Source organism: Heterocephalus glaber, unplaced genomic scaffold (assembly GCF_053883595.1).
Source record: "Heterocephalus glaber isolate CG9 unplaced genomic scaffold, H.glaber_assembly_v1.0 deba00001764, whole genome shotgun sequence".
NCBI lineage: Eukaryota > Metazoa > Chordata > Mammalia > Rodentia > Bathyergidae > Heterocephalus > Heterocephalus glaber.
In genome coordinates, this window is record NW_028258461.1 from 5,275,936 (window position 1) to 5,420,114 (window position 144,179).

The following is a 144,179-nucleotide window of genomic DNA, read 5'->3' on the forward strand; positions in this document are numbered from 1 at the left end:
TTTCGCATATGTGAATTCTATTCTCTGTCTCTTCAATGTAGTGAAGTAGTGCTGTACTTGGATTCCTCATTCTTGTGTCCAAAATGTGCTTCCTAGAAGGAAGCTGAAGTGGCTATGGTGCTCCATTCTGTGTTTCCCTTCTCTTCATAATCTCCCTCTTGTATTGTCCATTGGCCTAATTAATGAAACGAGTACTATTCCACCATCTTTTCTACTTTTGAAGTTGTTTTTCCCAGGGCAGAAACTCTAAATACTTACTTCCTTATGGTCAGAAGTAGAAGTTCTATACTTGCTTTTTTAAATTGAAGCATGGAAATCAGTGTGGAGACTCCTCAAAAAGCTAGGATTAGAGGACCTATTTGACCCAGCTATTCCCCTGCTGGGGATCTTCCCAAAATAATTAAAAGAATCATACCACAGTGATATATGTGCACCCATGTTTATAGCGCCACAGTTTGTAATAGCTGAATCTGGGAAACAGCCCAAGTGCCCATCAATTAATGAATGGATAAAGAAGATGTGTTTTTTTTATATAATGAAGTACTACTCATCCATAAAGAAGGAGACACTTGAGACATTTCTAGGTAAATGGATGCCCCTTGAGATCATACTCGAAAGTGAAATAAATTGAACACACATGTGTTAATAACAGATTGTATCTCTGGTGTGAGAAATCAAAAGTGAAAATAAAGACCAAAAAGAATACAAAATATTGTGAAATAGCAAGAAATTGTTCAAAATTATACAGAATGTGAGATACTTTGTGAATACTTAAAATGTTTTCAGCAAAAAAAAAGGTATAGTATCATTAGGAAATGAGCTGAGAGATTAGCAAATGAAAATATATTCTTTTTAGATTGTGAAACACATTGTATTTACCATTGTTATTCACTAATCATTTTTGTTATGAAAAATGTTTTCAATAAAAAAATAAAATTGATGCATACCATATACATTTCTTTGCCATTTGCTGCCCCTATTTTACTCCTTTGAAAACATATCAAAGATATATTATAAGTGAAACACTACTCAATTTAATACCCGACTAGTACTTTATAAGATACACTCACTATTATATATGTAATCATTGCAATTTTAATGAGCATTTGTAACCAGGATTTATGGCTGCATATGTAGTATTTTTTTGCCCCTATGCATACCGTTGTAAAAGTTTATTCTTTCATTTATGTGCTCAAAATTTTTATTGAGATGCTACTGTGTGTCAGGCATTAAAAATGATCATGGTTCCTGTTGCTGAAATCATGGAAAGAAAATCAATCAATGACACTGACTCCATCAAATTAGAACTTTAACTTTCCAGAGTTGAATGTCTATCATATTTATCAGAACTATTGTTTGTATGTTTCATTCTGTAGATTTACATGTTAGTTGTGAAAAAATTTTACTTGTCTCATAAACAAATTTTCAACTACAAGTTTAAACAAACCTGCTATTTTATAAGTAATTTCAAATTACTTTTTGATGATAATTTATTATTGGAGCAAGAAGATCTAATTGCCTAATGCATTTCATTTCCTAATCCTGTTTAGGGTAAGGAATTAATTAATGGGGGTAAAGAACTGACAGGAGTTGGTACCTGGTTAAATAAAACAAATGAACAAAAGCAACAGGAAAAACTTTTGATGAAAAAATATAATCGCAGAGTTTCACACTAGTCAACAGCTTTGCTCTTTGTGATGAGAATGGGATAAAAGCAACATAAAAGAATTACAGCCTTTTCTTCCTTCTTAGTAATTTCTTCTCTGTGCTACCTAAGTCAGAGAGAGGCCAAACCTAAAAAATAGAAAACTAGCACCTTTGATTAGCAGGAAACATATGGTTCTTTCTCACTAGAAAATGAAGAACAAAGGCAAAGGTGTTTAAAGTTAAACTGTCTTTGAAGCTCGAACTGCAATCATAATTCAGTGTTTATTGCATTTAAAATGCTACTCTTTAGGACTTTTATCATCACTCGTTGCAGTTTATACTTAATGGAATAATGAAAAATTAGGCTTTTGGGGAAAAATTAAAGAAAAATATAGTCAGATAAAAGAATTAGTTCCAGTATTCTATAACACAGCAGGGTTACAGTCCTCAATGATGTATGATATATTTCTAAATAGCTAGAAGAGTCCAAAGATTCCCAACTCAGAAAAATGATAAATGTTTGAGGAAATGACATGTTTATTACCTTAATTTCATCATTAGACATTATAAGCATGTATCGAAGTATCATGCTTTGTGCCATAAATATTTCTTTTTATTTTTTTCTTTTTATTTTCCTGGTATATTTTAGATGTACATAATGATTGCATTCATCATAGGAAATTTGTACTGTACATGATATATCTTCTTCTTCTTTTCTTTGCCATAAATATGCATAAATATTGTTTCAATTATATAATTAAAAATAATATTTGATTAGAACTGTATCAATGTCACCTTCAGTTAATTATATTACAAATCGTGATTCTATATTGCTAATAATATATCGAATTTGAAGATACGTTTGGAAAAATCAAAGGGAGCAGCAAGTAGAAAAAAAAGAAGTAAAATAAATTCTTGTCTCAGGCAACTTGAAATACCAAGTCAGCAATATAAATAGGCTATCATTTTCGAGCACTTAACTATGGTCTAACCTGACAATAGATTTATAAGCACTATCCTTTTTAATTCTCAAGACAGCTGTGTGAATTAGATACTCTTATTATCCCTAATTCACACACGAGAAAATTGAGGTTTAGAGAAGTCAAGTAATTTCTGCTGTCTCAACCTGCCCTAGTGCTCTTGGTTGATACTTCACTTTATTCTATCAGGAGTCAGGGGAAAGCCCCTTATTACACAAAAATCAAAGTTGAGTCCTTTCCCAGTGTCTGAGATAGGTTCATTTCTAGGCTTATGGAAAGGTTTATTCTGTCGGTATCTGTCAGCATTCTTACTGGTTTTATGGAGAAGTTTATTTCAGAAGTCCTTGTTTTAGATTGCTCAATCAATTACAGGTCTGATTAGACTAAAAGGGCAGAGAAAATGTGACTTCATTGTTTCTTCTTGAGCTGGGACACCAAACATGCCTTGACCTTGAACTTGGGAGCTCTCGGTCTAGGGTCTTTGTACTAGGCTAGGAATTAAATCATAAGCTTCCTGGTTCTTGGGCCTTCAGACACATGGCAAATTACACCACTCGCTTTCCTAGCTCTCCAGGTTGGAGTTAAAAGGCAATAAGACTTCTTGTCCATTGCATTTCTACAAGCAGATTTCCACAATAAATCCCCCTATCATCTATCTATCTATCTATCTATCTATCTATCTATCTATCTATCTCCATCATCTAGCTAAGTAATGGGCTCTGTTTCAATGGAAAACCCTGACTAATATCCCTCTCTTTTGGTGTCAGCTGGCTCCGTTGATTTCCTTCTAATGAGTAGAATGAAGCAGAGAAGATGGAATATCAGTTGCAAAATTTGGTACCATAAGGCCTTGCTTTCCAACTTACATTTTGTTCTTAGCACTCTCTCTTGTCCTCCTCACACTCATGAAGCCAGCTGGCATGTAATGAACTGATCTACAGAGAATTTCACATTTCAGAAAACAGACAGTGGCCTTGAGCCAGTAGGCAGTAAGAAACTAAGTCCCTCAGTGAAATAGAACATGACTAACTGAATCCTACTAACAAGCAGAGGCCAACTTCCTCCCACAGCCCATTCTGAAGATGACTGCAACCCCAATTACATCTTGTCAGAGCCCTGAGTCAGAGGACTTAGATATGCTTGGACTCTTGAGCTACAGAAACTGAGATAACATACATTTTTGTCCTATACCTAAATATTGGGGTAATACATTACCAATACAGATATTTCCCATTGAACAACACACCTGTTTAATGACCGTTCCAACTTATGACCCATTTTTTCTTTTTCTACAGTTCTCTACATCTTGTTTATAGACCCTCAATGTCTTTTGTTTCCATAGTACTTTGTTTATACAGTAATGTAATTTTTTATGATTATACTGTATAGTACTATAGTTTTATGTTCTGGTATATATTACAGTGTCGCATGTAAAAGCTATGCAAATAAAAACAAGGGCATCAAACTGAAGTTTCTTTTCACCATTTCTTTGTTCTGAATATTGCAATGTACTGACTACATATCATTACTCATTTAGCAACCAACTCATTTAACAACCTAGTTGCAGGAACTCTACTCTGTCTTTAAAGGAGGAATATCTGTACATAATATTATACTACTGAAAAATATGTGGCAATGTTTGCTGCTATTACCAATACATCTCATAAAACTGAATATTGAGTTTTAAAAGAAAGAACATGGCAAACTGGGCCATATACATACTTCTGCAATGACAAAGATTATCTCAAATCAATAGTCAATACAAAATTTAAATTCTGCAGTAAGTTCAATGGACATAAAGAACTGAATTATTCAATGTGCTGCATAAACTAGAAGCTCATGTGAAAAGAAATAAATTAAATTCTTAAAATTACAAAAGTATGAAGAGGAAATATAAGTGAACATTCATATAATCGTGTTCAGAAACATTTTTAAATACACCAAGGGCAAAATCCTTAAACAAAACATTAATATATTTTGCCACATAAAATTATGAATTTTAGGATGTCAGAAAATTACATTAAAAAGTTAAAAGAAAATCAAAAACTTGGAAAACTTACTGAAAATATTAGGCACTAATACCTTTGAAAATATCTTTCAAATTAGCAATAGCCAAGAACATTTTTGAAGCAAGACTAAGGGGAAGAAATCATATCTTACTGGATAGTAAAAAACTAAAATGTATAGCCAATTAAGATAATTGGGATACAATATGCAGGTACCAAGATGTGTCACACAGAGTAGTCACCAAGATCCTGTGTGTTTCTCCTCATTTAAATAAGCTTTCTTTTAATTAGATTGGGATACGTTCGGGAGTATGACTAACTCTGAGCAATGAATTATGAGTGGAAGGGACATATGCCACTTGAAGTTTGAAACATGTATGCCTCGTGTGGCTTTTTCATCCATTTTCCTTCCAGCCTCAGTGACCTAGGAAGCCGTGTGTTGATATGGAAGTGAAAAAGATGGTGGAAGCTGAGGACTGGAAGGCACTGATGAAATTCTCTGCTCACCCAAACTAAACTTCAGTTCGTCAAGAAACAAACCTTTGCTATGTTACATCACTGAGATTTAATTTTGTTATTCATGTTGGTTCAGTACAGTCTATCTAGCATTACTGACAGTCACAAATGCCAATAAACATATATTAGTATTTTAGCTTGTGTTAGAGTAAAATAATAGTAGGGAAAGGATTCATTAGTTTGGGAAACAGTTTAACCATTCCCATGGAAAGTTTCAGGCAAGTTAGAAAAAAAAAATTTTTTTTAAAACATGTATAAAAGAGCTAAAAACAGTAATAGCGAATATTGAACAGTGAGATATTATTTCTTCAGTGCATTTTATCCTGCCAACCAACTTTACATCCTTTTATGCAAGGCACCAATTATTATGCATTGACGCAGTGACCTTCTGGAATACATAGCAATATTGACCACAGTACCCTTTCCCAAATCTGCTGTTTGTCATGTGACTATGCAGTTCCTCTTAGTGAAGAGATAACATCTATTTTATTTATTTTTTAATCACTTGAACCTGCACACTTTTGACTTGCTTTGGTCATTAGAAGGCAATGGAAATGACAGTGTGCCAGTTGGAAGCCTACTTTCCAAGACTGACTGAGAGCAACCACTTGCTTGCTCTTCCCCAGTGCTGCTACATTGAAAACATGCTGGTTAGGGCACTGGCACCAGGAGGAGGGCTAGCGACACATGGAGCAGAATCAATCCTCAGGTATGAGAGCAGGCTCAGGCATGACTAGCCTACATCACCTGAACCTGAGTGACACAGGGGAAATGATCACTTATTGCTATTGGTACAGGTTTTTAGGGTAATCGATACACCACATCATTGAAGAAATAGTTAACTGACACTCATTCTACCAAAGATATGACCATCATGGTGTTGCCTTACAGGGATTAATATTTAGAGAGCTGATTTATGTATACTACCCTTTCCAAAGAGAAAGTGGGATGTGAGCTGGGGTCGAATTCTATTGTCCTAGCCCATTTAGAAGGCAATTTCTATATTCATAAGTTTTAGTCTCATTACTATTCAGTGATACTTAGGACAAGTTAAGACTATAAAGTAAGGAAGGTATAAACACTTTACTTTAGATTGGTGTTTCTCAAACTAAGAATATACTTCAAAGAACTGAAAATAGAAACACTTTTTGACCTAGCTATTTTCCTTCTAGCTATCTTCCCAAAAGAGCTAAAGATATCATATTATAGTGACACAGGCACACCAATGTTCACAGCCACATAATACATAATAGCTAAATCCTGAAAGCAGTCTGTATGTCCATGAACAGATGAATGGATAAATAAAATGTAGTATCTGTACTTAGTGGAATATTACTTGGTTATACAGAAGGATGAATTGGAGACATTTGTAGGAAAATGGATATACCTGGAAAATACAATGTTAAGTGAAATAAATCGGGCATACATACTTCAATGCAGTATGGCAAAGTGCAAACAAAGAGCAAGTAAAACTTGATAGAAGGAAGTAGGGAGCTAGATCCTTTGCAATGGGAAACTGTCCAGGGAACCAAGAATTAGAGAAAGGGGGAGGAGAAGTAAAAAGACTTAGGATGTGTTATGTACATCATGTAAATGTACCACAAGGAGTGTAAATATTATATGTCATAAACATGACCTAAAATAGTAAAAACAATAACAATGAAAATGGAGAAAGGAGATCTAGAGATGGAGGGAGGGAACTGTGTGGGGATAGGAAAGGGAATAAAGATGAATCAAGATAGCTTATGTACATGTATCTATTTTCTAAGACAGATGAAACTTCATGTATTTCAAACAAGCACTAATAACATAAAATTTTGAACATTAAACAAATAATTACCACTCAAAATAAAAAATCTAACACAGCAGCATTTTTTGTGCTGTAAGTAGAAATTCTTCTTATATTCTGACAATCGACTGGATTTTGTAGTAGTTTAGATTATTACGGATTTCAGCCCCCTTTCTGAGCATTTGTTTTACTTTGCTAAAAAGAAGACAGTGACTCACACAGAGGAACTGTCTGACATTGGAAAGCTCAGCTTATGTTGTTCACGAGGAAATGTTTGATTGAAAATAATTCAGCAAGGTAAAATTGAACAGAGCTTCTTTAGGTATAGTGTGAAAAAACAGAAAGGCATTAGAAGACTACTTGAGAACAGGAAAGAATATAAAGGAACAGAAATATATGTGGTGGTTAGGGAAAAAACAAGTCACAGATAATGAAATTACATTGTTTCCATCAGACCTTGGTAATAGGCATAGTTATGGACTCATCTATATTTTGCTAAACTCCAAACTTATGGACTAAACCCTAACAACACCACAAAATTGCAGTAGGAATTGCTATATTTCTCTAATTTTTTTACAATTAGTACCCACATATTACTTTTTTAAAAAATCCCTTAACTGTGGAATTTTCAATCCTGTCATTCCCTTGCTCAAAACCACTTCATTCCCCACATCCACCTATGAAATAATTTTTACAACTCTAGCCATCACATTTCTGATATTCAGTGTTCCCCATTGGATTTCCCTTGAAATTCTGAAATAGTCTAACAAATGTCACTTCATTAACCCTCTGATTGAAAATCAATCCATATGGGAGTGTTGGCTGCTCTATTAACTTAGCTTTTCTTTTTCCTTTTTACCCTTTCTTTCATTGCTCCTCCTGTCTACTCTTTCTCCCCTTTTTCAGGATTCGAGGTACTGCCTATAGCCTGCCTACTCTGAATTTTAATGGAACTTCATTTTATAGGTTCCTTGTTTCATACTTCTTTATATTTATATATGACATCTGTTTCTAGACTGTTGGCTCTTTGGTAAAAAGATTTAAGTTTGGCAATGTCAGGGAATTATTCAGTATATGAAAACAAGCAATTTACATTTCTTGAAGAGCTAAAAATATTCAGGAATGTTTCTAGTCCTCTCCATCATTAGGAGAAACAGATAGAAGAAGAGGGCTTTAGGGAATATGAACAGAGTGATAAAAGTAGTAAGACTTGAAGCAGGAATGGAGAAGAATGAGATGCATTAAAAGAGCTCCTCAAGAGATCCCTTTCTGTCTGGCAGGGACTGCCCAGCCTAGTTGTTCTTTATCTCTCATTGAAAGCATGAGTGTCAGAGTAGAATTTTTCTTCATATAGGTCAGCAAGAGCACACGGACAACCATTAACCGAATTCTATAGATTAATAATAAACTAAGGCAACAAATGGTGAGAGTTTCTAAGTGGCATTTGGTAGGCCATCACTATGCCCCAGAGCCCTAATCCTTTCATCTGGACTCACCAGCTCTTCCTGTGAAAGAAAAGCATATTTTAATGCAAAATCAAAGTTAAATTCCCACAAGAGTAACAATCAAATCTTTATTTTTTTTTACAAGAGAATGGGGAGAGAGAGAAAAAAATGAGAGAGTAATATTTTACTTATTTGCAGGTACCAAAAATCTGTCTGTGTGAGTATATTCAATGTCAGGTCAGACATATGCAACTGAATTCATCCTGACTAATGCAGAGATCTCTATGCCACTTTATCAGTGGGAATGGTAACTGCCCAATAAAATAGCAATATGGAGCCACATAAAAGAATCCCAGCCTGTCTGAGTTGAAAATTATCCAGTCATCACATTAGACACTCTTATTTTACAACGGAAAAACTGAACTAAGGAAAAGGGAAATGATTTGTTTGAGGTCACAGAGCTAGTTGGGGCACGGAAGAAAATACACCTCAAAATTCCTGATTCTCAAGCCAATGAAGTACAACTGTAATTTATTACCAATTCAATAAATATTTATAGAGCCAATATACAGTATGTGCCCCAAACAAGTAACAGACAGCAAGATGTAACCTGGGAAGCTGACTGTATAGCACACTGGCCCTGTCATTTGCCTGATGGCGGGGAGGAGCATCAGCTGACCAGCTTTTGTGGAGCACACTCTTCCTGAAATTTCCTCTAACAGGAATACAACAAATGGCTTCTTTTTCTTTCGTCCTTCCTTCCTTTTTCTTTTTTTTTTTTTTTTTTGGTTTTTTGAGACAGAGTCTCACTATATAGTTTGGGCTGGCCTTGAACTCACTATGTAGCCCAGAACACAAACTCACTGTGATTCTCCTGTCTCAGCCTTCCAAGTGCTGGGATTACAGGTATGCACTACCATGCCCAGCTAGCAAAAAGTTTCTTATCAATTTCTCTTTCAAGTAACTTAATAATCTCTTTGTGCTATACAAAATTTTACAGTATTCTAGATACGTCATTTAAATTGTCTACTAGTCCCCAAAACACAAAAAAGAAATAACTGAAATTATTTTAAGGTTCTATGTCATTTAACCCAATATGCCTAACATGTTATCATTTCAATACAAAATTTATGTAAAAAATTTAATAACATGTTATACATTATCTTATCTATACTGAGTCTTCAAAATCCAGCATACATTTCACACTTGCAGCACATTTTTCTTTGGGTGCTGAGGGTAGAACACAGCGGCTTTGCCCATGATAAGCATGTGTTCTCCTACTCAGCTACACCCACCCCTAGCCCAGTGCACATCTATATATAATGCCCCTATATAGCTAGTGGCTACAATAATGCATAGCATCACTTCATATCACATGCTAGAAAAATACATTCCTGATATACACTATTTCTGGAAAAGTAATAATAAAGTACAGTCAAAACATATTACATTGAATAATCATATACATGACAAAAAGCGGAAAATTCCTTATCAGATGGATTCTTATGAACCTCAATTAAGTATCTTAATTAGTTATTAAGTTATTAGTTATTCTATGTCATGCCTGAGCACACTAGGTTACTGTAAAGGTTAAAAGAAAAGAAGCAAAAAAAACCGTTAAAATAAAATGCTATATTAAAACCAATAGGTTTGTAATGATTTCTGACCTTCACTTATTCCAAGTCTTTATAATTGGGTTTAAACATTATTTTCACAGTGGCAAGTCAGAACAGATGACAACAGGAACAAAAGCTCTTTTCTGTTAAGGGATTAGAGACTAAACTGCCCTTTCAAATTAGATTTTTTTTCTATATCACTGTCAAGACTAGTTTTTTCATAAAAAGAGTATCATTTTACCCAGAAGAAACTGCTAAGTAAGCTAGAAGTTTGAAATCCATTACCTATTCATCACTTAGTTAATAGATGTTTGGAGACATTCCTCCACAAAACACATATGTACCATACAAGATATGATTCTTGAGCCCAGTGCTGCAAAATATAGGCAATATTATAGGATTTTTCAGTCCGAATTTTTGAGAAAATCTAAAATATATGGCCATAATGACTATTATTCAATTAATTCTTAACAAATTTTGGATATTAAAAGAAAACTACTTATCTATAGTCGCTGTAAATTAACCTTGTTTGTCAACCTGATTGATTTGAGAAACACCTAGGGAAATAGTAAAGCTAAATTCTGGGTGTGTCTGGGTGGATCATGGAAGTTTGCCCTTGGGGAGTATATCTGGTCCCTGATCCCTTCTCTTGGCACTTGTACCCTGTGTTCTGTATCCTAGTTGCCATAAAGTGAGGTGCTTTGCTCCACCATGTCCTTGCATCCTTTTATTTCTGCCTTGGAGCTACTGGACCATGGACAGAAATTGTGAGCCAAATTATACCTCACCTCCTTTAAGCTTTGGGTGTCAGGTATTTTGTTCCAGCAACAGAAAAGCTGACTAATTCAGTAGCTACCCAAAGGAACTTTCTGCAAAACTATTAAATGTCAACCACCCAGGGCCAATAATCCCTTTAAGGAATCAGGGTTCCTATCAATCTAAAGAATAAGTGCCTTGGGGAAAATGAGGTTCAAATGTTCAGCATTTCACAATGCTTTTTCATGTATCTGATTCATACACTACCATTTGAAGAAATTGCTTTTCCTAAATAGTTGTGAAATACTGCATTTTATTTCCAGACCTGTGTGTGTTGGGGGGGGGGTTATTTTATCTCATTTTCTGGCACTGTAAAAGTTTCCCACTCTAATTACAAAGTGAATACTATGGTTTAGAACTGGGGAGTCCCTCAAAGCTTCATGCATTCAGAAGTTGATTGGGTCACCTGGGTGCTACACTCATCAGTGGATTAGTATACTGAGGGGTTCATAGCTGAATGTACTATTAGAAGGTGTGGCCTGGTTGGAGGTGGGTCACTCTGAGTGTGACCTGGAAGGGTGTATCTCCTCCATCAGCTCTTCCCTTCTCAATCTGTTTCCTGGCTGCCATAATATGATCAGCTGTCTTCTTCCAGGCCCTTTCCCCATGCTGTTGCTGCTTTGGACCCTACTGAACATGGGCTGAAACTTCTATAACTGTGAGCTAAAATAAATCTCTCTGTCTTTAAGGTATGGAGGTGTGGTGTCTCAACAATAAAGAAAGTGACTAAGACAGAGGATAAACAGTGAAAGGTAACATGCAGTTAGGATTATAAAAATAACTGCTTAAAGCAAATCTCATAAAATTTGTTTTCAGAAGTTTTCTTTGAAATAATATCTTCAATTTTGCAAGCCTGGATGTCTCCAATTGCTTGGGAACAAGCACCTGTCAATACTGTTCTTTATGGCTTGTATCTAGATGTCCCACCAAAGCCTCATACCCTCATAGGTCAGTCTTTGGGGAGGTGGCTGGGACATGGATGTGTGATACTAGGATTAAGAGTGTGTTGTGGCACCACCCAATAGGCTTGCAGCCTGGATGGGGCAAAAGTCTTGAAGGCTCATTGCTCACTACCTCCTGCTGACCCTGCCATGGACTATTTGTCCTCTGTTGTGCCCCTCTGCCATGCTGCTATGCCTTGGACTGAAACCTCTTCAAACTCTGAGCTAAAATAAACCTTTCTTCTTTTACCTTTGGGTGTTGAGTAGTTTGTGCCAGCAATGAAAAAAAGTAACTAAGGCAGTATTGTAGCTTATTGAGTAAATTCTACAAATACTCCGTTCTTTTACATGGGTTTATTTAGAAATTTCAAGGTTATGTGAGGAGTGTTTGAAGGAAATAGGGAAAATATTGTGGAAAGATACCAATTTTAACATATATCTCACCTCCCACTTTTAATCCAACCACAAGGCTACCTTACTTACCAGACATCTCCGTAACGATGTAAGGAACACTAACCCTGCAAAAACTAAGGGGCAGCTGTGCCAGTCTTCAGAAAATTAGAAGATGAATTTTCTGTTGCCTGGCTGAGACTAAAGCTTTGTGATGTACTGCAGAGTTCAGAGGTGCAGAATTGCCAGAAAGACTTCAGCCAAAGCAGTTCTGTGAGTCCACCCATAGCACAGATGGTGAATTTCATAAATGATAATTTGCCACAAAAGGAGTTTATTGGGCACTTTGAGTTGTCTATACACAGAAAGAGGCAGAATAGAATTTTCACAGCTGAAGAGACCAAAGAGCAGAAATATATTCTATTTTTTTCTTAACAGGGTCTTGATGTCCTGCCAGATGTGCAGAAATTTGTATGCCACTTAAGAAAGGAAAGATTATTAGTGTTTAAAGTAACACTATAGCTTGACCTATGCTTTAAAAATAAATAAATCCAGCTGCCCAGAGAGGAGCTGCACATGCACTCAGCTCCTGCCAAAGGGCCACCATTCCATTCCTAAGTTCAGGCAGAACCTGGGGAGCAGCTGTGAGGCCCTGAGCAGAGATGCAGTGGGTGGATCACAACCAGGGCTCCACCCCAACCCCAGAGGCTTGGGCACACCTGCCCAAGACAAAGGCCCACCCAGAAAGGAGCTGCACAGGCACACGGGCTTCAGCTAGAGGCTCACCATACTATTGGCCACAGACAGGGACCTGCCTGGAGAAGAGCTGTACAGGCACACAAGCAATACCCAGAGACTTGTCTGATACCATTGATAAGTGTGAGGAGACCCTAGCCAAAGCTTGTGCAGACAACAGAAACTGGGGTGCACAGCCCCAAACCAAAGGCCCTCCCAGACAATAGCTACATAGGGGCCCCAGTGAGAGGCACACCTACATAACATTCCAAGTATGTTCAGGCCCCAGCCAAAAGCCCACCCAGACAACAGGTCAGCTCAGGGATCTAGAAGGCCACCCTCCGAACCCAGGAATTGGTGTACTGGTGAGTAACAGAATAAAGGCTTCTCAGAGAAGCCTTGCTGAGAATTTAAGACCACTGGGTGAGCAAAAAGTCGCTTCAACATAGACACAGCAGGCTGCATCTATTAAAATGAGGTCACACGTTGGGCTGGGGATTTAGCTCAGTGGTTTCACCGCCTGCTAAGCAAGCGCAAGGACCCAAGTTCAATCCCCGGTACCAAAAAAACAAACAAACAAACAAAAATGAGGTCACACGTAAATAAGTCCCAAAACCAGACTTCCAGATCATCTAAGGGAACCCCAAAGGGGAACAAGATTGAACAATCTGATACTCAACCACCTGGACTCCCTGAACTGTCAATGAAAGGGGACCTGCAAAAAGTGAAATCAGAAATAATTTCTCAGATCACAGGAGAGATTGTGTCCATAGTACAAGACATTATTAATAAATATAGAGTGGACACAAATGAAAAAATAGAGGAGCTGAGGAATATGATGGAATCCCAACATAGGAAACAAATGGAATCCATAAAACATCCAAACAGATTTCCAGGAGATCAAAAACTCCATTGAAAGTTTATGCAGCAGAATGAGCCAATACAAGGATAGAATTTCAGATACAGAGGATAGGATTGCAATTAGTGACCAGGAAAAGAAAAATTTCTTAAAAATAGTACAGGACCACAAGAAATCAATCCAGCAGCTGCTAGATGATGCAAAGAAGACTCACATCAGAGTGATTGGAGTCAAGGACGAAACGGGAGAGAATACAGATCACATTAAAAAAACTGTTTACAGAAGTAATGGCAGAAAACTTCCCAAATAGGGCAAAAGAACTTTGCAAAGAGATAAATGAGTCATATAGGACTCCAACTAGCCATTATCAAAAAAAAATCTACACATAGCATATAATAGTTAATATTCCAGAAACCTAACAGAAGAACAAAACTCTACAAGCAGTTAGAGAAAAGAAATAAATCACATAGAAAGGAAAGCCCATCAGAATCACAGCAGACTTCTCAACACAAACCATCAAGGCAACAAGAGCTTGGAGGGACATATTCCAAGCCCTAAAAGAAAACAGCCTCCAACCCAGATTGATGTACCCTGCAAAACTATCTTTCAAAATGGATGGAGAAATAAGATACTTTCATGACAAAGAGCACCTTAGGAACTTCGTGAATACCAAACCAGCACTCCAAAGAATTTTACACAGTATCCTAGGAACAGACATTGAGGATCACAACCCCAGGAAGCAAAGCAGAATGAACCCATCTGGCATGACAAGAAACTAAATGTAAAGGGGGAGAACCCAACAAAAAGAAAAAGTCATGGCAATGACAAGTCAATACGTTACAGTTATAACCATCAATGTGAATGGTCTCAATTCACCAATCAAAAGAAAGAGACTGGCAGAATGGGTCAAGAAGCGAAATGCAACAATATGCTGCATACAAGAAACACAATTCAAAATGAAACTCATCGACTGAAAGTTAAAGGGTGGAAAACTATACTCCATGTGACGAGAACCCGAAAAAAAGCAGAAGTAGCTATCCTCTTTGCAGATCAAGTAGATTTCAAACCAACACTGATTAAGAGAGGTGAAGAAGGACACTACATCCTTGTAAAGGGAAGAATCCAAGAGGAAGAGATGACAATCATAAATATCTATGCACCAAACACTAGTGCACCCAACTATATAAAACAAATACTAATGGACATGAAAAGTCATATATTCACTAATACAATTGTAGTGGGGGCCTCAACACCCCACTGTCACAAATAGCTAGATCAACTAGACAAATCACATACAATGGAGAGCCTATCAGAATCACAGCAGACTTCTCAACAGAAACACACAAGGCAAGAAGAGCATGGAGCGACGGATTTCAAGCCCTAAAGGAAAACAAACTCCAACCCAAATTGATGTACCCTGCAAAACTATCTTTAAAAATTGATGGAGAAATAAGATACTTTCATGGCAAAGAGCACCTTAGGAACTTCATGAATACCAAACCAGGACACCAAAATATTTTAAACAATATCCCATGAAAAGACAACAAGGATCACTACCCCAGGAAGCCCTGCAAAACGAATTCATCAGGCACGACAAGAAATTAAACGCAAAGGGGGATAATACAAAAAAAAGACAAAAGGTCATGTCAAGGATAAGTCAATACATATCAGTTATAACCATCAATATTAATGGTCTCAATTCACCAATCAAAAGAAATAGATTGGCAGAATGGGTCACAAAGCAAGATCCAACAACTTGCTGCACACAAAACCACACTTAATTCAAAAAGAAACACATAGACTGAAAGTGAAAGGGTAGAAAACAATACTCCATGTGACAGGAACCCAAAAAAAAGCAGGAGTAGCTATCCTCTTTGCAGGTAAGTGGATTTCACTGATTAAAACCAACACTGATTAAGAGAGACAAAGGACACCACATCCTTGTAAAGGGAACAACCCAAGAGGAAGAGATGACAATCATTAATATATATGCAGCAAACACTAGTGCACCCAACTATATAAAACAAATATGAACAGACATGAAAAATCATATAAGCACTAATACAATAGTGGGGGGGGACCTTAATACCACACTCTCACAAATAGATTAACTAAACAAAAAATAAAAAATGAAAAACTAGAACTCAATCAAACTCTTGAACAAATGAACTTAACAGTTGTTGACAAAGTGTTCCACACCACAAAATCACAAAACACATTCACTTCAGCTGCATATGGGTCGTTCTCTAAAATAGACCACATACTCATTCATAGAACATGTTTAAGTTTGTGCAAAGGAATTGAAGTTATTCCCTATATATTGTCAGACCATAGTTTGATGAAATTGGAGATGAATAGCAAAAGGAACTGCAAGAATTTCATAAACACTTGGAAACTGCACAACATGCTTCTGAATAACTAATGGGTCACAGAGGAAATTGAAGAATAAATCAGACAGTTCCTATAACTAAAAGACAGTGCCAATACAACATATCAGAATCTATGGAACACAATGAAAGCCGTCTGACGAGGGAAATTCATAGCAGTGAACACTCACATTAGGAAAACAGAGAGAGCTCAATTACAAAACCTGATGCTGAACCTCAAGCTTCTAGAAAAAGAAGAGCAGGACAAACCCAAAGCTCATAGAAGGGAGGAACTTATAAAGATAAGGGCAGAAATCAATGCAATGGAGACTAAGAGAACAATACAAAAAATCAATGAAGCCAAGAGTTGGTTCTTTGAAAGAATAAAAAAAATTAACAAACCCTAGCCAACCTTATCAAAAAAGGAAAGAAAAGGTCCAGATCCATGCAATTAGGAATGAAAAGGGTGAAATTACAACAGGCCCAGCAGAAATCCAGAGGATCATCAATACCTACTTTGAGAACCTACACACCAATAAGATGGAAAATATAGAAGAAATGGACAGATTCCTAGATAAGTGTGTATTACCAAAGTTGAACAATGATGACCTAAAAATTATAAATTAACCAATATCAATCACTGAAATTGAAAATGTAATTTAAAACTTACCAACTAAGAAATGCCTGGCTCCTCATGGCTTCACTGCTGAATTCTACAAGACATTTAGAGAGGAACTGCTGCCACTACTGGTTAAACTCTTCAATGAAATTGAAAGGGAAGCAATACTCCCAAATTCATTCCTGGAAGTGAGCAACACCTTGATCCCCAAGGCAGAGAAAGCTCGAACTGAAAAAAAGAACTATAGGCCAATCTCACTAATGAACATAAATGCAAAAATGCTTAATAAGATACTGGCAAATAGAATGCCGAAGATCCTCAAGAAGATGATACACACTGACCAAGTAGGATTTATTCCAGGAATGCAGGGATGGTTGAACACACAAATCAATAAATGTAATACACTATATTAATAGAACCAAGGACAAAAACCATATGATCATTTCAATAGATGCAGAAAAAGCATTTGACAAAATCCAATATGCATTTATGATAAAAACCATGCAAAAAATTGGAATAGATGGACTCTACCTCAATCTGATAAAAGCCATTTATGAAAAACCAACAGCCAATATTATATTAAATCGTCAAAAACTGAAATCCTTCACACTCAATTCAGGAACAAGACGAGGATGTCCACTGTCACCATTCCTGTTCAATATAGTTATGGAAACATTAGCCATAGCAATCAGACAAAAGAAAGAAATAAAAGGATTGAGATAGGAAACAAAGAAGTCAAATTGTCATTATTTGCAGATGATATGATACTCTATATAGAAAACCCTAAGAACTCCATCAAAAGTCTAGACTTAATAACCAAATTGAGTAAAGTCATTTTGGTCAATACACCAAAATCAATAGCTTTTTTCTACACAAAAAGCGGACTCACTGAGAGAGAAATGGGGTAATCAATTCCTCTTACAATAGCATCCAAAAAATTGAAATTCCTAGTGATCAACCTAACAAAAGAAATCAAAGACCTCTTCTCTGAAAACAATAGTGCTCTGAAAAAAGGGATTTAAGAGGGTATCAGAAAATGGAAAGACATCCCTTGCTCCTGGGTAGGAAGGATCAACATAGTGAAAATGGCCATACCACCAAAACTGCTGTATAGATTCAATGCAATCCCAATTGAAATCCCAGGAACATACCTCACAGACCTTTAGAAAAAATCCAAATATTCCTTTCGAACAAGAAGAGGCATAGAATAGCAAAAGTAATCCTAGGCAATAAAGACAAGGTAGGGGGTGTCACAATCCCCAACTTGAAACTATACTACAAAGCTACTGTGATAAAAACAGCATGGTACTGGCAAAGAAACAGAACCAAGGACCTGTGGAAAAGATCAGAAGATGCAGAAACAACTCCAGACACACTCAGCCACCTCATCTTTGACAAAGGAGCCAAACACCCTCACTGGAGGAATGATAGCCTCTTTAATAAATGGTACTGGAAAAATTGAGTTTCAAGTTGCCAAACATTAAAACTAGAACTGTAGCTCTCACCATGCACTAAACTAAAATCAAAATGGATTAATGAGCTAAATATTAAAACAGAAACACTAAACTGGCTGGAAGAGTGGTTAGGAAGAACTCATGAAGACATTGGTGTAGGAAAAGATTTTATGAATAAAAGCTCAGTAGCCCGTGAACTAGCAAAAACAATTAACAAGTTGGATCTCTTCTTACTAAGCTCCTGCACAGCAAGAGAAATCACCAACAGTGTGAAGAGACAGTCCACAATGTGGGAAAATTTTTTCACCAGCTGTCCCTCAGACAAAGGTTTATTATCTAGAATATATAAAGAACTTAAAAAATCAGGCCTCTCAAATTTAAAGACCCAATCCAAAAATGGGCATCTGAAATGAATAAACATTTCTCAGGCAAAGCAGGAGAAGTACCAAATAAACATATGAAAAAATGTTCAACATCACTGGTCATTCGAGAGATGCAAATGAAAACAACACTGAGATTCCACCTCACCCCAGAAAGAACAGCTGCCACCATTAAATCAACCAATAACAAATGCTGTGGGGAAAGAGGAACCCTACTCAGCTGCTGGTGGGAGTGTAGTAGGAGTGTAGCTTGGTGCAACCACTGTGGAAATCAGTATGGAAATACCTCAAAGGATTAGGACTTGAAGTCCCAGTTGACCCAGTTATTTCCCTGCTGGGTATCTTCCCCAAAGAATTAAAAGTATCATACCACAGTGATACATGTGCACCCATGTTCATAGCAGCCCAATTCATGATAGCTAAAGCTTGGAAACAACCTAATTGCCCATCAACTGGAGACTGGATACAGAAAATGTGTTGCTTTTTTTTTTTTTATAAAATGGAGTATTACTCATCCATAAAGAATGAGAAACTAGAAATATTTATAACCACATGGATGCACACTGAAGCCATACTCTTAAGTGAAATAAATAGGACACATGTGTAAATACCAAGTAGTTTCTCTAGTGTAAGAAACTGAAAGTGTAAATAAGGACTAAACTTTATAATAGATAGATAAAGTGAAATAGGAAGAAAAGGTGCAAAGGGGAAGGTGAAATGGGAGGACTAGTGTAAAGAAAGAAAGAAATGGAATTGATATGAGAAAATGAAGAAATGGAAACAAAGTCTTTGTAGATAGGGAGGGGTGGAGGGGTTGAAAGGAGGGCATGGGAATGGGGAAAAAATAAAAACCAAGATGGATTATGTAAATGTACAAATTTCCATTGATGAATGTCATTATATTGTATACCTTAAATGTACCAATATAATTAATAATAAATGAATGAATAAATAAATGAATAAGTCCATTCGATCCCTGGTACAAAAAAAGTAGGTCCATAAGGAAAAGAAAATAATAAGTAATTTAAAGTGATCCATTTCCTAGACAAAATAATAGAACAAAAGGAATAAGTTACTATGTAATGAAGTTAGTAGAGGACACAGTTGACAGGCAATAAAACAATAATAAACACTTAAAGCCATTCAAATTATATCATAAAAACCTCATGAAACAACAAAAATATCAGTTTTGAACTTACAAGTTTGATAGATGAAATGAAGAAGAGTATGCTTTGTCAAATAAAATTAAATTCTTGGAAGGCAAGTAGAAGAAAAAATTTAAAATACAAGGCATGAACAAATCTAGACAGAAAAGCTAAATGTCTTTGATCATAGACCATGTCATTAATACAGTTTCTTAAAAGAGAAAATAAAAACCCAAAAGATTGAGAATTAATCACTACCCAAACAATTGAAAAGATTTGAGTATACCTATTCAAAAGATCCATAAGTTTACAAAAGGAACTCATTGTGAAATATATACACAGGCCTACAGTAAGTCCCCAGTTTACAATCAAGCTCCTTTCTGGGAAAAGTTTTCCTAAGTCAGATTTATCCATAAACTGACAGTGAATCCTATAAAGTATACCTATGAAAGTTTGTACCTTGAATGGTCACAAGTCAGGGACTTTTTCTATTCTGATTTTGAAGTTTTCCTTAACTATAAATATAAATAGAAAACTAGCATCTAGACAGAAAAAAGAAACTTTAAAAACATCAGAATAATATTGGTCCTGTCTACCCTAATACCTGAAACTAGAAGTAACAGAATGACATGGACAAACACCTCAGGAAAAAAAATTGTGATCCCCAAATTCAGGCACCTGTCAGATAATATGTCACTTGTAATCCTTTCTGAGTAATATTTTCAAGAAAGAACTAAAGGACTTCAATCAATATCTAATGAACCAGAACAAAAGCCTTAAAATAGGGACCTACAATAAGTTAACATGTGAAATAAATGATAAAAGTATGACCATAAACACAGAAATATACATAAGTAAATCTAAATGAAATATGCCAGCGACATTAAGCCAAACTGTCAACATGATTGGCTTGTGAATATCCTAGTAGATTAGTGAAGCATACTTCTGAGTGTGTCTGGGAGGATCAATGACTTGAGATCTTGGGGTCTATATCTGATTCCTAGTCCCTTCCTCTATGGCAATGTTTCCCTGTTCTGCTTTCTGGTCACCATAATCTTTGCTTTTCCACACCCTTCTGCTATTCTGTTTCTGCCTTGGAGCCACCAAATTATGGACTGAATCCTCTGAAAGCGTGAGCCTAATAAATCTGTCCTCCTTTAAATTTTAGGCATTAGATATTTTGTCCAGCAATGAGAAAACTAATACAATGCCAGACAGACTATGAATATGTGGTATACATATTACATAAGGAATCACCAAAAGAGAAAAGATATGTTATAGGATATAATCTAATTATAATCAGGAATGAAATATATTATTTTAAAAAGTTGAGAAATGAATGCAATCAGGAGAAAAACCAAAATTTTAAACCAGATGAAAGGTAGAAAAGAAGGGAAAAATAAAACAAAACTATAAAACATGCAATATCATCTTAAAATTAAGTCACAATGTGATACTAATTATAATACATATAAATAAATTAAGTCCTAGAACTAAGTTCAGCTAACTATGGCCCAAAGGCCAATTTGAAAATAAAGTTTTATAGGGACATCAACTATTTATATACTGTCTATGAATGTTTTTACCTTATAATGGGAGAGATGGGGGAAGATACCATATGTTCCAAAGAGCTGAAAATATTTACTAACTACTTCTGTACTGAAAAAGCTTGAAACATCTGTTCTAGAAACATAAAAAATACACCCAATGATTGGATTAATTTAAAAAACATATATCCAGGAAGATACTTCCTAAACCTAACACATTTGGAGCAAAAGAAAAGAGTGAGTGAAAATTAAAAGACAAGAAAAGATAAACTGAGCAAATGTGAAAGAAAGCAAAGCAGAGGTTAAACTTTTAATTTCAAGAACAAAAGGACATTACATACCAGTAAATGTTCAAGAGATCAAGTAAAATTTATAATGACAATGAGCATGTATACATTTAATGATAAAGATTTGATGCAAAGCAACTAACATATTTATGGGAAAAATGAATAAACTGACAAATATACTTGGAGATTTTAATAAATTCCTATCATACACTGGTAGTTCAGGTAGATAACATTTAAACAGAAACATGCAACTATATATTTTTTTCATTTAAAATGTGAATTCAGCAAACATAAAACAAACAGTATAGTCTCAAACTCATTGCATTAGATAGCTTCACAGCATGTATCAAACACTTTCAACTTATGCAAACCCTTTAACTTAACACTTTCTCTGCTAGGGAAATAATGAGATTTCAAGACAAATATGCTGTGACCCTTAGTTATGTTATCTTGACTTGACTGATGAAGACAAGCTCATGGGAGCTAGTAAAACATACTTCTGGCTGTGTCTTTGAGAGTCATGAAGGTTTGACCTCGTGTGCTATAAATACCACTTGGATCCTTCCTCTCTGGCAATGTTCCTCTACTCTGTTTCCTGACCACCAGGAATTAAGCATTTTTGTTCTTCTATTTCCTTCAGCCATAATGTTCTTGCCTTGGAGTCAGTCAGCCAATCATGGACTGAATTCTGGTAAAATGTGAACCAATTTAAACCTCCCCTCATTTAGGCTGTGCATGCCTGGTATTGTTTCTCAGTGACCTGAAAGTTACTAACAGGGAAAATTAGTACCAGAGAAGTTTGGTGGTTGCTGTGACTCTACATGACCATGGTTCAGAAGCTTTTTTGGAACATTTTTGCAGGAAGAGTTTGAAAAAGTTTGGAGAATTGAGATGAAGAAATCCTAAGAAGTTGTAATCAGACCCTGATGGATAATTTTGGTTAGAGCTCAAGGTGCCAGAAATATGACAAGAATGAGTATAGTAAAGGCCAGGCTCAGGAGTTTTCAGTTGGGAATGTGGAATCTATTGGGAAGAGGACTCATAGCCATGTAATTTGCACTCTTGGAAAAAAATTTAAGTATATTTTGTCCATGTCCTGACACTTTTCTAGAGGCTAAGATTAGGAGGACTGGACTAATTGATCTGACAAAAGAAATGTCAAGCAACCCAAGGCTAGGGTATGGGTACAAGTGGTTTCTTTTGGCCAGATTTATAGTGAAAATTGGAGGATAAAATCAGAGCAGAAAAATTTGAAACTTTTAATTTTAGCACAAAAGGAATGACTTGTGGGTTGGGGTGAAAGGAGGTGTGTTTCATGAAGAGGTTAGTGCCTTTCAAAAGAAAACAAGTACTTTGTACAGGGATAAGAGCAAAGATGACTAGATGACATCACGAAAATCAGCAAGACTCCCACCCATCACAGGTTTAAGGGTGCAAAAGTGTCAACTTATCATGAGAGAAGAGAGTCCATTGACCCCAGATGAAGAAGGAACTTCTAGGCAATTTGATCTCTGAAACTCATTTCCTTCTGTTCAGTCATCTAAATTCTCAAAGGTCACTACAGGCATGGTTCAAGGGGGCTTCGTTACTACTCCCACTAAGAGCATACCTTGGTATCAATAAAATGATGCTGTTTTTACCAGCATGTAGAATGTACTTGCTGTGGTATCACGGAGGCTCCCATAATTCAAAGGAACACCTGGGAAGCTAGGCAAAGAGCCCCTACTGGGACAATGTTTGAAGCTGTGGTTGCTGAAAGTGAAGCAGAAACTACACTGGAGACCCCAGAAAGTTGGAGATGACAAGGATATGGAGTACCAGCCATGCATAGCAAGGAAAGTTGCAAAACACGCATGGAACCAGACTAAGAGAGGGGCAATGTGTATTGTTACCAGCACATTCAAGCCTTCTGAAACTCATAACTAACCACTCTATGTGCCACAGATGGCGGATATGGGGCTACAGGACTTACTGTTTGCCCTTCTGGGCTTCAGTCTTTCTTTGGTCCAATTATTTTCTATTACCCCATTACTCCTTCTGGAATGGAAATATTTATCCAGTACCAATGTACCTCGGGATTATGTAATCTTCTTTCATTTTTATAAAGGTTTACAGGTAAGAGTTTGCCTTGAGTCTCAGAAGAGACTTGGACTTGGACTTTTGAAAAATGTAGAAACTGCTGAGACTTTGGGGGAAGGTATATTGCATTGTCAGTTGTATGAAATGTTGGTCAGAATTATGAAGTTGGTGTAGTCTTTATTAGGAGATGTGTATGGTTGTCAAATTGACAAAGGTGAATTGTAACCATTAATCATTATTTGTGGACTTGACTAGATTAAGAATTTTCCAGGAAATTAGGAAAGTACACATCTGAGTATATCTCCATGGATCATAGAGGCATGCCCTTGGGTAGTATATAAGGTCCCTAGCCCTGGTATCTGTAGCATTATTTCCCTGAGCTGCCTTCCAGATGCCATGATCTAAGCATCTTTGCTCTTCCCCAGCCCTTAGCACCATGATGTTCCTTCCTTGGAGCCAGCCAGTCATTGACTGACCACCCCAAATGATGAGCCAGATTTAACCTCCCCTCTTTACATTGTGCAAATGAGGTGTTATGTCTCAGTAAAAGGAAAGTGACTAGTACATATATTTTTACAGAATTTTCACCATAGTATTATGTTAGAATGATATTAGTAGCCTCACTGTCATGCAACAGAACATTGGTTAGATAAGCAATGGTGCATTCACATGTGCTTGGCCACGGCAAGGAATGTTCTTTATTGGATACAAATGAAAAATTAGTAGTACCAATATAGGCATAGATAACCTGAGGCACAGGAGCAAATAAAAGCAAATAAAATGAATGTGAAAAAATTTGAAACAAAATTTATTTTAGTACATGGAATTTTATTTTATTTATTGTTTTGCTGGTGTCTTTTTTTTTTTTTTTTTTGTACCCCGGATAGAACTCAGGACCTTGCCCTTGCGAGGCACATGGCGGCACCACTGAGCTAAATCCCCAGCCCAACCTGGAATTTTAGTCTTGTATATGGTACTTTTTTAGTAGAAAAGTTATTCCTCTTTAAGATTACATATGATATTTTGGGATACCTAGAAAGCAGGATAAAAGTATTTTACTCACCCAATTACACAAATCCATGTGGTGTCTGATACATACAACTCTTAAATTTGACTGACTGTGTGTGGAGGGCACAGGAGGGGGAGTTAGCATTGTACAGTGATATTCCTTACAGGGCATCCTGGTTGTTGCCCAAGCAATCTATGCTTTAATACTGAACAGTAATCATGAAAAATATTGCTAAAATCACATTATAATGCTAACATCTGACAATCTGGTGAGTCAACATTGCTAGCTGTCCAGGGGATTCATGTCCAGCAACTCATGCAAGTTGGACACACCTCATCTAGAAGCTTTTACTCAGGGCTCCAGAGATCTAACAAATTCTTGCATCTCTCATCACCTTGAGCATGTTCCTCAAATGAACAGAAATGGTACATCTCAAGGCTACCCTACTTGAACTATGTCTTATGCCTGTCTATTTTCTTATCCTCTTTAGCCTGATACAGCTTATGACTAGAAATAATAGATGTTCATAAATATCATCTTCAGAATACCTCAAGCATGCTCTGGTCATATTTGAGCAGAGTTTAAGGCATCACTGTATAGAAAATGTTAAAGCCTTCAAGAATCATGTCAGAGGAATCTTGTATACTTATAGCAACTGTTTATAATATTAGAATATGACCAAAAAACAACCACTACACAACATCACAGAATGAGATTCTATTAAATTATATATATGTAGATTTAGATACATACATGCAAAATTATAAAAATGCATGCCAGCTTGCTTACATCTCTCACATCTAGAAATGGCATTATATTTATTTCCTTTCTTGATAGTATTATGTATTTGCTACATTAAAACAATATGTATTACTTTGGAAATCAGAAAAAATGATGTTATTTCACAAATACAATTAAATAAAAAATAATGAATGCCATAAAATTAACGTATTTCTCTTAGCAGTTCATAATTAGCCCACATTTTTTCAACAACATGCTAGAAAATTCCCATTGGAACAGATGGAAATTATAAAGACCCATGGAGGAGAGGGAGAACTAATTCAATTCCTATTTTTAATAATGGTGTCATGGATAATTTCTAATTTCTGATTATAAAACTAATATGAGCTGAATTGATCTAGAAATATAATTCACATAAATGACTTTAAATATATAAAATTAAAACTCTCATTTTAAGCATATAAATAATTCAGATCAAAATAATTCAAGATAGTTAATTTAAATCCTTAAGATTAAACTTCTTAATTTAAATAAAGTAAATCTATTGTTTCCATTAGAATATTTTTTCCTCAGAAAATACACCATAGTTCCTACAATGGGAAAAAATAGACCAGTGGCCTGTATCTGCTAAATATCACACTGTGGGTTGACTAGTTGTATTTGTTTCTATTTCCTATATCTATATATAATTGTAAATTTATATAGATGAAATATATGTTTCTACAGTGAGGCCTTCTAAAATATACCATAATTTTAAAGTTTGTTCACAGAACAAGAAATATTTCCCTCATCTATAGAACAAAGGAGTTGGAATAAATGGTTTATGGTTATCATTTAACAAGGCATTTGTTACACTATAGACATACCAGCTCCGTGAAGGAATTTTTGTTGATATAAATTTAACCTATTCTTATACAGAGATTCAAAATTCTTCTAAGTATACTTTTCTCCATTATTATAATATTACCCAGTGGCTACACTGAGATGTCCCTACAATTAAAAAGCATGCCACTCTTACCCATAGGTGGGCCTGCATAGAGCACCATGCAAACTTCTATTCCTTAAAAACATCACTTAAAAGATTTCCTGATATTTGCAATTTAACTAACACTTGAAAGGATTTCTCAGGCCTATACCCTTAAAAGGTTCTTGTATATATCCTACGTATTAATCAAAACCACCATTTTAATTTTAGTTCTAGAGGTAAATTTACACAGAGGCATTATTTCAAAGTAAAAGCTTGTTTTTCATTGCTTTTCAGAAGTATCTAAAAGCTGCAACCATTTACCATTTTCCATAATACTACTAAATTATTGTTTGTTTTGATTTCTGAAAAGTAAAACTCAAGTAAATATCCACAAAACACAGTTAATTTAAATTACATTAAAATTCCTTGTTTCATCTAGGTAAACATTATCATGGTTAATGTTATTGTGACACCAATAAAATTAACATTTTTCCATTTAAAATGTTCCCCAGAACAAGGCCAATGCTTTTCACTTAATTACTGTCATTAATTATTTTAAAAATTAGATTAGAATTTCTAATCCTGGATCTCAGTCACATTACCATTTACTGAATTTGATATGATTAAAGTTATTGCTATGACTATTAAGTGAACTAGTGAGTAATTATCCACTGATTTAGTATTTTACCAATAAAAGCTAAAATGTGCAGTTTTATCCCTTTTGCACATGTTTTTTCTCTTTAGCTTATTCTAATGAATGAAGTCTTTAAGATTTTTGACACATAACCTAATTTGGGTAATATATATCTTCATTTCTTTATTTTATAACTCATACTAACTCATTATTTCTTAAACTATAAGATCAGATGAAATGAATTCATTAAGTTAAATATCTTCATAATAATATACAGATATGACACTATTGAAAGGTTTCTTAAGGTTAACTAAAACATTTCTTTATTGTTAAACATTAATTTTAGTAGGCACGTAGATTCTTCTACATCACACAATTTTCATTACAAAGGGCTTTTGCCTGCCTAAATCTCAGGGACACATCAAAGGCAATAACTCTGAGGCTAGGGATACTAGGTCTAAGATTCTAGGGCTCTTCTAAATCTTTTTCAGCTTCCTCCAGAAAAAGTTGTCAGGGTAAAGTTTAAACACACTCATGGAGAGACGTTTATATCCAGAAGGACTAGCCAGATATGGCCAGGCGGTACAGATTTAATGTTCTTTTACAGGTATCAAAATATCTCTAGAAAACATTGGAGCATATACAATCATCCCTCTGTATCCATAGAGGACTGGTTCTAGGACCTTCTACCAGTACCAAAAAATCCACAAGTATTCAAGTTCCTTATACAAGATGATTTAATATTTGATTATGATCTACTCACATTTTCCTGTATACTTTAGATTAACTCGAGTTTAATATCTAATAAAATGCAAGTGTTTCATATGGAATTGTTACGCTGTATTGTTTAGAGAAAAACAGCAAGAAAAAAAGTCTATACATATTCAGTAGGATGCAAATGATTTCCAAATATTTCGACCCACAGTTTTGAATCACAGTTAGTTGAATGCAAGAATGCGGAACCCATGGATATGAAAGGCCAAGGGTGCAGGTATCAGCTTATCAGCTTTGACTATTACTGACTCGGGTACCAGAGTGTAGCACAAAGCAAACCCTTATAGCCAAATTCCTGATACTTTTTTGCAAACTCTACAAAAATGGTGTTAGAATGAAGTTAAATATCTTGCTGGGCTACCTCACTTTGCAGTTTAATGACAGTCTTGCCTTACTTTTGATGTTTAATTCCTCACAGCCCCACCAGTAGCAATGAAGCAGTATAATGCTCAGTCATTATCATTAGAGAAAGAGCTTGGATTCAGCATGATTAAGCGGGTAAAATAATGTTGCATTACAGGACAAATCTCTTTAAACCGAAAATTGAAGCTCCATCGAAAGCTTATTGATTTCAAATAAGCTATGGAAAATCAGACCTAACATCTATCAAACGCGAGGTGTGGGCCAGAGACAGACATACTGCCTTAAGCACCCTTTGGTGAAGGATTTTCTGCTCACCTGCAGAGTGGGGTTGGTACACAGCCACTGCCTGTCAGCTCCTTCTGGGTCTGCCTCAGCTGCAGAGATCTACATCACCCAAGATAACACACACAGGAGCCTTCATCTGGTGTCTGAACAAAGTGAAGATGTGAATGCTGATGCCTGGTGTCTTTGATGGGCAGTGTTTCCTCCAGAGCTCCCAGTAAGGTTAGTGGAAGCATTGTGGTGCCGACATCACAGTTTGGCTTCTTTCTGTGCCTAATTCTCCTTCCTCTTTCCCCTCACTGCTATGCTCAATCAGTATACGGCACCACAAAACAATCAGAGTTGGTTTTTGGAGATCCCAATATGTAGCCATATACAGTAACACCTTGCTTTGTGAACATAATTCATTCCAGAAACACGCTTGTTATACAAAGCACTTGTGTATCAAAGCGAAGTTTTCCATAACAAAAAATGGAAGTGCAGATTATTCATTTCACAACCCAAATATATTCATATAAAAATAATTAAATACTGTAATTAATGCAAAATAATAAAAAATGCAATATAAAGAAAAATAAAGTAGCCCACATTTACCTTTGAAAACCTTTGTTGCTGGTGTGAGGGAGACAAGAGAGGAGGGTTATTGAGTACAACATCTTTAACTATCACTAACAAAATCACTGTTCTCTATTGGCTCAATGGAATCATTTCCTCTTGTGCAACTTTAAGAAGGTATCTAGCCAATGATATTTGCTTTTGCTTCTTTTGAGGGTTTCACAGAAATGGGACATTGCATACAATCCCACAGCGAGAGAGAGAAGAACCATTGGCTCAGTTGTGACCATGTGACATTTGGCATCATGTCCTACTCATATTGCAAGACATCACTCTTTCGTCAGGTTAAAATTTATTAGAAATGTTGCTCACCTTGAAGAACAATTTACTCACAATTCAAAGTTTTATCGTATTGGAATTCATACAAATATGTGTATGTGTACATTCATTGTAAATCTAAAATTCTACTTATAGCACTAAGGCAAACTAAATTACTCTCCACAAAAAAACCACTAAAAATCATGTACAATCTATTTCTTTTTAAATTTTGCAAATACACCTGTAATCTGTGCTGCTGAGGCAGGGGTATCACAAGTTTGAGGCCAGCCTGAGAATCTCAGTGTGACCTTCTCAAAATACAAAAGGCTGATGGTGTCACTCAGTGGTAGAACACCTTCCTACCATGCATAAGGCTGTGGTTTTCATATCCAGTACCATTGAAAGGGGAGGGGCAGAGAAACAGAGAGACAGAGCCAGAGAGGGACAGACGGGAATCAAAAATTAACAGAAAGCATAAGTTCTGTTCCAGGGAGAAAATCTGATAGAAAACTTCATAAAAATTGCCAAAATACCTAGGAGAGAACATTTGGTTCAGCAAAGGAATTTAGAACTTGCTATGTGCCTCTGTACATGTATCAGAAATAAGGAAAGATATGTGATATACTGTATAATTGTTCAGTAGATATTTCAGTGCTTCTCGTTTAGTCTTCCTTTTGGAGAAAGGATATATCCCTTTCTGCTAAATTGAAAAGAGGTCATAGGACCTACTCGGCTAATGAAATGTGAAGTTACATGTGTCTTTTCTGGACAGAAGGCTTATGAAAGTGGTTAACTTTGCCTCCTTTCCCTCTGCCATGACTGGACTGGCACTATTATTGAGAAAGAATACCCTTCAGCCTGTTTCCTGAAGTAAAAATGAGCAAGCAGTGAGAATTAACCAGCCCACAGCAAAAGTATAAAATAAGCCTTTATCACTGAACACAGCCGAGATTTAGGAGCCAATTGTTTCAGAACACAAAGCTTGCCAATCTTAAAAAAGAAATTTAATTTTATTCAGTATCTACTGCAGTTACTATCTCATTCAATCTCCTAACCAACCCTATCAAGCAAATAATTATTCCTGTTGGTACATTTGTTTACAAATAGCAGAAACCAAGTCTGCTAAGATAAGCAGAAAAACAATTTTTTTGGTGAGATAATCAGATTGTACATTGGATCCATAAACCAAAACAAATCAGGTATAAAGAATATATGGAATAACCAAGTGGGAAAAACTCATCCAGAATCACGCAAAAAAAAAAAAAATCTTAGGAGGCTGCTGCAGGTACTGTTACTACAGAACACTCACCACAGGACTATATACACTCTGTATTCTGCCACAAACACTTCAAGTAAATGTAGATATTCTCTCCATGTCAGACCAAAGGGTCAAAGCTCCTTGTAGAAGCATTCGGGTGGATGAGTATATGTCCTGGCCCTACGTGCCAAGAAGTTGACCTTAAGCATATATATCCCCCCTCCAGTTCAGTATCTGAGTCAGAGGTGGATCCCTGCCTCAAAGTTCTGTTTAGATTATCCCAACAAAGAATATTTAGATACTAGAAAGATAAAGTGATAAACGTAATATTATTTCCAGAACACACTTAAGAAAATTGAAGCTTGTAGATTTTAAATAACCACACACCAATAAGGACTTGTATCCATTAGAATGTTTTCAGTTGCAAGTAGCCGAACTCCCAAACTCAAACAATGTGACATCTATTAACTCATATAAAAGATATCTGAAGTGAAGGCAAGGCTTCTGGATTTGTTGAATCAATGCATTTATTATTTGATTCCTTGTCATTTTAGCCCTCTCATCTGCAATTTTAGCTTCATATTAATGCAGGTACCATTCATGGTTATAAGAAGGCTACAAGAACAATAAAAGCTACACATTATATGTTGATTTTTCTATAAGATATTCCATCAACCCCTCATCCCCTTTTTCTCGCTGTGTCAAATTAGGTCATATGTTCATCCCTGGAGATTGCTGATTAGCTTAAGCTTGGCTTCTAAAACTAAATTGCTGGCAAGGGAAGAGACATTCTTGTGATTGATCGACTTATCATCCACTCTGAAGTTAGAGAAATAAGAGCACCTGGTTTTTTGGGGTTTTTGGTTTTTTTGGTTTTTTTTTTTTTTTTTTTACCAATTTTGAGCTTCATGTGGAAGGTGACTGAATGAAATTAGGGTTAGGAAGAAAGAAGAGCATTTGTGTTCTGCTTAATTCTAATGTATGTTTTCTTTTTCTTTTTTTTTTTTCATACTGAGGATCGAAGTTGGGACCTTGTGCTTGTGAGGCAGGCGGTGGAACCACTGAGTTAAATCCCTGGCCCTGTATATGTTTTCAAATGTACTCACATCTATATCAAATGTCCACAAGTATCCCTAAAGAGAGGCAATCCAAAAGTCTTATCTGGGTAATGCATTCAATATCAAGTTCATGCTCTCTAGATGAAGTAACAGTCATCCAGAACTTCATGGTATTATACTGACCACAAACATTCCGATATATTGTGTTGGCAGTAAAACTAGGCAACTTCGGTTGAACAACTTATTTCTAGAACACATAAATGAAGAAAAGTAATGTGGTAATTGTTCCAACAATGTCCTACTAGCCAAGAATAGAGAGGATGCCTGTCAAAGAAGAGAGCTGAGTTCCCTGATCATCCAAGCCGGTTATCCTTGTTTCTATTCCCTGGGAAAACCTCGCTCAGTAGTTTTCCTCCAGTGTCAAATGTAGAATGATTGTTTTTCCATATTTTTCTCATAGAGTTTACAAGGACATAGCAATCTACCTCATACTGGTATAAGCATAAAAACCAAGGGATTAAGGTTGATGGCTAGAATTTTTGTTTCTTTGTCAGTTTAACACACTAATATCCACTAGGCTTTGTGCCTATTTACTTTCAATTAGTTCTACCAGTTAGGAGCCCCAACTAGTGATCTTGTCAAGCCATAGTCTTTGAGTTTCAGAATATCACTTTCCTTGCTAGAGCTTTCACACCACCATATTCAGCCTAAATTTAACTATTACAGAACATTAATTAAGGCAGCAAGAAGAGGTAACATACTTCAATATCCTAAAATTCTCTATGACAGCATATTCTATGTAGGAATGTGATGAGTCCTAAAGTAAAACCTACACTGGTTAAACAATATTACTTTTAGTCATACAATGCAAGATGTATCAATGACTCACTACTCATTTATTCACTTAATAATGCTTACTGAGCACCTGGAGTCTAAATCAACTATTGTTGCAGTAATGCTGCATAACAACAACCATAATACCTCCAAGGAGGTAAATGAATAAAAATAGCCACTACTTATGGGGGCAGACTCCATTCAGGCTGAAGAAGGAGTTTAAGTGTGCATTTAGGCTATAAAGGGAAGCAACTAGCTGAAAGTGGAGCATGTTTTTATCATCTCAATGGCAGTGAACAATATGACAAGTCCAACTTTACATTTCACCCTATTGCTCACATTATACCTGAAAATATTTCAATTATGAAAGTAAATAAACTGCAACAAAAGGAGGCAAATAAGTAAAATTCACCCTTATTAGTAAGGGTTGCCAGGAGAAACAAAGTTTACCCACAGATATAAACACACACACACACACACACACACACACACACAACTATATGTATCCTATTAGGTCTGATGCTTATGGGGACTGGAAAGTTCCAAGATCTCCCATATCCAAAATAGAGACCCAAGAAAGTTGGTGGTACAGTTTCTATCTGACACAGATGTCATGTAAACCAGGAACACTGATGGTATAAGTTCTAGTCCAAGGGGATGATAATGTCCCAGCAAAAGCAACTGGACAGAGGACTCTGCCTATTTGTTCTACTCATGTCCTCAAAGTGTTGGATAATCTCTTCCCGCATTGGCAAGGCCAATCTTCATTAGTCAGTCTCCTAATTCAAATGCTAATTTCATGAGAATACATCCCCAGGCCCACATAAAAATAATATTTAGCCAAACGTTTGGGCACCCCGTAGCTCCATCAATTCGACACATAAAATTAGCTATTGCATCATCCATGATAAGTCCATTTCAAGGATGTGCATGTGTACTGCTATGACGCATGACTGAATAGTTAAGACCACTAATTTAGTCTACCATGGCTGCTACAACAAGTGTTGATATAGGCACTGAGAAACACTAATGCTCAAAACGGAAAGTTACTGCACTTCTGGGTTAAAATTGCAGCCAAAGGAGCATAAAAGCAATGAGAATAGACATTGTCATATTTGTAAAATATACAGTTATAAAAGTATTAATGGTAGAATCTTATTGGAGAATAGGGAGGCACTCACTCTAAATTCCTTTCAATCATACTATATTTTTGAAAGAAGCAGATTAAGCAGTTTATAAAGTTGCATGTAGCAAGGTGTGATAGTGCATACCTGAAATCCCAACACTCTGAGAGGCCAAGGCAATATGATCACAAAATCCAGCCCAGTCTCAGCAATTTACCAAGACTTCATCTCATACTAAAGGTGAGGGAATAGGTAGCTCACTGTAACATGGCTGGGTACAATCCCCAATGCAGAGAAAAATAGCTGCATGTGTTCATGATGTTTTGGATAGAGTGGTCAGGGAAACATCTGAGGAGCTTACATTTGAGCAAAGATCTGACAGATGTTTAAATTGTAGACCTGGGGGAAAACGTTTATAGATGGATGGAAAAGCCAGCCAGAGAGTCTTTATGATATGAAAGACCTCCTGTGCTGGAGGAGAGGCAAGAAAGCCAGCATAGTTTCCAATAGTGGTAGGGTATAACTCCAGGGAGTTAGGCAGCAATCTGATCGCAGAGGGCCCCATGACTACAGGAAGAGCTTTGCATTTTATTTCAAATATTACAATATTTTTATATAAGTGGATGTGAATGTTTCAATTCATTAAAAAGAGAACCAATTGGAAAGAAAGGAAAACTAGTTCAAAGATTATTTGACAAGCAAGCATATAAATGATCAGACAGAAAATAAATGACTAAGATTTCTAAAATAGACATGTGGTTGTTTATCTTTCCATAGGAAAATAAAATAACAATTTGGGTATTAGCTTTTTCAAGGGCCTAATATTGTTTTAATATCTTATGAAATTATATCTTCACAGTATTCTAAACTGACTTCAATGGTTTGTAGACGATTACTGGCCAAATAAAATGTAACAAGGCTGCAGTCAGATGAAGATGTGTGCTAAACGAGTGTCAGATGTGAATCAATCAAGCTCCTTGAAATGTGTTATCACATGATATTGACACGATAACAGAAAGTTAATATTTTGTGATTGTCTAAGTTTTGGATAAGGCTTTCTATCAAAAAAAGGCACTTGAGGGAACAGAACGTCAATACTATAAGATTTCTATTTTTAAAGAATTTATCTTCCGGCTGTGTGAAGAGATAGCAAATTGCAACAGCCAAAGTAGGAGGACCGTTCTCAGAAGGCCATTAGAGTAGTTCTAATGAGAGACAATGGGGAAATATACTAATACAGTATCAGTAAAGATGGAAAAATATAGACATCATAATATAACTTGGATTTTGAATTTGCAGGACATGCTGCTAATGTGCTTTTATCAACATATCTCCTCTTAAGTCTATAAACATTAGTAGATTACAAATGTTAGCAGTGTGGAGCGGGAGTCCAACTCCAAACTATTCCCCTTCCCTAAATTGTTTGGAAAGCTTACTGGTAATTTTCCCCCCTATCCTTATACAATCTCAATGCCAACACTTCATCTTTTCTAGCCTTCAGGGATAATGAAAAGTGATGATGTCTTCCTCCTCCCAATAATGTTGAGAGACATGCATTAATCATCATTTCAGCAATCTCTCTCTCGCTCTCTCTCTCTCTCTCTTCCTCCCCCTCTCTCCTACATCTCTCTTTTCCCACTCTTCTGGATCAATATCAGATATGAATATGCTATTATTTCTACTACTATAAATTGAAACTTCCTTTGTCAGGTTTGTCCACCTTTGCTCTTCTCAGTTCAGCAAAACTCTTAGAACATACTGTTTATACTGTTTCTAACTCCTCTGAAAGTGAAATAAAGCTAAAGCTTCTACCACTGAAACAAAAGTACCCGAGTCAAAGTCACAAATAAATTAATTGAATTGATTTTGCTTCTATTTACCACTATTAAATTCTATAGGCTCTCCTTACCAAAAGCATTTGAACAAGCTGATGTTGTCTTTTTCCCTGATACACTTTTTTCATATAGCTTTCAAAATATTCCACATGTGAAAATTCTCTGACCTCACTCGTTCCCTGACCTCATATGAATCTCTCTGCACTCACTCCTTCTCAGGTGCTTTTCAGTTTCCTTTTAATCCCCACACTTGTAAATAGTAGAGTGTACCCTTCAATAGTCTATCTACACTCACATCTCTGAGCGTCTCTATGCCTCTTCCATCTAGAGCCAAGATTTATATCTCAGATCTACATCTTTAACCTGAACTTTAGATATATTCAGGTATGCATATTTACAAATGCATATTCTTATATATAAATATTAAATATAAACATTATATATTCTTAACCATATATGTAAACTGTATATGTATCAAATTATACATTCTTAACCTTACATATAAAGTATATATATGTATTAGAAATCATAGTTGAATCTCAACTTGAGTGTCAGATAGTAGTAATAATAATAGTAATGACAATACTAACAACAAATACTTGTTTGGTGCTATGATGTGCTGGATATTTGTTTTCTTCACAAATTCTTATATCAAAATCCTAGCCCCACAATGTGATGATTTTAAAATTTGGGAACTTTGAAGACAATTAAGTGCTAAGGGCAGGGTCCTCATGAATGAGTTTAGCACCCTTATAAAAAAGACATAAGAGCTTTATTCTTTTTCTCTGCTCTCCACCTTGTAAGGATATAATCACCAGTTGATATTTTGCAGCCCAAAAGAGGGTCCTCACCAGAACCTGACCACCTCCAGACTCCAGAATTGTGAAAAATAAATATCTGTTGTCTATAAGCCACCAAGTCTATGATAATTTGTTATAGTGATCCTAACTAGGACAAATGTTTTTATCTAAGCACTCTGCCATATACTAACTTACAATGACACCATAATGTGTGTAGTATTATTATCCCTATTTCTAGATGAGGAAATGAACAGGACACAAACAGATGAAGGAATATGCTCAAGATCATACAACTGCCAAGTAGTGGATTGACAATTTAAATTTAACTAGCGTGACTCCAGAAATTGTGCTCTTAACCATCTGCCATCACTATCAGTAAATACCAAACATTTCAAACTTCTTAGGTCTCAAACTAAGTTCCTGTGTAACCCCTCAACTAAACTTATTCCTCCGGAATTTTCTCTGTGTCAATAAATGACAACTGTAGTTGCTTAGGAAAAAATATTGGAATTATAAATAACCACCTACTACTTCACAGGACCCACATTTGGATCATCAACAAATCCTGTTGGCTGTAAATTCAAAATATATCCAGGTTTGGCCATCTTCTCTGTAACCTCTACTGCTACCATTGTGGTCCAAACCACCACAATCTTTAACCTAGAATACTGCAACACTGTCCTGATTTGGGCCCTTGCTTCCACAGTTGCTGGTCATGCTTCAAACTCTCCAATGGATTTTCATGTCACTCATAGTAAAACCTAAAGTTCTCAGGCTAGGGATGTGGTTCAAAGGTAAGGCACTTGGCATGTGCAAAGCCCTGGGGGCACTGGAAGTAGAGCAACATCACTGAAAACGAAAGAAGAAAGAGAAAAGAAAGAAAGAAAAAGAAAGAAAGAGAAAGAAGAAAGGAAGGAAGGAAGGAAGGAAAGAGAAAGAAAGAAAGAAAGAAAGAAAGAAAGAAAGAAAGAAAGAAAGAAAGAAAGAAAGAAAGAAAGAAAGAAAGAAAGAAAGAAAAGAAAGAACAGGAAGGAAGCCAAAGTCCTTACAATGGTCTTAGCATTCTGCATCATCTTTCTCTACACCTTTCTGGCCTCACTTAGTACTACTTCCCTTCTTAACCATTCTGACCTAGCCATATTGGCATTTTAATTATTCCTGGAAAATATCCAGCTTACTCTCACTTCAGGGTCTTTACAAATTGCCTATATATCTGCCAAGAATGCTTTTCTTTAAATGCATGCACCGTTCACTCCCTGGCCTCCTTCATAAGCATTTTCTGGAATGTCATTTTCTTCAAGAGGTTTCTTTGGCTACCTTATCTAAATTTAAGCCTCACCCAGTCATGGAACAACCCCTCTGACATGCTTTATTTTTCTAAATTTTACTTATGTATCATATGTATTGAATATATCTTATTAGAATGCAGGTTACATGAAAGTAGGGATTTCTATTATCTTTGCTGTTATATCATTCGTGTCTAGAATAGCGCTTTGCATACAAGTGATACCCAATAAATATTTGTTAACAAATTAAATGAAAGAAGCTAATTGATTTTTAGGAGAGGGAATTTCTGGTAAGGTGTATATTGCTTTCATTGAGGAGTATGTGGCATTCATGACATCCTTTGTAGGGAAAGAGATCTTTCTTTAGATTTTTCCTTCATTTCAGGTGTGTAAGTCACATTCCTAAAGATCCTCCCAATCTTGTGACTAAGCACATGAGGTAAAGCTACATCTCCAAAATGATAGATTTGACCGGCTGAGAGCTGACTGGTGTAGATGAGCACAGATATGTTATAGTTTTCTAAAATTTCCTTATAAAGACTTTCTCACCCAGTATAATTCTACTTCATGAATTAGAAAACCAGAGGCTTAAAATACTTTTCAGTGAGCTACTTGCAACCATTTTTTACCTTTGAAACTCACAGTTGACTAGTAAACAATTTACTATAAATAAGCTCCTTTGAAAGTTTTTAAACTTCTGAATGGTGAAAAAAGAAGAACTAAAGGAAAATCCTCATTAAAACTTAATTATTAACATTAAATACTGATTAAAAAGGAGCTAAAATATCCATCCTTTTGATCTCTTAATTCTAATGAGAGATTTCCAGCTGAACCTCTATCTGGTACTTGAACTACATGTGTATGGGAATTTTAATTGAACTCCATCAACGACAGAGCTTCTATGTAAAGTATGAATAGTCTTTGCACAAGTTTTCATAAGCCATTTTGGCTTACTGGTGCTTCTTTTAATGGGGATATTCAAATTTTACATTTACCAACAAAATCAGTGGAATTCAGTTATTTTTTTAAATAAATATATGGCATCGGGCGTATATTTTGTTTAGCTGGGAGCTGGCATGAAAGAAAATCTGTTGCAATTTTAAGACTGCTGCCTCTGAGCGTTTTATAGAAATCTCTTTATTAAGGCATTCCTTTGCCCCATTATTTGAGCTGGCATTTTGGTCTTACCTTGAGGACACATAACTGACCCAGAAACCATGTTGCAATTATCAGACAGTGACTCCTGGAAAACACTGAGTGAGTTTTTTTTTTTTTCTCAGCTCCAAGATTATTAGTCTCTGACAGCTCAACTACAGCAGTACCTGCTGATCCAGCCAGGAAAGTATGAAGGGAAATAAAAGCTTGTGGTCTCTGGAAGATTTGGATTCTTCTATTATGTGCCATTAGCAACAGTAAGTTTTATTAAATCTATATTTGTTTAGTAAATAGGGGAAGTAGGTGAGTTGCTGCTATGTGCGTTTAGACTAGTTTGATTTCAAAATAAGTGGTGAGAACCCAGGGGGAAATAGCATCCCAGGAACTTTTATCTCCATCTGTGTGACCTTGAATAGGCTGAATACAATTTTCAGGCAAATAAAGCTTTGTGATATTCTAACCTGAGAGTATGAAGCCAAATCTTGCAGGATACAGAGGAAGGAAATAAGGCCAAAATAAACTAATCAACTTGCCCAATTAGTGAAATAAACAAGTACTGTATGACAGAGCCTCGTTCTGTAGACTCACTGTGTAGTCCTCTTTCTATTACTCATTTTACCAAAAATGTATGGAATATCAGTGATGTGTCAGAAACTGTATGAGGCATATGGAGATATATAAAGGGGAGATTGTGTTTCCTGCTTTCTAGATGATTCTGAAGCAAAGTGTTTCCTAATTATATCACCTTACTCAAAATTACACCAAGTATCCAAATTGAAATTTAACAAAGGGAGAGAGACTGAAATTCTGCCAAAATGTTCAAGGAGTTCAAGTTCAAAGCTGTTCACCCACCTCCTTTAAATATAAAGAAATCACTGGGATCTGGTTCAAATAAGAAGACATAACTTTTCAAAAATGTGATAAATCTGTGTATTAGAAATTGTACAAAAATGTAAATTAACTAGGGTTGCCATGACACAGTATCACAGAATGGGTACCTTAAGCTAGGGAAAATTTACTTAGTTACAGTTCTGCAGGCTAGAAGTCCAAGATCAAGGTGTTAGTAGGGTTGGATTATTCTGAGCCCTGTCTCTTTCACTCTCAGAAAGCCACCTTCTTGCTGTGTCCTCATATGGTCTTTCCTGTGTTCCTGTCTCCTAATCACCTATTCTTATAAGGACATCAATTATGTAGGATTAGAATTCACCAATATGACTTCATTTTATCTTTTTAGCTTTTTAAATACCCTATCCATGCATACAGTCAAATTTTGAGATACTAGTAGTTAGAACTTTAACATATGAATTAGTGGGCCATGGTTCAACCTAATACGTTGAGTATGTACCCTGAAATCACAGGGCAGACAAAAGGCAGACACTGACCTGGTTCCTATGTAGTAGAAGAAACCCAAACACCCCACATGTCAGAGAGGATCGCAAGTAGCTAGAGTAGGGAGAAGTCTTTTGCTTCAAGACATGAGGTTTAAAAGTGTATATCTGCTACCAGTAAAGAACACAGATTCTGTTTGGATTCAAAAGAAGAATTAAGTTATAGCAAATAATAAGAAAATTAGTAGGGGGACATTTTAGGTTCTTTTTAGTATTCTAAGGTATTTGTCTTGCTTGGTAGGAGGGTAAGGATTTTAAGTATCTTTAAAACTCAGTAGAAAATTATTTCAATAATTGTATGTTGTCAAAACTTACAGATAACCACCAGAAAAAACAGACATAAAAACTCAATTCTCAGGCCAGGGATTCAGCTCAGTGGTTCCAGCACCTGCCTCACAAGCGCAAGGTCCCTAGTTCAATCCCTGGTACAAAAAAAAACACACCTCAATTCTAATTTAGCAGAAAAATAAATTGAAAGACATGCATAAAGAAAGGAGAGAAAGCAAAAAGAAATAAATTTTGTTTGAATTCACCTATTTTACAAGAAAATAATTATATCTAAAACTCCATACATTTAGTGGTTAAAAATGTACTTAAAAATAAATCAAACATCAGAAAAAATGAAATAATTAAAGAAATAAAATGATATGCCAGGTAAAAACTTCACCAAATCAAGCCGGTGCAGAAATATCAATGTTAAAATAAATTGAATTTAAATTAAAAAACATTTGTAGATATAATGAAGTACACTTCAACATGCTAGTGTGAACCTGTGAGAACAGAGCAATATAATGTCAAAATACATGAAGCAAAAATTAATGAAAGCACAAAGAAACAACTAAGGTAGACATCAACATGATATTCTCTTCAAACTGAAAATACAAAGTTCAAATGATAAAAATTATTTGAGCAATACCACTAATGCTTAATATTCTTCACCTAACACGTACCTTGTGTGTGTGTTTATAGAAAAAAAGGGGGTAAGACAGAAAAGGTAATGACAGACATATATGGAGAGAGAGAGAGAGAGAGAGAGAGAGAGAGAGAGGAGATTCTTCCACATGCACAATGAAGATTACAAATATTGACTATGCTCTGGATGAAGGCTCTGCAAACATAATCAGTAAAGAGACAGATATTTAGAAAATATTTCAAACTCTGTGGGTTATAAAGTCTCTACCACAAGTTTGCAAGTCAGCCATTGAAGTACAAAAGCAGACATACATAATGGCTGCACGAATAAGCATGGTTTCATACCGAAAAAAAGACTTTCTTTCCATAAGCAAGCACCCAGAAAAACTTGTTCCACAGGACTTTGCTTGTTAATGTGACACCCATTTTAAGTAACAAAATATGTCAATAAATTTAATGTCTTACAGACCCAATTTACACACACACAACATAACTAATGTATAAATCCGAAATTAAAAGATACTTCTGAGTCAGGCATGACTCGGGAGGCTGAAGCAGGAAGATTGCCTCAGTTCAAGGCCATCCTGGGTTATATAGCAAGTTCAAGGCCAGCCTGAACTACATGGCGAGATCGCCTCTCAAAATAGCAATAAAATATGAAAATTAACAAATTTGCTTTCATTTATGCATTAAAACAATGTTATAATAAAACTCACAAAATATTCAGAATTTAATAATAAAAATCGACACATGAAAATGTATGGATTTCTGCTTTTCTGTTGTCAGTTGTTGTATAAAAGGATTAAAAGTTTTGGAAAAGATCAGTAAACGTACTAATTCCCCAATAAAAGTGAAAAACACAGATTTCCAATATCAGGAAAGAGAGGGCAACTCTTCAGACTCTAGTGATAGTAAAGTGATAATATAGGAATATAATTGCAACTTTATGGCAATGAATTTGAAAACATAGGTTCAATGGACAAATTACCTGAAAGGTGCAGCTCATGAAAAATCGAAAAGAAGGAATTAGGTTATACCTAGCACCATATCTGGTAAAAATCAAATTTCAATAGAAAACACACACATGTAATTTTAACAGCTCCCCCCCTCAAAGCAGTCACAAATATCTTCACTAATGAATGATGACTTCTATCAAACACTTAAGGAAGAATTAATATGAAGTTAATATTAATTATTTTTTTTAAAGTAAAGGAGGGAAAATTCAACTTATTTTATGAGATCAGCATATACCCAATATCAAAATATATCAAAGATATTGACAGAAAAGCAAATTAAAGATGACTATACCTCACAAAAATTGGGAAAATAATCATTAAAATATTTGCAAACTAAATCAAATTAGCGAAAGAATAAATTGTTGTGACTGTATTGTGTCTCCTAGACCAACATCAGGCTTGGTGATTTATTAGAAGAACTCACAAAGCTTAGTATATGTTTGTTGTAGATATGACTAAGCCATTACAATAAAAAGATTCAAAGTAAAATCAACCAAAGGAAAAGCATATTGAGCAACATCTGGAGGAAACCAGGTACAAGTTATCAAGATTGTTTTCCTAGGGGACTCACATAGGATGTGGTTAATGCCTGCAGCAATGCATTATGAAATGCTTTATACCAGAGAATAACATTAGAGATTCAATTTTTATTGGAATTACTTCCATATAGACACCGTCTGTTTTAGCAAAAATCTAGACTTTCAGACTCCTAAAATGGGAAAAACATATTCAGCATAAACTATATTTCTTGTACAAAGAGTTTAAGCTCAGTAAGCCATTCTTATCAGTTAGGGTAGAGATAAAATTCCCCAAAACTATGTTCCCAGACATCATCCAATGACGAACTGTGCAAGTAAGTCTTTCTAACAATAGCAGTCTGAGGCTTACAATATTAAATTTGTCCTAAATTTGGCCAAGTGGGTTTTATCTGTGGAATAAAAATATTGGTTTAATAATTTATAACCAAACAATGCAATTCCCCAGGCTAACAAAATAAACCAAAAGAGAATATATGATTATTTGAATAGATGTAGTAAAAGTATTTGATGAAATTTAACAATATTTTATGTTAAAATCTCTTAATAAGCTAATCATATATAGAAATTTCTTGATCTTGTAAAAAAGTATCTATAAAATTCTATGGCTAGTATCATGCTTAATTGTGAAACAGTGAACATTTTCCCATAATATTTCCAAAAGGCAAACGGTTCTACTGGAAGGAATAACCAGTGCAATAAAGCAATATAATTAAATACAGGCTTAAACTTTGGAATGGTAAAGTAATTCTCTATTAGTAGACACAATATGGTGGTTTGTATAATAATTCTAAATATATACAAAACAACTAGTAATATTACAAATTAATCTAGCAAATTTACAATACACAAAGTTAATATTTGAAAGGCAATTGTTTATATATTAGCCCAACTGCAAATTGAACATTTAAAGTACCACTACCAGTAGTATTTAATAGCACAAAACATTTAGTAATGATTTTATTAAAACATACAAAATCTCTAAACTGAATACTTTATTGAAAAAAATTAAACATCTAAGTAAATAGAGAGATACCTATGTTTGTGTATTGAATGTCTTTGTTTAAATGTCAATTCTCTCAAACTTAAATTTTAAATTCAACACAACATCAACAAAATCACAAAAGGAATTTTGGTAGAAAATGATAAATTGAATCTCAAATGTGTATCAAAATGGAATGATGCTAGAGGTGCAAAAATAATCTTTATATAAAAGTATAAAATTGGAGAACTTAGTTTTAAGACTTACTATAAACATGAGACAAACAAAAAGAATATGGCACTGTCAAAAATCTAGAAACAAAGAGCAAAATAAAAGACAGATTATAGGAAATAGTGAAATAAATCTTCTGCATATGAGCAGGGGGCCAAGAGATAGAAGGAATGGGCAGAGAGAAGAGCCCAAGGGTATTAAAAAAGAATTAGGATGCATTATATACATATACCAGCTTCCCTCAATGAATATAATCATCTTGGCCCACAATCATGTACTAATAAAAAGCAAATAAATGAAAAGTTTTAAAAATCTAGATAAATAAATGGAATGTGACAATACATAGACAATCCATTAATTTCCTAAAATGTGTCAAAACAATTAATTGGAAATGGAAAGCTATTTTAATAAATATTGCTGGGAAAACTAGATAATTATGTGGAAAAAGTAAACATTAACCTCCATTTCACACCACACCTCCGAAGTAATTAAAAATTGATTATGGGCTGAAAGTAAAAGCTAGAAGTATATTAACATTCTAAAAGAAAAAAATAAATAAATAGTTATCTTTTAAGGCACACAAAAGCTAACCTCAGAATAAAGGATGACAAATTTGAGTTTACCAAGACATATTTAAGAAATTACACAGGGTATTCATGGACTGGAAGTACATATTTTCCAAAAATACAAGTAAAATAGTTGATTACACAGATAATAGATATAGCTAGATAGATAACTAGGTAGATAAGTAGGTTGATAAATAGACAAATTGTTTTATTCAACTACACAAGAAAGTGTAGCTCAACAAAAAATGCAAACAACCCAATCAAAACATAGAGATTGCCGGGTATTTGGCCCAGTTGCCACCGCCTGCCTCGCAAGCACAAGGTCCTGAGTTCGATCCCCCCGTAACCAAAAAAAAAAAAAAAAAAAATAGAGATCACTTGAAGACACACATTGCAAAAGGAAATAAACCAATGGTCAAGATACATACCAAAAGGTGTACATCATCATTTGGGATGTTGGAAATGAAAATTTAAAGCAGTGATATACAACTTACACATATATCATAGTGCCTACATTTTAAAAGACAGCATATTTATCCTTATAATAATTGATAATTTGAAATAGGAAAAGGTCCAAAGGTGGAGGGTTGGCGGGAGGGGAAGGGGAAAGGGAAGAAAGGAAAGGAAAAATTATGAGAAAGAAAACAAAATGGAAACAAAGTCTATGTAAATAGGGAAGGGTGGTGGGGGTGAAGGGTGTATAGGTAATGGGGAAAAAAATAAGAAGATACATCATGTTCAGGTACAAACACCCAATGATAAATGCAAATGTATTGTATACTTAAAATGTACCAATTAATATATAAATAAAAAAATAATAAATAAAAAAGCATAAACTGTTGCCTACAATGTGGAGAAATTGCTTCTCAGAGTGTTAAAACTGTATGTTTGTTTTTGGATTTACACTTATTAATTTTAAATTTTTGCATCACTTTTTCACAACTATATTTGAAATGATTCCTACTTGACCATAGTGAATAATTAATTTTACATATCATTGTTTTAGTCACTTGCTCATTGCTGACACACAATACCCCAAAGCCACAACTTAAAGGAGGAGAGATTTATTTTAGCTCACAGTTACAGTTCACGGTGGGACGGCTCCAGGGAGAAACTGCAAGGAGGAAAAGTTGCTTCTGTCATGGTGACCAGAAGCAGAGAGAAGAGACAATCCGGGGAGGGAGATGTGCCTTCCTAGGTCACCCCCACAGTGACCCACCTCTTCTGACCAGACACCAATTCCAGCAGCACTACAGCTATTGCACCGCGATAGCCCAATCTATTTCCAAAAACATGAGGCTTGAGGCCCACTTTAGATAGAAGCCACGAGAATCACTAGTATATTTTGTTTCAGATGTTTTTGTCTAGGCACGTAAGTAACAAGTCTTTCATTTTCTTTTTTGTATTGCTCTTGTATGGTATTGGTATCATACCAATACTAATCTCATAAAATGACTTGGGAAGTGTTCTCTTCCTTTACTAGAAGAGATTGTGCAAAATTTGCGTTGAGCGTTTAAATAACTAGAAATCTCCAGTGAAACAGGTGAGGTCAGGAAATTTCCTTTGGGGATTTGTTTTTCCCACTATGAATTCATTTACTTTAATGGAAATGTGACTATTTTAATTGACAGTTCTTGGTAGTTTTTGGTTTTTGGAAAATTGGTCTATTTTTTCTAGGTAGTTAAATTTATGATTATCTTTATTCTTTGTAATTTTACATTACTCTAATTCTGCAGAATCTGTATTGATATTATCTGTCTCATTCCTGATTCTGGTAATTTGTCCTTTCATATTAATCTTTGCTTTGCTACAGGTTTTTCAGTTTTATTGTTTATATGTTAAGAAAGATGATTTTGTTTTTTTCTCTATTCTTTCCCTCTTTTCAAGTCCATCAACTTCCAATCCTGCATTTATTATTTATCTGTTTCTACTTGCTTGGTGTTTATCTTGCTGTGATTTTACAACTTTCTTGAGGTGGTAATTGAATAATTTTAATTTGAGATACTTCCTCATTTCTAATATAAGCATTTCCTGTTTTAAATTTCATTCTCAGTATTGCCTTAGCAGCATCACCTGTATATCCACATGTTGTATTTTCATTTTTATTCAGTTATACACTTTTACTTATTCTCATAAGATTTGTTGGTTGACCCATGGATTATTTAAAAGTACTTTGCTTAATTGTCAACTAGTCAGAGATTTTCCTGTTGCTTTTTTGTTACAGATTTTTAGTTTGATCTCATTAGAGACAGAAAACATAATCTGTATGAGTTAAACTATTTTAACCTGTGGTTATCTGTATAGCCTACAATATGATCTGCTTTGGAGAATGTTTCAAGGGCACCAGAAAACAAATGTGCATTCTGTCATTGTTGTGTACAGTGTTCTCTACTACAGTAGTAGCTAATTACACTATTTGGACACACTGACTAATTTAGATACCCTAATTTCCTGTCCAGTGATTCTATCAGTTGCTAAGAAAGGTGTGTTGAAGTCTAACTATCACCACATATTTCTCTAGCTTTTCTAATCTATTAGTGTTTTGTTTCATGCACTTTGACATTCTGTATTGGTGCACACATATTTAGGATATAATGTCTTTATAGACTGAACATTTCATAATTTAATTTTCCTCATTGTATCTATTAATTCTATTTGCTCTGAAGTCAACATTTTTATCTATTATTAATATAGACACTCCTGCTTTTTGAGTTCATTATTACATGGCATGCTTTTTTATCCTTTTATTTTCAAATTATGCATGTTGAATTTAAAGTGAATTACTTGTGTGATATAAAACTTCAATTTATTTATTTACTTATATTTCACTGACATATAAACATAAAAATTGCATAAACATGGTAGCACATGATGCTTTGATATATGCATACATTTTGTAATGTTTAAATCAAATTTACTCAAATTTTTATCACTGCTTTAAAATGGAAACATGCAAAGTCCTTTCTGCTACCTTTCTGGCATATACAGTATGTGATTGCTATGTATAGTTTTATAACTGTGCAATGCCACAACTGAAATTCTTACTCCAATGTTACTGTAACTTAGTACCCATTGATTAATCTCTCTGTGTCCCTTAAACCCTACTCTATTCAGCCTCTGATAACCATCACTTTACTCTCAATGTCTATGAGTCCAACATTTTTACATGCCACATAAGAGAGAAATCATTCAGTATTTGTCTGTCTGTGCCTCACCTATATCCCTTTATGTTTTCTAGTTTCATCCCTGTTCTCATAAATAGCAAGATGTCAATAGTTGTATGGCTAAATAGAATTCCACATGTGTATGTGCCACATTTTCTTCATCCATATTTTTAAATTGGATCTGGGGTCTTATCCAGGTTCTTTTCTAATTTTTATTTTTATTAGTACATGTTGATTACATTCCTCATAAGGACTTGATAAAGGTACTTCACCCATCTTAGCTTTTATCACCTTTCCCTCACCCCTTTCCTCCATTTCTTGGTCTTCCTTTTTGCAAAAGATCTCCCTATTCCCTATTATCAGTCTTTTATTTTGCACTTAGCTTATACTGTGCGGTATTTGTATACAATTGAGTACTACTTTACCATAAGAAGGATAAATTGAGCAATTCGTAGAAAAATGAATGCACCTTGAAACCATAGTATTAATTGAATTAAATCAGACACACAAGCTTAACTATTGCATGCTTTCTCTTAGATGAGAAACTGAAAATATCTATCCATTCTTAAGTTGAAGAAATACCTCATACTTCTACAACCAACTTACTTTTGACAAATGTGATAAAGATCATATTTTGCAGAAGGGCAATCTTTTCAATAAATGGGGTGGGAAATTTTGAATATTGTGACAGTTAAGCTTAACTGTCAACTGAATTGACTTGGGAACCACGTAGGGCATTAGTAAAGCACATTTCTGTTTGCATCTGCGTAGGTCATGGCGATGTGACCTTGGGGTATATATCTGGTCCCTAATCTCTTTTACTCTGGTTCTTATTCCAACTCATTCTGCTTTCTAGTCACAATAAAGTGAGCAGCATTCCTCCTCCATACCTTTTTGTCATGATGTTTTGATTTTGGAGCCACCAAGGGCCATGGGCTAAAATCTTTGAGACTGTGGATCAAGCAAATCTCTCCTATTTTACTCAGGTATTGAGTATTTTATCCAGCAACAGAAAAGCTGACTAATACAAAAAAATTGATACTGGAGAAGTCTTTGTTGTGACTATACCTGACAATATGACTCAGAATCCTTCGGAATTTTTTTTGCAGAGGGAGTTCAAGAAATCTTGGAGATGCTGGCAAGAGAAGCCTTAGAATGCTGTGAACAGATCCTTATGGGTCGGGGATCTAGCTCAGTGCTTTTGCCGCCTGCCTCTCAAGCGGAAGTACCCAAGTTCCATCCCTGGTACAAAAAAAAAAAAGATCCTTATGGGTGATTCCGGTTGAAAGTCAGAAGACCAGGATGCTGAGAGGAGCATGGAAAATAAAGACTGGGTTTAAGAGGCTTCCGTTGGGAATGAATACTCCATTGGCATTTGGAATAGAAGCCATACATGTTACCCTCTGGCAAAAAAAAAAAGGGCCCCGAGACCTTTCAGGAGACTGAGGTTTAAATGTGGTTGTCTAATTCACTTGGTCTAGAAAATGTTAAGGCAGCTCAGTACCCAGGCTATGACATTGGTACTGCTAACTGCATAAGCCAGGTTTACAGTGACAATTGGGGGCAAACAGCAGACCAGAAAGATCTGAGTAATTTTAACTTGGGTCCAAAAGAAATCGTGTAAATTTGGGCCTAAAAGAGGTATGGTTGTTAAAGAGATAAACACCAATTTTAAAAAGTATTTTGAACAAAGATAAGAAGAAAGATGCCTTGAATACATCTCAGGAATTAACAAGACCCCACTCATCACAAGATCGAAAGTGAAAATGTATAAAACTCATTTGAGAAGTGAGGCTCTGAAATCCCTGTCCTAGAAAGGCCACCTGAGGAATTGGCTCCTTGGGATTAATTTCACCATATGATGCTTCCAGACATTCTGTAGCCATGCAGAGGCCACTGTAGCCATGTTACACAGGGGATTGGCTACTGCTGGAGCTGGCAACAGACCTTGTCATCATCCATAAGATATTGGTTGTTCAGGCATGGAGAATGTAAGAGTTGTGGAGTCAGAAAGTCTTCTACTATGATTTCAAAGTAAGACCTGGAAGATGCAATGGATCTTCAGGAAGTAGAAGATGCCACAAATGTGCAACATCTGCCAAGGAAAGTTGCAGGTTGTGAGTCTAGCCAGCCATAGAGAGGTTTTCTGGGCTATAATTTTCTAGGGTGGCCTATGTCCTTTGAAACATACATCTCACTACATTGTGCCATGGTCTTGTTGGTTTTCAGTCTTGCTTTGGTCCTATGACCCTATAACTTCTATTTAGAATGGCAATGTTTACTTTGTACTATGGCATATTGGGAATATGTAACTCATTTTTTTTTAATATTCAGGGGTTTACAGCTAAGGGTTTGCCTTGAATCTCAGAGGAAACTTTTTACATGGACTTTTGAGAAATACTGGAAGTTTTGAGAATTCAGGAAGCATTTACTGCATTTTTCACTGTGGGAAAGATATTTGCATCATGCTAGGGAGAATTATTAATTTATTATTGCACTTATTTGGAAATTAAGCTTGGTTTAAGGACATATGCTGTGATTTCAGTTTGACAAAGAGTGAAATGTGACAGTTAAGTTTAGTTGTCAATTTGATTGACTTGAGTATACCCATGCAGAAAAATGAAGTTACACTGAATCTCTTGCCAGCTACAAAATTCAATTCAAAATGGATTAAACAATGAAATGTAAGACATGACTCAATGTAACTTCTAGAAAAACACATAGGGCAAATACTTCCAGGCATTGGGGTAGGCAAGCATTTTGGGGGCAAGACTCCAAAGCCACAGGGAAAGAAAGTGAAAATAGACCATTGTTATTACATCAAACTAAATAGCTTTTGCAGAGCAAAGCAACAGAGTACAGAGACAGCCTATAGGATAGGAATAAATAATTATACTTCATATATAATACAAGGGATTAATATCCTGAACATGTAAAAAACTCCAGAAACTCAGTAGCAAAAAAGAGAAAGAAGCCAATATAAAAATAGGTAATAAACTTAAATAGGTATTTCTCAATATTAGATATACAAATGGTGAAGAGTATCTGCAAAAATGCTCAATATTACTCTTCTACCTGGAAGAGATAGTTAAGAAGTAATATTTTGACAAAACAATTAATTTTGATCTAAAGGTTAAATTACATTTTTGCAATTGCTGCCACCCCTCCTAGCAAGTTTTGCTTCTTCCCATTATATGTGGAATTTAGTGTGGTAGAAATATTCACAAAGCGAGTTTAGTTTAGAAAAATCATTAGGGAAAGAGAGTCAAGCACAGAAATCTGCATCTTAAATATATATATGATATCCACAAGATTTACTTAATTCTCTCTGTAAACATCACATCAACTGGTCTAAATGCACACATATTAAACATTCATGCAAGAATGATTCTGGATTCGGTGATATCAGAGAAACCTTTCTAAATAAGTTTTTTTCTCAAGGTCATCTTTGCCAATGAGTTCCCTAAATGTGCCAAGTCTTTCGCTCTCTCTCCCCAAGACCTTTGTGAATAACTTTGTCCCTGGTTTGACTTTCACTCTGAGCCCTGCCTCACTCTACAACCTGAGTTTATCTTTACCTTGATTTTATCTTGATTACTATTTTCATACTTCAGTTCTTTGTTTAAATGTCCAATACTCCATGAAATCTTCCTTAACAATGGGTTAACTCTTTCATTAGTTCATAGCCGAATAGACTCTTAGGAGGTAGGAGCTAGTTGGAAAAACTGGGTCATGAAAGTGTGACTTTGTGGATTATATCTAGTTCATGGCGTGTTCCACTCAGGCTCTCCCCTAGTCTCTGCTTTCTGGCCACCAGGAAGTGAGCAGCTTTGCTCCACTACACTCTCCCACCATTATATCTCTGCCTTGGAGCCAGCTGACCACAGACTGCATCCTCTGAAACTGTGAAGCAAAATAATCCTTTTTTGTTTTAAGGTGTGAGTGTAAGGTACTTTGTACCAGCAATGGGAAAGTTGACTAATACATACCACCATCTTGTAAGTGGTCCTCATAAACCTGCATAGCAGTCTGTCCTTTCATCATCACATTTGTCATACTACATTATTACTGGGAATACACTTGTTTATATCTCCCACTACAAGCACTCAGACAAGACAAATCAAATTTATTGTACTTATTATAGTGTTCCTAATGCCTTTCATAGCGTCTATTATATGTGTCCTAAATGTATATTTGAAAAAGGATGAATAATCAAGACCCAAACTAGATGCAGTACATTAAAAGTTGGCTATTTAATACTTTTAATTTTCATGAAGTGGTTTTAATCATCTGCAGTGTTCTAAAGTTTTAGGCAAAGGCGTACAGCACTACAAAATAGCCACTTTCACACTGAGATTGCGAATCACACTCATGTTATAATTAGTCTTAGGCTTTTTCTCTCACTAAAATCATAGAAGTTTTTACTACTCAGTTTGCCATGACATTAGCTCAAGAGCCACAGAGGCATAGTTTTAAATTTCACCTCTACCTCTTTATAGCTATGCAATGTTGAAGAAGTCAATCACCTTAGACCCCAGATTTCTTTGTGCTTTAACATATTCCTCTAAGGATATAAGGGTTGTACAGAATAAAAAAAAAATTCAAAGAGCTCTAGTGAACTATTCAGTATAAAATACATACATTGCTATTCAGGGAGAAAACATAAGGAAGACAGGAGAAACACATGGGTCAATAAAGATAAGCCATTTTGATTTTAGGTTAGTGCATGGTGAGAGATATCTGTCTAGTTTTAATCTCTGGAAAGTTGAAACCCAATTTTTCAAGCACCATTTATTAAAGAGGCTATCTTTCCACCAGTGAGGGTGTTTGGTTCCTTTGTTGAAGATGAGGTGGCTGAGTGTCTCTGGAGTTGTTTTTGCATCTTCTAATCTGTTCCACTGGTCCTCGGGTCTGTTTCTTTAGTAGTACCATGCTGTTTTTATGACAGTAGCTTTGTAGTATAGTTTCAAGTTGGAGGTTGTAATACCCCCTGCCATGTCTCTGTTACCTAGAATTGCTTTTGCTATTCTGGGTCTCTTCTTGGTCCAAATTAATTTTTGGATTGTTTTCTCAAGGTCAGTGAAGTATGCTGCTGAGACTTCAATTGAGATTGCACTGAATTTGTATAGCAGTTTTGGAAGTATGGCTATTTTCACTATGTTGATCCTTCCTACCCAGGAGCAGTGGATGTCTTTTAATTTTCTGATATTATCTTCAATCTGTCTTTTCAGAGTGCTACAGTTTTCAGAGAAGAGGTCTTTGATTTCTTTTGTTAGGTTGATTCCTAGGAATTTCAGTTTTTTTGGATGTTACTGTGAAAGGAAGTGTTTGTCCTATTTCTCTCTCAGTGAGTCAGTTGTTCATGTAGAGGAAAGCTATTGATTTTTGTGTGTTGACCCCCAGCTACACTACTGAATTTGGTTATTAAGTCTAGAAGACTTTTGGTGGAGTTTTTGGGGTCTTCTATATAGAGTATCATGTCATTTGCATGTAATGACAATTTGACTTCTTCATTTCCTATCTTTATTACTTTTATTTCTTTCTCTGGCAAGTGGAATGCAGAAGATCATCAAGAAAATCATACACACTGAACAAGTGAGATTCATCCCAGGGATGCAGGGGTGGTTCAATATATGCAAATCAATAAATGTAATACACTATATTAATAGAGCCAAGGACAAAAACCATGTGATCATCTAAGTAGATGCAGAAAAAGCAATTGACAAAATCCAACACGCATTTATCATAAAAACCCTACAAAAAATTGGAATAGACAGTCTCTACCTCAATCTGATGAAAGCCATCTATGAAAAACCAACAGCCAATATCACACTAAATGGTCAAAAACTGAAATCCTTCACACTAAAATCAGGAATAAGACAAGGATATCCACTATCACCACTCCTGTTTAGTATAGTTTTGGAAGTATTAGCCACAGCAATTAGATAATATATATTGTATATAAGAAATTAATTTCCCTCTTATTTCTTCAATTTACCCTAAGATATATTTGATCATTTTCCACTCACAATTTTTCTATCACACCCAATTAGTACAGGAAAAACTAAGATGTTTTTTACATTGAGTAAAGGAAAAAAAGCACATAGCTGTGTACAATAATTTAAATATTAAAAACAAAACATTTAAGGCATAATTTTATTTTATAAACAATGTATGCCTATAGCGGCTAATTTATATGTATAGAAAATAAACAAAGAAACACAAATAAAAAGCATTAACAATATTTGAAAGCTATCTACCCTAGGTGGAGAAAATATTCAATACAGTAAGCAGTTTTGATTTAAAAAAAAAGGTCCAGGTTAAAGTTTACAGTGAAAGTACGTAAAAGAAAACATGCTTGTGTTTGTGTACAGACAGTGATAGTACAAAAGAAGACAAAATTTCTAGATGAAATATTTGATTAAAAGTCTGGTCTAACATACTGTAATCACATTTTGGCAGAATCCAACAGATAGGATTTAAAGAAGGTTGGACAACTCGGAAAATAGTAGAATTGAAAATAATTAGATCTATCTGGCACCACCTAAAATGAAAAAAGAAAAAAAATCCCAAGTAATTCCTTTTTTAATCCAAATGTACCTGGTGAAATCAGTATAGAACAGGAATATCTAAAGAAATTACTCAGGGTGCTTTGCAGAGTGAGAGAGAAATGCAAAATACTAAAAAATGATTAAGAGACACAGGGAATAAAATGAACACTTCTAACATTCACCCAATGGTACTTGTAAGAAGAAAAATGGAAAGATGAGTGGTGATAATTAAAAAGCTACTTGAAAAAAGTAACCATTTTTTGCTTCTCAGAAGAAATGTGAAAAAATTGTCATTTTCAGAATATCAAATCTCAAATAATCATAAAAATAAAGCTATTTCTAGATATATTTTAATAAAAGTGAAGAAAATTTAAGGCATGTTGATCGGACAAACAATAATAAGAGATATAACATACAAAATAATATAATATAGCAGGCCAGTATCCTACCAGGTTTTGGGGTGCTGGAGTATCCTATAGGTGGTTTTTAGGTTCTTTATGTCCCAAACAAAGAATAGGTCAACATTGTCTTTGCAGAGTGAGTTTGGGTGAAGTAAAAGTAGGAAAATAAATGCACTCTACAGGATGAGACCTGGCTATCGTGAAAGAACACAGTAGCAAAAAGCACAATGTCCACTGTCTTTTTGTATTTTCCCTCCTCAGGCTGGCATCAGATCAAGGCCACTCAATGAAAACCTGCCCCTGAGTTCTTGGGAGTAGTCCCCAGGCTGGGCTTTGGGAACTGTTTTGCACATGTGTCTTGGAATTCTGTAATTGACAAGTCAAGCCTGCTTCCTCAGGCAGTCTGCCATGCCCTACTTTCCTGACTCAAGTTGAGCTTTCAAAAAAATATAAGAAACTAGAAGATACCTGGAGAAATTATTTAAAGTATAGAGTAAAATAACCTATATGCATTGACTTGAATAATTATCATAAGTTTCATAACTCCTTAATTAACATCTTTTGGTAGTGCCCTCCCACATTCTTTATGCAGCTAGCTTTGGCAAAGGAATAATAGCAAACTTTATCCAAGTAGATATTTGACATAGAATTTACATTTTCTTGTCTCCCTCTCCACTCCTTCTTCCTCCTACACAAAGCCTTTGGAAGATAGGAATGTATCTGGTTTGATCTGATCTTGAGTGGCATGGAGCAGACCTAGTTTATCAGCCAACAGCCATCCAACCACGTAAACGAAACTGTAATGGAAAACTGACCAAGCAAGTTCATTTAAGACAATACAAACCTCACAAATGACATGAACAAAAATAAAGAATTATTTTTAAAACAATATATACTGGAATGGTTGGTAACGTAATATTACTGAGTCCATAGATATCTAATACAGAAATTAGTGTAAAGGATACACATCTGTTGCTTTTAAAAATTTCAAATAAGGGAAAGCCAGTGAGAACAGTATAGTAAGAACTTCTGAAAATTTTCTCTGCCAGTAAAGCAACAAAAATGCTAGCAAAGTTATGAAAATTGTGTTAGTTAATTTCCCATTGCTATGACAACATACCTAAGAATAACAATTTAAAGTAGGAAAGGTTTATTTTGCTTTATGGTTTCAGAAGTTTCAGTCCATGGTTAGCTGGCTCCACTATTTTGGGCCAATGGCAAGTTAGAAACACAATGGCAGTAGAACATGATGGCAGTAACCATTCACCTCATGGCAGCCAGGGAGAATGGTGGGGCGGGGGAGAAGAGAGGAGAGAGAGGAAGGGGCTTCAGAAAAGATGTAGACCCCAAGGACATACTCCCTTCCACTATGCCTCATTTCTGAAGATTTCATCACCTCCCACTATTGCCATCAAATTATGAGTGCATTAATGGGTTAATGCACCAATAAAGTTAGACCACTCCAGATCCAACTACCTTGGAACACAAGAGCATTTAAGGGGACATTTTACATGCAAACCATAATAAAATTCAATGTTTCATAATTACAGAAATGAACCAAGGGCTTGTAGCAATCCGAGGAGTAATATTGAGGAAAAACAACTAAATCATGGAAGTAAAGTAAGCTTTGTTGCATTACAACTTTCCCTATTCTTTTCACCTCCACTCCAGAGCTACATAGTAGCCATGAATACTAACACCCTACTATCACAGTGAAAACCAATTTCCTAGCTTCTGTGGTCTGAATGGTTGTGTAATGAAAAGTTCATATGTTAGGACCCTAAGCCTCAAAGTTATGGTGTCTTTGAGAGGGTAGATCATGAGGGTGAATCACTCATGAATGAGATTTATGCTATTATAAAAGAGGGCTCTGAAAGATTACTCCTCCTTTTTGTCATGTTCAGACACTTGAAGAAGTTGGCTAAATAAATTAGGAACTAGGCATTCAAAAGACACTGAATTTACCAGTGCGTGATCTTGGAAATTCCAACCTAAAGAACTTTGAGAATTAAGTTATTATTCTTTGACAGTCTATTCAACTTATGGTAGCCTTAATGGACTAGGACATTAGCAGTCACTGGAGAGGACAGAACAGAATTAGAAATCCATTATTGGCTAAAGGTAGTGTCACCCCAAAATTTACTCCCTTAAGCCATAGTCCCCGTTGTGACTTTATTTAAGATGTAATGTAGTCTCTAACAAAGTAATTATTGTTAAACAAAGTTAGAGCCAGGCATGTTAGCTCACACCTGTAATTGCAGCACTTGAGAGGCTGATGCAAGAGGATCACTGCTAGTTCAAGGCTAGCCAGGGCTACATAGAGAGTTCAAGGCCAGCCTAAAACACATATCAAGACCCTGTCACAAAAAGCAAACAAAAAAGAAATATTAAACAAAGTCATAAGAGTAGGGATATCATAAAGGTGTGACCTCATCAAATTGTTCTTATAGAAGGAAACGCCTTAGAACTCCTCTTTCTCTCCCTCTCAATATATACAGCAGAGCGGTAATTTAAGGTAACAGAGAGAAAGTGACCGTCTGCAAGCTAGGAAGAAAGCCCTCACCAGAATCTGAACTTGTGAGCACCTTTATCATGGACTTCTAGTCTCTAAACCTATGAGAAAATATTTCTGGTATTTAAAACAACCCATCTATGGCATTCTGTAATGGCTTTCTGAATAGATTTAAAAAAGATTTTTTGAAGATGCTTTCCAGAGAATTTTCATTATTTGACCAGTCCTTTAGTTCCATGGAAGACCCTGCTCCAAGGATGTCGTCTTTTGATGTGCCTTAAAGATCATCCAGAGAGAGTAATCTCTTCCCTGGGTGTGTATGCTTCAATCACACTGAATTATGTTACAATCCCCCCAAGTCCAATGATGTGCAGGCTTTTCTGTCTCCAGGATATTGCCCAGACTGCTTCTCCTGTTTGGATTGCTTTCCCCACCTTTTCTGTGTTGTGTTTTGATTTTCATTAATTCAGTTGAAAATTCTTTACTAATTGTCTAAATATCCTTCCAAGACTTTTATTCACTTAAATTCTCTATCAGTGCTATCGTTTTGAAGGACCTCTACTAGAAGCTATTTTCCTGTAGTTGTCTCAACTCATTATCCTCAGTGGCTGGTTCAAATTTGTCATCTTAGGGCATCTCTTCTACACCCGTCTAAGGGTTTCATTTATCTCACTCATCCATTGTGTTAGTTTTCTGCATCCCACATCTTTGTCTTTCTTGGTTTAGTTCTTCCTTTTCATAGATAAAAATGTCTAATAGCTTCTGCGGCAAAATGATGTACAGGGAGATAGAATTTTTGAGATAAGTAGGAAAGTATCTTCCACTTGTACATTTGATTGTTAGTTAATGTAAGCATAGAAACATAAGTCAAGAATCACTTTAGAATTTTCAAAGCATCATTTGATTGACTTTTGGTTTATACTGATGATGCTGGCGATTCCTAGTGCATCTGATTCCTAGGCCTTTTTGTGCTTGACCTATTTTGGTCCCCCTGGAAGCTTGTGCAGTTTTCTCTTTGTTCCCAGTGTTGTGAAGTTTCACAGACATATATATATATATTGGCATGAGTGTATTTTCATCTATTTTTCTGGATGTTAGCCCTTTAGTCTATAAATAAAATTTCTTAAGCTCTGAGAATTTCTCTTGAATTACTTTGGAAACAATTTCTTCTCCTCCATTTTATAGATTTGTTTTCTTCCCGGAACTCATGTAACTAAAATGCTAGAGAAAAATCTTCTGCTACAAATACTGATTATGTTTGTATGAATACACATGTACATATACTCTGGAGTCCATCTGTCACAACTCAATGACTTAATATTTTCTTAAGGACAAATTTTATTTCTCAGTGTTCACATTAAGTATAACCTCAAAAAGGCAAATAACTGGTCAAAAATTGAACAATATTAATATTTGGAAGATGAAACACTGCTTCCTCCAGAACTTCATTGTATGAAAATCTTTAAATTCCATACAAGTTGAGCTGAACTTCAACTTCTTCCCTAGATAAATGCAAATGAATGGACTTTTGCTAAACTGTGGGGTAAAAAGAGTGATGAGAAAGACATTGGCTCTCCCTTCAGTGAGATCTCACTCTAAAGGGAGACAAGAAAAATTATATTTAAAGAAATATATAAGTAGTATGGAAACATGGAAGGACAGAATATCTGTGACAGTGAACTTGATTGGAAAGGGTGGAGACAACATAGTCTCAGTATGGTTCACAGTGTCACATTTAGCCATAAGTGAAACATGGATCTTAATCTTTCCGGGGTCCCAGACTTCTTCAGAGATATCGTGAAATCTGTGATGCCTCTTGCAATGGAAGTGCACGTAACACACATAGATGGACATACATAGATGTTGCTTACTAACTCAGAGTATGCACCATTAGGACCTCATGGAATGAGAACATGATTAAGAACTTTTGTGCAGACGAGTTGTGGAAGGCAATCCAAACAGGGGAAGCAGTCTGGGCAATATCCTGCAGACAGGAAAGCCTGTGCATCATTGGGCTTGGGAGGATTGTAACATAATTCAGTGTGATTGAAGCATAAGCTGGAAGGGGAATCGGGCATGGTATCAGACAAAAATAGAATGTAAAATGATAGCCAGGGATAAAACATAAACTGTCTGAACGTCAGTCCTGCACTTTGTTTACTCAGAGAATACACCATGATTGATAGAGTTTACATATGGCATGTCAACCCTCTCCTAACTATTGAAATGTATAACTAAAACAGCTAGTACCCAATGGCCTAGTAATTGATATTTTATGGGTGTGATTTGCACTGTCATTCACTGTAGGTGTGGAGTGTAGAGCGCTCACATCTCAAGATTACAGCTTCGTGATAGAGAAAATAGTGTTATTTTGAAAGCAATGATCCTGCACATCTATATTAATTATTTTGTTTTTTAAGAATTTACAACAGAGGGGCAATCTTCAGAGTTGCAACTAGTACCAAATGGTATTTGCCAGGAATGTTTTAGAAAGCATATCATGCCTGAAATCTACCCCACACCAAATGAACAAAATACACTGTATATGGGGTGGGATGTGTCTGAGCATCTGAATTTGTAAAAGATCAGCAGATTATTTTAATGTTCACCCAGAACTGAGAACTACTATTCTAAAGAAATTACTCCCACAAAAGTAAGCTCCTAATTACTAATGTGGCCTTAACTATATTACACTGTCTTCATATGACTCAAAATAATTTCTAAAACTTAAAGTTTAAAAATATATACTTGGTCAATAGAATTACTTTGCTCAACTGTCAGGAATGTCACTTGAAAGAGTTATGGGACTGGTGAAGGGGATTCACCCAGCATACTTGGAGGTCAATATCAAGACCCACACGCAACCAGTCTATGGTAGAAAAGTTCAAAATGGACCTTTTCACATTTTACAGTCTCATCTGCTGAATGTGTTGCCTGAGGATATTGTTCCTTCATATCTTGCAGATCTTTCAGGGGAAAGGCTAGATACATCAAAAGTTTTTTTGCTAAGGATCTTGTGATTAATTGGATGGCCTTTCAGTGGGACAGTTTCTGCAGACAAGATTTTTCCTATTTTGGTTCAAGAAGCCACAGGCATCAGTTGCACAAACCTTAACATTAACACAGCTAGTAAGTCATTCACTGCTTTAAAATATACAGAACCCAATATTTTAATTTTATTCACACTCAAACACTGTAGGGGCTTGGAAGCAACCATTTTGTGTGTTCTCTATTGTGTTTGGTCCTGAAAATAGAATTATAAGGAGAAAGTTATACAATAATTTCTTCAAAAACATTAGCTTTTTCCATATACCAAGAATTATACTAAAGTTTGAGCTTAGAAAATATATCATGCTCAACAAATTCTTATGTTCTCATTCTATTAAATGATATAATAAGAGCATATTGAGTCATGAAAGTTCCATAATAGGTAATTAAAAAGATATAAATACATGAAATATTATGACCTTCCATATCTGGGATAGGATAAATCCCAGTCTTTGAGACCCATAAGTGCCAGGGTGGAAAGTTTAGAAGAAACTATAGGTAAATAGGAGTCATTTCTTTGTTTTCAAAAATGATAAAATCAGAACATTAAGAAGGTTTTAATGTTTATTTCAGTAAAAAAGGATGGACTGAAAATCAAGACGAGATGAAAGATGTTATGTGTTTTAGTTGTTCAGAATTGCTTTCACTATTCTAGATCTCTTCTGGTTCCAAATGAATTTTAGGATTGTTTTCTCCAATTCTCTGAGAGATGCTATTGGTATTTTGATTGGGATTGCATTGAATCTATATAGCAGTTTTGGAAATATAGCCTTTTTCACTGTATTTGTTCTTCCTACCCAAGAACAAAGGATGTCTTTCTATTTCCTGATATTCTCTTCGATCTCCTTTTTCAGAGTACTGTAGTTTTTCATGTAAACGTCTTTTACTTCATTCGTTAGATTGATTCCTAGGTATTTCATTTTTTGGATGCTACTGTAAAAGGAGTGGTTTCCCTAATTCCTCTTTCAGTGAGTTTGTTATTTATGTATAGGAATGGTATTGATTTTTGAGTGTTGACTTTGTATCCAGCTATGGGACTGAATTTGGTTACTAAATCTAGAAGTCTTTTGTTGGAGTTTTTGGGGTTTTCCAGGTAGAGTATCATGTCATCTGCAAATAACAAGTTTTAAAGCAAGAAGTGATGCTGGCTTGAGCCATGAGCACTGTAGCAAGAGGTTTGATAGGAACAGACATGCTAGAATCATTGCAAAGTTAGCACAAGGGGTTGGGCATAAGTTTTCAAGTTGAGTGTACTAAGAAAGATTGTGAGACTATTAGCATTCATCCATCTGTCCAGGCATTCGGGAAATCTTTATTAAATAAATACCATGTATCAAACACTGTCCTGGGTTCTGGAAGTACAGCAATGAATATTCTGTCAATAGTCCTTAACTTCACAAAGCTTCAAGAGCTGGAAGAGATAGGTAAATAAGTCATAGGTACAAACAATAATAGGATTATAATTACCAGGATGGAAAGTTTGGAATGCTTACAGAGAGCAACAGATAGTAATGTTTGTTGGGATGATGGATAGAAAGACTTTCCATTGGGGGTTAACTCAATTTCTCTAAATGGAAATCTTATTTACATGGACAAAAAGATATACTTGGGAAAATAAGTACAGAAGAAGATGAAGAAATAACTGTAAAGACTCTGAAATGGCATATTTCTGTTTTTGAAGGAGATGCTAATGTGTGAAATGACGCTGAGAAATTGAGTGCAATGAAAATGAAGTGACCATGGGTTTCAGTAACACAGATTATGACTGCTGACCTGTACAAGAGCAATTTCTGTTAGAAGAAAGGAGCAAAGTAGATACAGTGTGTTTAGTGGAGGAAAGAATTGAGGAGGTAAGTGGAGAGGGATGTCAAATGTGGGAATTTCAACTTTATTAAAGTGATGTAAGAACTTAGATCACATCTGAACGCTATACTGGTAGAGAGAAGTCATTAAACACTAAAAAGAGTCTCACTATGTATACAGGTCAGGCTGGCCTTGAGCTTGCTATGTAACCCAGGCTAACCTTAAATTCACAGTGATCATCCTGCCTCAGCCTCCCAGGTGCCACCATGCCCAGCCCTATGAAAAAAAGAAAATTGGGAGCAGAGAATGATGATCTCTAGCATGTCCAGTTGATCTTCACTTCCCATTTGATTTGAATAAATGGCTCAAAAGTTATTCCTTCTATTCAAGGGAGAATGGAATAGAGTTGAAGGACACTATGGAGAGCAAAGAGTAGAAGAGAATAAATCAGAAAGGACAAGTCCCTGGTCAACAAGCTGAATGCTGCCTACATCTAGTCTCACTTCACTTCAGATTTGCTCCAACTTCCAAAAGATTAATGATCAATTAATCTCACCAAGGTCGTTTAAAACATCATACCTTACATATCCCTCACCTAAAAGAAAATAAAAGGAATATTTTAGGACCCAAAGGTAAGAAGAATATAATAAGATTGAAAAAAAGAACAAATCTAACTTCCTAAAAAAAACCTGTTGGCACTGGTTGCTTCTCACTTTGCCATGGATTAGTGAAAATATCATCTCAGTCTCATGTCTGTGTGGAAAATGTTAGAAAACCGCTGAGATGCATGACTTAGAAAATGTTTTCAAATTTGAATTTTATGATTTAATTAATAGTAACAAAAAGTAGCCCATTGAAGTGAAATGGTTTTCTTTTCATGTTCTCTTCAATGATCTTATAAATAACTCTTCCCTGAATCAACTCTGCAGTTCTTTCAGCCATGGGAATCTAAAGCAAAACTCTGCCACTGGCACCAGCTTCAAAGGTCTCTTTTCCCAAGTCTTCAGAGCCTAAAGCATTTACAATAAACATCTCTCTCAGGACAAAAGATAATAGCAGGTTTGACTCTTTTCTGTCGGCTTGAATGTTGATTAAGACCTCAGTAATCATACTTCACTCTATACAAATCCAAAATCAAAAATGCAAGTTAATTTTCAGAGAACAGAAGGGAGAAACTAAAAGAAAAAAAAAGACTCATTGCCAAAAACAAAACAAAACAAAAAAGACACATTGGTTCAGTGCATGTGAATATTTTTATTTCTAAAGTGTTCAAATATCCTAGTATTTTTTAGTATTTTTTAAGAAACATTAAATATTATATCAAACGTTGTGTTTAAAAAGTAGACTTAAGTTATTACAGGTGAACTTTAAATGTGAGAATTATTATGGGCTTAATGAGAGCTCGGATCTGTAGCCACGTGCCTAATAATGCCTTTCTAATTCCACCAGCAAGGCTTGGAGCAAAATTTCTTCTACTGCTAGATCTGCTTTATTGAATTTCCTGCTTGTCCTAACTCTATATATTTCCAATTAGCTGACCTTCAAAGCTTATGTTAGTAGAAAGGAATTGTTTTCTGACAAGCTAACATTTTAAGGGTAATGGTTTTTTAATAAGCAATTGAGTTTGCAGCATTCAGCTCTTGTTATGTTTTATTGGTTTCTGTGCTTTAATTTGGGATGTGTGTTTTGGCATGTCTCCGTGGCAGGTGCAATTTTAAAAATGGAATCAATAAGATTCACTGTGATGCATGATATGAGTATTCCAAGCTTAGCTTTCAAAACAAAACACTGCAGTCTTGAAAAGAAAATGTGTTGATTTCTTAGCTTTCCTTTCTGTAGCTTTTTGAAATCTTATTTGCACTCTTCAAGTACCCAAACTCATCCTGCTCTAAACAGCTCTTACTCAGAGTCATAATCTCATCTCCTTTTCGAAGAGATTATGTCCATCTAGCAGGAGTATCTGTGTAGCTTGTTCTCCTCTTTGAAATCTCTTTTTTCTGCAGTACTGCTAATTAATAGGTTTTAATAAATCTTGGTTAAATGACTGTTTGAATGAACTTCTCCTGTCTTTGTTCTCTGACTTGTAGGAAGAGAAGCTCCACTTTTCCAAGTCCGATCTGACTATCTTCTCCTGACTTCCTCAAAACCTTGTTTATTATATATTCCCTTATTGGTCTAAGTACCTTTGATCCAGATGTCTCCATTGATGGTTTAGCGACTCTCTGTAAATGCGGACAAATATTTCAATTTTGTTAAATAATCTGAGGGAGGAAAAGGGTGGGAATTGGACAAGACACATTCCGAGGGATACTAGATGTGGTGTCAATGTTCTGTTGTTTGATATTTCAGGGCAGAAATAAAATCATATGCTTATTTTGCCCACTTTCTATATCTAGAGGTGAGAAACATCTCACAAACAAGAAGATGGTTAGAACTATTGGTTATGGATCTCAGAAAGAAAACCATCGTAATAATTAGGTAGCAAGATTTTGCAAGTTAGGTGATTACCGATGAGACTTTTTCAACAAAATTGAATGACAACAGTTGTCAAGTATATAATTTGGGGTATGAAATTCACAAGGAGTGAAATTGCTGTAAAAGAAAAAACCTTCCATGCCTACATACTTATTTATGGGAACAAAGTCTTTGTGGCACTACCAATGCATAAAAATTAAAACAGAGTTGATAATGAAACTTATTTCAGAAATTATTAATAATCATCTATATTTCCAAGAGTGAATGGGAGGAGAGCATAAACAATTGCACACATCTCATTCAGAAATGCATTTTCAAAAATAACAATTTATTTCAACAATTATTTTCCAAAGCATAAGATATTATTTTTAATGACTTGTGTGCTGCTATTAATCACAATGGTAACTCAACTCAAGGGAAATTTAATACTTGGGGTTACTTGAAAATAAAAATCCAATGCATATGTGTCTTTTCAGGATTAATAATAAAGTGACCTACAAAAAGGCTTTTAAGGTTTAGGAAACAATAGCCTGCCATGAATAAATCTTATAAATATAATGTTGAAGGCGGCAAAGCAAGTCTTGAATACTACATATTATATGATACTCTATATGTTAAATTCAAGCACAAGCAAAACCAAACAATGTCAGAGATAAGAAAACCATGGCTCCAAAAGGCCAGATAGCACTTGACCCTGCAGGCCATAAAGTCCTTCTCCTAAAGTTCATTTGAGCTGTTGTCATGTGAAAACCAGGAGAGACAGAACACAAATGACACATGGATCATATCATTATATGAAAAGCAGTTTATCAAATAATATACAGTATGATTCTATGCATGTGATGATAAATGTATATATGTTTAGAAAATATCTCTTCAAATGCTGTTTGTGATTATTTAACCTCAAGTATCAGAACAAAACCTATAACTGTACTTGAATCTAACATGAATCAGAGCTGCTTCTCTACAGATTATTTTCCTCTTCAGTCCAGCACATTCAAAGCAAGAGTTCAGAGAACAATGATTTGGTTCATTGTGAATTACAAATATTGGACTGTGCTTGGTCAAGAGGAAAAATGTGCTGATTTACTAAACTTCTTTCCCTATACATTATAAAGTAGCTGAACCAATGATTTTAAACATTTTTCTCCTCTGCTTGGATCTTAAGAGGCAATAACCTTGTAAGATATAAGACCCTATTTTTGGTGTGCCAGTCTTGGGGAGAGAGTCCAGCGGAAGGCTGGTTCTACTCTGAGTAAATTATTATGGCCCCACCTTCCACCTGGGAGAAGATTTGTGAAAGGTATTAGCCCTGGATGTGTCTTGAAGTTCAGAATACATCCATAACTTTGGTATAATGACCTCAAACCCTGAGACAGAAAAACAATGGAAGGCAGAAAATGAAGAATCATATAAATGAGCCATGATCCAAAGAGATTTACTTTCTATTGATAATAAATAGCTTTAATTCAATTGGGAAGGATTTCCAACTCCAAAGTCTTCTACCAAGGACTAGTGAGGAGAAAGAAAGAGTTGGCAAGATTGTATGATTGATGCCATTATTATTTTTTGCCACACATGCAACAAATAGGCTTTCCCCCTCATGTTTGGTGTTAGGGTTTGAACTATACAGATAAAGTATTGAGAAATAAAATAGAGTTATAAATACCTCATGGATAAATGTCTACAAGTACTCTTATGCTTTTCAAAATAATAATGTTGCTTACTTTAAATATTGTTGCATGTTACATGCCTTTTACTTTGTTCTTCGTACTTCTTGGATTTTTAAGCTTACATTAAGCAGTTATAATTTTCATATAAAACAAAATAGTGACCCATCAAGGCCACTTTAAAAATATACATTCTCTTGGATGTGCCACCCCCTATTTATCTCCTTTCATTTTTGCTTATCTCCTTTTCCTCAGCATTGACTCATTTTTTTCTAATAAAAATTGTACCCCAGCCATTCCACTGAAAATGCACTCTCCAAGGCCAACATTTCTCATTACAAAACCCTCAGTCCTCATTTCCTTTGACAGATCTCCCCAGCATCCCCCTCAAAGCTATGCAAAATATATCTCTTGGTTATTCAACCTCTTGGTTTTTTCCCTAACTTTCTGCCTGTATTTTAGTCATCTCTTTGACTGGCTTTATTTGCTGTGCTGACTGTGAAATGCAACCCCCTAGCGTCATTTCTTCAGACACTGCGCTTTTCTACGTGTCTCTGAACTACTGCATAGTGGTGAACGTCAGAGTGTTCTCTTACCTTCAGCTGCACCTCTACAATTGCCGTTTCCTCCGACATAACTTGACACCACTTTGAACCTAACATGTCTGAAACTACATCTCTTATTCCAAGACAGCTTTCACTGTAAGCCTTCCTCTTTCTACCCATCAAACTAAGTCATAGTTTCACTGCTTTTGCCATACATATCCTTCGGTCAAAAACAAAGAAATTCATAAAACGATCTTCAGTTACAATAGAAAGATCAAAAAGTAACAGTTATAAGAATATTTATTTATTTGTCTCAATTCTATAAAAGAAAGTAGACCAGTAGATCATCATGTCAATTTAAGTGTAGCCATAAAAGCAAAATTTAGGGACTGGGGATTTAGCTCAGTGGTGCCGCCACCTGCCTTGCAAAAGCAAGGTCCTGAGCTCGATCCCCAGTACCTCCCCCCAATAGTAAAATTTAGCTCTAATTTTGGAGTTAGTCTGTCCCTGGAGAGAAATGCATCCATTGCCAATATTAACACTTTATCTTGCAAGTCATTTGGATTAAGAAACCTGGGGCAGTACAATTCTGTTTTTAAAATCCTCATGTTCAGGCATTCATCAACTCTTCTCAAGCCATTTATAATATCTTTCTTTGTCCATTAATTTGTTACATTTCAATTCCCACAAAGTTTCTAATACAGGTTCTGTTCATCTCTCTCTCTCTCTTTTTTTTTTGTACCAGGGATCAAATTCAGGACCTTGTGCTTGCAAGGCAGACGAGGTCCCACGAGCTAAATCCCTGCCCCTCAGTCTTTTAACTGATACACCTTGCCTCCACAGTTCCATTGTATTTTATACTCTGTTCTTATTTTCATAAATCTAACCTGCTTGAAAATTATCTTTGACACTTGAGATCTACAAGAGTCCATAAACCTGACTATTCAGGGCCTATAACAGTGGTGGTGAACCTACAACATGAATACTTCTGTATGGGCTGTTTCTATCATTGAAAGTTCTAAAAGGTTCACCATCACAGGCCTATAATATCCAACCAAAAACTACTTTTACAATCTAATTCATCACTACATTCATTTGCAAACTATTTATGATTAAATTTCAATATGTTCAATGAATGAAAAAAATTAAAAGGGTGAATGTACGGGAAAAAAATCTGTGATGTCGTTGGAGTTGGATAGAGGTTGAATAAAGTAGGAGCCACTAAAGGAGAGGTAGAAGAGAAGTCAGTCACACAGAAGGAAAACCAGATTAAATGTGCAGATATTCCAGCAGAGAGGGAGAACTACCCCAACCCTGCTCCTAGTGACATGAGAAGGGAGAGAGACAGAGATGACAGAGATACTCAGGACTCAGGAGCAGCCTTGGGATGTCCCCATGGCAGTGGCAAATGGAGCCACAGCAACTGAGTGAGCCCCAAGGTGACATATAAGATAAGCAGACATGGGAAGGCTGCCAAGGATCTTCTAGAGTTGCTGGCTGAAGACTCTGGCCCCAGCCCCCACATTTAGAGACCAAGATCAGCCCAGCACCCAGCACTAGGCCTACTGCAGACTTGTCAAGGTTACCCTGAACAGATTTTGGCTCCAACTTAAACATTATCACAGAACTGTGGACACTGGAGGAAATTCATTTTTGTTTTTTTGGTTTTCTCTCTCTGTTTGGTTTGTTTCTTGTTGTTGTTCTGGTTTAAGTTTTATCTTTGTTTGTTTGTTTCTTTGTTTGTTTCATCTTTTTATCTCTCTTTCCTAAACTGCCTTTTTTGATTCTTTGATTTTTTTCATGCGAATGAATATTATCTCCAGTTTTTCTGGTTTGCTTTGATATTCTTTTTCATTCTCTTTCACACTTTCTCTTCTGTCTTCTTCTCCAGTTTCCCAAAGCTTGGGTGATCATCCTTAGTCCTTCATCCTTGCTTCTACTATATTTCTCTTCATTTATTCCTCTATTTTTCCCCTTCTCCCTCTTAAATTACCACCCCCCCCAGGATAAAATCACTCTACTAAGGGGAAACTCACCACATGAAAGTTCCTGGATTATGTTGGACTTTGTTAAAAAACTGTAGATCTTGCTTCTATGGTTAAAGGTACCAAATTAACAGTTACCATAGTTTGTCAATATCTAGGCTGTGCTTGACGCTATTGTTATTGTTAACTGTACTACTTTAGCCAGCGTCATACCTGTTGTAATCCGTTGTTTTCCCTTGTATGACATAGCTGTGATTTTATGGGGTCATAATCATTACCATAGTCCAGTATTAAAGGACTGGGTACTGGTCCAAATAGGTAGCAACTTCTCATTTTTAATAAATTGGGAAGGTAAGATTTTGGGACAGACTCAAAGGCCATGAGCCAGCTACCCCTACAAAACATCTCTAAGGAATAGTCATTTTGTAGGGAGGCCTCAATACTAGTGATAAAGCTACCTACCATAAGCAATTTACAAGCATGAAAACAGGAAACAAATGTTTTATTCATTAATTTTATTGGTACATTTTAGGTATACAATATGCTGACATTCCTTATTGGGAATTTGTACCTTTACATAATATATCTTGGTTCTTATTTTTCCCCCATACCCCTGCTCTCACTTCAACTCCTCCACCCCTTCCTATTTACAAAGACTTTGTTTCCATTTTTCCCTTTTCTCATATTTATTCCTTTCAGAGAAGAAAATGACATGACACAGAAGCAAAATGCAACCAGAAACCTCCAGCCCACCCAGGGAAAGTCCAGGGGACAGTGAGGTCAAGAAAATCAAAAGCCACCTACCTGAAATGGTTTCTGAAATGGTAGTAGCAGAAGTAATAAAACAGAAGAATGCTGCTATAGAAAAAATCAATTAGAAATAATAGTCACTCTGGTAAAAAAATATAACAGATGACAATCATAATGAAAAACTTTCTCAGTGAAGCTAGAGTATATACAAGTAAAAAAAAAAACAACAACTAGAGGAGCTTTGGGAAATGATGTAAACCATGAATGCCCAACATCGAAAAGAAATGGAATCCATGAAACAGATTCAAACAGATATCCAAGAGATTAAAAATTCTATTGAAATGATTAGCAGCAAAATGAACAATTGTGAGGACAGAATATCAGTTCTAGAAGACAGGATTGCAGTTAGTGGTCACGAAAAGAAAGCTTTCTTAAAAATAGCAGAGACCATAAAAAATCAATCCAAGGGGTGCAAGATGATGCAAAGAAGAACAACATAAGATTGATCAGGGTCAACAATAAAGTAGGAGAGAGCACAAAGGACATAAAAACCTCTTCACAGAAGTAGTGGCAAAAAGCTTCTCAAGCATGGAAAAATAATTTGACATATAGATAAGTGAGGAATATATAACTCCAATTAGCCATGACCAAAATAAGTCTACACCAAGGCATATAGTAGTCAAGATTCCAGAATTTCAGTACAAGAACAGAATATTAAAAGCTGTTAGAGAAAAGAAACAAATTATCTGTAAAGGAAAGCCCATCAGAATTACAGCAGACTTCTCAACAAGGAGAGCCTGGAGTGAAGTATTAGAAGTATTAAAATGAAGAACTTCCAACTCAGAGTGATATGACTCACAAGACTATCTTTCAAAATCAATTGAAAAATAAAGTACTTCCATGACAAAGCACAACTAAAGAAATGTATGACAACCAAAGCAGCACTTCAAAATATTCTGAAGCATATTTTAGAAAGAGATAAGGAAGGCTGCAATTCCATGAACAACAATAGAAAGACAAAGAATCAACAACAGGAAAATAATATGACAAGAATAAGTCAATACATATCTATTATAGCCATCAATGTAAATGCTCTCAAATCACCAATCAATTTACCAGACAGGAAGAATGGATCAAGAAACAAGATACAAAAATCTGCTGCATAAAAGAAACACATTTAACTCAAAAATAAATTCATAGACTTAAAGCCAAAGGATGGAAAATAATACTTCATGTGACAGGAACTTGGAAAAAAGCAGGGATAGCTATTGTATTTGCAGACAAAGTGAACTTAAAGCCAAGACAGATCAAAAGAGACAAAGAAGGTCATTACATACGTGTAAAGGGAAAATTCTAAAAGGAAGAGATAACAATCACAAATATATATGCACCAAATACCAGTGCACACAATTATATAACTTCAATTATATGGACTTCAAAAATCAAATATACACCAATATAAATTTAATGGAGTGTCAATATTCTACTGTCACAAATAGATCAACTAGAAAAAAATTAATAGAGATATATCAGAACTGAACTAAACCTGTGAACAAATGGACTTAGTAGATGTCTACAGAGTGTTCCACCTCACAATATCATAATACACATTCTTCTCAGCTGCACATGAGACAGTCTCCAAAAGATACCATGTGCTTAAGTAAATGCAAAACAACTGAAATTATTCCTTGTATACTATGAGATCATAGTGCAACGAAATTGGAAATCATTGACAAAAACCCCACAAAAATACATAAACACATGGAAATTAAATAACACACTTATGAAAAATCAATGGATCATTAATGAAATTAAAGAAGAAATTAAACAGTTTCTACAACTAAATGATAATGCCAATACAACATACCAGAATGTGTGGATGCAATAAAAGTAATTCTACATGGGAAATTTATAACAGTGAAATCCCACATCAGAAAAACAGAGTGAGCTCAAATAAACAACATAACATTGAGCCTCAAGCTTCTAGAAAAAGAAAAAGAAGTCAAGCCCAAAGCTCATACAAGGGAGGAAATTATAAAGATTAAAGCACAAATTAATGCAATTGGCAATAGCAAACAATCAATGAATTGAAGAGTTGGTTCTTTGAAAGATTACATAAAATAGACAAACCCTTAGCCAGCCTTAATCAAAAAAGGAAAGAAAAATTCAAATCTACATAATTATGAATAAAGAATGAAATGACAATGAATCCTGTAGTAATCCAGAAGATCATTAATACCTACTTTGAAAATCTATATTCTAATAAATTGAAAAAGACAGAAGAAATGCACAGATTCCTAGGAACATATGACCGTGAATCAAGAATATATAAAAATTCCAAATAACCCAATATTTGTCAATGAAATTAAAGATGTAATTAAAAATCTACCAACAAAGAAAAGCCCAGGTACTGATGGATTTGTTGCTGAATTCTACAAGAAATTTAGAGAGGATCTAATGCCAATACTCCTCAAACTCTTTAATGAAATTGAAAGGAAAGCAATACTCCCAAACTCATTCCTAGAAGCAAGCATTACTCAGATATAAAAATCAGAGAATGATCCTACTGAAAAAGAGAACTACAGGCCAATCTCCACAATGAACAGGGATTCAAAAATCCTCAGTAAGATACTGGCAAACAGAATCCAGCAAATCATTAAAAAGATTAGACAATATGACCAAATAGAATTCATCCCAGGGATGTAGGTATGTTTCAACATATGCAAATCAATAAATGTAATACACCATATGGACAGAACCAAGGACAAAAATCACATGATCATCTCAATAGATGCAGAAAAAGCATTTGACAAAGTCCAACACCAAGTCATGATTAAAACCCTAAATAAAATTGGAATAGTCTTTCTCTCAATTTGATAAATAACATCTATGACAAACCAATGGTCAAGATCATACTAAATGGTCAAAAACTGAAAGCATCCACTCTAAAATCAGGAAAAATACAAAGATGTCTACTATCACCACTATCACCACTCCTAATCAAAATAGTTCTGGAAATAGTAGCCAGAGAAATTAGATAAGAGAAAGAAGTAAAAAGAATAAAGTTAGGAAAAGAAGTTAAATTATCATTATTTGCAGATGACATGATATTCTACATGGCCCCAAAATCTCCACCAGAAGACTTCTAGATTTAGTAACTAAATACACTCCCATAGCTGGATATAATGTCAACATTCAAAAATCAATTGCATTCCTGAACAAAATAACAAACTCACTGACAGAGAAATTGGGGAAACCACACCTTTCACAATAGCATCCAAAAAAATGAAACACTTAGGAATCAATCCAATGAAGGAAGTAAAAGAACTTTACATGGAAAACTACAGTACTCTGAAAAAGGAAATCAAAGAGGATATCATAAAATGAAAAGATATTCCTTGTTCTTGGGTAGGTAGAACCAATATAGGAAAAATGGCTATATTTGTAAAATTAATGTACAGATTTAATGCAATCCCATTTGGAATACCAATAGCATACCTCACAGAATTAGAGAAAACAATCCTAAAATTCATTTGGAGCTAGGAGAGACCTAGAATAGCAAAAGCAATTCTAGGCAACAAATCCAAGGCAGGGGGCATCACAATCCCTGACTCAAAATTGTACTACAAAGCTACTGTGAGAATATCAGCATGGTATTGTCAAAAAACAAAACGAAACAAAAACAGACCCAAGGATTAATAGAACAGATTAAAAGATGCAGAAACAAGTCCAAACATATTCAGCCACCTTATCTTCAACAAAGGTGCCAAACACCTTCACTGGAGAAAAGATAGCCTCTTTAATAAATGATGCTTGAAAAACTGGCTTTCCTCATCCCAAAGATTAAAACTAGACCTATATCTCTCACCGTGACCTAAACTAAAATCAAAATGGATCAAAGATCAAACTAGTAAAACAGAAACACTAAATCTACTGGAAGATAGAATAGGTAAAACTCTCAAAGTCATGTGTGTGGGCAGAGACTTTATGAACAAAATCCTATTCACACTGGAAATATTACAAAGAATCGACAATTTTTATTTTATCTTGTTAAAAAGCTTTTGCACAGCTAAATAAACCACCAACAGAGTGAAGAGGCAACCTATAGAGTGGGAAAAAGTTCCTTAGACAAAGACTAATGTCTAGAATACAAAAAGAGCTCACAAAATCTTACCCCCTAAATTTAAAGACCCAATCCAAAAGTGGACATCTAAAATGAATAGGCCTTTTCTTAGATGAAGAAGTAGAAATAGCAAATAAATATACGAAAAAATGTTTAACATCACTGGTTATTCAAGAATTGCAAATCAAAACAACACTGAGATTCCATCTTTCCCCAGAAAGAATGGCTATTAACAAGAAATCAACCAATAACAAATGCTGGCAGGATTATGGGGAAAAACAACCCTTCTCCACTGTTGGTGGGAGTGTAGACTGGTGCAACCACTGAGGAAATCAGTGTGCATATTCCTCAAAGAACTAAAATAGAGGTTCCATTTGACCCACCTATTCCCCTTTCATGGTATCTTCCTGATAGAATTAAAAGCACCATACCACAGAAATATATGCACACCTATGTTTATTGCACCAAAGTTTGTAATAGCTAAATCTTGGAAACAGCCAAACTGCACATCAATCAATGACTGGATAAAGAAGATGTGTTTTTTTAAAAAACATACAATAGAACACTACTCTTCCATAAAGGAAGATCAGTTGGAGACATTTCTAGCTAAATGGATGAACCTTGAGACCATGCTCTTAAGTGAAAGGAAGAAGAATTTGGGGAAGTAGAAACAAGAAGTACTGACAATGCTTCCAAGGCATTTTTGTTGTCAAGAGAGTGGAGAAATTGAATTATAGATGGAGAGAGATATAGTGTGAAAAATGTTTTTATTATTCTATTTTTAAAATGAAACATATTTTAGTAGATTTGGGAACTAACAAAAATTGTCCAATAGAGAAGAAGAAATGTATGTAAGAAGAAGATGGTATAACTTGAAGAGGCAAAATACTGGGATAGAGGATCCAGTGTAATTGTGGATGTTCTGCCTTTTGATAGGAGGAAGAACACTTCTTTAGTTAGAAGAGAGAAGGTATAATGTGGCAGGGTGGGGTGCACCCACCACTCCTGGTCTGGAACACATTACAGCTGGGACTGTAAACTCTCAGCTTCAGTAATGAATTAAAGAGGCAGTTTAAAGTAAAGAAGATAGCTTATTTGGAAAAAAGAAAGAAGGAAAGGAGAAGATAGACAGCTACCTTGGGAAGGTAGGGAGCATGAGGGGAATACCCAGGAGCTCTCATCCCTGTTTTATTTAGAACTAGTGATTTTTCCCATGCCCCATGTGGGCACCTGGAAGTTGTCCCCATCTAATTGGCTCTCTACGCTGTCTTTGATCCTGACCTGGGCACTCTGCCTCCATTCCTTCAGGCCATTTGAGTTTTCCTGTCCCTTTCTGATGCATAAATGGGGAGAATGTGCCTTATAGGAAGGTAGCTTAGACTTAATGATTAAGTAAAGGGAGCGCTTGTAGATGTGTGTATCTGATGCAATAATATAGAGATGTTAATGTGAGAACATGCATTCATGTGTATATGTGTAGGTGTATGTGTAGGTATGTGTGTATGTGTATGTGTATGCTTATCTTGCATACTTTTAAATAAGAATCCTTTGATGCCTGCCCCTTATCTCCTTTGCATTTTATCAAGTGGCTGGAGGGTGGCTGGTTTTCCTGGTCTTGTATATTTCTGACTTCCTCATGTTCTGTTAATTTTTCCCCAAAAATTCTTAAGGTAATTGTGTTACTTGGTGCCTCTCTCAGTCTAGCTTCTCTCTCTCTCTCTCTCTCTCTCTCTCTCTCTCTCTCTCTCTCTCTCCTTTGTCTTTCTAATTGCTCTAACTGTAGACTCTACCTGTAGAGCAGAAACTGATTTTAGTAATTTTCCCTATTAATTTTTAATAAAACCTATTTTCTCCCTGCCTTCATGCTGCCTTTCCCTACATAACAAACAAGAAGCTTGGAGATTTCTGGGGCAAAAGATGAAACAGGTTCCTTGTCATGGCCCTCTCATATTTTCTCAGTGAGGTATATATGACTGGGAATAAGGTGTGGGTAGATGGATGAATAAAGTTTATGAAGAGAAAAGGTATGAAAGTAAGTTCTCAGAGACTGGAAAAGTAAATTAGCTATAGACAAACAGTTGAAATTCCAGGGAGTATTTAGACCTAGTTTGCATTTTGGGACCATTAGTTTAAAGTAAAATTCAGTTTATTTTAAAGTGAAACCATGATGCCTGATGGTTTGATTTTTTTCAGCTATGAAGAAGGGGTAGTCAGTGCTCGAGGTAGAAACGGGACTCAACTTTATCTTTCCTGATTACAAGAACAATTTTCTTTCTATATACTTTTTTCTAATGGTATTCTTTGTTATATTTTCCTCTAGAAAAGTCATAAGCTTATAAATAAAGTTTCCTTTTAATTATATATAGATAGATATGGATATATATATGTATTTTATGTATTTATGTATTTATTTATTTATTTATGGAAGAGGGAAACATTATCTATGGGGAGAAATTGAGATGACTTACAACAGGAAGGCATGGGAACCTGTATGCCAATCAGCATACATTTCATCCTGTAAATATTGCAAAATGCCCATATGCTCATGCAGCAAAAGCTCTCTTGGAGCATTGTCATCAGGCCAGTGGACCATATTGTTATGCACAATCTAACCAGTTTCATTCCTGGCCCCCAACAAAGGACAGCAGGCTGATAGCACTAGATCTAATTAGCACCTGTTCATCTTGCCTTATGCTTAGAATGCCTAAAGGCCTAAAAGAAGCTTATTTTTTTCTGAGTGATGATAAAACAGAATCAGTCTCTTTGCTTTCTGATCTGAGTCATTTATCAGTCGTGATTCTGCAGACATGCTGAGAAACAAGGCCAAAAATCTTCCCTGTTTAAAATGTTTTAGGTGTGTATATATTTGTATGTGTGTGTGTGTTTGTTAACACAATATAAAAAAAGAGGGAGAGATTGATGGAAGAAGAGTCAGGAAACTGCTTAGATATTCCTGGAGAGACAGAATAGCATAGGCTTAAGAGAACAAACTATTAACTCAAATTTTCTGGGCAAAATCCAGGCTCTGACACTGATTAGCTAGGTGCCTTTCCATAAGTTATATATCTTTTCAGAACCTCAATCACCTTATTTGTAAAATGGGAAGAATAAGAATACCTAAATCAAAAATCTGCTGGGAAGATTAAATGAGATGTTTGCAACTGTAGCATTTACTATCTGGTGATGCTGGGGCCATCATTTACACTACTACAGTTCCATTTCCTTGACTGTAAAACTTACTTCCAACTCCTCTGCTTTTGTAACATTTTTCCCATTAGAAGATTCTATATTTTCTGCAAGATTCGTGGGTAACTGAATATTGTATTAGCTTTAAATTTTCCTCAAAATTGTTCCTGCTACCTATGTCTATGTTCTCATCATTGATCACATAAGTCTCTGATCATTAATATTTGATTCAAGGATGTCATATATGAAACTGAGAAGTAAATAAACCTTCTGGAGAATGTATCTGCATATTTAAGTTGGTTTGCATTCCTGGAAGCCTTATGAATGGAACACAAAGTGGTGTGCAGCTGAGGAAGCTCAGTGAGTGTAATGGGCTGTGTAGAAGGTGCCTCACCTACAAAGCTTAGAGAAGTTAAACTGTCACTGTCCAGAGATAACAGTCTCTCTGCCTTATGTCTTCTGATTCTTCCTCCCTTAACAAATTTAATTTTCTACAGGTCCATAAGGGCAGGCCTGTGTCCTACTCACTTGCATTTCTAAGCCCAGAACAGAGTAAGGTACTACATAGGTGTCAGAAAGATTGTGAAAAGTGAAGGAATGAATGAATAAAGGGCCAGTTTAACCATTTGTATTATCATCCATCTACCTTGAAGTCAGTTCCCTTAATCCAAATCTGTTCAGATACAGCTACAATAAACACTCATTCTGCTATGATACAGAAAGTGCAATAAATATGGTTTTATAATCAATTCCTAGATAATATTCAGAAAGCTCATGAGAAATTCCTGTTTATTTACAATACCTAGATTACACTCTTTGTTGTAGCATAAAATACGGTTTCTTATAACAATTATGGCCCCCCCTCACTTTGCACACACACTTACACACACACACACAATCTCTTTCTGCAATAAGGACTGCATGTCAGCAGTGATAAAAAGACACTTTCATAATGCTAAGGAAAAAAGCAAAACTACAAAATGTCGTTTCATACTTAAGGCTCTGGGTTTTTGTATTCCATATGGTAACTGAGCTTGCAACATAGCAAATACAGATTCCAAAAGGTCTTTTTAACCCTCTATTTGGAAATTTGTGCAGTCAGGCATTTTAGAAAGAATAAGTAACCACAACAAACGGCCAACCTGCAAGTAGATAGCAATTTGTAATCAGTGAAGAGAACACTTTCTTCAGGCTCCAAGATTATTTTTTTTTTCTTTTTTAAACCTCTTACTGCAGGGTAGAGAAACACAATTGCATAGCACCCAATTATGACCAAGTGAAATCACCATGAAATAAGGCTGAATTTTGGTTAAACAAAAAAAGACCAACATAGTACAAAAGGAAGGAAGGAGGGAAGGAAGGAAGGAAGGGAGGGAGGGAGGGAAAGTCTGGCAAATCCTTTTCAATATACTTTTGTAATTTTACTATAATCTCATAAACACTCAAAATTAGTACCATTAATTTTGAAAATTGTTTAGGGAATTTTGAGGAGTTATTCTCTGAAAGATAGTGCAACTTATTACAAATCATTTGTTAGATTGATTTTTATTGTAGAAAAACAAAAAAACAAAGAAGAAAAAGTAGATGTCTTAGAGTAAAATGATCCTAGGTAGTAGGTATGAATCCTGGAGTCCAAATACAATCTAAAGTAAACTCATTTTTTTTCTCTTATACTTTCTGTCCCCATGAATACAATGGAGTGATGAAAGGGGATGTACTGTATATTCAATAGGCTTCCTTCCTTTTCTAAAACTACTTTAAAAATGCAACTATTCTCATTTAGCCATTCCACAATTTTTACATAATTTAAAACAATGTTCTATAAAGTAACTATTTCATGATTTAGGTAAATAAATATTGTTCAAAAATAAAACAAAACTCAAATGGAAAGGAAGTTTGACTGTAAGCTACAATGTGTACACATTCTTTCACAGTGCTCCAGCTAAAGATCATCAGAAACACATTGTCTTTGAAAGGCTTTGTCATTACAGTGAGAAAGCCTGCACACCACAGATAAATGTGGGACTTTTAAGGAAAAAGTTAATACAAAGAACTTACTATAGTTTGGGAGCTTGTATTTGGTGATTTTTGCTTTGCACTGAATGCTGTCAGGAAGTGTCGTTGACATGACAATTAGATAGCTAGGTAGATGTTATACATGGTGAGAACTATCTAAACACAAGGCTAAAAGTAAAATTGATAAAGAAATAGCAGTCACTTATATTAATAAGCATAGGGGCATTTGGGCCATTTTTGTGACTTGTGTAGTGTTCATGTCCACTCTGTGCTCAGACATGATTACACAGAGGTCTTGCTTTGTCTCGATCCATTGTGATCACAGACTGGCTTTTTTATATTAATGCTCTGCGGTATTGTTTGTCAGCAAGAAAATGCCAAGACCATTGTGAGTGCTAGGACACCAGCAGTAACACCTAGGCCTAGCTCTTGATCAACAATTTTTTTTCTCTCTTCCAAAACCAGTTAAACATGTTAATGGTTTGTCCTGCAATCAGTAGATGGGAAGAAATTTCAAAACGAAGAAGAAAAAATGTAGAAAAAGGTTCAGTCTTTCTCAGAAGATTTTTTTCCAAACATTGTCTCTATATGGCAAATGGTTTCTTATACAAAACTGAAATATGAACAAGTGTCAGTGAAAAAATAATCACAATGTATATAATAGGAAAATGAATATATAAAAATTCCATAAGAAGTAAAAGCATACAACTCAACAGTAACACAGTAGATAGAAATAGGCAATTTACTGATCATTAACCAGAGACAGATTTATAAAAAGGTATTTAACCTCATTACTCAAAAATAAGTATAAATTAAAGTAATAGTTTGGGCGGGGGATTTAGCTCAGTGGTTCTGTCACCTGCCTCACAAGTGCAAGGCCCGAGTTTGATCACCGATACCAAAAAAAAGTAATAGTTTTATTCAATCTTATTTGTCTAATAATATTGTAGAAACAGGAAATGTTTCTACACTGTTAGAAGTGAACAAAGTACAACTACTCAACATAACATTCTGGCAGCTCCTATTAAACTTTAAAATATCTATTATATTTTTAAAAATCTTTCTAACAGAAATGCTATGTACGTGCACATATAGTATAAAAATATCCTTCATAACCTTTACAACACCAAAAAAATGTTGAAAATCCCTTACATACATCTATAGAGGACTATCTGCATTAAAAAGAGATGAATCTCTACTCTAAAGTTCTACTTCATCAATTAAAATATGGACACATATGGTATATTTGGAAAGAAATCAAAGATACAGAACTAAACAAGAAAGTCGATATGTAAAATGGCTTAATGTCTCTATTTAAATGTAAGTACATATGTAGAATATTTACATAGATGTGTTTGGATATGTATACACATGTATGTATGTATTTTAAACAAATATAAAATTATGTAGAACTAAACATATCTACTACACACTATTTACCCTGAAGACCAGAAGTTCAGTTAAGTTTTTGGAGAGTAGATGGCAGGGAGAGTGATAAAAATAAATGTTTTTGTATATATGTCTGTAATGCTTGAAATTTTTATAAAAATATTACTTTCATAATAAAAAGTAAATAATTAAGTAATCTCTTGGGAAACTTCTCCCTGAGATATAAAAAAAGAGAATAAAGTTATCTTCCTGGAAGTTACAACTGAAAGCAGCATATGTATGTATAAATGGTACTCAGTTATTTGATATCACAGAATGCAAGAAAATAATCTCTTGAGAGAGAAAAAATTAAATGAGGTCTATGATTGTCCCAATTTACGGGCTGGAGGGAGATTTCAGGTTGCACCATAGAGAGTGAAAGCCCAAGTGAAACCCAGTGGTGTCCCCAAATTGAGAAGGAACACTTTGGAGGCTGGAGAGGGAAATGTAGCTTGAGTTCTCAGGGCAGAATACAATACAGAAAAGATCCTGGCCCTCAGGAGGCTGAGGCAGGAGGATCACCATGAGTTCAAGGCCAACCTGGGCTACGTAGTGAGTTCAAGGCCGGACTGAAGAATATTGAGAGACCCTATCTCAAAAGAACAAATACAGGAAAAAGCTAAAAAAAAATGACAGCTACACCTGGGCGTGGTAGCACACACTTGTAGTCCTAGCACTCTGGGAGGCTGCGGCAAGAGGATGTTAAGTTCATGTTCAGCCTGGGCAACTTAGCAAATTAATGAGAACCTGTCTCAAAATTTAAAAAAAAAATAAGAAGAAAGGCCTAAAGATGTATCTCAGTGCAAAGGCTCTGTCTCTCTCTCTCTCTCTCTCTCTGTATATATATACTACAAAGTCATGTAGAGTGTCCCCTTTACCTCTTTAACTGAGCAAATATGTATTATAAGTGCGTGAATGCGAGGCAATTACCTGAAACAGCAAAAAGAACTATTAAAAAGAGCAGAAAGAACGATTCTTGGAGACTAAACTGTTCATGTTCCCACAAGTCAGAGCAAAAAACCTTGTACTTCACATAGCATCAAGTAGGAGCCTCAGAAGGTATTGTCTCAGTACTGGGGAAAAAATTAGTGCTAGACTAACAGCTAGTCTTGTGCTGTCTAATGAACCTTAAAACATGCCTTAAAAGAATCAATTTTCTTCTGACAAATTTAAAAGCATCTCAGTCAATTGAAAGGCTGTAAAAACAGTCCTGATGCTCTCCTAAAGAATAAATTCTATTTATGAATACACCTTCAATTTATGCGTGAGAATGCCAAACTGACCTCCCCTGCCCTGTGGATTTCAAATTTGCTTAGATCCTTAAAAATGAAGCAATCCAACTTACTGTAATAAATTTTTTTAGATAGATACATAGAATGATAATGTTATAAGATAGTTGGATAGATGAAGGTGATGAGAGGCAAATAGATGATGGATGGAGAGATAGACAGAAAAAAGACAAGTCCTAATTCTTTTTCTTATTGAAATCTTACTGATATATTCACTAAATAAAAGATAGACATAAATAGAAATTTTATAAAGAACTTAATAGATATTCTTGATTTTAAAGGTACAATAATTGAAATTTAAAATTTATTAGAGGAGTTCAAAAGATTTGTGCTATTTAGACTAAATGGATTCCATTAAAACAAAAATTAAGAATAGAGGTATATTACAAGCAATTAGATTGAATTAGTAATCAAAATCTTTCCCTACAAAACTGTTGAGACATGACTTTATTGACAAATTTTAAAGCAATTTAAGAAAATGAACTCCAACCCTTCACTCCTTTTTGCAAAATATGTAGGAGGCAGTAGCATACTCCATCTCACAATGAGACTTAGATTATCCTAATTCCAAAACCAGATATCACAAGGAAATGCAACTTGGAGCTCAAGAATATACAAGCAAAAGTCCTTAACAAAGTATTTTCACATTCATACAGCAACTATTGACAATAATTATAAATCATGACCAAGTTAAACTCACCCAGAAAATGAAAGTTTTTTTCACAAATGAAAATCAATCAAGGTAATAATCTATATGAATATAATAAAAGCCCACAAACTTAGGACCATCTCAATATACATAGAAAAGTCATTTAGGAAAACACAATAACTCTTCATGATATAAAGAGTCAAAAACTGGGATTAGAAAGGAATTTTCTGTCCTATAAATGATATCTACAGCTAGGATAATGGTGAAAGATTTAATTCTTTTTCAGTAAGATCAGGAATTGAGAATGTCTGGTTTTACTACTTCTATTCATCAATGTACCAAAGGATCTAGCCATGGAAATTAGCCAAGAAAAGAAAATAAAGAAATCCAGATTGGACAAGAAAAAATAAATTATATCTTCAGATAAAATGATCTTGTATACAGAAAATCCTAAGGAAGACACACACACACAGACACACACAAACAGAGAGAGAGAGAGAGAGAGAGAGAGAGAGAGAGAGAAAGAATGAGCCTATTAGGACTAATGTACAAGTTTAGCATGGCAGCAGAAAACAAAGTTTGATGAACCTTTAAAAGATTATAATAAGTCAAGGAATCCAAACACAAAAGGCCACAAAATTAATGAGTCAATTTATATTAAATGTTCAGAACAGTCAAATCCACATGGACAAAAAGTAGATCAGTGGCTGTCAGGGACTTTAGGGAGAGGTAATGGACAGTGACTCCTAATGGGTATAATAAGGTAGTCCTTTGGATAATAAAAACGGTCAGGAATTAAATGGTGGTGGCAGTTGCATAACTTTGTGAATATGCTATGAAGCACTTTTACATTTTCATATGTGTACTTTGTGATATGTTAATTACATCTGAGGGAAGCTGTTATTTTTTAAAAGTTCATCAATATGTGAATGGTAAACAAATTGTGGTATATCCATGTAAGAGAATCTGTACTATTCATCAATAAAAAAAATACTATCAATGAATACAATAATATTGATAAATTTCATAATACTTATGCTGAGTAAAAATGGTCAGAAAATAACAAATACATACATAGAGCTATTTCATTTATACAAAATTCTAAAAAATACAAACTAAAGTAGATGATAGCAGATCTCTGTTTGCCTGAAGATGCATGGCAGGGCAGAGAGGTGTGGTAGGGAGTTATGCAAAGACACATGAGGAAACTTGAGGTTAATGGACATGCTCACTTTATTGATTGCAGCAATGGTTTCATGGCTAGATACATTTGTCAATAGGTATAAAATTGTACATTTTAAAAAATTATGCAGTTTGTTTTATGTCAATTATAGTTGGCAAGATTATAAAATAATAGCTAGATATAAATATGCATCTTATGCAAACCAGATAATCTACACATTGTCACTCTCTTTTCAGCACTCCTTGTACCTTCCATTTACATTCAGACTCAAATCTCAATTTCTTAGGATGGCTTACAATCATCTCAACCCTTAGAACTTGGCTACAGGATCACAGATCTACTTGACATTTCATTTCAGGGGCCAGGGATTTAACTCAGTGGTTCCGCTGCCTGCCTCGCAAGTGCAAGGTCCTGAGTTTGATCACAGGTACCAAAAAAAATCATCTAAACATTTCACGTTTTTTTCCTATATCAAGGCTGTTACACTTGCTGTCCCGTCTGTCCAGAACACTTTTCCCCAGCTATTTACTGTACTTACCTCATTCTTTCTGACACACAAAAGTCATTTTCTTTTAGTGATACTAGTCACATCCATTGCTTCTGGCAATCCTCGACCCCCTTTGTCATTATTTACAGGACTACTTGAAATTATGTATTTATTTGCTTATAATTAGTAAGCAAAACAAGAGCAGGGTTTTATTCACCTCTGAATCACCCATTGCCTGGAAGCACATTCCCAAATGGGAGCTACTCATGAAGGACTCTTTGAATAACTACATGAATAAATTTTGGTTGATTTAACATGCTGAAAACAAAAAGATATACATTATTATTTGTTAAGGCAAAAAGTCTTTCATATTAGAACTTCAAGCAAAAAGTGCAGAGTGAGTCTGAGTACAGAGATGTGGTAGCCAACAAGGGAAAACGAGAAACTTGGAAGCTTAGCTTTCACAGATTCCAATAATCTAAAAATTTTGAAAGTTGCAAGTGATTTCATTGTTCTATAGGTAGAAGAGAATGTGAACATTTTCCTTAAGAAAGAATGATGAGTAAAATTGATGTAATAATTTTACGTATTCCATACATATAAAAAGCACTGTAAATAATTTTCACCAGTACTCTGGGATAGGCCTTGGTTTCACCCACTCCCCATCATTTTTCTTCTGAGCACTTAGTAACTATCAGGTGGTTGAAAAGGTTCGATCTTAAGGTTTAAATTAGTGTTAATCTGCAGCATTCAGGCTCAGTTTTAGGAGTAACATCTTTTCTATATTTCTTTATAATCATTAATCTAAGAAAAAATAATGTAAGAAACTCTCATCAACTATTCTAAGAATAATTCATGTATCATTTTATCTTTGCTAAAAGTTTGTTCTAAAAATCCCAGGGACTGACAAACACTAATTCTTTTATTTCTGAAACTCTGCACATTGGTGGCATTTTTTCTTACGAAGAAATCATTGCGGGAAATTAGCAAAAAGCAGAGTATGCATAATTTTGACTTCCCTAATTTATGTATCATGTTAAATATATTTTAACTTGTGCATTAATCTACAGAATAATGCAAAAAAATAAGGAAAAATACTCAATATTAAATTTTCACTCAGCAGAACAGAATATAAACAATAAAACACACTCAAAACTACTGGAAGGTGCCATTTTTAAAAATCTATGTAGCTAAATTGATCTTCGTTTATGCTAGTACACTATGACAAAGTCATTTCAAAATGTGCATTACAATACATTAAAAATGAAGCGATTTAGGCTATTTTAAATCACCATAAATATATTTGCAAAGAAAATTGAAGATATTTCCCAGATATTTTTCATGTGACTTTTTTTCAGACACAGAAAACAAATGAGCATTTTCATAGAAAACTTGCTTTTTAATAAGCTAGTGGCTGATTGCACAGGTGTATAAATGAATTTCAAGAGGTTCCTAGCCTTGCTTGGGGCTCAACAACCAGAAGATATATTGTGAGTACAAGCAAAGGGGCCTCTGACTCACTTTTCGATACGAAAAGTACAAACTCATCTCTCTGTTTTGCCTACAGCCATCCACCCAAGGACTTAGACTATTAAAAAATGATCCAACTATGATTGCTATTTTTGTATGACCCTAAGTCATGTTCAGAGTGTTATGCCCTCTAAATGTTAATAGGTGACGTTTCTTCTAGACAAAGTCCTTGAAAAAAGATTTTAAATGACGATTGAGTAGAGATTTACTAAGTATCTACACAAAAGCATTTCAATATTTGGGAAGACTGTGAGTTATAACAATTATATTTAATTCACAGTAATTTTTGAGTTGTGAAGGGTCTTACCTTGTTTTCTTCTGGTTTTCTCCTGTTCCAGATTTTATAGCCCAGAGATATAAAATAACTTCTGACTCTTAATGTTGTCATATAGTAAGTAAACTAAAATTAGAAAGCTGGGCTCCTGCCCATACACCCCCATCAATTCTTATCACTTGACCACTCCATCATACCATTCAATGTACTTCTGAGTTCACAGCAGGAAAGTAGAACAGAAGTTTGTCCAGGGTCATTTCTTGATTTTTGAGCTAATCTAAAGCATTTACACCTAAAAGAGAAGAAAGAGCATTTTATTTTATAGTTAATAAACTAAAACATGTATTTTTCTTAAGTAAAAACAAGTTACCGAATCCTGTGCACAGTATCATTTTTGAGCATATCCTTGAAGGAAAAAGAAATGAAAGAGAACATAAACAATACCAGCCATTACATGAAGCATGTGACAAGTTGGTAAATGCATTTGATCTTTTTAACGGTAAGGGAAATCAAGTAGCTGACCTCCATAGAACCGTGAAATAATACCCACTCCCCTCCATCCTAGGAAGCTGCTTTCTGCATATAAACAGAAAAGGAAAGCAAAAGAAAGTAATGAACTCAGCCACATATAGGTAAGCTGAAAATATGTAGTGTACAGTGCTATAGATGACAGTGTCAAGTGTGAATTCAGTCACTTTAAGAAGAGAGGCAGTTAACTGTAACAGGAAGAAATGGGATGAGTAAGATGTCCTGACTAGAAATGTGGGCTATCAATTATAAGACGTTAAAGTGAAGTAATGTGCAATTTCATGGATCCCAGGCTTGCTTAAAACTCAATTATACAAGATCTTACCAGTGGTTCATTCAAATAAGATGGGAATTTCAATTCGTAGTTATGTTAATATGAATCAATTAGGAGTTTAAAAACTTATGTGATTTCAGGCATGCATTCATTGGAATGTGATATACACATCAGAAAGAAATTTACTTCTTTTCTACTCAGTGCCATCTTAACTTTCTCCTGCCTCAGTTTCCTCATTGACAAAATGAAAACAAAATGCCTAACTCCTAGTAATGTTTTAATGTATTAAATGAATTGACATATGCAAAATGCTTGGCACCATACATGGTGCTCAATAAAGGCTAGCTCCTATTATGAGAAGCAGCATCATTTGTTATAGTTATTAAAATTACCATTCAACCCACTGTAAGGCGTTCAGTTCAGTCATGCATTTCTAAAAGGGCATAGATAAACTGGGAAATATTCAGTAGAAAGTGACTATGAAGGTTTTTTTAAAACCTTGAAATAACATCAAATAAGAATCACTTATGGGAACCAGCATGTTTAACGTAGAGGAAAGATAACTTGGAGTATTGTAGAAACTGTCACTACATATCAGAAAGGCTGTCATGTGGAAGAGGAGGCAGATTTGCTCTCTAAGGCCTGAGACAGTGGGAAGAAACTACAGGAAGACAAGATCTGGTTTCATATGAGAAAGACTGTAATAATCAACAGAACTGTCCACAGATGGAGTGGGCCGCCTCAGGAGGCAGAGAGTTCAAACATCACTTGGATGCTTGTTTGGCTAGGATTTTGAAGACAAGCTTTACACGTCAGGTGGTTGGGTATGACTAAATGACAGCGAAAATTCAGTTCTTTCCAGGCAGGTGGTTCTATATTCCGTACAACAATGCTTTTGTAGTCTAGTAACATCCAACCCAAAAAATTGTCTGGAGGAGAAAGATTGCCATTATAACCCTACTATTAGCGCTCTACAATTCAAAATTCCAACAGTGAATAACTAGATTAACCACAGGGCCAAATACTTAGGAGTGCAGAATGTGAAAATTCACAAGGAGGAAAAATCACAAATATAAGCAAAGTTATTCTTCTACTCCAATGATCAAAGAAATTCCCATTTGAAACAGTCATATAATTGGCAATATATTTAACTTTTGACGGCATTAAAGGTTACAAAGGATATGGAGAAACAGGAAGCTTCATGCTCTGAAAATATTTAAATTGGGATTCTGTGTTAGAACTCTAGCATGAATTAATTACGGATAGGACTGTCCTGAGTAGCCTTCTTTGCGATAATGAGAAAATGCAAATTGCCCATGGAATCACCAATAGGTTATGCATAAACAAAAGTTAGCCATGGACCTGTAGAAAAGAATATACTACATCTCTATGAACTGACTTGGGAGGTATGTATAATTTACACTCAAGTATAGAACAATGTATGCAATATGTGACAATTCATTTAAAAATGCAGATAAAGGCAAAGAGTAAACATTTCTGTAGAAACATCTATATTTCTGTAGATGCATAGAAAAATTCTTTGAAGCTTGACACTAACTTGATGGGGAAGGACACAGGATTACATCAGCCAAGGTACTTTAGTTTAATATAAGTAATATTTGGAATTTATAAAAATTATAATATTTTATTTGTTTTGTGAAAATAAACATTTAAATTGAAAAGTGAAGAAAAGCGGGCTGTTGTTGGACACTAGAGATCATTGATCCAGCTACTATTCTTTAAAAAATGAAAATTGAGACTTGCTAATGATTTTCTTCAACCTGTGCAGCTATTCAGAAGCACAGAAGAGTCCTGAGCAAGAAAGCATAGCTTTAGGCCAAGAATTTGGCTCTGGGTCATAACTCTACATGGTAGGTGTATGACCTTGGGGAGCACACTTACTATCTGATTCTCACTTTCTTCTTTATCAAGTACCCCAGCCGAGAGTCTCAATTTCCTACAAGGCAATAAATACTACGCAAGGCAAAGGAAAGACAGAAACAAGACTTAAACAGAAAGCGGGAAACTGGGATGGGCCATGCTGAGCATGTGGCGAAGAACCCAAGCAACCAGGACCATCAGTATTTATTGCCTATACAAAGGTAAAAGTAGGGTAGGGAGACATATGTGGCATCTGGTGATATCAGCTGATATAGGCAAGGCTTGTGGCAAAGAGGATAAGGCATTCTTGCAAAAGGAGCAGAGCAACCAAAGGTCGGTTGTGGTTAAATAGTAAGCTACTGAAACAATTAAGGGAGGGACAGCTCTATGAATGGATTCTGGTTTGGAGCCACACTGGTCCTTGGCCACAGTATTATCTCACTTAGGAGCTCTGCAACTTCACAGAATAAGACTTAGGTCCTTGTCACAGCTGATGGCAGGGAAGCTGTACTAGCCTGCATGCCATTAGATTTGATCCTATGAATCATGTAGGTTTCAGTCCAGCTCCAAAAGCACTGTGGCCAATTATAAAGAAAGAATGCCTGTTCCATATTACAGCCACCTCTGACTTTGGTCAGAGGGGTCTGCTACACTTCTTCTGTACAACTGGGGATCTTTATACACAGTTCATAAGGCTGAAAAGAACAAAATCCTAACTAACTGCAGCACAGGGAAATAGGTCATTGTTAAAAAGAAGAGTGGAACAGGCACTTCAGGCACTACTGCACCTAGGAATTTAAATATGATCTTAAAGACTATTTGTGTCTTTCTCTAAACATTGCTATTCATGTGTATGTTCATTCTCTCCTACAGTGAACCTTGTTGTTTTTGTAGAATCTGCAGTCGTAGTGGCCTTCATCCTTTTGGTCTGGATGAGGGATCAATCCCTCACAAGAGGTTTCCTATAATAAATGAATAGGGAAAGATATTGAATGGGTGTAAACAAATAAAAAATCTACTGCATTAGCCATCTCATACTACTAGTGGGAGGAGCACACAAGAAAATTTAGGGTACAGCACTGCAAATGATGCATAAAACAATACAAACAAGACAATTCAATATAGCACGTGTCTATGTCCTAACAGCCTGAAACCTCCATTCCTCCAAGTTGTTTTACAGCTTAGGTAAATTATGACTACCGAAGTTCTCACCCTGACCCTCATCATCTACTCTTCCTGCAATGTTTCCGTCTTATGTTCCCTACAGTGCTTTGCCAATGCTCGGTGATAGTCATTGTGTTTGTATCAAATCAGTCAGAAAATGTTTACAAAAAGTTCTTGCTTCTTTTTGGAAGTAGAGGAGGAAATACTATCCAAATTTGATAGATGTTAACAATATTAGGAGAATTTACCAGAATGTAACTTTATTTCTATATTAAAGACACTGAGGAAAATATTCTTAAAGCTATATCTTCCCTTGTCTTTGCCGCTCTTGGGATCAGAGAAGCCAAATTTGGTACAGTTCCATTCTAGTATTTTATATCTTTCCATTATCTGGAGAAAATATCATGAGCAATCATCGGCATATGCAATAAATATAGTTTCATCTGAAATTTCTCCAAAGTGAAAGCCCTTAAAACCTAGGGTACTTTATTCCTTCTCTCTGTGAATGCACCAAACATCAGCTAAAATTCTTAAGTACTATGTTTTCTCCATGTCATTTTTCTTCTGATTTTCCTCAGATAACTTACATTTTAAAAGATTCCAAGGACAAGAGATAAAATCCTAAGCATCTCTCTATAACCTCTATCATGTTTGAAGGTCTCAAATGCTATCATTTTCTATAGTCACATTCTAGTGATTTAAACTTTTTAATGCAAGCCATTATTAGGATAATGTATTGAAAGTATGACAAAATTGAAGACATTCAAAATATATCAACTAGAATGACAGGAAGTTCAAAGTCAACGTGTTAATTTTGATTTCTCAGCCTTATTTTCCATTTTCTGCTACTGCTTCCCTTCCCAAGTTGAAAATAACTTCCCAGTGCCTATCCAGTCGGCCAAATTGATGATGAAAGGTTTAATGAAAATCTGCAGAATCTAAACCTCACAAAATGCTTATATCCTATCAGCTTATCGATCTTCATATCAAGGTTCAGTGAGTTGGTGAGGCAGGGATTATTGTTTCTATTCCAAGATGACAGAATTGAGGATAATATATATGAGTGACTTGTGTAGTAACAGGGGTAGTAAACACAGATGCCGAATCTTGGCTTCCACTCTGGTATTTTTCCTATGACATTACCCTGTCATTCAACAAACATTTGAGTGCTTATTACATACAGAACACTGAAAGGAATAAGTACTATAGAACATATGGGGATTTGCTGCATATTCCTGAGAAACTAAGAAGGCGGATTTTAAAAAGAAGAATGTGCTGAAAAATAAACACTGAAGAAAAGGCCTTGCATGTCTTGTTGACCAGACGATGTCCAGTGCTTAGATTTTGGCCTAATACAGCATAGATACTAAATAAATATTTGTAAAGTATATGGATAAACTAATGAATGAAAGATTGTGGAATTTCAAGGTTACAATAAATATAAAATATAATGGTGCCAAGTATAGAAGTACTTGGAAAGCTATCATTCTTCAAAATCTTCCTTAAAACAGACGATTCAATGTAACACTTAAGAAGTAGAGACTTGTGCCCAAAATTATGCAATTTAAGATCTGTGGGACATGGACAAATTTATCGTGTCTCTTGAACATCCATTCATTCTTTTATTTGGCAGATATTTATATGGAGTCTAATGTAACATATAATCAATCAGGCAATAACAATAGGATCCAATAGTTGTTACAATTAAATAATACAACAAGACATGGAAAGGGACTCTACATATTAAGCATTCAATATATGGTGGCTTTTATTGTATTATTATATTTTGCAATATTCATTTTCCTGAGAAACTCTGACAATTAAACACTTAGGTTGATAGAGTGAACAGACTACTGTGTCATCTGTATTTGAGAGAAAAATGAATAAAAACACGTGGTCAAAAGCCCAGTGAAGGTTTGTGCTTGGATCCAACCAATTGTACTCATGAAGAATGTGGATTTTCCTGATCTGAAAGCAGTCACCATCACTAAAAGAGACAGTAATCACAACAGAATGTTGTAGGCAAAAGGAATAAAGCATTTCTATGAGGAAAAATTGGCAAGAATTGTGAAAATTAAACTTAGAGAAGACGAGAGTGTGGATAGAGTAGCAGGACAGAACAAAGAATGAGCTGTTTATAATGACTCTCAAAGGAAAGAAAAATTAGTTACTCATGATTACTCTTGATGAGGGTAGATGTGGGCAACAACTTCACAGAAGAAAAGTTGGTTTCATAAAATCTGACACAGCTGGAATGTATGTAGACGTAATACAGAAAGGCAGGGCTGGAAACTAGGTCAGAGTGCCCCATTAAGACAATACAAACTACTACATAGTACTAGTGGTATTAGAGTGAATGGAGTGTTTAGAGTGTAATGACTGGGAATTAGCCTGCATCCTAAGCCCCATTTCAGCATAACGTAGGCCCTTATGGGGCAATGTGACTGACATGAGCAAATGGCAGAAATGTGCTATAGTTTGCGTCTTGCATGGCCCCTAAAGTCCTGTGTGTTGTAGCTTGGTTTGCAGCCCAAGTCACTAATGAGAGGTGGTGGGAGATTTAAAAAGCGAGGACTAGCTGGAGGAAGTTAGATCCCTGGGGCAGGCCCTTGAAGGGGATCCTGGGAACCCAGGCCCGATGCTTTTCCTCTTTCATTTTGCTTCTTGGCCTCCAAGAAGTGAGGAGCTTCCTCCCCCATGCGCACTTCCCACTGTGTTCTGCCTTGCCACAGTCCCCAAAGCAACAGCCCAGCTGCCCATGGACCGCAACCGCCAAAGCTGCGGCCCAAAGTCCACTTTTTTTCTTGATGAGTTGATTTATCTCAGATATTAGTTGCCAAATACGAGGACTAACACAGAACCTAATGAGTGCTGCTGGAATGAAGAGAATTATAAATTCCCTCAAGATGGAATTCAATATCTATGTTCTGTTTTGTTTTAATTTGGGGAAGGATGGTGCAGTGGAGAAGAGGTAGCAAATCCTTTGAAAGTAAATTGAATAGGAAATAGCTTAATGATGATAATTATGATGGCTTATGTGCACAGTGGCACTTAGCTTTCTGCATATTTACATATATCTTCTCATTGAGCCTACAGCAGAATGACTACATTGTAAATATTATTTAACATTACATGTAATTGCTGCACAAATATGCTTTTATTAAGCAATCCATAACAACAATTCAGTTATTCTCTTGCACTGCACCATTAATCTTTCACTTCCTCACCAGGAGAGCAGGCAGGTAAAAGTTTTTCTTCTAGGCATTGCAAAATCTTATCTGAGCATCTCTGTCCTTAGAAATAGGAACATCACAGAAGCACCCGTAGAAAATTAACATCTTCCGAAAACTGTAGGGGAAATAAAATCAGAAGGATAGATAAGATAAAGTTTTCTGACTCAGGAAAGTATGCCATAAACAAGCCAAATCGATAATCCACATGAATCAATAAAAGAGAACAAATGCCCGTTTAAGACGCAGCAGGAAAAGTTGCTTCAAAGATGGCTTTGGAGCATCTTTTACTTCTTAACGATGCTCATAGTATCAAAAGAAATGTTATAGATGACTATATATGACAGCCAATGAGAAGCTAAAAGCAATTTGTCAAAAGTGGATTTGGACTGAAAGATTCAGGATTACTCACTCTAGAGGTATCTTTAAACGTGATTCTATGGTATTGAAAGAAGAGTATTGACCTTGATAATGGCAAATTTTCATGTGACCGTGAAAAGAACTCCAATTTGGAATCTTATGTTAAACATCACTGTACCAGATCTAGGTATGTTTAGGTTTGAGATTAATTTTACTTTTTAAATTTGCAGTTTTTCTTTTATGTGTTCAAGTGAGTAATAAAAATTTTGTATACTATGTGAGATATTCTGTATTGGCAAAAATTAGAATACAAAAATTTCTGATAGCAATGAAATGTCTTGAAATTGTGCCCAAAGTATTTTCAGCCCCTCTTGTGGCTTCATTCATCTCAACACATATTTGTTGAAATCAAAGGCGATACTGAAAGTAGACTTGTGCTTGCTACTAAATCCCACAGAAGGATGAAGAATTCCTATGTCCAAACTTGAAGAGTGGTATTTGAATGCAAAACAAGCAAACCATATACAAGATTGAAAATGAGTGTACTGTAATGAGTTTCATAATAGAGACACAAAACATTTGTGTCTCTCCTATGCTACATGAAACCAAAGTCAAACCCTAAACCAATAACTGCAGAGATACGTTGGTGGAGATGCTATCACAAAATACTGTGCTAAGAAATACATACTATCAAATTAGACAGTGGATCTCTTTTACACACATCACTAAACTGTAAAATAGAGTCATCTTTGCTTTCACTCCTGGATCATTTTTCTAATGAGGATCATCATTAGAGATGGGGCTGTCACATTGCACACACAACCAAGAGATTCCTTGCATTGTCCAAGCACAGAGATTTGGAAACAGAGACCTAAGTTACAATCACTAATAATGAGCCAGACAGAATGTCCTGTTTTTAAAATTCTAATTGATTATTTTGTATTTTCCTCTATCACTCTCAGTTATCTCTCAGTAACTTTTTAGACCCATTTCCCTTCAACCATGAGAGGCAGTTGAACATAGCTTTTAGAAAAATTGACTTTGGAATCAGAAAGCCATACGTTCCAACTCAGAGTCAGGTGTAGATCAACTATGTGACCTTTGGCAAAATTACTTTATTTGTTAGAAACTCAATTTCTTCATCTTTGAAATAAAGATAAAGTGTTTAATTCAGCTTCTCATAAACGCTTTATTCATACACATATCAAACTAGAAGCAACAAAAATGCCCTTTAAGAGGTGATAGCATACACAAACTGTGGTACATTCATACAATAAAATGAAATACTGTATAAGAATAGAGGAGCTTTTGATCCCCAGTACCCCAGTATCCCCCCCCCAAAAAAAGGAACAAAGGAATTACCAGGCCATGAAAAGATATGGAGAAATCATGAAAACATTTTGGTAAGTGAAAGAAGCACATTGGAAGTGTTGCATACTATACAATTCAAACTATGTTACATACAGGGAAAGGAAAAATTACCGACAGTAAACAGATCAGTGGTTGTAGAGGGGGAAAGGCGATGGAGAAGATATAATGGTTAAAGTAGAAGAGAATTTTTATGATGTTGAATCTATTCTGTATGATACTGTACTCATGGATACATGACTATGAATTTCTCAAAACCCATACAGCTACAGCACAAAGAATATACTTTAATGTATGAAAAATTTAAAAAATTCATGAAGCTGAAAGATCCCAGGATGAAATGCAAACTGTGACAAAGTCATGTACTTGTATCAGAAAATGTATGAAACAACATCACTAAAGGGGATGGAGGGGCAGACCTAAATTACTTTGGAAATGAGTTGATGCTATAAGACTAAAAGCCAAAGGAACAGTATATTGAAGCTCTACAGTCTAGTTGTTTAAGTTGTTTCCCACACACGTATGAGTTAACAATCTAGAAACTTCCATGAGTGTATACAGGAAATGAAAAATTATTAAATGAGTGAAGTACTATAGGAGTCAGGCTTCTCTCATTCTTGGAGAGGGGGATTTAGACTAGCAAGGGAAAAAGGCTAGAGTGATGCATGTGGTAATAGGAGACTTTAAGACATCATTATGAACTTCTGTTTTTCTTAATGTAGATAGCAGGTTGATATATAGACAGTTTATGATGATAGGTAGATAAATTAGTATGCACACATATATCTCTTTGCACTGTCAGCTAAAAGGATCTGGAAACAATGTCACCTCAATAGCAATTAGCACACTTCCTGCTTAGATCTTGGGTTCTAATATCATTAGTTGATAAGAACAACTAGGGCTCCCTAGAGAAATGGATAAGTATCGCATAAAAACTAGAAATGCACAAGATGATGCTAAAACACTGAATAATGCTAGAAATTAAGGAAGTGGTAAAAAGAAAAACAACTTATGGGGATACATTAAACAGACACAGGTGCCAACTAACAGGGACCTAAACTAAAACAATATAAGCAAATAATTAAATAAATTTCTGTTGGGTGATAAACTCAAGTAGAAAATTAGAAATTATGTTTCTATACTGATATAAATACATAATTTAATAGATAAAAGGTGGATGGAATAAACAAGTTGTCCCCAGAGGGGACAACTTATAAATAATTAACATAAGCAATTAACATAAATAGTCCACTTTCAAAATGGTTGAGATACTTTGTTAATAATTATAATGTTTTATACAAGAAAAGCTATAGTAGTATTAGGAAATGAATTGAGAGATAGAATAGCAATCAAAATATATTATTACTACTGTTATTATTATTATTATTATTATTGGTACCAGGAATTGAGCTTAGGACCTTGCACTTGCCAGGCAAGTGTGACCCCACTGAGCTAAATCCTCAGCCCAAAATTATATTATTTTAGGATCATGATACACAGTGTATCTACCATTGTTATTCTCTAATTATTCTGGTTATGAAAAATTATTTTTCCATAGAACTATTTTTATATTTTGTTTATTAAAATCTACTTGTATTGCATTAAAATTAAAAATGATTAAGTATAATTATGTGTGGGCTGCACATAAATACTCCCTTCCAAAGAACGCAGTATGGACAGAGGGAAAGGGGTAACTTTGCTGTGGAGAAATTTGCAAAAAATCACATCAGCCAGGAAATTAAGACTAAGGTCAACAGTGGTAAGTTATTCTATCCAGAGAGAAAAATGTGGTACTACTGTATTCAGTGCATAGTAGAGCACAAAGGGCCTAGTGTATTACATTCTTGTGGGACATACCTGTAACAAAGTTTGCACATCCTAAATCAGATAGCCTTAAATTGGCATGTACATATATTTTTCAGGATATCATCAATAACGTGAAAGTTTGTTCAAATGTAATGTTTATATTTATAAGTTTATTTTGTCTATGAAAGAAGTCCTGGTAATGCTTTAGATTTTGAAAGGGTTGCATTACTCTCATGATAGTTAAAAATAACTCCTCTAGGATACACTCTGAGTAGTGCAACTAAGATCAAGATTGGACAATGATCTAAAACACTCTCTTTGGTCTGTAGTACAAGATATGCTCTTATAATGCACACTTCTGGATAAACTTTTGGGAAATTTGAAAATATATGCCTAGGACAATCAAATCTACACCAAGATTATTATGCTCTTATAAACACTATCCATTAAACAGAAATGTAAAAATATAACAACCAGTAAAAATCATGTCAAGGAGTGTTCGATAAAAATGCAATATATTATTTTATGGAAAAATATTCATTTAGTATTGTCATTGATTTGCTTTTTCCTTATATATACTATGATCCTAAACTTTCTTGAAAGTCAATGTAAATGATAGTATGATTCTAGAATATGCTTTTCACTTTCAGAGTTACAAAGTGGGTACTACAGATGCTATTGGGAATGTAAACCTGCAAACTCTTTTAAAAGCAATTTGACAATATGCATGAAGAGCCTAAAAAATGGCTTTCTCTGCTGGGAATCTATCCTAAGGGCTGAGTACATTCATCACAGAATAATTGGCTACTAATAAAACAGCAAAGCAAAGAAAGAACTTCAAGTCACTTAACCAGGGACTACTTAAGAAAACTGTGAGAAATCCACTTGATGAAAATGTATGCAGTCATTAAAATGCTTAGGAAGCATTTTTCATGGTTATTAAGTAAGAAAAGCAGATTCAAAATTATATATATAACACTTCATTATAACTGTAAGAATCAAACATAACAAAAAGGCTGGAAGTATAAGCAACAATGTCTTCAAGAATTATCTTGTCATTTTTCTGTGCTTTACAAAGTATTCCAGAGCCAGCATATTATTCTGTCTAACTCTAAACAGAATGTCTGATTAAATAACCTTTTCCACAGGCCCCCAATGCAGTAATGGAAAGCTCAAAATTTTCCAGAGTATATCGCTGAGGAAGTATTCTAGGGATGCTGCTGACTACATGAAATTTTCCTGGACAAATTACAATTGATCCCCTTTGGATCATGGAAACAAAATTGGTTTGTGTGTTCAGTTGCTGACTACTCTTATGTTTCCTGAATCTCATCTGCCTTAAAAGTTTGTTGAGTATGATGTTCAACCTAGTATTAGCATCAATATCGAAAGAGGATATTATCTACCTGATTTCTACCCCACACTGAGCATCACACACACACACAGATATACTAAGAATGGGAACCAACAACAAATGGAGAAATACAAGCTTACCTCTAAAATTTGTTACTGTTCTTTTGTCCTGAAATTTAACAAAGGTCACTTCAATTTTTATACAGAACAGTACCTGGAGATTGAGTAAGCAAACAAAAATTTGAGACTTACATATTAATAGGCATTATAAAATAATGATAATTAAACAGTGTAATACTAATAAAGACATTGACATGAGAATGGAGAAATAAGAAACAGGGCAGTGCTTCTATGCTTATGAATAGGAATACATGTAAAAGCTCTCATAGCAAATAGATAACAGAATGATGGTTTTGTTAATGAATGGAATATGTTTCTTTTCTGTATTAAATTCTTTTATTGGTACATTGTAGGTATACAACACAATTACATTTCTCATTGGGAATTGTACCTTTACATAATGCATCTTGGTTCTTATTTTTTCCCCATTCCTAGCCCTCCCTTCACGCCCTCCACCCTTCCCTATTTACAAAGACTTTATTTCCATTTTTTTCATTTCTCAGCATTTTTTCTTTCCCTTCTTTCCTTTCCCCTGCCCCTCCCACTACCCCTACCCCTTTGGAACTTTTTTCTTATTTTGCATTATTGATGATTCATTCTAATAATTGGTACATTTCAGGTATACAATATAATGACAGTCATCATTGGAAATTTGCACCTTTACATAATCTCTCTTGGTTCTTATTTTTCACCCTTGCCCAGCCCTCCCTTCAACCCCTCCAGTCCTCCCTATTTACAAAGATTTTGTTCCTATTTTTCCATTTTCTCATATTAATTCCATTCCCTTCTATCCTTTCCCCTAGCCCTAACATTTCCTTCCCCTTTGCCCCTTTTCTTCCTATTTCATATTAACTATTATACATTTAGTCCTTATTTACACTTTCAATTTCTCACACCAGAGAAACTATTCGGTATTTACACATGTGTGTCCTATTTATTTCACTTAAGCGTAGTGCCTCAATGTCATCCACTTAGCTATAAATGTCTCTAATTTCTCATTTTTTATGGCTGAGTAGTACTCCATTTTATTTAAAAAAACACATTTTCTTTATCCAGTCTCCAGTTGATGGGCATTTGGGCTGTTTCCAAGTTTTAGCTATTACAAACTATGCTGCTATGAACAAGGGCCCACATATATCACTGTGGTATGATTCTTTTAATTCTTTGGGGAAGATCCCCAGCAGTGGAATAGTGGGGTCAAATGGGATTTCCAGTCCTAGTACTTTGAGGTATCTCCATACTGATTTCCACAGTGCTTGCACCAGTCTACACTCCCACCAGCAGTGAAGCAGGGTTCCTCTTTCCCCACAGCCCCGCCAGCATTTGTTATTGGTTGATTTCATGATAGCAGCCATTCTTTCTGGAGTGAAGTGGAACCTCAGCGTTGTTTTCATTTGCATCTCTCAAATGACCAGTGATGTTGAACATTTTTGCATGTATTTATTTGCTATTTCTACTTCTTTGTGTGAGAAATGTCTGTTCATTTCAGATGCCCATTTTTGGATTGGGTCTTTAGATTTGGGAGGTCTGATCTTTTTAAGTTCTTTATAGATTCCAGATAGTAGACTTTTGTCTGAGGAAGAGCAGGGGAAGATTTTTTCCCACATTGTGGGTTGTCTCTTCACACTGCTGGTGGTTTCTCTTGCTGTGCAGAAGCCTTTTAATAAGAAGAGATCCCACTTGTTGATTGTTTGTGCTAGTTCATGGGCAACTGAGGTTTTGTTCATAAAATCTTTTCCTACACCGATGTCTTCAAGGGTTCTACCTAACCTCAGTTCCAACTGGTTCAGAGTTTCTATTTTAATATTTAGATCTTTAATCCATTTTGATTTTACTTTAGTGCATGGCAAGAGACATAGGTCTAGTTTTAATCTTTGGCAAGTTGAAACCCATTTTTTACAGCACCATTTATTAAAGAGGCTATCTTTCCTCCAGTGAGGGTGTTTGGCTCCTTTATAGAAGATGAGATGGCTGAGTGTGTCTGGCATTGTTTCTGCATCTTCTAATCTGTTCCACTGGTCCTCAGGTCTGTTTCTTTGCCAGTACCATGCTGTTTTTATCACAGTAGCTTTGTAGTAGAGTTGCAGGTTGAGTTTGTGATACCCCCTACCATGTCTCTGTTACCTAGAATTGCTTTTGCTATTCTGGGTATCTTCTTGTTCCAAATGAATTTTTGGATTGTTTTCTCAAGGTCCATGAAGTATGCTGCTGAGATCTCAATTAGAATTGCATTGAATCTATATAGCAGTTTTGGAAGTATGGCCATTTTCACTATATTAATCCTTCCTACCCAGGAGCAGGGGATGTCTGTCCATTTTCTGATATCATCTTCAATCTGTCTTTTCAGAGTGCCATAGTTTTCAGAGAAGAGGTCTTTGAGTTCTTTTGTTAGGATGATTCCTAGGTATTTCAGTTTTTTGGATGCTATTGTGAAAGGAATTATTTGCCCTATTTCTCTCTCAGTGAGTCTATCATTGGTGTAGAAGAAAGCTATTGATTTTTGTGTGTTGACCTTATAACCAGCTACTTGACTGAATTTGGTTATTAAGTCTAGAAGACTTTTGGTGGAGTTCTTGGGGTCTTCTACATACAGTATCATGTCACCTGCAAATAATGACAATTTGACTTCTTCATTTCCTATCTTTATTCCTTTTATTTCTTTCTCTTGTCTAATTGCTGTGGCTAATGTTTCCAGAACTATATTGAACAAGAGTGGTGATAGTGGACATCCTTGTCTTGTTCCTGATTTTAGTGTGAAGGATTTCAGTTTTTGACCATTTAGTATGATATTGGCTGTTGGTTTTCCATAGATGGCTTCTATCAGTTTGAGGTAGAGACCAACTAGTCCAATTTTTTGTAGGGTTTTTATCATAAATGCATGTTGGATTTTGTCAAATGCTTTTTCTGCATCTATGGAGATAATCATATGGTTTTTGTCCTTGGCTCTATTGATATAGTGTATTACATTGATTGATTTTCATATATTGAATCATCCCTGCATCCCTGGGATGAATCCCACTTGATCAGGGTGTATGATCTTCTTGATGTTCTTCTGCATTCTGTTTGCCAGTATCTTATTAAGGATTTTTGCATCTATGTTCATTACTGAGATAGGCCTATAGTTCTCTTTTTCAGTTGGATCTTTCTCTGCTTTGAGGATCAAGGTGATGCTTGCTTCCAGGAATGAATTTGGGAGTATTGCTTCCCTTTCAATTTCATTGAAGAGTTTAAACAGTAGAGGCAGCAGCTCCTCTCTAAATGTCTTGTAGAATTCAGCAGTGAAGCCATCAGGGCCCAGGCTTTTCTTAGTTGATAAGTTTTTAATTACATTTTCAATTTCATTGATTGATATTGGGTTGTTCAGAATTTTTAGATCTTCTTCATTCAACTTTGGTAATCATATGTATCTAGGAATCTGTCCATTTCTTCTGTGTTGTCCATCTTATTGGCACATAGGTTCTGGAAGTAGGTACTGATGATCCTCTGGATTTCTGCTGGGTCTGTTGTCATTTCACCCTTTTCATTCCTAACTGCATGGATTTGGGCCTTTTCTTTCCTTTTTCTGACAAGGTTGGCTAAAGGTTTGTCAATTTTGTTGATTCTTTCGAAGAACCAACTCTTGGCTTCATTGATTTTTTTGTATCGTTCTCTTAGTCTCCATTGCATTGATTTCTCCTCTGACCTTTATAATTTCCTCCCTTGTATGAGCTCTGGGGTTGTCCTGTTCTTCTTTTTCTAGAAGCTTGAGGTGCAGCATCAGCATCAAGTTGTTTAATTGGGCTTGTTCTGTTTTCCTAATATGCATATTCACTGCTATGAATTTCCCTCATGAGACTGCTTTCATTGTGTCCCATAGATTCTGATATGTTGTATTGTCATTGTCATTTAATTGAAGGAACTGTCTGATTTCTTCTTTAATTTTCTCTATGACCCATTGGTTATTCAGAGGTGTGTTGTTCAATTTCCACATGTTTATGACATTTTTTGAATTTCTTTTGCTATGGATCTCCAATTTCATTGCACTATGGTCTGATAATATACAGGGGATAACTTCAAATCCTTTGCACTTACTTAAACATGTTCTATGTGTGAGTATGTGGTCTATTTTGGAGAATGACCCACGTGCATCTGAGAAGAATGTGTATTCTGATTTTGTGGGGTGGAAGACTCTGTAAACATATGTTAAGTTCATTTGTTCAAGATTTTGATTGAGTTCTAGTATTTCATTACTTATTTTTAGTCTAGTTGATCTATCTATTTGTGACAGTGGGGTGTTGAGGTCCCCCACTACAACTATATTAGTGCATATATGACTTTTCATGTCCATTAGTATTTATTTTATATAGTTGGGTGCACTAGTGTTTGGTGCATAGATATTTATGATTGTCATCTCTTCCTCTTGGATTCTTCCCTTTACAAGGATGTAGTGTCCTTCTTCATCTCTCTTAATCAGTGTTGGTTTGAAATCTACTTGATCTGCCAGGAGGATAGCTACTCCTGCTTTTTTTCGGGTTCCTGTCGCATGCAGTATAGTTTTCCACCCTTTAACTTTCAGTCTATGAGTTTCCTTTTGAATTAAGTGTGTTTCTTGTATGCAGCATATTGTTGGATTTTGCTTCTTGACCCATTCTTCCAGTCTGTTTCTTTTGATTGGTGAATTGAGACCATTAACATTGATGGTTATAACTGAAATATATTGACTTGTCATTGCCATGACTTTTCCTTTTTGTTGGGTTCTCCCCCTTTCCATTTAATTTCTTGTCATGTCAGATGGATTCATTCTGCTTTGCTTCCTGGGGTTGTGATCCTCAATGTCTGTTCCTAGGATATTGTGTAAAATTCTTTGGAGAGCTGGTTTGGTATTCACGAAGTTCCTAAGGTGCTCTTTGTCATGAAAGTATCTTATTTCTCCATCAATTTTGAAGGATAGTTTTGCAGGGTACATCAGTCTGGGTTGGAGGCTGTTTTCTTTTAAGGCTTGGACTATGTCACTCCAAGCTCTTCTTGCCTTGATGATTTGTGTTGAGAAGTCTGCTGTGATTCTGATGGGCTTTCCTTTCTATGTGATTTGTTTCTTTTCTCTGACTGCTTGTAGAACTTTGTTCTTCTGTTGTGTTTCTGGAATCTTAACAATTATATGACTATGTGTAGATTTTTTTTTGATCAAGGCTATTTGGAGTCCTATATGCCTCACTTATTTGTATGTCAAACTCTTTTCCCCTGCTTGGGAAGTTTTCTGCCATTATTTCTGTGAAGAGATTTTTTTATGTCATCTCCACTCTCTCCTGTTTCTTCATTGAGCCCAATCAGTCTTATGTTATTCTTCTTTGCATCATCTAGCAGCTGCTGGATTGATTCCTCATGTTCCCTTATAATTTTGAAGCAATTTTTCTTCTCTTGGTCACGAATTGCAATCTTATCTTCTATATCTGAAATTCTGTCCTCACATTGGCTCATTCTGCTGTGGAGACTTTCAATGGAGTTTTTCATGTCCTGGAAATCTATCTGCATCTCTTGTATGGATTCCATTTGTTTCTTATGTTGGGATTCCATCATGTTCCTGAGCTCCTCTCTAGATTTATTAATCATGTCTTGCACTAGGGGCACAATTTCTCCTGTTATCTGAGAAATTATTTCTGATTTCATTTTTTCCAGATCCCCTTTTGTTGCCAGTTCAGTGGGTCCAGGTGGTTGAGTATCAGAGTGTTCCATCTCATTTCCCTTTGGAGTTGCTGTAGGTGATCTGGAAGTCTGGTTTTGAGACTTATTTATGTGTTTTCTCATTTCGACTGGGGTAGGGGGCTGTTAGCACCTGCAAGATTACCTCCTCTGAGCTGGGTGAGGTGGGATGGGGCCAGGAGCAGCGGTAGGGATGGTGACCCAAAAGCCCTTTCCTGTGGGCTGGGAGCAGCCGGAGGGATGGTGGCCGGGAAGCCCATTCCTCTGGGCCAGGAGCAGTGAGATGACGGGTCAGAAGCACCTACCTCTGGGCCAGGAACAGTGGGACTTGGTACCTTGGTCTGGTGGTCTGGTGTCCTCTGAGTCTTTGTAGTGTGGAACCAGGTGGCTGCCTGTCAGCAGCGGGGTGATTCGGTGTCTTCCGCAAGACTCAGGACCTCGGTAGGGCGTGCACAGTCCTTCCTGTCTGCAGCGGGCTGATTCAGCGTGTTCTGTGTGACTCAGGACCCGGTAGGGCATGTGCAGACCTGCCTGTCTTGAATGGAATATGTTAAAGGGATACAGGTGCCAACTAAAAGCATTCTCTGGGGCCCAAACTAGAGCAATATAAGCAACAAGTTAAATAAATTATTACTGGATTATAACCCAAAATATAAAATAAGAAACCATGTTTCCATAATGATAAAAATATATAATTTAGTAGATAAATAAAAATCGAGGAAAATGAATTATTCCTGAAGGAAAATCCTTATAATTTATGTAAATTGAAACTATTGGCTAATTGTTTGGGAAGAAACTTATTAGGCTCCATTCTTTACACCAGATAGCAAAATAAATAATAAGAAGATTAAAATGTAACTATAATAAGTAAAATGATGAACTAACTAGAAAAGACATTTTAAATAAAGACTCATGTGATTAAGCATGGATTGTAAGAAACAAATATAACATCACAAAGGGAAAAAATAATAGGTTCAGCTATGTAAATACAAAAATTACATCAAAATTATATTGGGTACTTCACACCATTATCTACATTTGTCAACTGAGACCGTTAAAGCACAGAAAGTTTAACTTATTACAAACCCAGTACTATTGCACCAGCTTGAGGTCTCTCAGTATACACCATATCCTAATTTCTCCCTGAGGGCAGAGAGTGTATTTTTTATCTTCTCTAGGAATCCCTGAGTATCTAAATTCATGCTTTTCCCACAACTCTGTAAATGAGCTCAGTTAATGACTTTAGGTGAATGGAGAGTTAGTTTAAATCCTATGAAGGATTGATACCATTAAGATATATCCCATGGAGAATGAACAGGAAAAAGCAGTGATAAACATGTAGTTTGTTACTAGCCCCAAAATGTGTTGTGACCTAAAATCAAAACACAAGGACCTGTGAAAATCTCAATCCATGATGTTCATCTCACTCATGTAGTTATTTTTCTAATGTCATTACTAATTACAAGGACACTCTAGAGGGAAAAAGTGGCCTTGCTAGATTTTACTGTGTCCTTTGATGTCACTCCTTTGCAAAGACAAAAACTGAATCTCAAAATGACAACCCTCAAAATTTCACAAAACTCTTTATCTTAAACAGTGGAACCTGAACAACCTGATGATTAATACATATAATTTCATAATGTTGCCTGACAAAAAATAGATTTGTAAGTGCAAATTTTCTCTCTTATAAAGTCCATCATATGATTTATAAAACTCTTAGATGTCTCTCTCATAAACTACAACATGACACTCATTTATAAAACTTTTAGATATCCTTTCACTAAAATGGCTCTGCTTTCCATATGAAGTAGAAGCTAGAAAAACCTTTCAAAATCAGCCTTATTTTATGCATAGGGAGACAAAGGTGAAGATTTGAATACCAATCAGATAAATGTAATATGACATCATTAAGCAAAAAAAAAAAAAAATCAATAGGGAAGTTTCCTGAAAAGAAAAAAAAGTAATAGAAAACAATAAAATGATATATAGTACCTATGGAAATCAGTGTGGAGTTTCTTTAAAAACCTAAAAATAGAACTACCATTTGATCCAGCTATAGAATTCTTTGTATATACCTAAAGTAATTAAAGTCAGTATGCCAGAGGGATATCTGCATACCTATGTTTATTCTGACACAATTTGCATTAGCTAATATATGGAAACAGCCTATGTGCCCATTAACAGATGAATGGATAAAGAAAAAAAATATATATATATATAACCATTATTCAGTCAAAAACAAGAATTGAATTTTGACATTTGGAGGAAAACAAATGGAATGGAAGATAATCAGTTTTATAGAAATAAGTCAGACTCCGAAAGACAAATATGAAGTGTTCTCCCTAATATGTGGAATCTAAGAAAGATGATAAGAAAGTAAAAGGGCAGTTATCATTAGACAAGAAGAAGGAAATAAGGGGGAGTGAGAAGGTGATATAAAGGAAGGCAATTGGGAGGTAGAAATGATCTAAATATGTGCATAGAAACCAATATGTTATAAAATCAATAGGCACTAATAAAAAAGAAAAGAAAATATCCAAACTTACTAACATCCAAAAGTCCCAAAGTAATAGACAATAATTATCATTTATTAAATATTTCTCTATGTGCTAAGCTCTAGTCGCCAGTTTAATTCTCCCAGTAACCTAGGAAATAGGTACTATTTTTACTCACATTTTATGTTATCCTTGAGCTTTGTATACATGGTCTATCATGCAAAGTTGTTAAGATGGCCACTTGGAGCTGACCCCTTGAAGATTTGTCAGACTTCTATGTACTCTTCAATGTGTCCTGGTCTGTGTATTAAAGTTTATGATCACACTAATATCAACTCCAATGTCTACGTAGAATAATCTGCTACTGCTTTTCACAGCCTATACAATAGTGTATACACAGGCATGCTTAGTTATATGTGTGGTGCGTAAGGATGAATGAAAGACTGAAAACTAAGGAGACAAAGGCAAGGAAAAATTAAGAAATTGCTTAAGGTAACATTGCTAGTAAGTAGAAAAATCAGGATTTCGGTCTATATAGTCTGACTCCAGTGCCTCCTCTTTCACCACTAAAGTAAACATGTTTCCATAATAATTTGTTTATATAATATATTTTAAAATAGTTTTAAAATTTATGAGGACAGCATTGACACAGATGTAAGGAAATAGATATTTTCATATACTGGTGATAGGAATGCAACTGAGTAATGACCACTTGGGAAATTTGTATCGAAATTCAAGATGTTCAACATCCTTGAACCTATAATTTAGCTTTTAAAACACTAATAGAAATACAAGTAAATATGCAAATACATATGAAGAAGGATGGATAACACAATATTGTTTAAAAAATGAGGACGTCTTAATGATAATAACAATATCTAGTAAATAGCCTCAAAATTTGTTTTCATTGTCTTATTAAATACATTTACTTATTGTGGAGGCAGGTGTGGCAAAGTTTGGATGAAAGATGAGTCAGAGCTCTCCATCCTTCATCTGTATGAGACTTAGTATTGGCTTTAGTCTTCAGGCTTTTGCGATCTCATGATCACAAGGGAGTTGTCATAGTTTCAGGTATCTTTTCCATACAGAACTATATATAAAGGCACAATGAGAGCCAGCAATCAGAGAAGTAAGCAGACATTCTTTGCATACTTCTAATAATCAAAGAAGGAAATAATTCCTAGAAGTAATGCAGCAAACTTTTCCTTTGGTATTCCCAGTTATACTGAAATTAACTGGCCGCATGTCAGAAGAGGCTAGGAACAGCAAATATACTTCCTTTTGCAACTTCAATCATGAAGGCAGTATATGCAGATAGACTCTGCTACAAGGAATATGGGAAAGGAAAAATACTTGCCCATCAGACAGCCAAAAGTACAGGGGAAAGGACAGCATAAAAATTGATATATCAATCACTAAATGGCTAGGAGTGTACCTAAATTAATTATAATACCATAGTTTTCCTTGCTGTCATTAAAATTAATGTGTAAATTTGTATGTATTGAGTTGATATATTACTAGTAGAAAGACTTTTCATTATATGTATATTATTTTTTCATTTCTCTTAAATGTATATGTATAAGGATTTTTAATTTAATGAATGAAATAGTATATTGTAGTATATTTCAACAATGAAATTGTGGATTCTTTCCACTGTCTATCTAGGTTGTTTCACACATACAGGGGAGAAGAAAAGACACAAAAGAAGTATATACATATAGACACACACACACACACACACACACACACACACACAAATACCAAGAGATAGAGAGCTGTTAGCCTTCAAGTATTTAAAAAGACAAATATTATACACTTACAGGAATTACTTTAACACACGTTTCTAAACTATAAAATAGTATCATCTTTACTGTCAGTCAGTCCTGGATCATTTGTTTAAGGAGGATCATCACAAGAGATGGGTGGCTTTCACATTGCATGCACAACAAAGAGAATCCTTGGTTAGTCCAAGAACAGAGATTCTAAGACAGAAAACTAAGTTACTGTTACAAACAATTGCACAACAAGAATGGCTTGTCTTTTAATCTTTTAGAAATTATATGTCACTATCACTCTCAGTCATCTGTCAGTACATTGTCTTACCCATTTCCCCTGAATCATAGGAGGTAGAGCATAAGGCTTATGAGAATGGACTGTAAGCCTCTGTCTCTCTGTGTTCCCAAATTTCCTTTTTTTGAGCCAAGCCTGGTCCCACAGGGCGAGGGCCCATCTTAGGCCCTCATTTTAACTTGATCTCCCCTATAAAGGTCCTTCATCCAAATCCAGTCACATTCTGAGGTACTGCACTTTCACATATGAATTGTGATGGGAAACAATTCAAGCCATGATCAGTGTGAGGTGAAGTATACTATGAGTCAGCTTTCCCATTACTGGACACAATGTCCAACACCCACAATTTAAAGGAAGAAAGGTTAAATCTGTCTCACGGTTTTAGAGGATTCAGTCCATAGTAAGCTGACTTGAAGGCAGAAGCATTATGGTGGAAGTGTGTAGCAGACCAAAGATGCTTAGTTCATGGTGGCTGGAAAGCACAGCAGAGGCAAAGAGTGAGAGAGGAAGGGGAAGACAGGGTGAGACATAGACCCAAGGTCATATCTCCATGACCCAACCAGACACATACAGAAATATGCTCCACCAATCCTTGGGGCAGATCCCAAGGCCAATGAAGTTGACATTCCATCCTAACTTCCACAAGTGATAAAACTTAAAGCCTTTATAAACAGCTTGGACAAGAATCGAAGACAGCAACTACAGACTACTCTTTCAAGAACTTTTTTTAAATAATAGAGGAATGGGGCAGCAACCAGAGAAAGAAGTGAATCAAGAGTTATTTTGTTTTATTTTATTAGGATGAGAGAAATATCGGCAAGTTATAATTATGAGAATGATTGAGTAGAATGGGAAAATCAATGATATGGGAAAGGAAGAAGAGAATTGCAAGTGGGAAATTCTAGAGTTGGGATTTAGTGAAATGTTTAGATAGGAGTATATAAGTTCATCCATAATAACTAGAAAGAAAAAAAGATGAGTGTAAGAGCATAGAAGTTGGTTGGTGGGAATCTATGGTAATGGGAGCCTAAGGAAAATCTCTTGATTATTTTCATTTTTCTCATGTAAATAGGAAGCAAATTGGCATTACTGGATATTTGAGTTTTGAAAAATGAGAGGGCATGGAACAGTCATTGACAATGTTAATGAAATGGGCAAATACAGCATAATTGACAGGCAGCATTAAGGACTCACTTTAGGGTAGTGAACACGAATTTATAGTGAGAACACTTAGAGGGACAATATAATTTTCTCTGATTATATCTGATTTAACCAGAGGATATGATTAACAAGAGAAAGGTATGGAAACTGAAGATAATGTAAGGGGATGATTTTTACAATTGAAAACAGACTCTAAATCCAATAGGCCTTGAAGAATGGATGTGTTCGTGGAGGATGAGAGATGATACAGAAAAATTTAAGGTCATCATGGAATAAAATAATTGTTTTTAAAAGAGCAAAATGGGACTGAGTTGGTGGTCAGATGTGTTGTTTCACATTGAGGTTACATGACTATAGCAACAAATGGCAAAGTTGATGAGAAAAATAACATGGAAGAACAAGTCATAGAAATATAAGGCCAGAATACTAGAATGATCATATACTGTACATGGAGATTTATATTACTATGCATTGAAACAAGAATGATATGTGATATGGATAAGAGTCTAAAGAGTCATGTGGAAGTCAGTAGATGACTATAATAAAGAGGTGTGTATTAGGAACAATTCTCTAGAGAAACAAAGCTAATTGTGTGGTTGTGTGTGTGTTAGATTGAGAGAGAGAGAGAGAGAGAGAGAGAGAGAGAGAGAGAGAGAATATAAAGGTAAGAAATTGGCTCATGTGATTCTGGAGGCTGACAAGATCTACAACCTGCAGACCCAGGAGAGATGATGGATGCAGTTCCAGAGCAAATTTGAATGCATAAGGAACCAGGAGACCTAATGATATGGTTCCCATCTGAAAACCAGCAGACTAGGAAGTGCCAATGTTTCCATATGAGGTTGAAGGCAGGAGAAAACCCAATGCCTCAGCTTGAGGGCAGTCAGGCAAGAGGACTGCTCTCTTATTCAGGAGAGGCTTGGCTTGTGTGTTGCATCCAAGTCTTCAACTAATTGGATGATGGCCATTTTATTTATTCAATATTCAGATTCAAATATGAAACTTATCCAAAAACATTGCCACAGAAATACCCTGACTGTCTAACTAAACATCTGGGCATCCCATGGTCTAATCAAGTTTATTATCTTAGTTACTTTTGTAGTTGCTGAGACAAAAAACCTGATGCCCTAAGTTAAAGGAGCAAATGTTTAATTAGCTCACAGTTTGTAGAGGTTTCAGTCCATAAATGGCTGGCCCCAAGGCAAGGTGGCACATGGCAGAGGGGCATCGCAGAGGAGAAACAGTTCATTGTAGGCAGAAGGCAGCAAAAGCAAGCAAGGGGCCTTAGCGGGGTTTTTTTTCCTGTATTTTTTATACTCTAGGATATTAGGGCAATGCCAAACCAATCAGTGGACCAATTTAGTAATCACACACCCTTAATCCCAGCATTTCACCATGAATCAATAATACACGCTAGATACAGCCACCCATGGAAAAGCCCCACCTATGACTGCATGAGGCCTAGGCACAAACCATAACATTTACACATAAATTTAATCATTAAAAGATGTAAAAGGATATATAATCTAATGACCTGAGATTCCAAGTTGGAGGGAAAGGAAAGGTGAATAGTTTCCCATCAGCAAGAAGGAGTAAAGAGAGCATTTGTCTTAACTCCAAGATCAACAGTAGTTGGGATGTACCATAGGGAAAAGTCACCATCTCAAAAGGTTATGGTGAATACCACAGCATTAAAGCTTTGTTTCAGTTAAAACACGAGGTAAATATTAGAGTTGCTGGAGATATATAGGATTATACTGAACAACGGCTTTCATTTCCAATGATAAAGTAGAAGGTTTTCAGGAATTACAGAATTAAAATGTATATACAGAAGACAAATACAGAGATGAGGGGCTCTAGGATATTTAAAGATAACACACAAAATATAAAAGGACAAGGTGAGCTTAGTTTTAATGGCCTCAAGTCAAAACAGTGGTAGCGTGACTGATCGATACTAGCCAGAGAGAAAGGGCACACAATTTCTCAAAAGGAATATAACTGTTATGTATTGTAAATATACACTAATAAAAAAGAAAATATACAAAAATATTTCTACATTTTGCTCTGATTTTTACCAGTGAGGAATCAGCATCTGATGCACCGTTCATAATAAGCCCATGTTTTATTCACTAAAGTGTTATGCTACTTAGAATGTAAGTTACTTGAAGACAGAGTCTACACTGTGTATATTTACTTTAAAAGTACTTTATTCTGTAGAATGTTTCAATTTTTCTGTAAAGAATTTCATGTTAGTTGATTTAAACCCATAGGACATATCTGCTACATTGCCTCCAATGTATCTTCTGTACGCTCAACTTTTGATCAGTTACCCATCTTGTTAGGGTATGAGAAGAGCTCCAACAGTTTGAGAGCTGCAAAGATTCCATCTCCTCTAGGAAAATAAAACCAGAAGAAAGGCAACAAAGTTCTACTCAAACTCAGTCTGACTAGAAAATTTCATGACTCAATATAGTAGGCTGAATGATATCATATGTTGTTGTACTTAGCAAAACCTTGGCATAATGTAGGCATTCAGAAATGTTATCACAATGGGGCCACATTAGTCATGCCTGACATTAAAATGTCCACGGGACTGGTTATTAATCATATGTACTTAATCAAGCCCACCTAGTCCTAGCACAAAACTCCCCTTTCTGCAAACTACAATTCCATCTGCACTCTCTGTATTTTATGAAAAAATAAAACAATATTTTATAACCAAATAATAAGAATATAACAATAGTTATTACACTATGTGTTATTACCTTCAAAGTAGTTACTCAGAGTACAAGACATAAACCAAAACGACTCCTACAAAAAAGAAACAAACAGATAATAACACAAAACATTATTTGAAACACACTAAGGTAAACTCATAGTATAAATGAAACCAAATAGCATATATATTGAATTAAAACAAAGGAATTTATAATTTGTATATATAGTCTCTCATATAAGAAAAACCATGCTATATTTGATATGTTATGCCCAACTTATTTCACTTAAGATTATATTCTCACGTTGCATCCATTTACCTATGAATGCTTCAAGTTTATCTTTATGACAGAGTAGTACCCCATTGTGTACAAATACCACATTTTCCTTATTCATTTATCTGCTCCTGGACATACATGGTGTTTCCAAGATCTAGCTATTGTGAATTGTGCGGCTATAAACAGACTATTGAGTTGTTTTGAAGAAGCTGAAATTGAGGTAAAGATTCTTAGAAGAACAAAGCATAACCTTCACAAACCTGCTTCAGAATTAAGATCAAAATTTAGAACCCATAGGTATTTGCTGTTTTATAAAAACATGCACATGCATACATTTTCTTTACCAAAGTTTTCTTAATAAAAGCAAGTACATACGGGTTCTAAATTTTAATCTTACCTCTGAAGCAGGGTTGTGAGAGTGATGCTAGTTTTTCTAAGAATCTTCACCTCAATTTCAGCTTCAACAAAGCACCTTAATACTCCTCCTGAGATTCACAAAAACCCATAAATGGATAGAAGAGCTTAAACATTTTCATTCTTGAAGCAAACTCTATCATCTCTGGCTATTAGCAACATTAGCATTGGACCTCTACTCAAATGGTTACTTTTAGCAAAAGAGAATCATTTACCCTTAGGGATTTAACTCTACTTCAGCACTAGTCAAAGCATGTGTCAGCAAAAACCAAGGCCAAGCATTGTATGTCTGCTTTCCAGAGAAGATCCAACAGAAAATCTTTCCTGTAGTGCATAGCCAGATGTTCTTAGTGTACTAAGAGATTATACCAAAATGACTTTTGAAATAGTGTTGGCATTTTCAAGTGCACTTGAAGGTATTTTTAAAGTTTTGAGCAGAAATCACATTTGACAATGGCCTACTGTTCATGAAGCTTGAGTTTATTCCCATTCTATAGGCATTTTTCAAATCCCTAGTGATGCCTTGATAAAAAAGGATATTGCAATATTATTCACTGAAGTGACTACCACGAAGGGCAGAAAATTGCCCAGCATTACGTCAGCTGCAGCACTACATGTTCATGAGACTGTATCTTTCAGACAAGGCTCTGGTATTGATGTCAGTCAACAAAAAGCAAAGTAAAGATCATTAAATAATCTCTTCCTGCCTAACTCCTGAAAAGTGTCTTCTGCCATGCCAGTTGTCAAAACATTTCCTGGAAGTCTTCTGGAATAACATAATATAAGTGCTAAGGGGGTACAAGGAAAGGGAAAAATTGAGTTTGATATGTGTATATGTATGTATAGGGGAAGGAGGCTCAGACCTGGGAAAGCTTCCTTGAGGAAATAAACACACGAATCAGACCACTGACAAGTGTGGCAACAGAATGGCATGGAAATAATAGATATTTAATAAATATTGTCATCACGAATTCAAATTGAAATTTAGAAATTACCCATCAATTAATTTCACATCTTTCATGTGCAGTTCCGAAAGCATACATTTTTAAAGTAACCAAAAATTATTGACTATGCAATGCTTAAAAGACAAGTGCACTTAAAATATTCTCTGGAGTTTCTTTGTGCTATTCCATAATACTCCCAGAGAAAGTTAGCTGTACTAAGCTCACTGCAAAGTGAAATGTTGTACCCAAAACCCATTTTATTGGACCTTTAGAAATTTTAGACTTAAAAATTGTGTGTGGATTTGTGGAAACTACTTTATTCCATTTTTTTCATAATGAATCAAGGGAAAGGGAAGGGAGAGTATAGAGAAAAAAAAGGATAAGGAAGTAGGAGAGTATGAAAGACAAAAAAATAGCAAAATAGACCAACAGCTGTATACATATAGACACGGCCCTTATATTGACATTGCAAAATATTATATTTTTTCCTCCCAAAATGTCCTTGAACCTAAAACTTTAGTCGGTGTTATTTCCTAATTTCCCTGGAGAGGGAACTTGGAGAAAGTGTTTTCAACGATGATTTTTTTTTTTCAAACTCACTTATATTTCCAGCAGAGCACAAGAGAGTTTAATGTTGTCATTGACAACACAGAGATATGGAAAGTAGAGGCTGTGTACATCACTGGTAGATCGCAGAATGATTTCTACTCCCAGATGTTCTTGTTCACTACTTTTTTCCTGGGAAATGAAGTAAAGAAATGATAATAGCTCATAAAGTGCTAAACACTTGCAAAAAGAGTTCTGCATCAACTTTCTTTCACAAAACAGCTTAATTTTCTTCTTAGGGCATGTTTATACCAATCTCCTAACTTATTTTATTTGTTAAGCTAAATGATGCCTACCTTTACTATCTTCCAGACACTTATCGCATGTAGCGACTTTTACAATGATGTGTCTTTAAAATCATATACTCACAGTAGCTCTGTAGTATAGTTTCAAGTTGGGGATTGTGATACCCCCAGCCATGTCTCTGTTGCTTAGAATTGCTTTACCTATTCTAGGTCTCTTATAGTTCCAAATGAATTTTTGGATTGTTTTCTCTAGTTCTGTGAAGTATATTGTTGGAATTTCAATTGGCATTGCATTGAATCTATATAGTAGTTTTGGAAGTATGGTCATTTTCACTATATTGGTTCTTCCTACCCAGGAACAAGGGATGTCTTTCCATTTTCTTGTATCCTCTTCGATCTCTTTTTTAAGAGTGCTGTAGTTTTCAGTGTAGAGGTCTTTTGCTTCCTTTGTTAGATTGAGTCTAAGATATTTCATTTTTTTGGATGTTACTGTACAAGGAATTGTTTCCCTAATTTCTCTCTCAGTGAGTCTGTTATTTGTGCACAAGAAGGCTATTGTTTTTTGAATGTTGACCTTATATCCAGCTACTCTACTGAATGTGTCAATTAAGTCTAGGAGTCTTTTGGCAGAGTTTTTTGGGTCTTCTATGTAAAGTATCATATCGTCAGCAAATAATAACAGTTTAACTTTTTCTTTTCCTATCTTTATCCCTTTTGTTTCTTTCTCTTTTCTAATTGTTTTGGCTAATGTTTCCAGAACTATAATGAACAGCAGTGGTGATAGTGGGCATCCTTGTCTTGTTCCTGATTTTAGCGTGAAAGTTTTCAGTTTTTGACCATTTAGTATGATGTTGGCTATTGGTTTTTCATAGATAGCCTTAATCAGGTTAAGATAAAGACCTTCTATTCCAATTTTCTGTAGGGTTTTTATCATGAATGGGTGTTGGAATTTGTCGAATGCTTTTTCTGCATCTATTGAGATGATCATATGGTTTTTGTCCTTGACTCTGTTAATATGGTGTATTACATTTATTGATTTACGAATGTTGAAACATCCTTGCATCCCTCAGATAAATCCGACTTGGTCAGGGTGTATGATCTTCTTCATGACCCTCTGTATTCTGTTTTCCAGTATCTTGTTGAGGAATTTTGCATCTATGTTCATTAGGGAGATTGGCCTGTAGCATGGTACTGGCAAAGGAACAGACTTGAGGATCAGTGGAATAGATCAGAAGATGGAGAAAAAACTCCAGACATGCTCAGACACCTCATCTTTGACAAAGGAGCCAACCACCATCATTGGAGGAAAGATAGCCTATTTAATAAATGATGTTGGAAAAACTGGATTTCAACCTGCCAAAGACTGAAACTAGACCCATACCAATCACCATGCACTAAACTAAGATCGAAGTGGATGAAAGATAAAAATATTAAGACAGAAACTCTAAACTTGCTGGAAGATAAGTTAGGTAGAACTCTTGAAGACATTGGCATAGGAAAAGACTTCATGAACAAAACCTCAGCAGCACAGGAACTAGCAGAAAGAATCAACAACTGGGATCTCATCTTATTAAAAAGCTTCTGCATTGCAAAAGAAACCCCCAACAGAGCTAACAGACAACCTACAATATGGGAAAAAATTTTTAGCAGCTGTACCTCAGACAAAGGGCTACTATCTAGAATATATAAAGAACTGAAAATAATCAGACCCCCAAATTCAAAGACCCAATTCAAAAATGGGCATCTGAAATGAACAGAAATTTCTCAGACAAAGAAGTAAAAACAGCAAATAAATATATGAAAAAATGTTCAACATCACTCATCATTCAAGAGATGCAGAAGAAAACAACACTGAGATCCCACCTCAACCCAGAAAGAATGGCTGCTATCAAGAAATCAACAAATAACAAATGCTGGTGGGGGTGTGGGGAGAAAGGAACCCTTCTCCATTGCCGGTGGGAGTGCAGGCTGGTGCAACCACTGTGGAAGTCAGTATGGAGATACCTCAAAGAACTAGGACTAGAGGTCCCATTTGACCCAGCTATTCCCCTGCTGGGTGTCTTCCCCAAAGAATTAAAAGAATCATACCACAGGGATATATGTGCACCCATGTTCATAGCGGCACAGTTTGTAATAGCTAAAGCTTGGAAGCAGCCCAAGTGCCCATCAACTGGAAACTCGGTAAAGAAAATGTGTTTTTTTTTTATAAAATGGAGTACTACTCAGCCACAAAGAATGAAAAACTACAGTCATTTATAGCTAAATGGATGCATATCAAGGCCATACTCTTAAGTGAAATAAATAGGACACACATGTGTAAATACCTAACAGTTTCACTAGTGTGAGAAACTGACAGTGTAAACAAGGATAAAAATGATTAAAATGAATAATTGATAATTTGAAATAGGAAAAAAAGGTCCAAAGACGAAGGAGTGAAGGGAAGGGAAGGGGAAAGGAAAAGAGGGAAATGAAAAACTATGAGAAAAGAAAAATAATGGAAATGAAATCTGTGTAAATAGGGAAGGGCGGAGGGGGTAAAGTGTACACAGGTAATGGGGAAAAAAAATAAGAACCAAGATATATCATGTACAGGTACAAACACCCAATGATAAATGTAAATGAGTTGTATACCTAAAATGTACCAATAAAAGAACAAATAAAATAAAATAAAATCATATAGTCATTCATTCCTCCATATATACAACAATATTCAGTGTTGCTGACTAGGTGTTCAGTATTGTTTCCGGTATTTTAGATGTAACAGAGAGTGAGACTATTAAGGAACCTGGCCTCATGAAACTTGAATTCTAATAGATGATACTAGAAAGAAAGCTAATTTAATTAATGATTATTTAATAAATGCTCCAAAGGAGATATATAACATATTGAATGTTTATAGCAGGGTAACTGGTATATTTGGGAATGGCAGTAGAAATTGGCCAGATAAGGTTACCTCAGAACTTTACATTTGAGATGAGATTAAAAGACTATGGTTTTTTTATAAAATGGAGTACTACTCAGCCATAAAAAATGAGAAATTAGAGACATTTATAGCTAAGTGGATGCACATTGAGGCTATACTCTGAAGTGAAATAAATAGGACACACATGTATAAATGCCAAATAGTTTCTCTGGTGTGACAAACTGAAAGTGTAAATAAGGACTAAATGTATAATAGGTAATGTGAAATAGGAAGAAAAGGTCCAAAGGGGTAGGAGTAGTGGGAGGGGCAAGGGAAAGGAAAGAAGGGAAAGGAAAAATGATGAGAAATGGAAAAAATGGAAATAAAGTCTTTGTAAATAGGGAAGGGTGGAGGGGTTGAAGGGAGGGCTGGGCAAGGGTGAAAAATAAGAACCAAGAGAGATTATGTAAAGGTACAATTCCCAAGGAGAAATGCAATTGTGTTGTATACCTAAAATGTACCAATAAAAGAATTTAACAAAAAAGAAAGACTATTGGAGGTAGCTAAAAAAGGAGAGGTGAGGAAAATTGTTCCAAGCAGAGAAACAAACATGTGAAAGTCCTAGTGGAAGAAAGAATCTTGCAGTTCTGAAATTAAAAGAAATCTAGTAAAGCTGGAGCTCCAAACATGAAGCATAGAAGGGGAAAGATTAATTTAGAGAGATGGATGGAAGGTTATATAGAGTCATGACCAAGAGTTTGGAGTTTTCAAATCACTCCAGGAATTGGATGTAACAACAAAAAAAACCATATTAACTTGCTAGTATTTTTTGTAGAAATTTATATGCAGGGATTTTAATTGAAAAAAACGTACAATGGCCTTCAAGTACAAAAGGTCACATTCAAATGGAAATGCTTCAGATTCATCAAAGTGCTCACATTTTATCTTGACATACTTTTAAGTTTATTGATTGTATTATATTGCTTTACTTATATTTTCCCATTGCTTGTTATTTTATTACAAGTATCAAGTATAAAGTACAAGAATTTATGCATTACATTTGTTTCTGGATATTTAAGTAATATCATATGGAAAATATCTAACATAAATTAAAGCTGTCCTTATAGATATTTAGAATTTCTGTTTGTTTGCTTTGGTTTTAGTATTCAGTAGGCCTGCTTCAAAATGACTGATAACACAGGCCCAACTTAATCTTTTCATGAGTCAGATGAATAAACTGGGGATCTGCTGTGGATGAAAACATCTTCCCCAAATAACAATTCTATGTGCCAAAAGCCTAGTTGAATGATGTGGATCTATGATTTAAGGTTATCTTTTCCCATGATGTCCTCTATTTACATGCATTTACATGTATTCCCGTGTGTCCACATGTGTGCATGTATGTTAGAGAGAAAGAGGGAAAGAGACTATATGCAAATGGTTACGTGCACATCTCTTACTTTTATCAACCAAGACACTACTTGCAGTAAAACTATGAGAAAAATAGGTTCAAAGCCAAGAATGATTTCCTTACTAAAAATATACATGGACTCATTTGTGACTTAAAATGTTTGGCCAATTGTCAATATAAAAGCATTGAAATATTTTACACAAAAACAATATGCAGTGAACAGAGTATATAAAAATAGTATGTTTGAGTAAGTTTTTATAATCCTGCTCACTGTGAGATGTGGGTAAGCCACTTAATCCTTCTGCATCTTGATTTTGTTATACACAAAATAGTTATACTGATAGGCTCATGAGATTGAAATGAAGATCAACCTGCATAATATGAAAGTATCTATTGAACATAGAATTATCTGGGCATGGTGGGACGTGGCTATAATCTCAGCTACTCAGAATCCTGGAGCATGAGGATATTGTGTTTAAGGCCAGCCTGGATAACTTTGTGAGAGTTTGTCTCAAAATAAAATTGTAAAAACTGCTGAGAATTTAGCTCAGTGCAGGAGCCCCGAGTCTGTGCAAGCCTCCGAGTTCAAGCCTCAGCAACACAAAAAATTGTATTTAATTATTAATTATTACTAAACTTTTATTAATGTACTTATGAAATTATTATACAAAGCACTTTCAAATAGAATATACTAATTTTCACTAGAGAATTCTGATGTACCAATTTTACATTGACTATTAAGTGCATAGAAGAATTAAAATGAATTTCAATATGGCTTAATCCCACTGCCATTTAAATTGTTCCAGAGGATAATAAAATGAAATCTCTCATTTTGTTGGTGAAAGGAGTAAAATACTGATACATACATTTAGTAACCTTGCACATACAAGAAAACTACAAATCAATCTCATAAATATGGATGGAAAATTTCAAACTATATTACAAATCAGATTCAAGTTACACATTAAAAATAAAAAGCAAGAACGATATCATTAAATGAGATTTATTCCAGAAATCAGAGGATGATATAATATTAAAAACTGCATTATCTGCTGTTCAAATAAATCTAAGAAAAAAATCAAAAGCTTTTCCCCATGGATGCTGAAAACAGGCTGTACAAAATTTAATACTATAATGTAATATGATATAAAACACATATAATGAACATATAGCACAGAAACCAGTATTATGCATACACACACACACACACACACACACACTCACACTGAGGGAAATCTGTCATAACTTAATTAGGAATACCACATTCAAAACCTATATAAGAGGGCTGGGGATTTAGCTCAGTGGTTCCACCACCTGCCTTGCAAGACCAAGGTCCCGAGTTCAATATCCGGTACAAAAAACAAAAACAAAAAACAAAAAAAAATCACACAAAGACTAAATTCAAAATGGGCATCTGAAATGAACAGACATTTCTCAGGCAAAGAAGTAAAAACAGCAAATAAACATGAAAAATTGTTCAACATCACTGGTCATTCGACAGATGCAAATGAAAACAACACTAAGATTCCACCTCACCCCGGAAAGAATGGCTGCTACCATGAAATCAACCAATAACAAATGCTGGCAGGGCTGTGGGGAGAAAGGAACCCTGCTCCACTGCTGGTGGGAGTGCAGACTGGTGCAAGCACTGTGGAAATCAGTATGGAGATACCTCAAAGAACTAGGACTGGAAGTCCCATTTGACCCCGCTATTCCCCGGGTGGGGATCTTCCCCAAAGAATTTAAAGAATCACACCACAGTGATATATGTGCACCCATGTTTATAGCGGCACAGTTTGTAATAGCTAAAATTTGGAAACAGCCCAATTGCCCATCAACTGGAAACTGGATAAAGAAGATGTGGGTTTTTTATAAAATGCATTACTGCTTAGCCATAAAGAATGAGAAACTAGAGACATTTATAGCTAAATGGATGCATATTGAAGCCATACTCTTAAGTGAAATAAATAGGACACACATGTGTAAATACCGAATAGTTTCTCTAGTGTGAGAAACTGAAAGTGTAAATAAGGATTAAAATTATTAAAATGAATAATTGATAATTTAAAATAGGAAGAAAAGGTCCAAAAGGGTAGGGGAAGTGGAAGGGAAAGGGAAACGAAAGAAGGGAAAGGAAAAATTATAAGAAAAGGAAAAAATGGAAACAAAGTCTTTGTAAATAGAGAAGGGTGGAGGGGATGAAGGGAGCACAGGGAATGGGGAAAAAATAAGAACCAAGATGCATCATGTACAGGTACAAGCACCCAATGATAAATGTAAACATATTGTATACCTAAAAAGTACCAATGAAAGAATTTAAGCAAAAAGAAAAAAAGAAAAAGAAAATACTACAACATTATACAAAGCTCACTAGTAAATTTGAAGAACTGAAAAGTCCTTTCTTTTCCTTGGAAAACTCAAATTAATAAAGATATTAATTCTCCTCAAATTAATACACAGTTGTGTACTGCATAATGACCTTTTGGTCAACTATGACTGCATATAGAACACATGCCCATATGATAACCATGAGGCTGAACACTGCCAGGCACCTATTAATATCATACTGTAACACACTTCTCACCTGCTACTCATATAAAGAATAGCACATACAGTCACATATATGTAATGTATGACATCAGTAATGATAAGTGGCTGTGAAACTGATTTGTGTGTTTACTGTATTTATCTTTTATTGTCACTTCAGAGTACACACCTGCTACATCCGTGAGACAAAATGCCATGTTGTGCCAGCAGCAGCTTCCTGCATTCACACATCTTGTGTTTATTCCAACTACTGACTGCATCATTTTCTCTTCTTGATTTAATCTTCTGTTGTTTTGTTCCCTGTGGCCCGAGATCAATAAGCCAAATAGATGGATATGGATATATATATACACATATATATATACATATATATAAAGATACACATACATATATACATATACATATATACATCTGCATATACATATATACATATATATGTATATATCCCCTAATGATGTATTTCTCAAAAACAAGTTACCTTTTTTCTGAAGCTAAACATATAGATTCTAAAATTTGTATGGAAAAATAAACATATAAGAACCATGGGAAACAAAGCAATGAAAAGAGGACTAGTACTGTCAGGTATTAAAACATATTCTAAAGTTTCTAAAACTAAGATTGAATGCTAGTCACAGATAAATAAGGCCTATACACTAACTTAAATCAGAAAGTGCACAAATTGACAAAAGAACATGGGAAAATTTAGCATGTAATAATCCTATCACGCCACTGAGAAAAAGATGAAGATTTTACCAAATGCCTTGGGGCACTACGTTAGCCATTTGGGGAAAAAATAAAATCAGATTTTTATCTTTCATGACACACTGGAGTGAAAGCCACAAAGAACAGAGATGTAAATGTTAAAAAAAATTGAAGTCACAAAAGTACTAAAAGAAAGCATTGAGAATATTTCTTTATAACCTGAATGTAGAGGAAGTCTGTAAACTACAGTATAACTTATAACATAGGACCAATGTAAAAGAAAACACTGATAAATGTATATGTAAGAATGAGGGCTACAAATGTAGCTCAGTGGTAGAGCAGTTGCCTAGCATCTGCAAGACCTTGGGTTCCATTGCCATCACTGACAATAAAAAGGAAGTAAAAGCCTTTGCATTGTAAAAAATAAAGACAATCAAAATGTAAAAGAAAAATGACACTCTGGAAGAAAAATCTGTGCAATTTATAAATAAAATGGTAATTTTCCTAGCAGATGAAGAGCTTTTACATGACATTGTACAACTTCGTGAAATTAAAAATACTGAATTATATTAAAGTGTCAATTTTATCTTATGTAAATTATGTCTAAATAGGATGATATCTAAAATACTCCTTTTTTTTTTTTTAAGAAAAACTATTCAAAGACTTTCCTTCAAAATCTATACTAACTCCTGCCACTGCATCATTGCTTGTGAAAACTGTGGATGGAATCAAGAATTCAGAGTTGCAATGATAGTGCCAGACATTCACCCTAAGGGGCTCAACACTGTTAAATGGATAGCAAGATCTGCAGCAGTGTGTTAGTCACTTTCTCATCCCTAGGACAAAATATACAACACTCAACATTTATTTTTCTGTTTTTGATAGTTTATTAGTATATATGTGCAATGCATACTAATTACATTCATCTTGGATATATATATATATATCTATATATGAACACATCATCATTTTTATTCCCCCTTTCACCTCACCATCTTCTTTCCCTCCTTCCAGACTCCTTTCCTATATCTATGAAGTATACCTTCCTCTTTCTTATCATGTCTTTTTTTATTTTACTCTTTAATTTATTTATATTTTGGGTTTCTCACATAAGAGAATCCGTGTGATATTTAACCTTTTGTGACTAATTTATTTCACTTAGTGCTGTGCTCTCAAGATCCATTCATTTTCTTACGAATACTTCAAATTTATCCTTCTTTATGGCTGAGTAATACTCTACTATGTATATGCTCATCAACAGACGAATGGATAAAGAAAATGAGGTATACCAATACTCACAAGTTAAAGGAGGGAAGGTTTATTATGGCTCATGGTTTTCTCAGCTTTCAGTCCAATTCAGTTCACTCCAATCCAGAAATATCATGGCCAAAGAGCATGGCAGTAGAAAGAAGCTCACTTCATGGCAGCCAGGAAGCAGAAAGAGATAAGAGGAGTCAGGGACAAGAGTACAGTCTTCCAAGTCACCCATCAAGTGACACACTTTCAACCAGTTCCCACCTCCTAACAGCACACTCAGCTATGAACTCATCAATGAATCAATCAATCCACTGATAAGTATAGTGCTCCTATGAGGCAGTCACTTTCTAAAAGCCTCACCTTTAACTACATAAAACTGTGGGGTAAAATTTTAAATCTAAACCATAAGGAGCAATCTGATCATGAAGAGGCTTCTGATTACAAATGAGAAAATGAAGTTCCAGAGGAAATAAGTAACTTGAATCAGACATTTTCTAAGGCAATCAATAATTAACAAATGAGCCCTGGACTTGGGCTGGGAATTCCTGGCCCGGATTCTGACATGACAATACCTTGAGTAGCACTGAGTTTTAATGTCCCAATTTGGAAAATGTGAATAAAAATATTTCTTCATCAATTTATATTAAAGAAGAAAATTAATATAAAGTGAGTTGCAAGCATCAGTGAGCTTCATATGTTAATTTTTTTTTAGTTCTTGGGAATGATCCCAGGGACTTCATGCTAAGCTACATACCCAGCCTTTTTTACTTTTTAAAATTTTGAGATAGGGTCTCATTAAATCACTAAATTGCCCAGGCTGGGGAGGAACATGTGGTCCTACAGGCAAGAGCCACCATGGAGAATGTTAATTCTTAATATCTTTTTCTTACGAATTTCCTTCACCTATGATTGTGCTTCTTGTAATCTGTTGACCACATTTTCTATAATACTCCAAACCTACCTATGTTGCTATATTTCTAACAGAATACAGAAGGAATCATTGCAGTTAATCTTCTGTCCCTATTTTGCTAAATAATATACAGTGAAGAAAAGATGGATAGAGCAAACTAAAATGTATCGACTAACAGACAAGTCACTAGATAGACTTGGTTATTAACATTAGTCCTGAGATGATTACTCCCATGATGTAAGAGTGGAAGTTTAGGCTCAGAGAAGTCAAGCAAGCTGTCAGTGTTTGCCACATAAGTCCATGGCAAAGCCAGGACAAGGCTAAAAGTCTTCCTCAGCAGCAACTCATTCTTATTGAGTCCAACTTTGTACAAGGAGTAAACTATTCTCAGTTCTCAATGGACTAGTCTTTCCTTATATGCTCATCTTTCCTTTTTGAGGTCCATTTTATGCTAATTTCACTTCTTCCATGTTTTATTCCTGTGAATCATAGATTTTTTTCTTTTCTTCCACATACATATTGATCAGGTCTACAACATATGCAGCTTCTCTTTCCATAGATGACTATAATCATTCTATTTTTTCATTTGCTATACAGAGATAAAAAGATATTTCAACAAATGACAGGAAAATTATTGTTCTTATTTTTGAAACATACACACAATATACACACATGTATCTATGGTTAGAAAATAATATAGGACACTCAAATTTTGTTATTTATCTTTCAGGTTCTCCTACTCCCACAGCCAAGTCTTATTCATTCCCTCTTAACAGTTCTCCCCACACTTGCCAGGAACATAGACTATCTCAGATGACTTAGCCACTAAAATTACTGAGCAACAGGAGCAAGAAGAGAAAGGTCCAGAATGTCACCTCTGAAAATGTCAGAAATCATCTAAGTACATCCAGGTACAATAAAAGGAGGAAAGTGTTACAGAAATAATCCAGGAATTGTTAAAAAAAGACCAAGTAGAGTGGTTGTCAAACCTGTCTCATGCCAGGAAAACAATGAGGGTGCAATGTACAAGCCACCATCATTGAGGCATTTCTGCCAGAAGAAATGCTGTTAGGAACTATACTGGAAGAAGCATAGAAGGTTGATTTAAAACTGTATTTATTGAGAAAGAGAAACGTTACTAAGAAATAGACAAGATCATAAAGGATTCCAAGAACACTTATATAGAAGGGAAAAGATGGGTGGAAACATCAAATTACAGTTGGGGAATAGTGGTGCATGCCCATAATCCCATCACTCTGGGAGACTTAGGCAGGAGGACTGAAAGGTTGAGCCCAGCCTGTGATGCTGCTCATTGCAAAGGCCCAGTGTCAATCAAGTGAAGAAGAACAAAGAGAAGGAGAAAAAGAAGGAGGAGGAGAAGGAAGAGGAGGAGGAAGAGGAAGAGGAGGAGGAAGAGGAAGAGGAGGAGGAAGAGGAAGAGGAGGAGGAAGGGGAGGAGGAGAGGGATCTGGAGAAGGAAGAGAGGGTGGAGTAGTAGGAAGAAAGACAAATTACATTCCCTAAAAAGATAGTGCAAAGAAGCAGAGGTGATCTATTCTATCAGCGTCATATCTTATTGCCATTCACATTTTTAAAGTATGAAAGAATCATAAACAAAATAATAACAGGATATGCACTGGCCCATGAAGCTAAACTGAACTGGAAGCATGAGAAAAAAGTGTCAGGAAAACAAAACTATCACAGGCTTTCTATTTTTTACTTTTAAAGATAAATATATTTGCCCTGGGCTGACTGAGCTCAGCTCTGTCCCTCAGGCCATGCCCACTTGCGACCAGGATCCGGTGAGGACCCCCAGGCATACCCACCAGCCAACAGCAGAGCTGTGTGGGTGCCTGCAACAACAGAGAGCCCCCCTCCCAGTGCCTCTGGCCTCTTGGCTGTGCAGCTACCTAGTTCCACACTACAGAGGCACAGGGGGACATAAAGGCCATTGTCCTGAGCTCCAGAATTGAACAACAGAAAGAAGGCCTCTCTCAGGCTCCCTGATGAAAACTGAAGCCCACTGGAAAAATAAAGAGAATCTCTGCAATAAAGGCACACCAGACCCCCGTACTTGGTAAATTAGAGGGATCATCACCTCCCATCAGAACCTGGACTATCTTCAGGGGAAAGGCAGCTAGAACCTGCAATAGGACATTGCAGAGTTCAACCCTGAAGGACTATAGGGAGCTAATCTTCAAAATTGCAGCCAGAAATCAGCCTGAATCTCACAGGTCTGTGCCTGGCTTACTGAGAATCACTGACTTATAACTGCACACTGCTGCCCACTTTGTCCATTGTGACAGCAGAGACATACCCTGCGGGAGTCCCTTCACTTTTCTCTTTTATTTGTTATTTTCAAACTTACGACTATTTTTTTGCTCTAATTTTCTTTTCTTCTTTTTCTACTCTTTCCAAATTTTTATTTTTCTCTTTTTTATTTCTTTTCTCTTTACTTTCTCTCTCTCTCTCCCTCACTACCTTGCTGTCACACATTGTTCTTCACCTCCCTTTGTGTTCCTGTTTTGGGACTAATTCATTTTTCTTCTTTACTTTTCTTTTCGGCTCTTCTCTCATCAGGCCTCATTGCTAACCTTCCCCTATTCTTCTACCTACCTATCCCTCCCTCCCCAACTCCTTCTAACTCCCCACCCTGAAAGGTAAAGTTGCTATATTGAAGAATTTATTCACTATAAACATATGTTGGGTTGGTCATTGATTTTGATCTAATTCACACAGTTAAAGGTGATAGATTAATAACTACCACAAATTGTCATTTTATAAGAGATACTTGATGCTATTGTGTTGCTGATTGTATCACTTGGGCTAAGGTGTTGTGATTGATCTAATCAGTTGTCCTTCCTGGTATAATGAAAATGAGACAGCCTCAGAGCCATTAGAGACTCAAAACATAAAGAACAGCTATATCTGGAAGACACTTCTGGAAGCAATCATTCCATAAGGGTTCTAATTACAAGAAACAAAGATATTTACAATAACCAACTTCAAAGTATCAACCCAGGAACTAAATGAAGGACAGTAGCAAAAACAAAAATGAGAAGACATTTAAGCAAGGCACAAACTCAGACTTTCACCTCACAAAAGGCAAATTCTGGGGGAAACGAGGTGGAAAAGTCTGATAATCAACCACCTGGACACCCTGAACTGAGAGGACAGGAAGTAACAAAACAGCAGAATGAGACTCTAGAAAAATGCAAAGCAGAAATAATCTCCCAGATAACTCCAGAGATGGTGAGCAGAGTGAAAGACATGATTAGAGGGTCTAACAGATAAAAAAAAATAGATGAGCTCAGAAATATGCTGGAAGCCATGTATGCCCAGCCTAAGAAAAGGAAACCATGATAGCCCAACATAAGAATGAAATGGAATCCAGGAAACAGATTCAAACAGATATTCAGGAGATTAGAAAATTCCATTGAAAACATGCAGAACAGAATAAGGGAAACTGAAGATAGAATATCAGATATAGAAGACAGGATTGCTGTTAAGGACCATGAAAACAGAGATTTCTTAAAAATAGTAAGGGATCATGAGAAATCAATCCAGCAGCTGCTAGATGATGCAAAGAAGGACAACATAAGACAGATAGGAGTCCACGAAAAAACAGGAGAAAGTACAATCGGCAAAAAAAAAACTGTTCACAGAAGTAATAGTAGAAAACTTCCCTGACAGAAGTGGAGAATTAGACATACAGAGAAGTGAGGCATATAGAACTCCAATTACCACAATAAAAAAAAAAACACTACACCTAGGCATATAATAATCAAGATCCCAGAAACCCAACAGAAGAACAAAATTCTACAGGCAGTTAGAGAAAATAAACAAATCACCTACAAAGCAAAGCCCATCAGAATCATGGCAGATTTCTCAACACAAACCCTCAAATCAAGGAGAACCTGGAGTCAAGTATTTCAAGCCCTAAAAGAAAATAACTTCCAACCTAGACTGTTGTATCCTGCAAAATTATCTTTCAAAATAGATGGGGAAATGAGATACTTCCATGACAAAGAACACCTGAGAAATTTCATAAACACCAAAGCAACACTCCAAACAAGACTAAGCAATAACCTAAAAAAGACAGTGAAGGTCACAACTCCATGAGGCTCAACAGAGGTAAGCCACAAGGCAAGGTAAGACACTAAAGAGAAAAGAGGGAAAAATAAGAAATAAAAGAGCCAACAACAGTAAAACATCCTGACAAGGATGAGTCAATATCTATGGATTATAACTATCAATGTTAATGGCCTCAATTCACCAATCAAAAGAAGTAGACTGACCGAATGGATTAGAAAGCAAAATCCAGCAATATTCTGTACAAAAGAAACACACCTAACTCAAAAGGACATACATAGACTGAAAGTAAAAGGATGGAAAACAGTTCTCCACATCACAGGAACCCAGAAAAAAAGCAGGCATAGCAATCTTATTTGCAGACAAGATACATTTCAAACCAAAACTAATTAAGAGAGACAAGACGGTCACTACATCCTTGTGAAGGGAACAATCCAAGAGGAAGAGATGACAATCCTAAATATATGTGCACCAAATACAGATGCCCCCAACTATACAAAACAAATATTAATGGATGTTAAAAACCAAATAAGCACTAATACAATTTCAGTGGGGGAACTCGATACCCCACTATCACAAATAGCCAAATCATCTAGACAAAAAATTAACAATGAAATTCTAGAACTGAACCAAGCTATTGAACAAATGGACTTAATAGATGTTTACAGAGTATTCCACCCCACAAAATCAGAATACAGTTTCTTTTCAGCTGCACACGGGTCATTCTCCAAATACAACACATGCTAGCTCATAGGACATATCTAAGTAAATGTAAAAGAATTGAAGTTACCCCTGTATATTTTCAAACCATAGTGCAATAAAATTGGAGATCAATAACATAAGAAACCACAAAACTCCCACAAACACATGGGAATTCAATAACACCCTCCTGAACAATCAATGGGTCACAGAGGAAATTAAAGAAGAAGTTAGACAGTTTCTACACATAAATGATAATGCCAGTACAACATACAGGAATCTATGGGACACAATGAAAGCAGTTCTACACAGGAAATTCATAGCAGTGAATGCCCATACTAGGAAAAGAGAGTGAACTCAGATAAATACCCTAATGGAGAACCCCTAACTCCTAGAAAAAGAAGTGAAAAAATAAACCCAAAGCTCATACAAGAAAGGAAATTATAAAAATCAGAGCAGAAGTCAATGCAATGGAGACTAAGAGAATGATACAAAAAAATCAATGAATCAAAGAGTTGGTTTTTTGAAAGAATAATTAAAATTGATAAACCTTTAGCCAACCTTATCAAAAAAGGAAAGAAAAGGCTAAAATTCATGCAATTAAGAATGAAAAAGGCGAAGCCACAAGAAATACAGCAGAAATCCAGAGAATCATCAATACTTACTTTGAGAATCTGTACTCTAATAAAATGGAAAACACAGAAGAAATGGACAGATTCCTAGATACATACGAATTGCCAAAATTAAATGAAGAAGATACAGAAATTCTAAACACCCCAATAACAATGAGTGAAATTGAAAATGCAATAAAAAACTTGCCAACAAAGAAAAGCCCAGGTCCTGATGTCTTCACTGCTGAATTCTACAAGACATTTAAAGAAGAACTATCACCATTACTCATTAAACGTATCAAGGAAATTGAAAGGTAAGCAAGGCTTCCAAATTCATTCCTGGAATCAAGTGTTACTTTGATTCCAAATTCAGGGAAAGACTCAACGCAAAAAGAGAACTACAGACCAATCACCCTAATGAACATAGATGCAAAAATCTTCAACAGGATACTGGCAAACAGAATACAGAGAGTCATTAAGAAGATCATACACCCTGACCAAGTTGGGTTTATCCCAGGGATGCAAGGATGGTTCAACATTCGTAAATCAATAAATGTAATACACCATACTAACAGAGTCAAGGACAAAAAACACATGATCATGTCAGTAGATGCAGAAAAAGCATTTGACAAAATCCAACACCCATTCATGATAAAAACGCTACAGAAAATTGGAACAGAAGGTGTTTACTGCAACATGATTAAGGCTATCTATGAAAAACCAACAGCCAACATCATACTAAATGGTCAAAAACTGAAAACTTTCATGCTAAAATCAGAAAAAAGACAAGGATGTCCACTATCACCACTCCTGTTCAATAAAGTTCTAGAAACATTAGCCAAAACAATTGGAAAAGAGAAAGAAATAAAAGGGATAAAGATAGGAAAGGAAGAAGTGAAACTGTCATTATTTGCTGATGATATGATACTTTACATAGATCATACAAAAAACTCAGTCAAAAGTCTTCTAGACCCATATCAGATTCAGTAGAGTAGCTGGATACAAGGTCAACACTCAAAAAACAATAGCCTTCTTATACACAAATAGCAGACTCATTGAGAGAGAAATTCGGGAAATAATTCCTTTTACAATAGCATCTAAAAAAATGAAATATCTAGGAATCAACCTAACAAAGGAAGCAAAAGACCTCTACACTGAAAACCATAGTACTCTGAAGAAGGAGATTGAAGAGCATATAAGAAAATGGAAAGATAGCCCTTGTTCCTGGGTAGGAAGGACCAATATAGTGAAAATGGCCATACTTCGAAAGCTGCTATATAGATTCAATGCAATGCCAATTGAAATTCCAACAATATACTTCACAGAACTAGAGAAAATGATCCAAAAATTCATTTGGAAGCAGAAGAAACCTAGAATAGCAAAAGCAATTCTAGGCAACAGAGACATGGCTGGGGGTATCACAATCCCCAACTTGAAACTATACTACAAAGCCACTGTGATAAAAACAGCATGGTACTGGCAAAGAAACAGACCCAAAGATCAGTGAAATAGATTAGAAGATGAAGAAACAACTTCAGACATACTCAGCCACCTCATCTTTGACAAAGGAGCCAGCCACCCTCATTGGAGGAAAGATAGCCTATTTAATAAATGGTGGTGGAAAAACTGGATTTCAACCTGTCGGAGATTAAAACTAGACGCATACCTATCACCATGCACTAAACTAAGATGGAAGTGGATTAAAGATCTAAATATTAAGTCAGAAACACTAAACTTACTGGAAGATAAGTTAGGTAGAACTCTTGATGACATTGGCATAGGAAAAAACTTTATGAACAAATCTTCAGTAGCACGGGAGCTAGCACAAAGAATCAACAACGGATCTCCTCATATTAAAAAGCTTCTGCAGTGCAAGAGAAACTACCAACAGAGCTAAGAGACAACCTACAATGTGGGAAGAAATATTAAGCAGCTGTAACTCAGACAAAGGTCTACTATCGAGAATATAGAAAGAACTGAAAAAAACAGACTCCCCAAATTCAAAGACCCAATTCAAAATTGGGCATCTGAAATGAACAGACATTTCTCAGACAAAGAAGTAAAAGCAGCAAATAAATATATGAAAAAATGTTCAACATCACTGGTCATTGGAGAGTTGCAGATGAAAACAACCCTGAGATTCCATCTCACCTCACAAAGAATGGCTGCTATCAAGAAATCAACCAATAACAAATGCTGGTGGGGGTGTGGAGAGAAAGGAACCCTTCTCCATTGCCGGTGGGAATGTAGATTGGTGCAACCACTGTGGGAATCTGTATGGAGATACCTCCAAGAACTAGGACTACAGGTCCCATTTGACCCAGATATTCCCCTACTGGGAATGTTCCCCAAAGAATTAAAAGTATCATACCACATGGGTATATGTGCACCTATGTTTATAGCGGCACAGTTTGTAATAGCTAAAGCTTGGAAACAGCCCAAGTGCCCATCAGCTGGAACCTGGATAAAGATGTGGATTTTTTATAAAATGGAGTACTACTCAGCCATAAAGAATGAGAAACTAGAGACATTTATAGCTAAATGGATGCATATTGAGGCCATACTCTTAAGTGAAATAAATAGGACACACATGTGTAAATACCGAATAGTTTCTCTAGTTTGAGAAATGGAAAGTGTAAATAAGGATGAAAATGATTAAAATGAATAATTGATAATTTGAAATAAGAAAAGGTCCGATGGTTTGGGGATGGTGGAACTTGAAGGGGAATGGGAAGAAGGGAAAGGAAAAATTATGAGAAAAAAAATGGAATCAAACTCGCTGTAAATAGGGAAGGGTGGAGGGGGTGAAGGGTGCACAGGTAATGGGAGAAAAAATAAGAACTAAGATACATCATGTTCTGGTACAAACACCCAGTGATAAATGTAAATGTATTTTATACCTAAAATGTACAAATATGTACATATATATATAAGAAATCAACCAATAACAAATGGTGGCAGGGGTGTGGGGAGAAAGGAACCCTTCTCCATTGTTGGTGGGAGTGTAGACTGGTGCAACCACTGTGGAAATCAGTATGGAGATACCTCAAAGAACTAGGACTAGAGGTCCCATTTGACCCAGCTATTCCCCTGCTGGGTATCTTCCCCAAAGAATTAAAAGAATCATACCACAGTGATATATGTGCACCCATGTTTATAGCCGCACAGTTTGTAATAGCTAAAGCTTGGAAACAGCCCAAGTGCCCATCAACTGGATACTGGATAAAGAAGATGTGGGGTTTTTTTTATTAATTGGAGTACTACTCAGCCATAAAGAAAAACTAGAGACATTTATAGCTAAATGGATGTATACTGAGGCCATCCTTTTAAGTGAAATAAATAGGACACTTACGTGTAAACACCGAAGTTTCTCTAGTGTGAGAAACTGAAAGTGTAAGTAAGGATTAAAATTAATAATTGATAATTTAAAATAGGAAGAAAAGGTGGAAAGGGGTAGGGGAAGTGGAAGGGAAAGGGGAAAGGAAAGAAGGGAAAGGAAAAATTATGAAAAAAGAAATAAATGTAAACAAAGTCTATGTAAATAGGGAAGGGTCGAGGGGGTGAAGGGTGCACAGGTAATGGGGAAAAAATAAGAACCAAGATGCATCATGTACAAGTACAAGCACCCAATGATAAATGTAAATCTATTGTTTACCTAAAATGTATCAATAAAAGAATTTAAGGGAAAAAAAAGATAAATATATTATAGTAAATTCTTTCCCAAACAAGTGGAATGAATGGCAAGTGGAAGAAGTTATCACCAGAATAAATGTTTGATACCTGAAGCTGAACTCATAAATGGAATAGATCATTCACAATTTCGGTATGGAAATGTATATCCACAGGTGCAAAAGAGAATTCCATTTATTTTTATCTTTTATTTTTATCTTAATATAATACTAGTAGATATTAATGAAAGTATAAAAGCTGTTCCATAAAAAATAATTTTTCATCACAAAATAGAGAATAGCAATAGTAAATACACTATCACGATCTTAAAAAATATATTTTCATTTGCTAATCTCTCAGTTCATTTTCTAATACTATTCCTTTTTTGCATAAAACATTTTAATTATTAGCAAAGCATAATTTTGAATAACTTCTTCCTATTTCACAATATCTATTATACTTTTTGCCTAATTGGAAGAAAGATAAATAATGACAGATAATGCTGAAAATGTTTTATAGGACATAAAGAACAAGATTGGGAAATGTAAGCAGAACAAACATGTTAAAATCTCCAAAAATTTAAACTAAGCAGGGCAAATAAAGGATTGTCAACATAAGCATATATTAGTAGATATATATTTCTATGTATATGAAATATTTTCATAAATTAAAGGCAGAAATATATAGGCTTAACTCTCATATCGCCTATCAGAAAAATTGACAAAGGATCAACAGTGAGATGTGTCTTATTCAAATATGAAGAAAATCTTCTGGGACTTAAAAATATCAAACAATGCATGAGTTGAAAGTAATAGCATGTTCTCAGCCATCTACAAAATAATGGTCAATACTAAAAGGGAGTAGAGTAATGAAAATTTAGAGAGTGTGTCCCACAAGCTCTGTGAATAAGGTAATTGTCACTCACCTTTAAAGACACAGAGTATGCTATCCTCAGGAGATTTTTTAAAGAAATAAAAAGTTAAAAACAAAAACTAACAAAAAGATAAATTGAAAAGTTGAATAGGTTAGTGATGATTTATTCCATTTATCTGATATATTAAAACAGATGTGAAGATTTATTCACAGGGGAAAGAAGAAAAAATATATGTGTTATAAACATTAACACAAAAGTGATAGTACTTAAAAAATGACAGGGAATAAATATTAATGTCTATGTTGAGTTCATCATCCTTCATAGATGAGGGTCAAAAATAATTTATATCTGAGAAACAGTTTAGATTTGAAAATATTTTAAATTATTTTCAAACCATTTGAAGTTATAAGCAATAAGATAAATAATAACAGCAATTAAGTTGTACAGCACAGAACTGGGATTAGAGAATGTTAAAAATGTAAATATGCTGAACATTTTCAAAACAGCCTGAAGCATCAGAAAGGAATTTAAAAGTCAAAGGACAAACTATACAAATATATGCAACGTATATCACCTATCACTAATAAAGAACTTCTAAAAGTGCTAGAAATAATATTAACATTTCAAAAAATTAGACAATCATATGAAAATTACACAGAAAATCCAGAATATAGGAAATTCTATAGAACAAATGATTTGTTTCCTCAATGAATAAATTGCAGGAAAACAAAAGGGTGAGAAGAACTATTATGAATTGAAAGATGCTTCAGAGCTATATAAACCAAATGCAGTGTGCTTACATTTTAAAAACGTAATTAAAAAACAGTGAAAAAGACATTTATAAAACATTGGAGATATTGTAATATTGATTGACTATCAAATATTAAGGAGTTGGTAATTTTAGTGGGTGTGATGATAATACTGTAGATTTTATTTTTCAAGGTCTGTTAGAGAAGCATACTGAATTATTGAAGGGTGAATTGATGTAATATCTGGCTGGGATTTGTTTTAAAGTATCCCATTAAAATTCTAGAAAAAAAAAGTGATAGAAGAAGCAAAGATGATAATCATCTTTGGATCCAGGAAATGAGCCTATGCGAATTCATTACACCATTCTCTCTACTTCTGTATAAGTCTGGAGATTTTAGTGTATACATCTGAATGAGCTTTTTCTACTAGTCCTATATGCCAGTGTGATTACCGGTCTCTAGAGAACAGATAAATGAAAAGCATCACAATGACTTCAGTTAACACTGACATGTAATTCCCCTTACATTCTTTCAATGATATTGTTTTAAAACTAAAGCTTTAAAATGAGCCATATAAAAAGTACATGTGACAGCTTTGGATCTTGAGCTAACTGGATAATTCTAAACTGACTGGTGAGTTCAATTAAACTGATTTCTTAGGGATTTTGGCTGACATATATGAAGCATATTCCAATTTTGTTGATGAAATTATTGGTTATTTAGGGAGAGGAGAGGCAGCATACACATGCTGTAGATCGAATCATGAGAAAAATATATAAGGGAGGAATACAAGCATCGCTTCATCTGGCTGCTCTGAAGCACCCTTTGCAGCACCTCATAACTAATCCACTCTCTCCCCACCAACTCATGAAGAAGAGTGCTTCTATTTCATTCACAAATCTTGCTATGGTGTTCACAATTCCTTGAAATGCTCCACTGACCATTTCAGTTTAAAAAAAAAACAAAATGTCTCCAGACAACACAACATTTAAGACAAAGGGGAAAATCCTAACAGGCAATTCAGTCAGGAAAAAAAATAATAATGCACGGTGAATGACCAGATTTTCATTAAGGTAGGTCAAGGGTTCCCAGCACCATTAAAGGTGCTGAACATGAAATCTGCCTTCAAGACTAAGTCGACTGAGACCATAGAGGATATGCTTGACTTACTCAGTAATGCTGGCTGCAACCACTTTTCACACTGCTAAGCAAAATCTATACTCCAAAGCAAAGATCTGCTTCATACAATAATTCAACCCTCCCATTGAGGAAAATATACTCAGGACCTCCAACTGACACTGCTTTATTAGCTTAGTTTTAATTGTTTAAGAACCTAGAACATAACGAGACTTCTCCCTCTAGCTTGCCTCCTTCTAAGCTGCTGCTGTTTTCACCGCTTTAATAACAGAAAATAATCAAATATTCAATGTGCATAATATAGCTCTAGGTTTCTATACCACACTGCAAAGCATGACAACAGAGAATTATGGATATCAGTGCTTACCTATTCAAATAAAGCCCAAAGACATAATGGCAGATTTAATATGATTAAATGATTATAACCTTTAATAGGATTTTCATCTCATTGATAGTATAACTTCAGAAACCATTTCAAGTCTAGTGTCCATTGCAACAGTAGTATGCTGAACAGAAGAATTCAGAAGTCTGAAGTTCGCATTTGTCATTTCAGCATTTCCACCTATCTTCAATCATTTTCATCTAGTGGTGATTTTGTCCTGGATATGCTGATCTACTTCTTATATTTGCAATGCCTTATGCCATTTTCATGAATTCCTGGTGTCCTTGTCATGTTACTTTTCATTATGCAATCTTCCCCCAAGGTAAACAGACTGTCACACTTTCCTGCAGCTCACAGAATACTCTGTTCCTCCATGATGCATGAAGGATACACCTTACGTATGCACACACACAAGCATGCACACAGTTATGGCAACCTGACACACTCTTGCACATACGTTCAGGAAATGTGCATTTCAAATCACTGAGCTCCTTGGCCTACCTCTCCTGGATGCTAGTTACATGCTGCTGTGGCATAGCGTCCTCACTGATCACAGGCAGCTTTCTTCCTTCCCCACACAGCTTGTGCTCTCTCAGCTTATCCTTAACTTCCACTCCAGAAAGGTCACCTCAGATCTAATCACAGGCCAGATTCTCCTCCTGCTCTGGACCTGTAACTAGTTAGCATCTCAGTTCTGCCACCTGAAAAACAGCATATTTAAATTACTATGAGGGTAAGGACCATATTTTACTCATCAATGGATAACCAACTCCTTTCAGTACACATGGGTCAATGTCAAGTTTGAAACCAATTTTTCATTTTTAGCCTCACTGGGTCCTTTATCTAGCTTTGAGCTCTTGCCCACCTCTCTTCCTCATCCATTTTCAATGGAGGCTTTTCTAATGAGGAAGAAAATGTGATTACCTGGCCTCATACATACTACATTGCAAATTTAATGTCACCTTTCAGAGGGTCTTTGTATGTTTTCCAAGATGGCAGAAAATAATTGTGAAGTCTCAGTCACCAGCAATCATTATTTAGGTTTGGAGGGAGCAGCCCCCTGAAGAGCCCCAGATCTCATGTCCACCTAGGCCTCACCCTTCTTTGTGACGTCATGGCCACACCTGTGGTCCACCTCCACAAACAACTGTCCTAAGCCTGACAAATTATATCTTCCCTGGACTTTGTCTGTCCACGAGGTTAAATGGTTTTCCTTCTGGCTTCGTGTCAGATCCCAAAGAGTGAATGGGATCTTGCCGTTCTCTCATTTTGATTTCCCTGAAGGTGCTCTGCCCGCTTCACCCCTGACATTTACCTACAAAAGTCAAACGCATGGCCAGAGACCTCTTCCTGAGACTTTACTTCCCACACCTAGGAATACTTACCCCAAGTGCTCAAAATCCAGCCAGGGCAGTTCTAATTGCCTTATGAGTGGGATTTAATGTAATCCATACCTCTACAGTTACTGGAATGATGACTAACATCTTATATTTAATCCACACTTGCATTCTTACCAACACAAAGAACATCCTTCTTCCAAGAGTCTTAAAGAATAAGGAAAATGTATTATTCTAATGAAATAAGCCCTAAGGCTGAGTTGATTCCAGGCAATGTAAAATGAGGACATGCAGGTAGATGTAAGAATGAGAAGTCAAGGCCCCTGGAATTTTCTTGAAACTTCCTGACTACCAGAGGTAACCCCCACAAATTCCTCAACTTACACATTTCAGTGACTTCACCTGGGGTTATAGACCCACAATGGTATGCAGATTCTTCCTAGCACCCACCCATCTCCTGCTCCATTCCCTAAATAGAAGCATAAGGTCTGGTTCTAGAGATAACCAAGCATCTTGCCAATTTCTAGGTAGGAATGTGGGTATATGTACGAATGGGCACTCTAAGGAAGAGGAACTGTTAAAATCTGCCCATATTCATATTAATCACGGGTGTGCTTGCACAGGATACAGTATTTAACATCAGCTTGAGCATTTGAAAGTAGCATTAAAATAATGTGCAATGTTATTTAATGAACTGTGAATTCCACAGTCCTCAGGCAACAAGGACTGAGAGGCAGAATTTCCCTGGCAATGTTAAGGAACCTGAAAGCTCTGAGAAGTAGAAACTTTGAGGCATATGCCTGTTGTCTTAGTCTCATTATTAATAATGTCCCCTCTCATTCTCCACAGAGTCCTGGTTTGGGGTGATGAGTCACCTGTTGGGCCACCTTTTACCCAGGCCACCTTCAGGGCTCCAGAAGACATCTCCTTCCCCAAGGCCTTAAGAAATGCCTTGGGGCAGAGAATATCAGCACAGCTGCACAGCCCTGGGGTTGCTCTTCTCTGTCCAATAGAGATGACAGTGGGAAATACTGGGATTGAACTGGGTTCCCTGATCTCAATGGGACTTTTGAGGGAAGAGAGTGGCAGAGCCAATGAGGATACTTAACCATTAAAAAACAACCATCTCTATTTTTTGTAGTGCTTGATATTTATTGAAAAGAATGCCAATGCTTTTTCCAGGCAGTATTGAGGAGCTGGGTTGAGTGCCTGCTTCTGCTTATTTGCTTCATTGTTTTTATCATCATTCGTCCAAACACAAACATCTGTGTAAGACTGCTGTGATTTTGAAAGACAACAGCCGTGCAAAACCGGTCCATTAGAGAAAAGAAATGTCAGTATCTTGGCTGCCAGGCACACCAGGCTCCTGCAGCAATCCCTGTAGGGCAGGGAAGGAACCTGGGAGTCAGCAGACAACTAACCAGCTTGTAAGACTGGCCCTTTCAGGAACTGGTGAGCTGTCCAAATCAGTCTGAAGAGGTGTAGCCAACTCAGGCATCTTCTATGTTGGTCCTTATCTACAAAAGCAGTGGTCTGTCGGTGGGATGGAGTAGATGGTGGTAAAGTGGCATCATAGGCAGATGTAGGCCTGGCAGGCAGATGGGTGGCAGCAGCAGGACTGTGGGTGGTCAGCACAGTTTTAACAGGGGCCTGGCCAATAACTGGGATTCAGAGCACAGTTCAGAGTAGCAGGGGAAGGGGACTGGGGCTGGCCAGAGTTGACACAGCAAGCTTCTCAGCAAGGCCCAGCCCCAGTCCTAGCAGCAGGTGACTGGAGAGCTATTCCTGGAACAAAGACAAACGCTACAGGGGATGGAGGAGAGAACAGGGGGGCGGAGAAGGGGATACAGCAGAGAGAAGGGGACTGAACGCTGCAGCTCCGGGAGTGGCAGGGGGCAGGTGGGGGAGGCGGCGTGCAGGTCCCTCCCCCTCGAGGCCTAGTAATCATCCTCTTCCTCGTCCTCGTCGTCTTCCTCCTCATCCCAGCCAAAACACCGTTTCATCTCATCGACAAAGGCCCGGTAATCGCCTAGGATGGGGCTATCCATCTCCATGTAGGACACCACCCACTCCTCGGCTTCCCCAGTGAGCAGGCTGATTAGGAATGCCACTTTCATGGCGTCGTTGCAGAATCGGTTTTCATTCACGAGCATGTAAGACGCCGTCTGCACGATAAACTCGGGGAGCCGGGCTCTCTCGCCGTTAAACGTTTCGGGGAAGGGCACGGGGCAGCTCGGCGGACGTACCTGGCGCAAAAGACTGGCCCTCTCGCACACCAGCAGCCGCAGCTGCTCCATGAGCTGGCTGTTCTCGATGCACAGGGCGCGGTGCCGCACCAGGAGCGCGTGGAGCAGCAGCACCAGCTCATCCACCATCGCGACCTGTTTGGAAGGGCTGGGGTCCTCGGTTGGGTTCGGCCAAAGGGCACACTGAGGCCTTGCAGGAAATGCGCGTCCTTGGAGGCGCTTGGTGGCCGAGGCGGGGGAAGAGGGTTGGGTGCGGGAGACTGTGCGAGCTCCGCCCACAAGGCCCCTGGGGCGGTCAGTGCGCCGGCGTGGCGCGGTGGGGAGGGTGTGTCCAGGGGAGGAGCGGAGGAGTGTGGGGGCGTAGCCAGGGTGGCGCGGATCTGGTACAGACGCAGCCAGGGAGGCCTTGCCCAGGGAAGGGACCAGCACTGTCGCAGAGCCCAGGGACTGGTCATTCAGGAGGTTGCCAGATAGGGCTGGGAAGGGCGGCAGAGTCGGAGATGTGGGCAGAGGGCTGAACGAGCGCCGTGCCTCATCTGTCAGAGACTGCCAACCTGCCCAGGCTGAAACCCTACTCCCGGGGCGGGCGGACTCCAATGACGCAGTGCTCTTTTGTGAGTCTGTGGTCACCATCACCAGATTGCTTTGGCAGGGTGTTTTATTAACACTTTCCCTTCCCTATTTAAATCTCAAACAGAGAAATATTGACACTGCTGGCCGCACCGCAGGAGTTCACATCCGTTCAGAATCGCGAAGACCCTCTTGGGACCTGTCTTTCAAGACAAAGCAACATTAATGATACTTTTCTTTAAAACAAACAAACAAACAAAAAAACAATAGTTTCAACATAATAAGTTCTGCAAAGTTAGCACCCAATAACCATTTGCAGGGTTCTTATCTTTGACTCTATTTCATATTGATGTTAGTGCCCTTATTTCTGGTTAATATTCCTTGGATAACAGTGGATAAAGCTTTAAGAGGTTTGTGTTTTTAAATAATTTTGTTTTTCAATTTTGAAATGTGATATTGAAGTAGTTGACAACCTTAGAGCCAGCATACACTGGTGGCTTTGCTTTTAAAATAGATCCCCGAATTCGATCACTTGTTGTCAAGTCCTCCACTCCTACCCTGATCCCAGTCTCCCTTTCCCTCCCAGATTGCTGTCAATAGTCCTTACCTTTTACTCTCCTCTTCCTAGAGTACATTCTCCAGAGAAGTGACAGGACTCTTTCCAAAGGAAAGTGAGATCCGTCACGCCCCTGCTCAAAACCCTCCAAGTTTCCCCTCTCACTCAGAAAGAAATTAAAAAACAAAAGCAAACTGCTGGTCGCAGCCTGCAAAAGACCCAGCTTCTCCTCTGCCTCTGCTCTTCATGTGCCCTGTTCAGCTCCACTGACGCTTCCTTCCTGGCTGACTCTCACAGTGCAGTTCTGATCTCAGAACAGTTGCACTTTCTAATTCTTCTGCCTTCCAAGGCTCTCTCTCTCCGATTGGCTGCTTGACTCAGTTTCCTTTTTCTTTCAGAGAGGGCTTCTTTGACCACCTCATCTGTCATAACACTGTACTCTGCTGGCAGTCTCTTGTCCCTTACCTCACTCCGTTTGTCTACACAGGGTCATCATAGGTGCAGCTGTTATATCATACAGCACTTTGGTCACCATCTGCCTCCACATTAGAATGTAAGTCCATGCAGTGAAAGGACTTCATTTTGCCACCTGCCCTTTCCCTAATGGCTCTAAAAATGCCAGGCCCAAGTAGGGGCTCCATAAATATTTGCTGAAAAAAATGCAGCAATCTCAGGGTACAAGTGTTGAGATCAAATTTAGAAATGGTAGGTGCGAAAAGTGTACAAAATATTTAAATTGTCCAATATGGTTTTTCTTTGTTTATGAACCAGTCTCCAATGTGAAATGATTACTAATAGAATCAAAATGGCAAAATAATTTTTAAAGCAATCTTATTCACTCTTTATACTAGAATTGAGTGATCGTCCGTGTAAGTGTGTAAGTGGGAGACTGGGAGAGAGGAGAGAAACAGAGCCTTAAGCCAAGTCGAGAGAGAAGAAGAAATAACACCGATGACAGGGTAGAGGTGGAAAAAGAAGAGGAAGGAAGAATGTGAGCTCTCGAGGAAGCAAAGATCCATTCTCACTTCTACTTTCATCTTTGGCATCTGTAAATGTTTACCTCGAGCTCCATCAGTGTCCGGTGGCTGGGAAGAAAGAGAGGCAAGGGGAATATCAGAAATATGTGTCTGGTCACTGTGCCCATTCGCAGCCCAGGGTGTGTGTGTGGGGGGGGGGTCCTGGCTGGGGCAGAAATAGTGTCTAGCACCACCTTTCCTAATACAGGAAGAGATGTCAGGATGATTGATCTAGACTGTTGCACACTCATACGTGAACAGGGGTGTACACTCGGCAGCCTGAGACCACACAGTCAAGTACTTGCCTAAAACCAGGAAAGCCATTGGTTGGCAGAGCTATACCATAATACCAGCCATTCTGACTCTAGTTTGCATGCCCGTCCACAGAACAATTAGTATGTCCTGACTCTCATGAGTCTAGTTCCAGGCAGCGCTGGTGGGAAATCAAATATGATTAGGCAGATGTTTCTCTAGCCTACTCCTATTGCCCCACCGTAGAGGGAGTCAGGATGGAAACCTAATGAGGCAAACATGAGTATCCGTTGAGTGAACATCATGTTCCTGGAAGACAAGAAATTGCCTGCTCAGAAGTGCCCAGAGCAGAATAGGGACTTTGTGGGGGTCTATCCCAGCTTGAAGGGGGGCAGTGAAGGCAGGCGCCTTATCACTGGCTCACAGAGGAAGCAGCTGGGAAGAGGAACTGAACATAGTGAATCCTAATGTTCATGCTAACCAGCTTCCAGGTGTCTGTGTAGCTTTCCCACCAATGGCAAGGCCCACCAGCCCTTCTTTCTCCCTCTACCCTACTTTGCCTTCCTCATTCCCCTTCCTCCTCTTATGTGACCCTTGAATGTTCCTTTACACCTGTGGAAAGATGCTGGGGGCAAAGCCAAGTACTCCCTGTCACTCGCCTCTGGATCATTAACTTCATCAGGATAGCTAGGACTCAGAGTAGCCGGAGAATGGCTTGAACCTCAGCATGGGGCAGGAGGAGAGGCCCAAGGCTAAAGAGTGGTCCCTGGTGCAAATCACTGTCACCATCCTCCATGCTTTAAACCCTGTCCTGCTACACAGCTAGCAGCCAGCCTGCAAAATTCCCTTGAAATACATGGAAAATGTCAATTAATTTTTCAGCCACCAGAAGGGCACACACAGCGTACCTGGCACAGGAATATGCATCCAGGAGCAGAAAGTAGCTTCAGAGAGGACACCTGTAAGAGAGGTAGATGGATGCCACCAAGATGCAGACGCATACTCATCTCACCCTCCTTCTTAGCCAGGTGCAGCTGAAACTGCTTTTTCCAGGAGCCCAATCTGAGAGGCTGTAGAGGCCTCTGGCTAAGAGAAAGGAATAAGGCAGGACAGCTTGGTCCTTCCTGTCTTTCACTCCCCAGCTTTCTAAAGCGCTCTACAAAATCGACATGTTTTACTAAAGCAAATTAGTATATTCTTGTTGTTTACAGATATTATAGTAAATAATACTGGTGTGTTAAAAAAAGATCAGCACTTCTTATCATCCGCACACAAAAATATCACTTAGCAAAATTGTCAAAAATTGAAAACTCTAAATTTGCGTTCTTTCTCTTGCTCTCTCTCTCCCCCAGGAAATAGGATCCCCAGAGCTATCCGTTGCCAGCAAGACTGCATAATATTCTACCTAAATTTCTCAGGAACACTCTCTGCCTCATAACTAAAGGGACTCCCTCTATGTTCACTTTCTCAGACAATACAAGACATGTGTGATCCAATTAAAAGCATAGTCCCAAAGATAAATATTTTGAAATTATATTTCTATGACTGAATTACATTTTCTATGAATTAATGTGTTATATTGGATAATTTGTATTTTTCATGTATATGTTTCTGTATTGCTCTAATGTAGAATTTATTGCTTGCAGCATATTGCACTAGAATTGTCCTTATTTTTTCTTGCCTGGTTATTGTAATATAATTAGTCACAGTCATTTTACAGGAGCTTATACACTTAGTTTGTTTCTATCACTTCCATATATTTCTGAAAACATCTGGCAGCATGCTAAATCAGTTCTTATAGGTATTAAGAGAATAGTCTTGATAACCTGTGTCCGCTTGTTTGTTTGAGATGTTTAATAGATCTCTTTCAAACTGCTTAACTTAATCTAGACTGTTTTCCATGAGGCAGAATGGTGTGGTAAACTGAAGGTAACTACAAATTATTTGCACTCAGCAAAGAGGTAGAAACAATTTTTCCTCTCCTGTGATTTGATTTGACAGGTAGAATATAATGAAGTACCTTAAAATATATGAAGCAAAGCCTCGAACACCTGAATCCTTCCTTTCCCACATGGCGTGGTCCCTGCGGGGAGACAGTCACCATATTAGAAAGAAGTCTACATACCTTGAGCTCAAGCTACCCATATAGAGCAAGGAAGATCATATGAAGGAGCAGCAAACGAGCCAACAGGCAGGAGATCGAAGCTCACTTCCTAGACTCTGCAGCCCAGTAGAGCCTCTACTTGAATGTAGCTGAGA

The 144,179-nt window shown here is 36.0% G+C and overlaps 1 protein-coding gene across 1 annotated transcript; it reads right to left on the minus strand.

The window, feature by feature from the left end:
• Positions 1-138,409: 138,409 nt before the first annotated feature.
• Ldoc1 (LDOC1 regulator of NFKB signaling) lies at positions 138,410-139,819 on the minus strand. The gene has a single exon (XM_004862300.4). It carries the CDS (start codon positions 139,653-139,655, stop codon positions 139,218-139,220), a length of 438 nt encoding a protein of 145 aa, XP_004862357.2. The 5' UTR covers positions 139,656-139,819; the 3' UTR covers positions 138,410-139,217.
• Positions 139,820-144,179: the final 4,360 nt, after the last annotated feature.

Bases quoted from the DNA above. Each gene is read 5' to 3' on its own strand.
- Ldoc1 (XM_004862300.4), bottom strand. From the start codon at position 139,655: ATGGTGGATGAGCTGGTGCTGCTGCTCCACGCGCTCCTGGTGCGGCAC.